The following is a 144179-nucleotide window of genomic DNA, read 5'->3' as shown; positions in this document are numbered from 1 at the left end:
TAAAAAGTCAGACAATGATTGGCAAGTAACACACAATTACCTGTGAGTAATCAGGATGGAACACAATGTGCAAAACACTCCCATGACCAAGAGGTCACTAACTTAATCAATGCAACATCCACGTTTTTCATGTATAAAGGGTGCATGAGTACACCTTAAATCACTAAAGAGCAAAACAATGGAAACAACACAAATGACAACTACGAAGAAAAAAAATACCTTGATAAAAGTATCAGGTTTACTTTATACACAGTTTTTTTCACTCATGCTGTATTACCTTAGATAATAGTGGCGGTAAAGATATGAATTGATTTGAGCCTTTGGTGCAACTTTTGTTATTCATGATTTTACATATAATGCGTTGTACAATGTCCTTGGGTGAAAGGCAACGTGGAATAAAATGTAATATTGTTATTTAAACCAAAACATCCACTTTTCTGAGCTCCAAGTCTCAGACAAAACCAGAGTGCACATGTGGTCAGACCTGTTGCAGTCCCTAAATGAAAACATCTCTTGGATCCATCTACAATTTGTTCCAGACCCTCGTTTCAAATCCCAATGAAGGTCTGTTTCTCTCCAGTCGCGGATATACAAATTATGTGGCTGTGACTGTGTTCTCCATGAAGATTGGAGAAATACCAAGCAGCCAGAAGTATTTCTATCAGGAAAAGGAAAAAAGAGGTCAGGACTTGGAAAAGGCCGCAGTTGTGTTAGTTCACCTGAGACCACATCTGCTAGAGCTGTCAGAGGTCTGGATGTGGAGACAAGTACATGGAATGAATGGTCTTAAGTCATTTGAATTGTTAATGAACTCTGAGGAGCTCATTTAGTTCATCCAGAAGACCCTGCTGCACATTGTTTATTCTATTGATCCTGCCTAAGCACATCACACCTGATGAGGCTGTGAGAAAATCGATATACAAAACTGATTTATGCTATATTTACCCCTTCAAAGGCTGTTATGTTTTCACCATTGGCTGTTTGTTTATCAGCAGGATTACGCTAAATCTGCTCGAAATATTTCACCAAACTTGGAGGAAGGACGGGACATCGGCCAAGAATTCAACAAGTCCACAACAGTTCAGATGAAGCCCTTCAAAATCTACCTCAAACTCTTGCCGCCTCTTTCAAAAGAAGCAGTTTTAACAAGCTAGACGCTGCCTGTCCCCCACAAGTACAAGACGTGGACTGATGTCATGTTCTAATCTGAGAAATATCAACAGCAATAAAGTGGGATAATGTTGACTTTTCATGGTGGGGAGGGAGAAAACTGCAGATACAAGTCATTTCAGTCGGTATGTGCTGGAGGATTTTCTGCAACATTTAATGTGGAAATGAAAATATACTAATCTTTGGGAGCATAATGTTAGAATTATAAAAAAATGGATGACAGAACATTGTCGAGCTAATTTTAACCATGATGGCGGAATTTGTTTTCGCTGGCAAGTAGGATTGGAAGATACTACAAACCCAGGTCTGCTTCCTTATTTCTACATTTCAGTCCATTGTGATGCAGTTCAGATTGAGAGGGGAGTGACTGGGGGCTTTGGGTTCGTCTCTAAACCTCTGAAAAGGGTCATCTTCCTTGCTGACCTCAGCCGGAATTGTCTCCCGAAAAAGGAAATGACTGCAACCTCCACTGCACTTGGGTCATGAGCTCCACTTGAGCAGCCAAACTACAAAGAGCTTAAACTATTTATAGGAAAACACCGCTACAGAACAGTGATCGGGGGGGAAAAGGAACCCCGCAAGACGGAAAGCGGACGGACGCCAAGGTTACGCATCAACTGTCAAGGTCAGCAAAGAACATTTTTTCCTGCTTTATAACTAATAACTTTACCCTGACTCTCAGAAAAACATGAGAATCCTCTTTTTTCTTTGTAGATTTTGACATTGAATACAAGTAAGAAACACAGCACATACAAAGCTGTATGAAGCAATAGTCACCAGAGAACAACAATTCATTGAACTATATCCTCCAATAACTTAAAATCGAAAAACTGGATTAACTAATAAAAAGAGAACATCTGGACCTTCTGGGTGTATAGAGCAGCAGACTCTAAATAGATCGAACCATATATCACAAAAAGTCTTATTTAGTATTAAAAAAAACTGGCATAGTAAAAGTATTTGTAATTCACTGAACTATATATTAAGAATCAATATGTTCTATCAGCATGTTTGAGGCATATGATTTTTCAAAGTGGGTAAAAACAACAGAATCAAGCTGTTACGCAAATCTAAGAGACTGAGGGAGGCAAATTCACACAAACACTTTGGAGAGAGGTTGACAGAGAGGTGTGTGTGTGTGTGTGTGTGTGTGTGTGTGTGTGTGTGTGTGTGTGTGTGTGTGTGTTCGTGTGTGTGTGTGTGTGTGTGTTCAATCTTGTGTTTAATGTTTGGATTAAACCAAATCCCACACGACACACACAAATGCTTGCCCTTTAAAAATCCTCTGGTGAATCTCAGGTTATGGATGTTGGTTCCATCTGACAGTGTTGTTATTCAAAGCCAATGTGTATTTGTACCCATGTGTGCACATTGCACCCACAGAGTACAACAATCTTCCCACAGCACACATGCACAAAGGAAATGCCGGTCTTATGTGTTTTTATTTCTGATACACACTCTGATCTCTAGCTTATGACGCTGCAGCTTTCACCGATCCTTTTTCCCCCTCCCATCCTCTGTCCCTGACTTGTTCTCTCTCTCTCTCTCTGTGTGTGTGTGTGTGTGTGTGTGTGTGTGTGTGTGTGTGTGTGTGTGTGTGTGTGTGTGTGTGTGTGTGTGTGTGTGTGTGTGTGTGTGTGTGTGTGTGTGTGTGTGTGTGTGTGTGTGTGTGTGTGTGTGTGTGTGTGTGTCCATGCACATTGTACACATAGCGCCATTCATTTTCTGCTGAATTGTTCGTCTTCATTTGAATCTGAATTCACCTGTAATGTCCTATTGTGCAGGTGACACCCACTCCTGCATCCGGCCAGTTCAAAGCCGGAGGATATTCCCTCGTGTCCTCTTCACACTGGATTTATCCTCCTCAACAGCACAGAGGGAAAGATGGGGCGGTATGTCAGAATGAGAGTTTGGGGATAGCTCTACCTGCCAGCGCTCCCAAACCACGCTGTGTTTACAGTGTAGAGTAGTGTTCAAGTCAGGGCCAGGCTGGGATGGCTCCATTCAGGCCCATTTTAAATACGCTCCAGTACCTATAGTACCTGCCAGATGACCTCACTTAACTCATGATGTAACGTGACAAACTAAAGGATTCTAACTATTACTACTGTAAAAAAAAGATATGCGGTTATCAAGATACAATTGTGTTGATTTCTGTACTTCATCTTGTCAGTATAGGGATGCCTGTAATATATCTGTAAAAAGTTTGATTGCTCCATGAGTGAGAAACTCACTGAAAGATGGGGACATGATGACAAATTTTGAAACACTTGAAACACTTCTGTCACTGATATAAAATTATGAAATGTTTCACATGAGATCTACCGAGATATGAAAATGTTGTCATTGATTATCGTGAACATTGGGAATCAATTTATCCAGAATTTCCAGTATCTGTTGACAGTAACACATTTTGATGCACTGTGGGCTCTGTGTTTATTTTTATATTTTTTATTCGTCACATCCTCAAGGTCAGACCTGAGTTTAATCAGCAACATCCACATTGCAACAAGGTAACAGCCCTTTAAAATTTGAACGTTCTTCATATACTTCTTTCGGGTACTAATTTCAGCATCACCTTTGGTTCGTTTATCAGTGCAAGAGATTTTTTCACCACGACCACCTCTTCCCCTTTCAGGTGATGCCTCAGCCTTACTTGTGATAGCAGATGAGTCGTATCTGTCTTTCACCCCTACTACACAAGTTGTATTGCCTTTTGCTTTGCATCCTGCCAATCGGCGAACTCGTCTTCTCCCAAAATCATTTCCCTTCTTGCTTACTTGCGGCGAGGCTGGTCTAACTCTGAGGTAAAGTTCTCCCATCACCCACTCAGGTTCTTATTATTGGAAACACTGACATCAAGCTGAAAAAACAAGGAGAAAAACAAGCCGGTCGGAGCATTAGAGCAATGATCCGTCTCCAGTTCAATACAGTAACAGGAGAGCGGGCTAAAACAATCAGCTTTCTTCACTTCCTCCTCCTTTCTCCACTTGGCGTCCACCAAAATCAAACATCTGCCGTCCTTTCCCAGCAGAAGGGAAGGTCCTCTGTTTCCACGGCGAGATCACTCCGTTATACAACCTCTGGACTTGGTTGGGTACAAACGCTCAGACAGGATATTACAAGAGAGTGCAACACCTTCTTCTCCCGACTGGAAGCCGGTCGCCAGGATAGAAACAGACAATAGCTGGTATATGAGAAAATCCAGATGAGGTTTCGAAGCCAATAAAACCATTTTAACTTTAATAATCCTTCTGTTGAAATGTATAACTTTGTTGCTCTTTCACTCAGAATGGCAGATTGAATTGGCCCATTCATGATATCAAGTGTAGAGTCTAGCCCCTCCTTCTGAAGTCTGTGTGAAACCACCACATGTCCTCTAATGTAAGCCTCACCACTTATTTGCCCTCTAGCAAGGAAGTTATGTTTATACTCCTATCTATTTATTTGTCGGTTGGCTTTTTCAAACTACAAAACAGATTTCTACGAAACTTGCTGGAAGGATGGAACATTAGACAGGAAATTACATTCTGGCACTAATCCTGACAATGATCCATGAATTTCCATCACTTTCTTTAAAATTGCGGACATTGAGTGACACCTCTGACCTTAGTGAAGGTGTCACTTTCTCTCCCTGCTTGTCAGAAGGGAAGCTTTTTGTTTCCTGAGGTTCTAATGTTTCTCTCATGAAACCCATAATATCATAAAAAGGACCTAGTTCACTATCTGATCACCATAAATAAGAAGTTTCAAATGATTTCAAGCTTCATTGATCAGTACATTCCCACATTGTGTGCCGGTTGGATACGTGATGATACACGTGTGCATCCTCTCTGTAAATAAAAACTCTCTGTAAATAAACTGCTAGAATCTTCTGAGAGCGATGCATTAAAGGATCTAATTGTTCACTGGTTGACAAATGATCGTACAAAAGTGTAACGTCTCAAGTAGCAGCTTTTTGAGCAGGAAACGCGTCTGGAATGATGCACGCCGTTCTGTGTAGCACTTTGTACAGTATCTGTGATGGAGGCTATTAATGGACGAGTGAGAAGCATTTAGCCAGAAAAAAGTCACAACGCCATTAGCCCCCAGTAGATTCAGTTTCCAGAACATAAAACTCTAACTCTGCAAAATTCAATGAATTTTAGAGAAATGAAGTATCACTTTGCGGGAAGTATGACAAAGGATCATTGGTACTGGACATGGTCGTGAAAGAAATATGAGGTCACTTATTCTAGTAATGGTAATTTGTGTGTTTGTGTGTGTGTGTGTGTGTGTGTGTGTGTGTGTGTGTGTGTGTGTCAGAGGTTTGAGGGTGTATCACTGTTCAGCAAAGTTACATGAGGCAAGTCGTTCCACTGCAGGACAAAAACGTCTGATTGCTTTCACACTACCGCATGTAATGGGTCTGGAATGTTTTTGACCGATATGTTCAGACACACATGCACATTAAAACTTTACCATTCTGTTCCTCCAGCTCATTGCCAATCTCCCGGCCCATTATCTTCTGTCGACTGATGACAGCTGCTAGTGCATCCAGGCCTGCATCCTGGGCTGAGAAGACAGGGAAAAATATATTTTTTAAATCACACGTTTGAATTGGACACAGAGACAGAAATAATGTAGTGCCAGAAAACAACACCGAGAAAAATATTCAAAGGAAAATAGTCAACGTGACTACCAAAAGACTTATTTGCACAAGAATCAGTTCGTGATTTAGTAGTTGGTAATGCTGCAATCCTTCTTCTTTTTTATTCAACTGCAAGGAGGGAGCAATTACAGCAAACTCTGCTGGTGATATAATGAAGCAACTACTTAGGAAATGGGGATGACAGGCTGTTGGGGTCCAGCTCAGTGCCACATGTGAGTCATTCAGTACTTTACCCCACTCAGACCTACTCCTGTTATTATAACTGTGGTAGACCAAGGTGGAGAGGAAAAACAGGAGAGGAGAGAAAAGAAAAGCTGCGGCCTCTGTCTGTAGGTTTCCAAGTTTGACACACTCTCTACCACAGGATCTTTTCACGGCCACAGGTTCAGGCATTCACCATTACCCAATCCCCCAAAATCCCACAGGGGACTCAATATCAATGTGGTTCACTTTCACTGTCTTGACAGGAATCTCTGATCCCAAACCGACAGTAACCAGAGTCATAGAGGAGACATAGCAATGAAATGTCACATGGAGACAGGTGAACTAACGTCTGGATGTTCAACTCATGTCAGAGCATGAGAAAAAGGAAAAAGTAGACAAGGGCTTACGGTATGTCTTCTAGATGATCAGCTTTTATATGTTAGCACAGATCTGCAAAGCCAATACAGCTGAGTTCATGTCTGGTGTACAATACACTATTTATATCTGTTGTAGCTTATCAACTCCTCCTGTGGGGTTTATTTTACATCATCTGTCTTTAAGGTCCAGTATTTTTCAACTTGGGCCCTATGTTTATAAATGTGGGTGTGTAAATGAGTGGTAGTTATAAAACTAAAACACTTCTGGCTGCTGCTACACCGCGGCATTGGCTATGATGTAATCTTATGGGGCAACTGTGACAGTCTGTGGTACGTCCAATAAAAAGCTTTCATTGTTATTCTGGAAACTTACTGAGTAACATATATAGACATAGGGCCCAGGTTGAAAAATACTGGAATTCCCCTTGAATATGTGCCCTAAAAGGGGATATACTCTATCTGTTGCATTCATTTATGATAGGGCTTTCATGCTGTGTATATCGATGACATACATGCTGTTTGAGGGCAAATATGTCATACAAATATTACCCCACTGATGCAGGACAATGTTAGAGCTATAGATGGTTGCCATGTAAATATTTGCTGTTTAATGTTGATTAAGGAAGATTTCAGAAAATATTATCAATTTTGGCTGGTATGAAACAATTGGTCATTACCTTCAATGATTCGTTGTTGATGATGTTTGATTTCCCCAAACGACAGCCCTCTGGTCTCTTCTGATTCGTTGACCAGCCAGGGGTTGGCTGTAACACCCCCACTCGCTCCTGCACCTCCAGCCATCAACGTTGACCTGCGACACATCATATCAAGACTTTGTTTCACAAATGCTCACTAAGTAATTTTTCTAAAGAACAGACTAAAGTAAAAAATTGATTTTGGAGAGCATGACATTATTATTCCTACTTAAAAAGCAGAGCAAATGCTGTTAAAGTTTCAAGGCCAAATCACCCAACAGTGCACCGCAGCTGAAAGTAGATTTTGAAAAGTGCTTTCTTGGTCTGTCAATCACCGTTCCAATGCACAAGTCTAAAACACTCATCACACATCAGTTAGATTTGGCTGTGGAAGTAAACACAGTCAATGTGTCTGGCTGCAATTGGGGTAAAATACACATCTGTGTAACTCATACAGAAAACACATCTGTATGGAGCATGTTCCCTTTTTCAATATTGCACTCTTTCATATCAACAAAAGCCTTCAGATCACAGGCAAACTATTTATTTGCTCATTTTGTCTTTTAAGTTTCTGAATGATTGAAAGTTACCAGGTTAGCTAGCGCTGTGTGTAAACAGTGGATGTAAATCTGTCACAGGAACGTGGGCTGCTGGGGAGGTTTCACTCTGACGAAGTGACAGACCAGAGAACTTTCTGTACTGCGCTGTGAAGTGCTAATCACTGCTGTGTGGTTTGAAAACTATTCTTCTCCTAATAGCTTAAAGCTGTGCTTCTGACCCCCTCCTGCGGCTGTCTGGCGGTGATGGGTTCAGGGTTTCTGCGTAGGGCTGGATTTAACCAATGTCGGCTGAGAGGGAAGGGGAGGAAAAGTGACCAGAGCCGCAAAAGTCTTATCAGCGACAATCGAAATAATTGTCAAATTATTCATCCATTAACTTTACCACTTAAACCTTTATGGGGGGTTGAGGGGAAGGAAATCTGTGTTGGTCACAGTCAGACTGAACAGCGGCAGCACCAAGAGAAGTCCTACCGGCAGCAGTGGCCGGTGGTTTGTGGCCATCCATAAAGATTTTACTATTCAGCAGGCAGTCAGGATTCAGCACCCCCCCACCTCCTAACCCATCAGCTCCAATCTCTATCTTCGGGAGCCACTACCCCCCTCCTGGTAGGAATGAACTGATCACCTACTGCCTTCAGCCAATTTGAAGTCACCAGTTAATCTAACCTGCCTGTCCTTGGACTGTGGAAGGAAGCAGCGGTATATAGATAACACAGGAGAACATGCAAACCTGCTACCCTAAAATAACATTGAATAACACTACTTTAAGTAGGTTCCTTGAGTATCAATATCCAGCTTGCATAGATCAGTGATATAAACACACTACTTCAAATTGAAAACCTTAAAACTTTTGAATCTTGTTCTTTTGCTTAGCTACTGTCATTTTTTGCATGATGCAGCTTTTAGCTCAGCCCAACTCCTGCATCTCACAGTGTGAATACTACTTCACGCTGCTTTTGAAGTGGTCAGTAAAGCATTGTGAGACAATGCACAAAGCTGGCTGAGCCTGATACCATCAGAGGAGTAGGTGAAACAAGGCGTTCGGTGTAATCTCACTGACATGTTTGATTACTATGACGCTTTGTGCCAGGCCTCCACTTCCTCTATGCAAGTTCCCAGTGTGTGAAGATCCAATTAACCAGTGAGTGGGGAGTGCCAAAACCACTCAGGCACATCTCTTGGCAGCCACAAAGCACTAGACTGCCGCCACCGGAGCCTGAGCAGCCGGGTCCTGACTGAGTGACTTGGACAGGCGAGATTTAACTAATTACAACTAGTTTCACTGCAATCGAATGCAAAGGATAGGTTAGTGAATAACTGAGGAAAGGTTTGTCTGAGGAGCGACAGGGTGAAAAGAGCCTTAAACTCTAGGCGCCATGATCATTTGACTTAATCTGAAATGGAGATGCTTAAAACACATTGTTTTCAGGTTAGATTAAAGTCCCCTCTGCTACCTCCTCGACTGAAAATGCTCACAAAATAAGAGAGCAGCTTAGATTATCCAAGCATGGCCAATCCACCCCCCTCGCACATTCTGTCAAAAACAGAGCACACAAAGACCACACAGTGGGAATGGCTCTTACCCAGAAATCTAAATTACCTACCACATATCAATATTAAACTTAGGTCACAATGAGCAAACTAAAAACCATACGACCACATAATTACAGTGTGCCAAGCAAATTTATTAGCAGATATCATCTGAGTTTTTTTTTCTTTCTATAGAGCCTTTTATGTAAACGGGTGTGTGGTCTGTAAAAAGATGAAAGTCAAAGCAAAACAAAGCTAGGCAGATCAATCCCAAAACCAAGTCTCATTCCAAGGCCTCAATGAAAGTGGTGCACTACACTCGGCTGATCGGATCAAACCGCTTGGTCTAGTTCTACTATCATTTCAGTAACTGCTCAAAAATAATCTATAGCCATGAAGCAGGTTTTTTTGTCACGGAACAGACATAAGAACCTTGAGTAGGATCCTAAACAAATATCACCTAGCCAGCTCAAGGTCAAACCACACACAAAGTAATGACTGTCTGCTGCCAGAGGTTCTTTAAAGCTGTTACCCAAACACATATGATAACACATGAGGATTACAGTTGAGGCATCAAGCTCCTTGGTTACATCTATAACAATGACTGTATATAAAGAGGGATGACATGACAGCTCCCGAAAGTGAAGCCAAAACATCTCAATCACCTTCAGGCGGCTGGCTGCGGTTAAGGTCATAAACCCTGCCTCCTCCAAGTTATCAGCTTGGACAAGGGCCATTATTACACGTGTAATACAATAAAAAAATAAAAAGGTTTCTGTTATTTTAGGTCCTTCTTATCACATTGATGTACGTACAAGTTTTTATTCATTATATGTTTTTTTTTTTTTTTTTTATTTGAATCAATAAAAAGGGGCTGAGAATTCATGATTGAAAGACGTGTGCAGCAATGGCGCCTTAATACTGTGGCTCCAATTCATGATCATTAGTGCACAGACTAAAAATGACAGCACCCGTATCCAAGACAATTTAGCTTTGTTTTTATACAGTGTAAGGAAGTGGAGACGTGTCGTCCTTCTGTATATACAGTCCTTGGTCAACAGGTTCTATAAAATAAATGCTCAGTGAAGAGTTATAAGCTGTAAAATCACTCCTTCCATCCCTGTTCATTAGCACACATACAAAAAGTCATCTCCATGACTTCAGAAAACATTATGTTGAGTGAAATTTATTTCCAGGAGACTAACTCTGGCCTTAACTATGACTATAACTTGCCTAAACCCAACTATAACTCAGGGTAACCTAAGTCCAAACTTGTGTCAAACAATATGTCTCCATTTGGAACATTTAACTACAGACTCCCCACAACATGAGTAATTTATATTGACATAAATATGCACACGTGATTGTGCATGTGAGTGTGTGTGTGTGTGTGTGTGTTGGTGTGTAGGGGCCAAATGTGTGATCAACAGTGCAAAGCGAACAAATCTCTTCATGAAGAATTAGCTATGAAGTTAAGCGCCTTGTCAAAATGGCAGACAGACAGACTTCCTTCCAAGTGATAGCACAGGGAGAGGTCATGGCACATGGGTCAGACCGGATGTGCAAAGACTTTCACACGAAGTTGGTGAACACTGGCAGAAAACAAAGCCTATGACCTTTCTGGTCAAGGAGATAGACAAGAGAAGGAGGATTCATTATTTTTAATTGGGCAATCAGTGCTAGATTTGACATTTTTAAAAGAAGATCTCAGACAGGGAATACTGTTCGACAGTGACATATAGGGGAAATATTCCAGGAGTTTATTGAACCAATTAAACAAAAAGCTTGTCATTAAAGCCCATTGCTTTTTTTGACAAACATCTATGTGCACAATTACAGACTATAACTTGGCTTGGTTACTGTGCATAACTCACCAAGTTCCTACCTTCTACAAGGAGATGGAGAAGCGAGCTATTAGTATGAATTGAAATCAAGTGCTACATTGATAATTATGTTTAGATTCAAACTTTTCAAACTGTTTAAATGAAGAAATATAGTTATTTGTGCAATCTGAATCATAACATCAGATAATGCCTTGTGAGATGTGTAAATACTGGTTGTTCCTCTAATTTAAGATAAAATGTTCTGCCTATATTTAAATACCTGGAAGGTTCTGGCTCTGCGATGTCTCCCTTGAAGGTGGCATTGACCTGCTTCTCTCTGGTTAGCAGGTCATCGATGAGGTTCTGCCTCCTGTCAGCTTCTGACTGCATTCTGAAGAGGTCGTGTTAAGGTCATGCAAAGGGTCAACATCACTTACAAAACCCTCCTGAGAGGAAACTGTTCAGGTGTTGGGGTGTAGACATGTTCTAAAACACTCTGATGCACTCTATAGGAATACAACTGCTACTGCAAGTGAGAGAAACCTCCATCCCAACATGTTGTGATGGTCTGCACTTGAAGAGTCAGAGAATCTAGGAGATGACAACTGTGGAGCTAATGCAATCTCCTTTACACTATTTGTCTAAAAATCAGTAGTCACTCAAATTAAAGGTCAATGTTGACTGGCCCAAACAGAATCACACCTCTTAAGTTGTCAACAGGGAACATTTACCATGAATTATATACCTGGAAATTTAATATTGTTGACAATGAAATCATAAACAAAAACAATCAAATAGGATTAAGATGTTGAAATAATATAATAGCATTCAAGAAATAAACAATTACATCAAGACAAGCCATTAAAATAACAATTCAATAAAAATAAGGACTAATTTGAAAACTGAATGAAACTATATTCAAACATAAGTATACTGTGGTCTCCTGGCATGGGTGGTTTTTACCTTTCTACAACATTTGTTAGATAGTGAATTTTTGTGTCCATTCTACAATATGTGGATTGTGAGAGAGACACAATATCGATGGAGCCTCTATATGATGTTATGGTTATGATTAACAAGAAATTAAATATGCTTGTTTTTCAACTGATTACATGAGAATAAATCTATATTTGTAGAAAGCTTGGCCACTTTCATCAGTGTTGGAGTCATGTCACAAGTATAGTTGGACTATTGTTTACGTGCGTCTGCCCTGGTGAAGGTACAGTTGTGCGTTCCCTTAAATTTTAAAGGAATTTTCTCTTTTGCTTTCATTAAGGATGATCCAGTGTACCTTATGCTAATAGTTATAAGATATGAGACATTGAAGCTCCTTTCCTTATCATTTAAAGAATTCAAGCAACTTGTATCATGACTTTGACTTAAATAACTCTGGGTCATTTCACTCGGTCAGAAAACTTCCTCAGCAACATAAGCCATTCTACTGCAGCCATGGTCTCATGACCTCTACCACTTTTTTCGAAAAAAGGATACATGCGTCGAGATGAGGAAGCTCGCAACAAGCCCTCTTTGAGCTGGGCAATATTCTGTTTCAGCTTCTGCAGTGACGCCCGTAGCGTCATGTTGATCTGAAAAGAAAAGACATTGACACTGACTGACTTAAAGACAAACCTGACTATTTCAGGAGAAACTTGAAGACAATGGTATTTTCAGTTGAACTTTGTCTGTAAAGGAAACAGCTCACCTTGGCGGGGTTTCCCCCTGTCCTCTGTTGCCTGTTCCGCTCATGAATGTTTTCTGCGATTTCCTGCGCCAGGCGACAAGTGGCATCGTAGTTCTGTAACCTACAAGTGAAAGAGCGGGCCAGAGGGGTCGTGAAAACAGAGCCATCACTGTGTTAGGGCAAGCAAACACAACGATAACACAGGAGGCAAGAAGGTGATCATGTGGCAATTAAGAAAACAAAGGAGTGAATCTCTGGCCAATGGGTTTGTGCAAGGGGAAGATATGTGTGTTTCCTAATATAGTGCAACCTATAAATACCTGAAATGTATTTTATCTTGAACCTAATGCAGTAAATCCCCTCTAGCTCCATTTTGTTAAGCAATACTTCCTTAAGAGCATCGGAGAGATAATGTTGTGTCCCATTCATCATGTGACAGTTGTAGCATTGCTCCATTATTCTCGTTCAACTCCAGTAACGTTACTAAGTTTGAACACGAAGAGAAGAAATAAAAGCTTTTCTTTGTCCCGGTCAGTTACAACACGTACAAAGACAAGTGTGTAATGTCTTGTTCAAGCTGGAAGTCGTTGTATTCGGCTAACGTTAGCGTGAATGTCTATGGGGAAGACCTAGCATCTGCTTGCTAACAGGCTACAGAAAGAGGAGCTTCCAGGGCTATGGACGTCTTTTTAAGTCGCACATATGACAGTCGGGTTAAAGTTTCACAGCCGTCGGACTCATCACGTACCACAGATCCTGAGACATTGTGATAAAGGTGGTTTACGAAGAGAGAATCCAGCTGGTTCGCACCATCCGACAGAATCCACCAGCTGACTGGAGCTTGTTTGGGTGTGACGTCACTACGGCAAGAGGAGAGGGGCGTTTGACTCCAGGCTCCGATTTTTTTTTTTTAAGGTTTGCAAAACAATTTAAAATCGCGCATTAAAGAAGAAATGTTGTTTACTCGATTCAATTTCTTAAATTTGACATGATATTAATATAGATATACAGTTTATGGAACAATCTCAACAAAGAAACCAAAGATTCTAAAACAGAAACATTATATTTAAAAAAAACAATTAAAGCCACTATGCTGAGGAAATACAATGCAATTTGTTAATTAAGTTTTGTTTTGTTAATTTTATTCTACGCCAGGCAAATCATTTTGTGAGCTTCTTTGAATGGTATAAAGCGAATTGTAACTTATGAGTTATTAGACACAACTTCCCTGGTGGAGATAAACAAGATTTTTACAAAAATGTACAAGTCACACACAACTGCACCTCTAACATTTAGCAAGAAAAGTAACAAATGTTTTTAATACCTTAATGAGCCTTTATAAACCTGAAGCAGTATGTTTACTGTGAGCATTTATTCCTTGCACACAGCCCCATTCCACTCGTCCTCTTCTCTTAATGGAAGAAGTGTGAATTAAGTCAACCTTTAAGAAAGAGCCTCCATTTTTGTTTAAAAGCCTCTGAGCAACATGGCAGTTGACACAGAAAATAAAAATAAACTGGTAAATTCACTTGAAGCAATGACAGCATGCTTTCCTCTACTCCTGGAGGCTTGAGAGTTTGTTTGAACTCGACTACATGTGACACCCACATATGAGATAAGTACGTGTGGAGGTTTTATGTTTCACAACCAAACAGGAGTCGTGTTTGGATCAAAACAAATATCTGTTGTGTAGAATAATAAGCTTTAGAAGATTTCTCAGAATAGATTCAGTTGGCATTTCAATGAGACACCAGCAGCAGGTTCACAGAAACAACAACATGATTACACACCTCTTATCGACTACCTTATTTGGATTAATTCATTTTTTGATACATTTTGCTGGGAAAAAAACAAGTTTAATAAAACAGAATCAAGACGTGTTAATACCAATAGCAAACAGGTGAATGTGTTGTGTGTAACATTTAGGGGGGGAACAGTTATTAACATTGTTATTAGTGCAAGGTTATTTAAAGGACATTTCACGTCATGTGTTTTTTAAAGAGGTGCCTGTGTTTTTTGATGTGATCTGGATGTTGTTATTTTTTTGTATGTTGTCTCTGACCCTGACTTCACTGTGCATGACGTCCAGAGATGGAATGCTCTCTTCTCAGAAAAAGACGCTGTTCACTCTCCGTGACTCAAATCACCACAAACAAACCCTGCTCGTCTCACGTGGCCACAGCCCACAGGCTTATATAAAGCCCTGATCCTCGCTCTGTGCAAGAGATACCAGGAGACGAGTTACCTTCAAACCTGCGCTTATTTGAAGAAGAAGCCGGACATGATTGACATCTCGAGAACACCCGAATTCTCCCATTGTGGAAACATGAATTCGGTCTCACTCCACACGTCCTCTGACCAAGACTTGGACAGTATCATAGGAGGAAGAAACAGGCAGAGATCTCATTCCTATTACAGCCCAGAGGAAAACAAGGACTATGGTGTGCAGACGCAGACAGAGCAAACCTGTCCAAGACCTCGCTCCAGGTATGTTTTTGCGTTTACATAAATAAACAAACTTTTAAATCCAGACTAAACAGATATTAGAGCAGGGATCAGCAGGCTTGTTTATTTACATTTGTGTGGATTTGTGTTTTAGTGTTGGAGCAAAATTGCAAGATAGATCATGGCACAAAACAAGAACAGACACAAAAGAGTATAAGTACTATTGAATAAATCATTAACACTGCATCAACTGCTCAACAGGTCTTTTTACAGTTATGAGACACCAGAGATTAGCAGCGACAATGACGTGGGAAACTTCAACAGGTTCAGTCCTCTAAGACAGAGAGCAAGTTCCCTACAACTACATCAACAGGAGAATAAAGACAAGGATGGAGCTGGGGTTCGCGTCACCGCCAAGAAGTCCAAGTCTAAACCAAACAAGTTGTCACCCTCTGGAGAACTTAATGGTACGAAAATAATGTTTTATAATGACGTGATATTGGAAAATTGCACCAACACAAACAAGCAGTGTTTAGAAAAATACAAATTAAAGGTATGTTTGCATGTTTTGCTTGTGTAGGCAGTAAAGGCAATCTCAAGTCAGTGTCGATGATAACTATCTCCGAGTCGGACAACTGGGAGATTAGTTCCAACTCGGGAATGAAGTATGGACAGTTTGTGGACTGGGAGAAGATTGATCCTGAAGCTGCACAAAGGTACCAGCAGATCCTGAGGAGCGAGCACCAGCAGCTGAAAACCATGGGCCGAGAGGGATTCTGGGCCACACCGCACACACTGAGGGCCAAGGCTTACTACCACATCATTCACAGCCTCAACTGCAGGTAAAGTTGAAGCACACTGAACATCATGAATTTAATATGTTACCTTTCCGTCAAATCATCTAATTGTGGACTGATGTGATATGTGCAGCAGGGCTATCACCTCAGACAGAGATGTTTACTATGATCTGGCCAAGAAGCTCTTTGGAGAACAGAAGATCAGCCCCCACCCAGTCCCAGAGTACATGGAGGGAGAAGAAATACCCAGGTATTCTTTTGATATAACATTTGTTCATGTATCCTGGACATGTTGCTATAATACATTTATAACATGATGATAAAAGAAGCTGTTCCTGAAAAAACATGTTTCATCAAGTGTGACAATAATTACAAAGAAATGTAATAAACTCTAGTTTAGTTTAAAAGTTTAGTGACCATAATTGGATTTAAGAATCAAATGATTATGTAAAAGTGCCACAGCTCAGTTGTTGCCCTCTGTCGTAGTTGTCAAATACTTTTACATTAAGTCGCAGCGATTTGAGCTTCAAAAATAACAAATATGATGTCCGGATAATAATAAAACTTATTTTCTTATCTAAACAAGGTCACAAAGTGCTTTGCAAAGAACCCGTTAAAATCAGGCATTAAATGGTTTATATATAAAAATTTGATTTTGGCGAGGAATTCCAGGGTCCTCGGGTCCTAGAGGCAAACCCTGGCCACCCTTAGTTACCAGCCTTGACTTAGGAACGTGTTGGTTAGACGATCTGAGATTACGATTTGTAGCTTAAAGGGAGTTAGCAGCTCTGTAATATAACTGGGGGCTAGACTTTACTGAGCTTTAAAAGTCATTAAAGGAATCCTAAAATCAATCCTGGATTTTAACTGTCAGCCAATGAAGGGAGGCAAGAATTGGAGAAATATGAGCCTCAGCAGCTTTCTATACCAACTGAAGAAAAGACACTGACAATTGACTGGTACATGTTAAAAGTACATTGCAGTATTCCAGGCGTGAGAAGACGAAGGCATGAATAATCTTTTCCAGGTCAGGAAAAGACAGAGCTGATTCGATTTTTGGCTATTTATGGTTACATGGGCTTAAACAATTAATTTGACACATCAAATGTAATATATACTTGCTGTATTTGGTCTTTCCTTTCAGATACTGTCTGAACAAAACTGGGCTGAACTCTGTTAAGAAGATTCTTCTTTGCCTCGGGAAACACTTCCCGGACATGAACTTTTGCCCCATCCTGCCTGCGTTGGTCTCCCTCATCCTCCACTTCAGCCAGGATGAAGCAGAGTGTTTCTACAGCGTCTCCAGACTCATCACTTACAATGACCCCAACAAGCGTTACATCGACCAGAGCTTCCTCATGTACCGCGCCTCCTGTATGACCTTTGGTGACCTTGCAAACAGGTGTTGCCGCGGCATCCGTAAGCTCATCGCTAGCTCTCACCAAAACCTCTTTGAATTTTACTCGGACTGGATCATGTGGATCTTTGCTTACCTTCCCTTCACCTACGCCATCAGAGTGCTGGATGTCTACCTCCTGGAAGGCTACAAGGTCCTATACAGGTTTGCAGCTACGGCTTTTTCATAACAGTACTGACAACAATATGATTCCTCATGACATAACCTCACCTTCACAATCTTTCAATTTAAAGGGTGGCATTGGCCCTGCTCAGTCTCTACAAAGTGTCCGTGTCGTCTCGAGTGGCCGACGTGGAGGACTTCAGAACGGACATGAAAAGGTTCGTGCAGAATGTCGATCGCCACTGCACGGTGGAGAAACTTCTAGAAGAGGCCTTCGGGATCCCGATGGCCACGCGGAGAGAGCTCAACCTCCTGTTCAATGCCAACAAGGACTCTCTCATGCAAAAAGGTGTCAGCATCCACCAGAACAGGTTGGTTCATGCAGAAACTGATGTAGAACAGCCACAGGGAGTACTATCTTGTGATGAAATGTACAGAACCTTTAATGATAAACAGAAATATTTATGAAAAGGCACAAGGCGATGTGTGATTTCAAATGTTGAAACAGATCCAATTTGAATCCCAGTTTCTGATGTCATTACTATTTTTGAATGTTCCCAAAGGCAGACGGTGGAGACAGTGGACTTCTCAAACTTCAGCTCCAGTGTTGTGACAGGGACCGAGATGAGAGTCGTCTGGGCCTGGATACCTGAGCGCTTTGCCCTTTTCAGTCCCATTAGGCTGTTTAGCACGGCTGAACACGGAAGAAGCCTCGCCTCGTAAGTATCTTTTATTCAATGATATAATCCCACTGAGAAACTATCAATGTCACTAAAAGCTGTTGTTACAGACATGATTAACGACCTGAGGGGTCTCTTCCACTGTCAAAATCTTTCTATCTTGTCATCCCATACTTTAACTAAATGAGGGCAGGTCAACATGGATCAATAACCACTGAACACCTTGTCTCAGCACTTTCCAGGCACTAGTTACGCAACAGAGAGAGGGCCTGTGTTTTCACTGTCAACATGTTTAGTTTGAGTGAGAATGCCAGGTGACTTACAGTTCAATGGTGACAAAGGTTTATGTACGCAATTGCCTGAAGTTGAAACCAATACTTCCGACATGAGTGTTTAGCCATCGATTACTTTTGTTACACACTGTGTAGTAAATTAAAGAAATCAAATGCTGCCTTGAAGAAATGATAAACTCTTAAAAAAAAAAGTTTTGTTTGAGTTTGGAAATTTCACATTAAAAGATCTTAAATTTCAACCTTCCACCTTCTCTTAATAATAACAGAGCTTGACTGACATGGATTTTTTGTGGGCCAATGCCAATATTGGGTCAAAATAATGTTGGTACCAATAAATAAATAAATAACTAATTGATTAAATAAATAAATAAGTTGACAATCATTTCTAAGATGTTGTTTTCAAACATGATATTTGACAGTTTGAACAACTTTATTTTAAATATAGTTAACATAAATACATATTTTCATTAGGGCCCGAGCACTGACAGGCACTGACAGACAGTGAAGCCCTATTGAAATTGTAAGGATTATTATTTTTATTTTTTTCAGGCAAATGATTTGGCTTTTTGGGGGCTTTAACATGCTCAAATTCGCACCTCCTGTCAGGAGCGAAATTTTGAAAAAATGTATATATATACTGATTCCAAAATGTCTGTGAAAGCCTCATATCTACAGATTTCTATTGCCAAACTGAAAGATTGCTTATCTTTTCTCTCCCACAGACTCTATTCACATGTGGAGGGACACGAACCAGCAGTGTTGATGATCAAAACTGTCGATGAAGAGGTAACGTGACGTGTTGTTACACTTTAATCTCAGATTAGCATTTAAATGCTGTGATAGATAGATAGATAGATTACTTTATTCATCCCCGAAGGGAAATTAAGTCGTCATAGCAGCAGGTATATTTGAATACAATAAAATACAATACAATAGAATAAAATAAAAAATATTGAGGTAGAAAGAATAAAAAAATACGGAACACAAGATAAATAGGTAGATAAGGTGCAGTGGCAAGATGATGGTAATAGTACTGATGATATGATGGTAATGTTATTGTTAGACAGTATATACAAATAGTACAGTATATATAGTATATAATATAACATAATATATATATATTTATATATGATAGTAATTCTACCAGTATAATAGCAGTATATAGTAATAATTGCAGCAACAGTATATATAATAATAGTAAATATAATAATAATAACATGTACACATGTATAAATATTATATACAAAGAATATACAAAGAGTATGATATAATATGATATGATATATAGTAGAGGTATAAATATAAGTATTCGACTATACAATAGATAATATAATATACTATGAGTGTAAGAATATGTAGACAGTGTGCAAAAGACAATATTATTGTATAAAATGATATATAGTATCAATATGGTTTATATTAACACATAGCGGAGTGTTTTACAGGGTACACAGTGCAAGGAGACAGGTACATTTAGTGCAGTTCTGTGATGGTGGCTCTGACAGAGGTAGAGGATTTGTATAGTCTTATTGCGGTTGGGAGGAACGATTTCCTTTATCGTTCCTTAGAGCAGCGGGGTTGAATGAGTCTGTGGCTGAAGCTGCTCCTTAGCTTGTCCAGTGTTTTGTGGAGGGGGTGAGAGGGATTGTCCATGATGCTAATAATGATGATAATACATTTTATGTTGTGATAAAATATTCGTATTTCTCATTTCACAGGTCTTTGGGGCCTTCCTGTCAACGGACATGACAGAAAGAAGTAAACATGACCATGAGGGACTAACATATTTTGGAACTGGGGAATGTTTTGTTTTCACGGTGAGACATATTCCCGCAAATAAGTGAATTTTTGTATTAACTTCATATTTATTCATACAGTGTGTTCACTGTAATTCACTGGAATGCCTTCCAAACTGGAACCGAGTGTCAAATAGAAATGTGATTGCTCTTTCAGCTTCGTCCCAGCATGGAGCACTACCAGCAGGCTATGATCAACATCATGACCAGAAGAGCTTCCCCACAGCAGGTTCGCATCAGCAACAGCCCCCCCTCCCAGGTGTCCATAATCGGCAAGTCGCAAACCACCTACGCCACAGCCACCACAAATCTGACCTGTCCTGCCGGGACCCCCCAGGACCCCAGCTACCTGACCATTCCCTTCACTGCCCCGTCAGAGGAGCCCATGACTGCTAAAGAGCCAAAGAGGCCCAAGGGACAACAAGCCTACATGTTCATAGCAGGAAACGACAGAGAGCTCATCATTGGTATGTCAGTTGCTGATATTATCAGACTAAAAGAACACATAGGCCTCTAAGCTGTGAGTACTGATGTATTTATTTCTTCTTATAGGTGGCGATGGGGGTCATGCTCTCTGCCTGCAGGAAGACCTTGAGGGAGGACACACAGAGCATTGTGACACATTCAAGAGCATCCCACTCTGCAAGGGATATTTCAAGATCCAGTCCCTGGAAGTGTGGGGCATCCAGAACTCTTTTTCCTTTTCCCAGTCTTTGCCCTCTCAGTAAAAAAAAAGATAAGAGAGAGAGAGGGAGAGTAGTAACTGCGTAACCTTTGCCTCTCAACGCAGAACCAGTTTTTGTTGATGCTTTTTCATTTAACTTGACTTTTTTTATGTAATTGTCTTATTTATTTTGAGAAATGCAAATTTCTGCACATATTGAGAGGCAATGGAGGGAGACTTGACTTGACTTGATGTCTGCAGGTCAAGTTCATTTGTATAGCATATATAACTGAGCTTTAAAAGCTTGCATACACATGGTTCACGTAATTATAAAGTGTAAGATGTTAAAAGAAACTGAACCAAAACAAAACCTCTCAGCATCTTATCAGAGATGGAAGGATGAAACATGATATTAAGTTAACATGTTGAAGTAATTACTTTGAACATTAAATTAAATGAACTGTTTGATGGACTCAAATTGAAACTTTTTAACGAGTTTAGAAATATTGAGTGTAAACGTATGTATTTTTCGAATATACTGTATGAAAACTGCGTTCTAATGCTGTTGGAAGTGAGCGCTTGTTTTGGGGGGTTGGGGATCAGATCAAACATGTAAATAAACCAGCACAGATAACAAAAATGAATGAAACAATGTCAACAATAAAAATACCAGGGCTGCGAATCAGTGTATGGTTTGGAAGTATCTACTATATCCGTGGTCACCACTGGTCAGTTTAACTTGGTCAATAATCGTTTAACTAAAATGAATTGTGCACTTTCTTAGCACAATTTAATAACAGAGCACAAAGCAGTGACGTGGTGCATGAAGAGGAATATTCTAAATGTAAATGTAAAATGTAAAAAAAAAACTTTATAAGAATTTACACAAGGTCTTTGAGGGCATCATGTATAAACTGCAAATAAGATTCATATACACGTATAGAGTTTATATACAAAGAGATTTTATAAGAGTACATATATAAAGGTATATACAGTGTTGTTATCATGCAGGATAACTCAAGCCCACACAAACTGCATTCCATATAAAAACCCACAACTACTCACATTATATAGTATATATATATGACCCGCCCCTACCTTGTCGCTGATTGGGTTAGATTCATACATCAAAGTGATGATTGGTTAAAAATCCGGGGAGAACCTCAGCTTCCACCAATCACAGGCAGAGACTCGTCGGGTGTCCGCCCACCAGGATGGGAAGGAGAATATTGCAGTTTACGATGTAGCGACCCGCAGCCATTAGCTTGTTCTCACATGAAACAGGCCCCGTGTAAAGCTCTGCGGGAGAGAGACGTGAAAGGCGCTGCTTGTAAGGATCATTAGAGAGGTGGGAGTCCAACTCGCAGGCCCTGTTCGTTCTCTTAACGGGTCACTGAGCCAACGAGACAAGGTTAGCTTCGGCTAAGTTAGCTAGTGTTGCTCAGGTCTGTTTGTGTGCATGCGTGTGTCCCGAGTACACACTCACCGACCCTCCGTTTAAAAGCCTCTGCGGCGGTACCACAGCTAACGTTAACCCTGAGAGGGATTCATGCTAAAGATCTGTTAGCACACAAGCTGCACTGCTAATGTTCAGATGGGACATCATGTTTACACGATCAGCTCTGACTAGCTTGGAGTCGAAGGCGCTCCCTATAACAGCATCTCATACATCCTTAATGCCAATGCATTTTATTGTTTAGCATTACATCAGGGATAGAGGACAAGTCTGATGTACAGGTAAAAGTCCAACGCTTAAGTAGGCATGTGAAAGTAGAGAGATTTAATGATTTAATGTTTGAAAACACAACTCCCATGGTCAACCATCATGTTTGTACAGTAACACAGACTTGGACAAACCAAGTAAAAGAGTGAAAGGGGGATCTCAGTTGGTTGCCATCTGCAAAATCACCTCTCGCTCCCACTAAATCCTACACACTGATACTTCAAATCATTTCAGATGTATCTTTATAAGTGTATATAAATGCACCAACTGTTAAAAGTCTCTCTAAAAATTTATCTTGGAGACAAAAATACAGGCAGATGAAGCCGTAGCACTGTTGCTCATATTTTGCGTTTATGTTTAAACAAAGTCCATCAATATCACAGCTCCTCAATATTTACATCTATCAGCCCAAAGAAATCTAGCATCGCTCGGGCTACAGTAGATATATCTGAGAAGAACATTGAGACAGTGCTGGACAATACTAATGAGTTTTTTTGTTGTTGTTGTCCATCAATAGGCTGCAGTAATGGACCCCAACACAGCTTCTGACATTAAAACAGAATCTTCAGAGGAAAGTAAGTGTTGATGCCTCTTCATATCTAACAATAAATCTGACCGTTCACCCAGTTCACTGAGTAAAGTATTAAGAGGTTTTTCTTTTCTGTGTGATTGTTCATCAGGTTCTGGAGAAATCTCTGTGAACGAAATCTCAGAATCAGACTCCAGTGACACAGAGGACTCGAAGCCGCCAGCCAGCAGCACTAAAGACAAGTGTTACCCTTGCGCCACCTGTGGGAAGGTATTTGACAGACCATCAAAGCTAGAAAGGCACAAACCTGTGCACACAAGGAAGCCTAAGACTCTTCATCAGTGTCAGCACTGTGACAAGAGTTTCACTCAAGAAGAGAAGCTGATCCGACACCAGAATTGCCACAATAGGACTAATAAGCATCCCTGCCCCGACTGTGGAAAGATCTTCAACAGGCCTTCAAAGCTAGAGAGGCACAAGCGCACACACTCGAAGAAACCAAAAGAGCCTCATCAGTGTTCATACTGCAAGAAGACGTTCAGTAAACTGAACAAACTTATCCGTCACAAGCGGATGCACACGGGGGAGAGGCCTTTCACCTGCTCCATCTGTGGTAAAGGATTCTCTGAGTCAGGTCACTGCAAAGCACATGAAAAGACACACGAGGAGCAACCGGAGAAGCCCCACTGCTGCCCGGACTGCGGGATGCGCTTCTTCAAGGCCTCAGAGGTCCGTCGGCACTCCCGCTCCCACTCCGGGGAGAAACCCTTCAGATGCAGTTTGTGTGAAAGTTGCTTCTCCCGCTCAGAAGGGCTTAAAAGACACATGAGGAAGCACACAGGGGAACGACCCTACAAGTGTGTTATCTGCGGGAAGGGATTTTACTCTCGTCAGGATTTGAACATTCATAAATTGACCCACTCGGGGGAGAAACCGCATCTTTGCCCTGTGTGTGGGAAAGGCTTCTCACAGCTGGGCAACATGAAAGAGCACGAACAAAACGTTCACATTAAATCAGAGAAGTATATTTGCAATGAATGTGGGGCGACCTTCACACGGTACAAGTCTCTGACAAAACATCAGCGGACGCACACGGGAGAAAGACCCTATCTATGCCTCACCTGTGGTCGCAAATTCTCATGGAGCCATTCTCTAAGCAGACACCAGAGGACACACACGCATGGGCAGACGTCTATGGAGATGTCCAAAGACACTTTAAGTTTGGAAGGAGCCTCTGAGATTCCCAGTAGTTGAAAAGGAATATTACTGGAGAGAACATTGTGTTAGCAATTTGCCAATTCGTGGTGAATTGAGAACAAATTTTAAATGTTTGTAATGATTCACTTTACTGCTCACAGAAATCCATAGCATGGTGTTTCCGATTCGCTTCTCCATGTATTTTTTATGATACAATGCTGAAGGTCCATTTCTGGCATTTGATTTTTATTGATCTGTGTTGGCAATAGAAATTAAGACTTGAAATCACAGCGCCCCCTGGTGGCACCAGGAAATGTCTTGTTTTTGGCTTGTCTTAAACTTGGATGTATTCCTCCTCATCCACTGACCTCAACCGTATCAAACTGTGTCAAATGGGTCTCAAGACATTGATAATGAAGGCATAAGATAACTGTGACTTTTCGTCAAACGCCATATTAATTGCGTGGCATAAAAATTCATCAACTCGCCGTGAAACACGAAATTGCTGTAACTTCAGTGTTCATGGTTCTATCTCACTTAAACTACATGTGTGAAACAACATCCCCCCCCCTGAAGATTTTCATATGGTTTTAAGGAATGGGCGTGGCAAAACAACTGACTAGCGCCCCCTAACGGGCAGCCCCGGCACTACGATTGGCCGACATGTACAAAAATCGATTTGGGCATTTGTCTTTTCATAACAAACAAATAAGTCTCATGGATAGATATGCTAGACTAAACAGGAACCCCGCCATTTTGGATTTAGTGGCCATTTTTGCCATATTCCACATTTTTACTATGATGTACTTGTCCCAGGGCTTTCATCAGATTAACCTCAAATTAAGATCAGTGTCATCACAACAAGATGGAGATAAAAACTGATTTAGCGATTTATTTTTCGTGTGAACATGTGAAAGTTTGATTAAAGTTTGATTAAACGCCATCAAAACACGAGGTTCTGTATCTCGGACATGCATTGTCCATTCGAGTCCAAACTAGACATGTAAGACAAGAGTGTCATAGCGCCACCTACTGATTCGCCAGGAAACAGGTACTTTGTTAATCCACTCTGCCTTATCCAACCGGCTCCAAACTACTGACCTATGATCACAATCCTGATCTGAACAGCTCCATATAAATATTAGTTCAGGGTCATAGCGCCACCTACTGATCAGTGTTAAAATTAAGTTGTGTTAACATTGTCCAATTGACACAAAATTGCTCACGCTACATCAGAGCGCCTACATGAACAGATCTATGTGTCTGTGTGTAATAATAGTGATGGCGCCACCTACTGGCAAAAGGAAGTAAGCTTTGTTTTACAACTATCATTAAATTTACATAAAATGTTCACAGTGTGATGTGCTATTCGATAGCCTGGTCCTTAATGAGCAATTAGCAGGCAAGGATCGATATCGCGTGACGGACGGAAGTGAAGCGTTTATCCTTGCCGCAGAGCCCAAAATGGATGCAACGCAGAGACATGTGCTTGGTCATCGATCGCTCTCTCCACCGACGGCGACAGGCTTCAACGTGCGAGTGCTCGGGCCCGCCAGTGCTACAACGTAGCCCTAGTTATTATTGTTACGGAACTGAATTGGCTTTTGAGGGCTTTAACATGCTGAACTTCTTACCAAACTTTGTAGAAAATTAGAAAGTGGTGAACATGTATGTATTCTGGAGTAATTTGAAAAATGGGTGTGGCAAAATGGCTCAACAGCGCCCCCTGGAACCAGCCCTTAGGTTTACCCTTGACTGATCATCATACAACTGACCTCAACCATGTCAAACTGTATCAAATGGGTCTCAAGACATTGATAATGTAGGCATAAGATTACTGTGACTTTTCATCAAATGCCATATTAATGGAGTGGCATTAAAGTTCATCAACTCGCTGTGAAACAAAAAATAACTTAGTGTTCATGGTTCTATTTCACTCAAACTGCATGTGTGTATTAACATCCCCCCCTTGAAGATATTCAGATGGTTTTAAGGCTGTGTGACCGTGTGACCGTGGCGTGGCGTCAAAGTTTGATTACACGTCATCAAAACACGAGCTTCTGTATCCAAGACATGGTCTGGTCCAATCAAGTCCAAACTAGACATCTGATGACATCTACAAAGAGATCATGTCTTAAAACCACAGCGCCACCTACTGGCTACAGGAAGTGAAGCGTTTATCTTTGCCGCAGAGCGCAAACGCATGCAACGCGGAGACGTGCGCTTGGTCATCGATCGCTCTCTCTTCACCGACCGCAACAGGCTTGAAATTGCCTGAGCTCGGCCCCGTTAGTGCTACAACGTAGCCCTAGTTTGCTTAGGCAGCCAAAACTGCGATAAATGGTGTTCGATTGGCCATGCATTCACTCTCTGCGTGTCAATATATTTGGCCAATCAGATGAAGCCCTGCTACTCTAGATGATAAATTAAAGAAATTCATATCATTGACGGGTTTTTGTGTCAATGAATTATTGTCAAAAGGGTTAAGGGTTGAGAAAACTGATTATTTGAAAAACAAAGATATGACGGAGCCTCAAATCTCGCTCTGCCTCCTCAACTGTGGACATTTCAAGGGATCTCGTTTGTCCTGGGTCAGATTCATCATTATGATAAACTTGTGCATGTCTATCTATAGTTTTGAGGCCAAATTTTGGTCCAATACCATAATTATGAGGACATTTTGGCTGTTCCTCACAAATTCAAAGGACTGTTTGAAGGTTAAGAATTGGTTTTAAGGTTAGGGTTAGGTTTAAGTTAAGACCCGAACCGACTCATTTACCTGCTCTGTCCTGTCCGCAAAAACTAAAACCTGAGAGCCCGGCCTATGTGGACTCATGGTGCAGATGCCAATGTTGATAGTAGGGAGTAAAAAATCCAATATACCAATATATTGGCAAATATATATATATATAAACATTAAAATAATTCAGAGATAGCTAAACATAATTAAGACTTTGTATGTAATATTTTTGCATATTTAAGACTTTAACAAAAAAGCCAAAGAGTGATGAAATATGACTAATGAAAGGAAAGATGTAAAAATAAAGAGATCAAGGAATAAATGGAATGTTCCGGAAGAAGAGAATTGTTTGGGGTTGCGTTTAGCCACCTGTTAGGCTGCTGCTACAAAGAGGAAAGCCTTCAACCCGCAGACGCCCATTAGACTCCAACCCGCGGCCATTTATGCATGTCCTCCCCCACTCTCTCTGTTTCCCTTTCACAACTAAGCCTAAGTCCTATTAAAGAGAAAATAAAGGTTATAAAAAGACCCAAAAATACATGTAAATTAAAAGGACTCATTAAGATTCTGCAGAACTCTTTTTGTATTTCTCAACAAATAAGCTACCTCATAGACCTGCTGGCCAAGGAGAATGCCAACCTTAGAACAGAGTACCACTGGAGGATCAAACTGAGCAAAGAGTTGGAGGAGCACAAACGAGAGCTGTTTCGACAGAAAGAGCTGAAGGAAATGTTCATTAACAGAGAAAAGAAAACAGGGCAAGAGCTGGAGCAGTTACAAAGGTACAGCAATGCAAACGAGGAGAAGCTCATCACCGAGCTCCAGGAGGAGAAGAGGATGAAGAACTCTCTCCAAGAAGAGCTGGAGAATCTCAAAGCTTCTTATCACGAGGTCTGCCAGAGTCATGCAACCACCCAGGAGAAGTTCGACACCGAGCTCCAGGAGGAGAAGAGCTCTCTCCAAGAAGAGCTGGAGAATCTCGAAGCTTCTTGTAACGAGGTCTGCCAAAGTCATACAACCAACCAGCAGAAGTTGCAAACCGAGCTCAAGGAGGAGAAGATTAAGAAGAACCTTCTCCAAGAACAGCTGGAGAGGCTCAAAGCTTCTTATCTCAAGGTCTGTCAAAGACATGCAAACAACCATGAGAAGTTGAAAACTGAGCTCCAGGAGGAAAAGAAGAAGAACAACGATCTCCAAGAAGAGCTGAAAAATCTCAAAGCTTCTCATCACGAGGTCTGCCAAAGTCAAACAACCACCCAGGAGAAGTTCGACACCGAGCTCCAGGAGGAGAAGAGCTCTCTCCAAGAAGAGCTGGAGAATCTCAAAGCTTCTCATCACGAGGTCTGCCAAAGTCATGCAACCGCCCAGGAGAAGTTTGACACCGAGCTCCAGGAGGAGAAGAAGATGAAGAGCATTCTCCAAGAAGAGCTGGAGAAACTCAAATCTTCTTATCACGAGGTCTGCCAAAGTCATGCAACCACCCAGGAGAAGTTTGACACCGAGCTCCAGGAGGAAAAGAAGAAGAAGAATATTCTCCAAGAGGAGCTGAAAAATCTCAAAGCTTCTCATAACGAGGTCTGCCAAAGTCATACAACCACCCAGGAAAAGTTCGACACCGAGCTCCAGGAGGAGAAGAGCTCTCTCCAAGAAGAGCTGGAGAATCTCGAAGCTTCTTGTAACGAGGTCATATGACCAACCAGGAGGAGTTCAACAGCGATCTTCAGGAGGAGAAGATGAAAAAGAACATTCTCCAAGAAGAGCTGGAGAGGCTCAAAGCTTCTTATCACGAGGTCTGCCAAAGTCATATGACCCACCAGGAGAAGTTGAAAACCGAGCTCCAGGAGGAGAAGAAGAAGAATAACGATTTACAAGAGGAGCTGGAGAAGTTCAGGGTTACTTAAGATGAGGTCTTCCAATGATATAAACCGTATGTTTCCAGAACTGAGCTCACTCAGGAAGAGGTTCTCTCCAATGTTCTCCCTGATCCCAGACCCAAGGAGACGGGGCTGCCTGAGAAGACAGAGAAACCAAAGAATGCTTCATTGTGGTAGAGAGTCTGCAACATTGTGGGGTTGTGAAGGAGGCGGAAGAAGTCAGCGGCGCAAACATCCCCCAGCAACTGAGCTGACTTTACCTTCTTCACCTGCTGTGTGGACTGTCAAGGTTAATGGAGGGATTTACAATTTGATTTCAAAACATCATAAAAAATAATAATGTCCTCCCAATGATAGTATCGCACCAAATAAAACGATGAAAAACTAAATGTCTTGCACATGTTAATGTACTTAAGATAAGGTAAGATAAGATGTACTTTAATTTCTCCTCCGTAGAGGAAATTCACAAATGACACAGCAGCACAAGAAAGTGTATCAGATACATCTTCCTGCAGAGCCAGAGAACGGTTCCAGATGTACACATGTAAGAGTCATGGAACCACAGTTTAGGCCTGTGCATGCACCACCAGTCTGGTTCTCTTGGTTTTCCAGGTATGCATATGTCAGACTCTATATATATCACATTTTATTCTCTTCTATAAAATGTTTTGGATATAGATTTTTTTAACAATATATACATTTTATTAAGTTTACACAGCCATATCCCTACATAAAATACATAAAATACGATAATCAGCTGTATGCCTGCACACATGCAAATACAAATATACAGGCACTATAACTATATAGATATAGATATAGATAGGGACCCTAACCCTATTTATACAGATTTTGTGTGTTTTTCAAGGAAACATAAACTTGAAGAATTTTTGTTGACCTTGGTGTAGGCACAGCCATGGAAGTCTGAGTGGAGATATAGAGTGCTACTTAAAGCTGTTCACTATGCCACCAGTATATTTATTTGTCTGTGATAGAGTGCTGGAATTAATATTCTGCCTTGATGATGTTAGAATGAATATTAGATGCTCAGTTTACTTCTCTTAGTGGGTTTGGAACTCGTGCATGCATAGGTCTAAAATGGTGGAGAACAGGGGCTCTTCATCTCTTCAGGTCGATGTTAATTAAGAAAGTAGCAGCTCAAGTGGAAAATATAGTAAGACAAAAAATCGGAGTAAATATAGAAATATATCCAAAAGTAGGGATAATTCTATATAAGGCTATTTAAAAAAAAAAAAAAAGGCAATATAGAGATGGGGTCAGAGTTGTGTTCATGTGCAATTTTTGCGGTGAGACGATACTCTTAATCTCATCAACTCGCCGTGGTTCTATCTCACTCAAACTACATGTGTGTATTAACATCCCCCCTTGAAGATATTCAGAAGGTTTTAAGGCCGTGTGACCGTGGCGTGGCGTCAAAGTTTGATTACACGTCATCAAAACACGAGCTTCTGTATCTAAGACATGGTCTGGTCCAATCAAGTCCAAACTAGACATGTAAGAGTCGCGACCTGATAACATCTACAAAGACATCATGTCTTAAAACCACAGCGCCACTTACTGGCTACAGGAAGTGAAGCGTTTATCCTTGCCGCAGAGCGCAAAACCTATGCAACGCGGAGACGTGCGCTTGGTCATCGATCGCTCTCTCTTCACCGACCGCAACAGGCTTGAAATTGCCTGAGCTCGGCCCCGTTAGTGCTACAACGTAGCCCTAGTTTGTCTTAAAATAGCATAGAATAGATCTCATACACTATCATATTTCGATCTTCTTTTTTACTAATGTATGAAATTAATATTATTATTATTTGGATTCAGCTTTTGCCAAATGGTTAATGCTGTACTGCCAGAGCAGAAAGGTGTTGGTACACTGTATTGGACTTTATTTGAGCTTGCTCTACTCTTGGGAAACATCTACCAATGAGATGGCAGATAGAACCCTGGCCTGAAGTGCATCAGCTTCACTGAGACAGTGAAAAACGGTTCTCACTGCTCAGTGCAGCCGATGTTTTCCTCTGGTACGAGTTGTGTATAATTAAAATGAATAACAAACTTTGTCTTTCTCATTTCAATTCGATTTTTCACAAAGTGTATTGCATATATCATCGGCTGTACTTTGTAATTGTTAAATGATCTGTATTTGTCTAGTCTCGATGATCCCTTGAAGTTCTTTACACTACAGTTTTTGCCAGTCACCATTCATACAGTGCAACTATATGCAGCACTTTCTCAATTGGACGGGTTCAGTTTCATGCCCGATGAAAGTTGGCATACGAAGGAAGACGGGGACTGAACCAACGACTGATCCACGGCCGTCCAATGCAGACACAGCATTTCAATGCCATCAGATACATTGCATTGTATTGTAGATCGCATCATTGTAATAGCATTAACCATGGGGCTTGTATGTATTAGATACATATTCAAGTAATGTGCTCAAATTAGATTTTATTTGTGAAATTAATTTTGGCCCACAAAAATCTACCTGTAACATTATTACTTATAGGAAGTATAGCCACCAATAAAATATTTTCATACAATATCTTGTATAGATTCTTTTCATTGTGTCTCTGAACTTTACCAACTTACTAACAGACAGTGTCGCGTTACGTTTGGAGTTTAGTTTTTTACTTTTCAAGTTTTTTGTGCATTGTCAGCTCACAAATCAAGTAGCAGAGACACATGGACATAATGGAGAGCGTTATAGAGATTTATTTTAATTTTACCTTTTTTATCTCTAGACTTTTCCAGACTTTTTAAGTGCATGTGAAGGCAGCGAAGTAGATTCACGGACCAATGAGAGCGGCCCGTGTACCCGACTTTTGATAGGTAACGTCATTTTGCAGAGACAACCAGCTCAGATTGTGGCAGCGGCAGCTCGTCGAGGCACAATAAATAAACTCACTGATTTGTAAAGGCAGTGCCTCTGTGGCCACTCTGTCTGCACTGATGCTTTTACACCATAGAATTTCATAACTCATAATAATATCTTAAAGTTGAAGGACTAACAATAAGACTATTTTAAATGTTCTTATGGATGTTAGTGTATTTAACTTAGAGTCCTTGGAGAAGGCCTGAGATCCTGTCGTAAGGAAACATTTGGGCCACAGTCAAGCTATGATAGTTAATAAAACTGTTTATAGTTTATATGCAATTGGAAAGTCACATTTTGTGAGTCTTTCTTTGCCTTGTTGTAACACAAAAACACTGAATACAGCCTAGATAGTATAAATATAAATGGAGAGTGTGCCTGGTCCAACCTACTAAAACTTACTTCCTTTCAGGTATTCCCATCTACTTTGGTACAGTTGCCGTCAATACATTGCTACTCGAGCACCGGCATCTCCGTGCATTAATGCTATCATGGAGATATTCACCTTCTTATGTAGAATTTAAGGTAAGGATAACAATGTGCATTCTCCCTTGGCTCATAACAGTTCATCAGGCACAGTACCAGTCACCCTGTAACTGATACTGGGAATACAGTCTCTGAGTTCTTACCTATCCTTAGAAACCAAGATCATAACGGAGAGGCGGTGGACTAGTGGCAGAAAGTTGGACTGTGGGCAGGAAATCCGACAGTGGTCTCTGGTTCGAATCCACGGAGTGACAACAACATACCTGGACGGACAACACCTGGATCTGTTCCACACTGTCTAAGTGCCCCTGAGCAAGGCACCTTACTCCCCTAACACCTGCTCCCTGGGTCGCCGTGCATGGCTGCCCACTGCTCTGTGTGTCCTCCTGTGTACACCAGATGGGTCATAGCAGAAAACAAATCCCCCCTTGTTTGTCGTGCATGTGTGTGGGACAATAAATGTATCTTATCTGATAGATGAGGAGCTTTTCTTGATTCATTTTGAGTCCAACCCCCTGAGAGCTACTGAACCATCCAGTAAGATTTCATAAACCAGTATTTATCTCATTTCACACATCACAAACAGCTGTAGTTGCTCTCAGCCTCCAAACAGTGCAGCAACAAACACAGCTGCCATTACACATCAGTGGCAGCTCCTGTTGAAACCGGAAGTGCCTCCACGAGCTGCCGCTGCCACGATGTGAGCTCGGTGTCTCTCGCAAACTGACGTTACCTAGCAACCGCCTGGGGGACACAAGCTACCATTGGAGTTTGTCCCTCGCTGCAGTTCACTGAGGACAGGAGCGATCTGAGCCGTGAGACACTTTGCTGTGCTGGATAAATGAACTTTTATTGATGACAGTAACCTCACAAAGTATCTTTACACTCAACAGGAGGCCGAGAAGGGAGAAGTAGCCATGGCTGATAAAACACAAGGAGTCACTCCACTTGAACTGGAGGCTGTCATTGGCTTCAATGGTAAGTTTCTAACCAACTTCCAAACGGTTTGTAGTTGATGTTAAGCTAATGCTAATGTGTGATCATGAAACAACACTACATAAATAAGGGAAGACTGGTCGTCCATGTTGACTCAGGAGCTTGACTCAGGATCTTGGGCTAAATAGGTATTTAACGAACAATGTCAGTTGGGACCTATGTACAGTCTATGGCTGTTGTTCCTCATTATAAAGTTATATTAGATGCTGCTCCCTCCATGGAGATCATCTCCAACAGTTCAGAGCCACACTCCTTTCATCTGATCTGCGACCTTCCAGTTTGCTGCTATCAGTCTTCTAGCTGTCATGCATCCCATTGTTAGAATTTGCTTGTTGTGTTTGGACCGGGTTTCTTTAACAGAATAATTTAAAAGGCACAACGATAATATCACCAGTGATGTCAGTTTCTGTATTAAAACATGTCAGATCTTATAGCATGCCACCCTTTCATTTCATCAGGACACGTGTCTTCTGGCTTGAACGTTCACCCAGACAAAGAGCACCTCATCTATCCTCTGGGATCCACGGTCATTCTGAAGAGTCTCACCGATGGCAAGCAGGAGTTCCTCCATGGACACACAAACAATATATCCTGTATTTCAGTGTCCAAGAGTGGATTGTATATTGCCTCTGGACAGGCCAACTTCATGGGCTTTGAGGTAACATAATGTAAACCTTTCTATTATGGATTAGGATAACTCACTAAATTCCATTATCATCAATTAGTTGTTTAATTTATCCTATTTGATGTTTGGTACATAAGGAAAGAGTATTTTTTGTTTGCATTAACACAATGTGGGCTTGAATCCTTTCAAAGTAAAGGATGGAAAAACACATTTATCCATCGGAACATTTAGAATAATTATTTACATATTTTCCTAGGCTCCAATTATTATCTGGGACTATACACAGCGAACGATCCATGCCGAGCTGACCCTCCACAAGGCGAAGGTAGAGGCGCTGGCCTTCTCTCCGAACGACAAGTACCTGGTGTCCCTCGGGGGTCAGGATGATGGCCGGTAAACATCGTGGCCAGCTAACTAACTTGTAAATTGACTGAGCTGAACAAATTCTCAATGTTGTTGAGTGTGTGGTGTGTGTTTTCTGTGTGTTTTCAGCATATTCCTTTGGGATATTGAGACCAAGCGGTTCATGTGTGGAAGCCCAGCCTCAGCCAACAGTTCTGGTCACACCTTCACTCTGCAGTACTCGAATACCAACGACCATGTCTTTGTTTCAGCTGGGAAGTGAGTGAATGGTGCTCCATGTTAATGTGGCTTCAATGTTTTTATCTGCAACAATGTTAAATATTTTTTTTGGGGGGGGTTAGCGAAACACTGCGAGTCTGGGAGCTGAACCTCACCAACCGGAAGATCACAGCCACAGAGTGTCAGGCAGGAAAGCTCAGGAGGATGGTGAAGTGTGTAGAGGTACGAGGCCGTGAGAGTCTTTCATTCACATCATGTTGTTTATCCAGCTTATTAAACTACTTTAAACCACTTTGATGTTTATCTGAGTTTTGCTTAATGGCTTTTGTCGGTTTGACTGCTGATACAAGTGAAATAAAAAACATATAGTACACTAGATATGATAGCATTAATCAGGTTGACTTGTTTGTATATCACACAGATCTCAGAGGACGATGAGTTCATTTTCTGTGGCACTACCAGTGGAGACATAATGAAAATCAACCTGAATTCGAGGCACCTGAGTAGCTGTGGTCCAGTTAAATCAAAATACAGCCTGGTAAGTCGGCCTCATGCGACACACGAGTATAATTTTAACTGTTGATCACTTGCACTGTCATGTTTCCTGCTTTGTTTATCAATCTGATACCGTTTTCCTGTTTGAACGCTCCTTGGAAAATATATGCAATGGATGATGTTGTGAAGTTTATTTGATCAGCAGCTGTAATTTATCCGTTTGTGTGTATGCTCCTTTTATTCTTTAGTCTCTAGGTTAAAGGTCTTGTAGGTTTCGGTTATTCAGACCGCTCTTCAATATTCGATCAGATCTTTGTAGATAGATTGATCAATCAGCTTGCATCAAAGAACTAGAAATTTGAGAAGTAATACTTTGTGCCTTTTCTGTGCAGGGTGTCAGTGTCCTGAAAATACTGAAGTCTGGGGACCTACTTCTCGGATCTGGATCTGGTACCATCACTCTGTGTTCTAGTACTAACTTCAAAATTCTCAAGTGAGTCCAACAACTATATCATTGTATCATGTATATATGCATAGACGCACACACACACAATCCCACACACACATTGGTATTCTATCCAGAGAGGACATACCATGCTTTATCTGGACTTTTTCCCACATTAGGAAAGTTCAGGTGGAAAAGGGGGTGACCTCCATTTCTTTAAGCGGAGAAGACAACCATTTCTATGTTGGGACAGAGGCTGCTCTGATGTACCGCATCAGCTACGTGGACTTCGAAGCTGAACTCGTGTCCAGCAGCCACACCAGTGCTGTCAAGGACGTAGCCATTCCTTCGTAAGTAGGAGACAGAGAGTTCAGAGTGGAAGAGTCACAGTCATCAGTCAATGATCCCACCAGAGACTAAAATGGCTTCTGGCCTTGTTTCAGGTTTAATAATTGACTGTTAAATGTCATGCACTGTTTAAATTCAGTCTTGTTTATATTATGTTCAATGGTAATCATAAAAGCCTTTTACAAAATGTCCATACAAGCTCCAAACGTAGTAGTATCAAATAGCTTCCACTTCAGATGTGTTGAATTGTATAAGTTTGCATTGGCATTTGTTGTCTCATTCCGCATTTTCAATCTGTTCACATTAGTTGTCGAAAGGAATTCACTTTTTTTCTCAAGCTTGTTATGCAGATAAGTAGAATTTTGCAAACAGACAACAGCAGACTAGCGTGTATTTGATTGCGTCTAATTAAGAGTTAGATAGACCTGGTGCTATATTTCAGTAATGATCACAACAAGTTTTCAGCCAGTCAGCATATTGTTATGTAATTTTGTCCCCTGGCTGAATAATTCCCTCCCAGTCACAAATCCTTCCTCTTGTAGGTCAAACGATATGCACACAAGGGAAATATATATATATTGATGATTCCTAAATATATATTGATGATTCCTAAACCTCTAATGTGACAAGTTGTATTTCTTTCTTTGGCAAAACAACATGACCTTGTGTGTTTTTTTTTACTTTAAATTTCTCTTTGTGCATAACTTCAGTACCTCATTTCGTCACTAGAGGGTGACATATGAATGCCTCATCCATGGCACTCCATTTGAGCTTAGCCAAACTCTTTTAATTGTGGATATATTGTACATAAACGTGGGTTTGAATCTAACTTCATAATATGAATAGCTCTATGGAGTTCTGGTTGCCTCTAATCAATTAGTATTATTTTATAAAAGTTGGTTATAACCCAACTTCACTAAAATTATTTTTTTGTTTTTCTGCCAGTGGAACCTCTGAATTATTTGGAACCTGCTCTGAGCAGGACATCAAGCTGTGGCACATTGACAACCCCAAAGAGCTGCTGTGCATAGCTGTACCCAACAAGACCTGTAATGCCCTGGACTTCATGGCTAATGGACAAAGCATCATTAGTGGTGAGAATCAGGGAGAGATATCTGTGAACCACATACTGGAGCTTATTGCTCCAAGGCTCTGTTTCTGTTTCTTGAATTGAAATGTAGTTCAGCCTTGTTTATACCGGTCACTGGTAGGCATGAACCACTAACTCCTCTGCTAATATTATACTATTTTACATTGTAAAATCACCTTATCTTTTTGATGGCAGATCGATTTGAACTAGTCTCTATTTTCCAGCATGGGACGATGGTGCGATTCGTGTGTTTGGGACAGAAAGCGGTCGGCTCATGCTCATCATTGACAATGCACACAAAAAGGGGGTGACAGCCATCGCTGGCACCAGGTCCTGCAAGAGGATCGTCAGTGGAGGGGGAGATGGAAAGGTCAGTCGTCATTAATAGTGATATGCTTCGAACTAATAATTCAGTTTCAAGTCAAAATAAAAACAAAGCAACACATTCCAATTCTCCAAATACCATGATAATAAACAGATTTAAAAAATGTGTAAACCCTTCCTAGATGTGCAGTAAACAGCTGGTTACTCAGGACATTACTTTCTGGACCTTTTTAGTTTTAAATAAAGTTTTTCAAAGGTTTGCTTTGCTTCAATCTATTGTAATTCTACGGTACAGATGCAGGGCTATAGTGTGCTCACACACAAATATTTTAACATGTGTGTTCAATACATTGAGACTGCATCATGACAAATTTACAAAAGAAAGACAGCATATAGTTGTACTATGCCATTGCATTACAAATCACTGAAAGAAATACAAGGGAGTATTTAATATGAATAATATCTGATGTACAAAGCGTATCCTGAGAACTTTAATGGGTTCTAGATGCGTGTGTGGGAGCTGCAGAAACAAGGCCATCGACTGCTGGAGACCATGACAAAGCACAAAGGCTCTGTGACTTGTATCCAAATCAAGAGCGACGACAGTGAGTGTGTCTCTGTCAGCACGGATGGTTCCTGCATCATCTGGGACCTTGTGTGAGTAGAAGAACTCATACTGTATTTATCTTCATTCTCGTTAAATTAGTGAATACAGTACTCTCCTGGGTTTTCCAATTCATATTTATTTTATTTTAGTGATTCATTGGTCAAATGTTAATTCCACCCACAACCTCAATGTGGGTGAATCTTAAATTAGAGTTTTCTAACACTCAGCTGGGTCTTTTCAGCTGAGAGGACATGAGTTGAAAGATATTTAATTAGATATAAAATGTATGATAAGAATAATAAGCATCAGAGAGGCCATGGAGAGTCTGCATTCACTGTTTGTTGGCAGTGCTGACTTTTGTAATAATGGAATTTCTTATTGGTAGCAAAAAAGAATGTTTCACTACACTATTTACTACTATGACGATTACCTCATCGATATCATATGATCACAGGGATACCAAAAAAAAATGCACTTTTGAATATGTATCACATGACCTCATGAGATGAGGGATTATTTTCTGGCCAATAAAAGCTTTAGCCTGTTTGTTATGGGCTGTTTCTCTCTGAAATTGTAAAGCGCCCTGCAGTAATTGAAGTTAGTAAGAAAGTAAAGGCCTCAGTCAACTTAATCCATCCATGTGCTGTTGAGTTATATTGTACACACACACACACACAGGTGAAAACAGTAACCTACTTGTTTGGCGCACGCAGGGTAATTACATTATCCAGTTCTCGATTGCTAATGATATACATAACCACCAGAAAAATAAATGACAATAGAAATGGAGAGCACTGCCTCAAGGTCTGAGCTGCCATGAGAGAGAAAGGCTGAAGTTGTCCCTTAGTGTCTGGCTGGTACAATAGGAATAAAAAGAAAAAATCCCGGGCTTCAGAAAGCTTTAAATCCTTCAATCCATCGGCTTTTTCTTTGAGGAGAATAAAACATTTAAAACTCTGACAGCGGTTGAATTACGAGTGATTCTCCTCTTCGATGAATAAGTCTGTGGATTAAAGGGCAGCTGGGGCTTTTTTTTTTTTATTACTAACGAGCTGATGGAGAAAAGAATATTAGACAGACAAGAGCCTACAACAAGGACGGCGGCCACTTAAATTTTTTAACATTCTTTAAATGTTACTAGTCCTGTCTTTCTTTTGGCAAAGCTTGTTTCCAAGGTTTGGGTCTGTCTGGTTTTAGGGGGGGGGCTTCTTTCAGTGTGAGTTTTGAAATAACTGCTCACAGCAGTAGGTTGTCCCAAACAAAGATGCTTGTCTCCTCCGAATGGTGTAAATCTTCAGGCCGTACATAAACTTTAGAGACGTCAGCTGGTTCCACATTTAATTCCGTGGCAAATATGTTCAGTTCCTTTTGGTTTACTTTTCATCCATGCACGAAAAGGCCTGAAGGAGTTTTGCATATGCCGACATCATAGCAGGTTTAAATTGTTCTTGCAGAGAAGCAGTGATGCACAGTTTGACTTTGTCGAGTCCTTGCAGCTCCGCAGCAGCAAACAGGCTCCTTCAGTTTTACATGTGTATGAGGTTTCAGCTTCTCAGCATCTTAGCTTGTTCACTAGAAAAGCTGCCTGTGTAACATTGTCTCTGCAAACATTCATCAAATTTAATGGCGGAAAAAATACAATTTTGTAGTTTATTTAGTAATCAAATTGTCTCATTGGCGTAAGTGGACCAGAGGCTGGAGGTTTCCCACCCCTGGCCTAAATGAATCTGGACCGACACAATAATCTCTCTGTACGAACAGGACATTTTGTTGTGGTTTGTGTGTGTGTGCATGTTTTCTCTGCAAGTGTGTTTGCAATACACTAGTTACTTTTGAATCTGTAACTATACAGAATGACTTGTCTACCATAGCACACACATCCAAACTTGATTAACAGAAGATGCTGGACAGAAGTGATGAAAACCAGAAAGCGAGGCAACTGTCACACCATTGACATGGCTTGTCTTCAGTAAACTGAAGTGGGCACACCCCAAGCATAGGTTATTCTTCAAGATTATGAGTGCACCTGTGAAACACCCTCCTCTGGAATTTCTTTAATCTCATCCTCTGGCTCTTTTACTTCTCTTCCTGTAGGCGATTCATGAGTCTTCAGATGATGGCCACGAACACGATGTGTAAGGCAGTGTGCTACCACCCTGAGGAACACCAGATCATTACCAGTGGCACGGACAGAAAGGTGAGTGTCCAGACTCTTACTCAGTACCTAAAGTGCAGTAGAATACTGGATTGATTTAAGGCATCTTGGTGTACTGTAGAGCCCAACTAATAGTAATTCAATTAATCTAAAAAATCCTTCCATGTATTGGTCTTGGTTGGTTTTAGGCACTGGGATGTAAGAGCTGGTTAGGGAGAATTCTCTTCCCTCGCAGGAAAAAAAACGTAGTGATTGAAAATCCCTCTGTGTGCAAAGAGACTCAAACTCGACATTCATAATCTAGATATCTCATTATGCTGTTATTGTCGTTATAATCTCCACTCAGTGAAAAGCCTGTCTCTCTTGTAAGATCAGCAGACTTGCACGGGCACACACACTTGCGTGTCTGTAGATTAGCTCGAAAAGCTCCTAATTTGTTTCTGGGCTCAACATAATTAAGCCACCGTGTTGGCTGCTAGTCACTGTGGCAAAAACACTCAGCCCCTTCAAGTCTGTTATTCTGTGAGTCATTGTGATTAACTCAGCACCACTTATTTACATAAGGTCACAAGTTCGCCTTGGCAGAGTGAAATGCGTATTTCCTTGATTGTGCACTTCATCCGCACCCTTTAAACACCGCCACACACTCCAGGCCCATACGGTTGCCTCTCCCCCCCCCCCCCCCGCGCACACTGGGAGGCGAGGACAAGTTGTGCTGATTAACGCAGCGCTGTGGATGTGCTGAGCGAGCGGAGAGAGAGAGAGAGAGAGAGAGAGAGAGAGAGAAGGAGGGATTCATGGGAGAGGAGAGAGATTGAGAGGAGTGCTGTGGTGTTCGCGCCTTCCCGCGGATGTGCCTATGCAACCCAAGCGGCAGCCAGATCCACCATCTGCTCATCCCAGGACACAGGCGCTCTGTCTAGGAAAACAAATACCAATGCTCTCTTTCTCTCTCTCTTTCCCTCTCTCTGCTGCCTCTCTCTCCTTACTCCAATCGCATCCCTGCATGTTTCTAAACGAGTTTGAGAGCAAGTCAATCAACGGCTAAGAAAAGGATGAGGAGAAAGAGAAAGAGAAATTGTGAAGGATGATGATGCATGTTTACATCCACCTAGACGTTTATATTTCATTGCTGTTTGTCTCTCTGCAAATTTACGCAAAAACTACTGAACTGGCCTTCTTGATACACGGAAGGACCGAGGGGTGCAGATTTGAGAGGGGGCAGATAGGTGCAGCTTGATTGATAGGGGCCCTGTTGTGCATTGGAAAACGTACACACTCTACTGAATGATATTATAGTTTGATAGAGCACTAAGAGGAAAACAATGTGGTGCTGACTCTTCTCTAATGGTCAGGAATGATATAATTAGATTCAATAGATTTAATGTTTGATTTGCTAAGTGGTGATGTAGTTTTGATGCCTAGCGTAAAATAGCAGATATAATAGACAAGAATAGAATAGAAAGCCTTTATTGTCATTGTATTCTATAACGATGAGGGCATCCAAAGAGCACATACCTCCACCGAGGCTGATCGGCCATTTTATCAACATATTGCATATACCTGTGTCAGATACATGTGCACAGAAATGTTCCGCAAACATCAAACAAAGACAAATGTTTGTTACCATACAGTAATTAGATAAATTGTTTTATGTTTTACCTGTTCATTGAAACATAGGAAGGATTTTTTCTCCTTAAAGATCTCGGCATTATTTCTTAAGTTTTTGTGTAATCTTACAACAACCAATAGCCAATGAAGACATAGCCTCCTTGGTGGGTGTTAAAAAATACAATGACATTTAGAGTGCTACTTTGGTTGGTGCATTAAAGTGAAATAAAAGTAAAAATGAAAACATTCATATATTATATCACATAGTTGAAAAAACAATCTCCTATCGATATAAAAACAAATAAATACAAAGTGCCATAGCCAGCAGTTTACACAGTTCATAGTAGTTAACTGAGAACTTTGTGAGCCTCATTCTAACTCCGCATTTAATAGACTCATTAGCCTCAGGCCTTAATGATGTCGCTTCTCTTGCTGAGCAGACTGTACTCAAGTCTTTCCCGGTAAGAAGGTGAGCTGCACCAACAGTGGCCCTGACTTCTAAGACCTGCTCCCGCTCGCTGCATGTAATTAATTTACCTGGTGGCCCAGTGTCATGGCTGAGTGCCAGACTCCCAGGCCGAGGTGGAGGGAACACAGATGGGTCCAGACAACTCACACAAGCACGGGTCTCTAATAAGCTGCTGCACAGATGAGACGAGGGAGGTAAAGGTCGTGACGGCGGCCATGGAGGAAGAGAAGCAAGTTGAGATAGTGGAGGAATGAGGAGTTTCATTTTTAGCACACTCGTATTTATACAGAATCCTTTGTGTAAACAATATTTTCCCGTACACAGAGAGAAGCTATGTAGTGGTGTTTTCTGGAGGTACGTCTTTGTTTGCTGTTTGTTGAAAACACTGCTTAAGTGGTCCCATGATAGTAAACACAACACACTCCTCAGCGGAATGAATTTGCATGATCTGTGCAGCTGTGAACTGCATGTTCTGAACTGAGGCAAATAAGCAAGATTCATTCAAATTTAAAAAAGATCGCAGAACTTTCAATTTTTTGTTCACGATGAATCATTTTCCCCATTGCAAGTGACTGGTGTTTTTCTCTTAGTTATGTTTTGCAAAGTTATTTAGGGTAAATATTAATATCGTCAGTCTGAGAGAGGCAGAGTGAGGCAGAGGAACACTGTCGAATCTAACAGCCCCCACAGAAATGTTCCTGTGGCTTAAAAGGGCAGCTTATTGCTTTGAGAACCACTCTGCAGTTCTGAAACTATAAATAACATCCCTTTTTTTTTTCCCACTGAGCCTTTTGTTCCTCTTTCATTCCAAAATAACCAACAGTATTTGATATGTCAGTCTGAGATTACATTTCTCCTCCTCTAATGCATTATTGGCATGGACTTTCTAGAGGAATGAAATCCTGTCTCAAAAGCCATTCTCGTAAACGTTGAGCTCATTCTGAACAGCTCTCGAAGTTTTACTTTCGAGCATAACCAACATATATGAAGCTCCACATGCTTTCTCATAGTCATTTCATATAGTCAACAACTGTATACTGCTTATTAGCATCATGTGAGTCAGGCTATAGATTTGAATTAGATGTTTATATTGGTTTTATGATACTGTAAACACTTGATGTGGGTTTTGCTATCTGATAATCCTGTGAATCCATCTTGCCCCTTTATTTACCTTTTATTACATTAATGCTTTTAAGATCTAATCAGTTTGGTGGTTTACTGTAAATACAGGGAGGAACCCTTGTTTGTAGCCTGTACGTGATGATTCTGCTGCTGGTGCTATAAATAACTCCAGCTAACAAGTGATTTTTGGTGAGACGTGATACTTTGGCTGCTGTGAAGCCCCAGGGATGTTTGAATCTCATTGAAATCAGCAAACAAGTCTCACAAGTAGTGTCTGACAGGCTGATAGAATCTGACCACAGACCTGCTCATTTCCATACAGAGTGAGAATAATGAAGTTCGGTTTTAAGGTGTCATGTTGCATATTTCAGAATGTATATGATGATGTACTCAAACAAAACCATAACAAGGAGTTGTCACCTGCTTTATCGTTTGTGTAGTTTGATATTTGTCTGTTCAATAGCTATGCATCATCCATCAATAGCAACTGAATGAAGCCAAAATATCCCAGATTTGGCTGCAGCCATCTTGCGCTAAAGACGTAATTTAGAGCAAGTGCCTGTTCAGCAGCGATCAGGAAAAGAGCCGAGGTAGCGAGGTCCCACGTGAACCTGCGCCTTAACTAACAACGAGTCAGTCTCAGCTGTCAATCATGATGTTTCAACCTATTTTTATAGCATCAAATAACAAATTGGTAACCAAACCTAAACCAACACTTGAACATACATCAATGTGATAAGATCTGGCCTAAGGGACAGAAACCAGAAATAATGTATTTGACGTGTACTTTCACTTTTTAGTTTGGTCCATGTTCCAACCATTAACATGAAGGAGGCGGGTTTTAAGACCCATACTGCAGCCAGCCACTTGGAAGCGATCTACACTATTTGGTTTCCTCTTTGTTGTCTTATATTATTTCACTTTACTATACATAATCCGATTCTACGCTACAAAAACAGTGAAGAAATGAGGCACCACAATATCAGTGTACATCGTACTTAACATATACATGTAAACTGTTTCTCCCCTGACATCCATAAACAATAAAGATAATGAACCCATCAACATTTTATCATTTATATGTGCTTTGCGTTTGTCTCAGGTTGCCTACTGGGACGTGTACGAAGGTGCTACCATAAGGGAAGTGGAGGGCTCCCAGTCTGGGCCCATTAACGCCATGCACATCTCCCAGGACGGCAAACACTTTGTGACGGGTACGGCCCATTACACCTCTGCTGCTTGTTACATTGCTCACTTTATCATTTTACTGTATGTTTATATTTATCTATTTCCAATTCATATAATTTAACCAAGTCCCCAAGCTCCTGGATTATTGTTGAATCAGTATTGTCTTGTCTCGGTTTATTTTTACGAGGCTTTTTTGCACTTATACATTGAGTGTTTTTTCATCTCTTCAGAGCTTTTGTTTTCACGTCCTTGTCTAATATTACAACACAAGCTCTGCTAAAACGTACTCCTCCGTTTCTCTCCCTTCCACGCCAGGTGGAGAAGACAAGCTGGTGAAGGTGTGGGACTACATGGAAGGCACAGTGACACACGTGGGTGTGGCTCATGGTGTCACTATCACCAGCATCAAGATGTGCTCCAACAACCGCACCTTAGTCAGCACCAGTGCAGACGGAGCCGTTCTCCGCTGGAGGTTCCCTCATCCGTCTTCCCCCTAATGTGACACTCCATGAGGAAGCAGGAACTTTGAATCCAGTGCCACCACATTCCCACTGAAATGTATCACATTCTCCTGTAATCTTTCCTCTGGCTTGGCAAATACTGTCATGAGAAACTGGTCTTACTTTGTCTTACATTGTTGTTACACTCTCAGAGTAAGGAAATAAACATAGGTTCATTCAGCATCAGTTACAGCAGGTGTTTAAAGCTGGTTCCTTTCTCATGAGTAAAGGGACATCACACATAGAAGTGAAGAGATTGCACTTTTAGAGAAGTGCGGTCTCTTCTGTGATATTCCCCCCCAGGAGCTGAATAGGTGGGAATCCACCGAGCGACACTTTACATAAATATGAAGTTACACGTCAAGGCACGGGAATACATTATTAACATCAAAGAGCGTGCGTTATGTGTCTTTAGACTGTTGGAGAAAGGCAGGATTAATGACATTCTACACACTTTCACAGGGCTTTAATATACAGTACATTAAATGCATACTTTACTTTCGGATACGATTGCTCTGTCTGCAGCGGCGGAGGGAAGGAGGAGGCCCAGATTCGTGGCACTTAAACACATGGCTTCTGTCAGCTAATCTATCAGCGGGGATTCTCAAAGGATTCTGGTTAAAGAGGGAGGCAACGCACAACAGAGAGCCTCCCAGACTGTCTCTGATCTGAACCCATTCTCCTCATTATTCTTCACAGTGGCTTATCTGAATAATTAATAGCTCGCCCCTGCCTTCCCCAAAAAGTAAGATAACAAAGCTAGATCACAAACAAAGTCAGCAAAAACATCCCCGGATCAGTAAAATAGGGCATCTCTGTCTTTTACCCTCTTCCACCCTGCTTATGAACAGAGGAAAGCTACAGTGGAAGGAAAAAACACAGAAACACATAGACCCATAGTTTTACTCCGAATTTTATAATGGTGTATCTGTTTCCCAACAGCGCCGGAATAAGAGCATCAGAGGAATTATGAAAGTATTGGATTGTGCCCCGACTATCTATTTCAATAAATCAGCACATCTGGCTCACAAAATTCAATCTTTAGTGCTGGTGAGCTGTGAAATTAAGCCTCAGATGATTAGAATCTGAATATAGCACAAAAAGATGCTGGATCCCTGTTGAAAAGCAGCACTGCTCGTGACGTATCCGACCAAAAGGTTCTATAACAGCCATGTCTCTTACATTGTGGAGCTCGCAGTGTGTATTAGCAGCAGCATTAGTGGGCATGGAGACAGTAGCCAGGCTATTTATAGGATACATCTGTCTCTAAAGCCTGGTGGGTTATGGGCAAGGTATTTCAATAGCAGCATACACTTCTACAGACATAGTACAGCAGCATTATGGAGTCGACTGAAAACACAGGAGTCTGCATGTAGATACTTTGCTGACTAGTCCTATAAGTGGCCATGGAGGAGTATAGGAATAGTTGTTCATAGTGTATTTAATGATTCAACACTATTAATTTTACTGCAAGAAATGAAATACAGTACAGAGCTGAGAGATCTTTACTGTCACGCTAATAAAAGACAATTCCCAATGCCAGTAGAGGAGTCTGCCTTTCAGGTTCTCTCCCCTGGTGCGTCATGTTCCACGTCACGAATGCACCGAAAACTGAGGCGCCCCTTCACCTCGCTGATATGCAATTACTGCGTTTAGCTGGGTGTCATTTTTCCATCACTGCTGATCAGAGAGAGGCTCCTGCAGAGTTATTAGACCCGGGAATGAAAGACCATTGCAGCTCTTCCTATTGCAGTCAAAGGCCAGCTGTCAGCAGGTGTTAGTGGGTTTTTGGACCCGTGGAAAAGGGGATTTAGTTTAGTTTTAAGGTGAAGTGTTGGATATTTCAGGATGTAAGTTCGGAAGAGGAGAGTGAGGTGAGGGGTTTTCAGCTGCAAAATGCAACTCCACCAGTAGATGTCACTAAATTCTACACATTGAACCTTTAAAATCGAATGAATATTGCACTTATGGGGGTGGTAGATAAATATGAAGATCATAAAATCACAAGATAATATATAGAAATTAAATTTAAAGTCTTAATAACAAGTTGTTTTCTTTGGCATCCACTGGAGATATTTATCCAGGATGTGATAGTTTTGAAGGGGGCAGGCTACAGCTTCAGAGCTTGGCACCCGCTTAACAACTATTTCCTTGTTCCTTGTGCAATAAACAAGTCATATAAAAGTTAGCATCCAGGTGAGTGGCTGTTTAAAACAAGGTTTCCTGTTCCCTGCGTGCACCTTTAAACTAATTAAGTGATGCAGGTTAATTACATAGATGGGTAATGGGCGGGTAGTGAGAGAAACAGACCGGGTCCTTGTGGCTCCATCGACAGGAGGACAGGAGGGAGGGAGAGAGGAATGAGAGACAGCCAGGCGCTCGATCCATCGATGAGGAAGTGCGAGTGAACCTGCGGCGTGAGGAGGGAGGGAGGGGGGCAGCTGGTCTCTGTGGTTCCGGCAGGGAGCGTCACCGATCACCACCACCACACAGACCTGGACTAAACAAGCGGGATGTCGAGAGCATGAAGCCGGAGATCATGTGCCTTACTGGCGCCGCACCGGTGGCCGAACAGCGGTGAAGGTTTGCGGAGAGGAGTAGAGAGGAGGAGGAGGAGGAGAAGGGCAGACAGGCTCGCAGACAGGTGCGTCTCCTCAGCCGGTTTCGTTTCCTCTCGGTCCCAGAGCGAGACGGAGCCATGGATCCCCGCAAGGAGCACAAGGGCAGAAAACAGCCCATGAAACCCAAGTCCACGACGCGGAAAGAGAAGAAACACAAGACCGGGAGGTTCATCCGGAGGAAATCGCTGCGATCTTTCGGGAATTTCATGGGAAGGATCCTTAAAACTTTGGGTACTTTGGCGCACTTCGGCAACGCGGAACCAGCGGACGCGGAGGACGACGACGGCGGCTTCGGGCAGAGCTCCTCGGCGGGCTTCAAAGACGACTGCCCGCAGGTCTCCAGGGATTCTACCTCCGCCAAGAAGGGCTCCTCCGCGGCGGTGGTGGCGGCGGCGGCAGCCTGCTCCGCTCAGGGCTCGGTGAAGGAGAGGCTGTCGTCGTGCTACGGAGACAAGACCCCCGGGGTGCTGGGGCTGAAGAACCACGGCAACACCTGCTTCATGAACGCAGTGGTCCAGTGCCTGAGCAACACGGACCTGCTGGCCGAGTACCTGGGGCTGGAGCAGTACAGGTTGGACATGTGCCACGGGAAGGTGAACGGGGAGGCGCGGGGAGAGGAGCGGGCAGGGGAGCCTCCGAGCGCCCGGGGAGAGGTGACCGAGCAGCTGGCGTCACTGGTTCGAGCGCTGTGGACGCTGGAGTACACGCCGCAGCTGTCCGTGGAGTTCAAGGTGAGGACCGGGGTACCAGGGCTCACTACGCACCGGATAGATGTTGACCGGCCATGGGTTCAAGTCTGTCGATGTGTCTCGACAGTTTCTGCTATGACAAAGTTTATTTTTTCATTACAAAGTTTACAATTATCTTCTCTTAGGAGCCAATACTACATTAAAACATTTATTATTTCATATATCAATCATATGTGTTTTACAACAAATATTCAGCTATTTTGTTAAATGTAAGGCTCCATCTATACACCTGCAGCATGCAGAGGCCCCAGGCCCCCAAGGGCCCGAGTTAACTGTGTCAATGGGTTAACTGCACATTTGTCTGGAATTATGCTTTACTCAAGGGCTGCAAGGCTTTTTAGATCAAATTACTTAAAACTCATTGAAACAGCAAACTTGTGACCAGCTTATTGTCCAGCCAAAGAGAACAGGTGGATTTCTGGGTCTCTAGACAAAACATGATCAATCTGTCTGTGGTGTTGTGCTGTGTGGGCTGCACTCAACAGGTCTGTCAGAGGCAGATACACACACGCACACGCACATGCACTGAACACTGCTTCCTGCATACCCACCCAGGTGCCCCCCTCACCTGAATGTTCTGGAGAAGATCCTGTTGTTGTGAACAATCTCGCGCTGCCTTGCTCATATGTGAAAGGAAAAGTTGGGATAAACTTCGGACCCAGTTGTCGGGACATGTATGAAAACAACTTGTCGTTCGATGTCATCATCTTCAGATTAGATACCGACACTAGTTCGTCCCACAGAATCTTCGTGGCTACTAGTTGAGGCACATTAATAGCTGCAGTGCAACTTGTGCGTCCTGGGCCCCTGCAGGCCCCCCAACACAGCAGTTATAGTTTTCAGTGCTTGAAAGTGTTTGACCTACTATTAAAGTCTAAACTCGCAAAAAACTAATATTTGAACAAACATGTCAGGTGTGCACTTTATCACGTGTGGTTCATAGGTCAACCTGGTTGTGCCATAAAGTTACATCATAGGGGCAATGTAAAAAGATACACACAAGCACTCCACCTCATGGCTTCAGCTCTTCATTCCTGTTTGTTGAAGCAGTGGTAGTTTAGAGAGTGCATGCCACGCAGTTACTTATTACGTGCAGGTCACAGTGTCTCCGCTTGACTCACCTGTCAAACAATGCACCACTTCAGGTGGTTCGTCTACATTCCTGGACCGTCATGTGGAAGACGGGGTTAGTCAAGGTTCCCTGGCAGTGCATGTGATAGCATAGAGTGGAGGCTACGTTGCAAGTGCACAATGACCAGTCAAATACCAGGAATTTAAATCAACATGTGGTCACACACTGAGCTTCTTGCTAGTCGAATCAGTCATGGATGTCGTGAGCCAGAGCAGCAGGGCCCCCAGTCTGCACTCTACGATTGTTGGAAGACAGTCAACCAGCAGGCTTATACCTTTTCCACAAATAAATAGCCGGTATATGCAAGTTTTTTTTAATGCGGGTATATCTGCTCAACCTCCTTTCCCATAGCGTCTAGAGGTGTTTGCGTTTGTTTATCTTTTCTCCCCTTTGAGTCATATTCAGTGTCACAAATACACCAGTAACTTGAGAAGCTGTGCCACCTCCCTGTCTTGCCAGTTTGGCATCTTGCATGGTACAAAGAAACAATTCCTGCTGCACGTTGTTCCCAAGATGTAAAACAAAAAATGCAAAAGTACACAAAAGTAAAGGACACGAAAGTTCATGACTACTTCCAGAAGTTTTAGGAGCAGACAAGTTGCAGCGTCAGCATGTTGACTGTCAAAATACAGAAGAATGTAAAAGAGGAATAAATTAGCATGTTTACCCAGATATCATGTTTCTATCACTACCGTAACAGATTAATAACCCGTGTCTACTGCAGAGTCATTTGACCCTGGACTGAATGTTGTTTGTATCCATCTGCAAAGAGGAAGTGATTTCCTGTAGTGTGGCGTTAGCCAGAGCAAATCTTTTTTCGTTTTATTTTACGGTGGAAAGTCCCACAATGCAAAGCGGCGACTTGTACCATATGCAAGACTTAAGTTTCGAGAGGTGTCACTAGTGTTGCCCAATTCATCAGCAGTCTCATTAAGTATTTGAAGAACCATCTCACGAAACAGCATGAGGAGAGATACAAGTAGGGGAATAGGACGACCTGCCAACTAGGGACGGGAATCGGAGGGACCTCCCGATACGATACTATCACGATACTTAGGTGGCGATACGATATGTATTGCGATTCGATATTACGATTTCTTGCGATTCCTTTTTTTTTTTTTTTTTTTTTTTTAAATACTGGACCATGGAAAACAGTTGAATCATACCTTCAAATACAACACAGTCAAATTCACTTAGAGCTTTACAAGTTTTATTTCAAATATTAACATTAACTTAATGACTGCCGGGCAGCCAATAGAGAATATAAATACAAATGTGCCCTATTATTGTATAGTCCCTGTCAACTGCACACAAACTGACAGATTAAGAAATGTATACCACTTAGGCTACTTTTAAACAATAAATAAAAGGTAAATCAAATAGAATTAATTAAAGTTTACTTAAAATATAGACTTTGAAATAAACAAAAAGTAGGCTATGCTTCACTGTTGTTTGCATGTAGGCTATGCAAAGCTAGTGCTTGGGTATGTTTAGATTCTTGTGCAAAAACAAGAGCTGGTCATCGATTTGGGAGGCAGCATGGCGATATAAAATCGTCATTCACAAGAATCGCGATTCGTAACTGAATCGATTTTCCCCCCCAGCCCTACTGCCAACATCATATATAGTGTAAATCTGATAATCAGTTGGCCAATTATATGAAGGAAACACTGAGTATCAGCCCCAGAACTTAATGTCTGAAGATGCGGCCCTGTATTCAAACAGAGATGTTCAATCTTTCCTCTGTTTTGCTCTAATACCTCTCATCATAGCAGGATACAATAACACAAAGAAAGCATGTCCTTCAGTCCCCTTCTCTCGCCTCGCCCCACTGCATCAACACAGTGATTTGTGTCCGCTCATCCCAGGGTGAAGCGGCAGAGAGGATGTTTACTGTATCAAGTGCATTCAGCCTGGAAAAAGGGAGGGTGCCCCCCCGCTGAGATGCCTCCAATGGTGTGCACTCAGAGGAAGAGAGAGAAGAGAAAGAGGGAGGGAGAGACGGCGCTGGTAAACAAAGCTTATTGTCCCTCCTGTGATCCTCACAAGACCCCACCTTGTCTGTAGGCAGACATCTTTGAGAGCTGATCATCATTCTAAAATGTATCCTCACTGAAAGAGAAGCACTGGCCTGCAAAGAAGTGGAGAAACGTACTAAGTTGTATCTTTTCTAACTTTTGTCAGGAGGGGCTGGGATTAGGAATGAGTAGGAGTCAGGAGCCCATCAGTAGAATTCACAATGTCTCAACTGAAGATACCAGACTGACCTCTGGCTTTTTACAAAGAGGCAGTTGAGCTGCATTTTAATGCTGGATGCATCTTTCCTTTGACAAGTCAATGAACTGCACAGCTTGTTTCAGACATGCACTGAAGTCCGGACATTTTCCCGGGGCTTGTGAGAAAGCAAGTGTCTGTGTCAGTTGCTCCTTACACTTTGAGAGCGAGCCAATGTGAGAATAGAGCGAGAACATGTCCGGAGGACTCGCAGTGAGGGGGTGTGTTGATGTTGTTTCTAATACGCGATCAGAGTAAATGTGAAAAAAGAGAGGTGACACACTAGGGCTGGGCAATACCATGCGATTTATGTTTCGAGCCAATACCAAGTCATTTAGGGCCAATATCCCCAAAACCAATACTTTTTATTATTAAAACCCAGGACAGTTTTTAAAGGCAAATAACATTTTTTTTTTTTCCTATCATTGTAAATTAAAGTGCATACATGAAAAACATGTTTTCATATTTCTGGTTTGAGGTCAATTTAGGGTTACCTAACCCTAACCCTAACCCTTTTTTTTTTATTAAAGTAATTCATATAGATGCCAGTTCCAACTGGCTGAATATATTACTTCAATGTCAAACTGTAGCCTGATATATTTAATCCCTCTGCCGAAGTAACAGCAATTGATGACCAATACAGTTTGACTATTATATCATTTTCACATCTTTATAACTGGATATTCTCTGCCCTTCTGAAAGTATTCTGTCATGTGTCCGGGTCTGCTGGGTGCTGCTGGTGCATCTCCCCCCTCCTCCCTACTTCTCTGCTGCAGCTCTGAGTTTTCTTTCTCATGTTGTTTTTATGTTTAAACAAGCACTCCTCTTTTGCTCAGCCATTACTTCATGTCGGGTTAAGCAGCTGGTCAAGGCTCTTGCCCTGAGTGTGTGTTAACTGCACGACACAGTGGAGAAAAGGATTGAGTAAGTTTACACACATTCATGACATCATTATGTGTTAAGAGTGTACAGCCCTCTTCCCTCTATGCACGGGTACAACATTGAGGAGAGAGACTGAAACAGATCCCGTTGTATCGATCCTATTGGCGTCAAACTTGATTCTCATGAGGATTACGGAGTAAATCATAGTATCGATCTTTGGGATGGATCCGCCCACTTCTAACATACATGACGAAGAGGTCAACTTGGAAAGATGAGAAGATACAAGACCATTTGGTCAGAGTTGCCAATGCGGTGTAGATGTGCTGTTAACGACAACCCATGACAGTAGAATTTACTCGTCATGCCCTGCCTCCTACATGCTCTACCCCGGTGCCCCCCCCTCGCCCGAATGTCCGGGACATTCCTGAACACATCTGACCTGGACAATCTCCTGCTGCATTCTTCGTATGTGGAGCTTATGTGTCTGCAATACTCTGAGTCGGCAGTGGTGCTTCTGATTGTGTTACCCGCGAGTCACAATGCTTTTGAGGCTTCGACCGAAACGCTGCTCATTCACCTTGTAAGGGGGGGGATGTCATATGTTGCTGAACTGCATTATGGTTCAGTGTCGTGTCCTTCGCACTGCGTACGGCAGAAGTTGAGCAGAGCTCGGCACTGTTCAATCAAATCCTGTTAATCCCAGAGAGGCTGGCAGAGGCAGCTGGTGAACCTGGTGTGTGTTCATCTGGTTCTGCATTGTATTTCTGGTGCACTTCTCCCTGGGTCTGTTGTGTGTCCCTAGCATGAAACCATCTTTGTTGTCTTTATGATGATCGCGCCGGCCTCGTGTCAGTGTCAGGCGTGTCCCCCTTCAAGAGTGAATGCAACACATACGTGTGAGTCCAGCGTTAGTCTTTCACTTTCAGATGTTCTCTCCTCTTCTCTGGAGGAAGATCGTAGAGTTGATGAGAAACGAGAAGGTTTAAAGATCTCTGTCCCTCACCCTGAATCCGTTAAGAAACATGCTCCCAGAATCCAGATGCATCTGTGCATACAAATGACCGTCATCAGCCCGTCGGAGGTTCTGTATTTAAAGGTTGCAATTTCCAACCCCGCCATGACCGCCTCGCTACACATCTGATGCTGATGAGATCTGCAGGGATGAAGTGTCCTTTTATTAGTTGGTCCAACACTTGTCTACATCAATTTGACTTGACAACAGCGCAGGCTCATTCCATTTACTGCCTTACACTCCTGACCTAAAGGATTTAATGACACTTAAACTAGTTTAGGAAGTTGCGGCGATGAGCCCGGATTCATCTTTTTCTTCTTTTGTTTTTACATTTGAGAGGATGCGGCTCGGCGAGGCCCGAGGAGCTCAGCCCGGGAGGACGAGGCCTGGTGCTCTAAGTGGTCTTGTTTGTTCTGGAAGGGCAGGAAGTGTGTGACAGCGAGGCAGGGCGGCGAGAAGGATGGTGTGTTGGTCTTCTCTTGTCTCTGCTCTCCTTCAAGGCCCACTTTTATTCTCACCCTCAGCGCTGCGAATGTACACACAGTCGACAGACGTGCACACAGAGGAAGCAGATATCCACCACCTGGAATCTGCACAGTGTGGTTGCCTTTCGTTTCAATGTGATTGCAGCACTCTTCAGTGGAGCAGATGTGGGACAAATTATTTTTGGGGGGATTTCAGCTTTGAAAACAGTATGAGGCTAGAAGATCAATTGTGCCCCTTCAAGCACCCAGCAGATATTCTCATAATGAGTGTATTTTATGTTTGGCCAAAGACGTGCAGCAGGATCTCTGTCTCAGCTGTTGAAGAGAATGTGAAGTGATAATACTTAGAACGGTTCATCTCACGCATAGAAAACACAACTTCAGAGTACTGTAGCAGAGCCTCCGTACGCTGTTTAGGAAGCAGCATGTATTCCCACGACTCAATGAGCTGCACTCCATTATACCTACACCGCTGTGACAAAAAGCAATAAAGAGACACAAGAAGGAGTGTGCCGTGTCTGTGCCGTGTCTGGGTAAGAACTACAATTCGAGCTTTTTCCACCAGGTTTCGTTCACTCCTATGATTTATGTACCGGGCCTGAATCGTGCAGCGTGGGACGCCTCGGGAATATATCAATCTTTAATGTTGTGGGGTGCGAGACTATGATCACTGAATCACGGAGGAGAGTCTGGGATGATTTTTCTGCTCTATCTCAGTGACGGGAAGCACATTGAAATGGGATATATATTCACACAGCTCTCGATAGGTGACGGATACAGTCCTGCTCATGGGAGGACCCAGTGGGTTGGGCCAGAGGGGCACGCTCTGTGATGGGATCGGCCCCTGAAGTGCAACTCTCCAATCACTAGTCCCTTGATTTCTTACAGATTGGTGAACGTCACAAACTGTGGGACATCATGTTTTATCTATATTTTTTACAATTTAAATAGTGGGGAATACGAATGGATGCAAATTATTTATTTACAAAGATCTCTGCATTATTTTTTGAGAAATTCACAAAATGTAAGAGTGTTAAATATCCTGGATTAGTGCCTTTTATTGAATCCACTCTAAAAGTGAATTGGTCCTTCCTTTGCCCAGATCCACCCCTTCCACCAAGTTTTACAGAACATTGTTTCAGTCCTTTTTGTGTTATCATGTTCAGTGGCAGACAGAAATGAAAACATAACCTTCTTGTTGGAGGTAATAATTTGTGTATTTGCACAAAGCTGTAAAGATGGTGGACAGATTTTTTTTTTACCCCAGTTTTGTCAAATGTGGCCCCTCTGAAAAATCCTAGATGTGCTCCTGACCATCCTCTCAGCAGAGAATCCTCTGGTATCACTTTCTCACTTTCAGCAGAGCCCTGGGTGCCCTCCCTGGGCTGTGAGCCAATCAGAGGTGATTACCTCCGTCCCATCTCTTCCCTTCTGTTTTCTCACTGATGGCCAATAAATCCCAAGCTTGGGGGACATCTGCGGACTAGCTAGGGTTTGTTAAGGAAACCTCTTTTTATTTAGCTTTTATAAAGCTTCTCTGCCTTATAGACAAATGCTAGGTCTGGTTCCAAAATGTACCATTGAGGTTTGACATCAGAAATCTCTACTTGTTCTTGTGGTGAATCCAGAGTGGCCTCCCACAACACGGGAAGAAGAGGGTTGATTTAGCTTAGACTTGGAAAGATGATAGAAGGAGGACAGGTGCTACACTGCTAAGAGAGCTCCTGCTCATCTAGTGTGTGTGTGTGTGTGTGTGTGTGTGTGTGTGTGTGTGTGTGTGTGTGTGTGTGTGTGTGTGTGTGTGTGTGTGTGTGTGTGTGTGTGTGTGTGTGTGTGTGTGTGTGTGTGTGTGTGTGTGTGTGTGTGTGTGTGTGTGTGTGTGTGTGTGTGTTTTTTCCAGGGGTAGCCGGGGACAGGCGCTCAGCTGGTACTGATTAGTGAAGAGAATGGTTCTTATATGATAGAGAGGAAAGACAAAAGGAAGATAATAGAAAGAGGGGAGGAGAGAAGGAGGACAGTGGGGTTGTGTGTTGGGGGGGGTGAGATAGATGAAACGCAGCATGAAGGGAGAAACAGTGGTATAAGTGGAGTCTGTAAGTGATGACTGCCCTGCGCCCGGGCTGCGCTGACGGTAGAGGTGAGTCGGCAACATCGGGCCCGCTGAAAAAATGCAACGGTAAATGGAGCAGCCAGTAATGACAGATTCTATCCAGCTTCATTCCAGCCTCACCTGTGGGGGGGGGAGAAATGGATGGTGTGTCTGGAAAAACAAAAAGCGAGTGTGTGCAGTTCCTCTTAAGGTTATACCCTGTCATAATTTGTCAATATCACCCTCCGTCCGCCCCTGGGGAATCCATCCAGCCGGCCTGTTTGGCAGGCGGCACCACGATGAGGTGAGCTGGTGAAAATGAGTGTTTTCAGGGAGAGTGGTAGAGCGAGAGAGAGGAGGGTCGGTACGGGGGGTTGATGTATGTTTATGGTAAATCCCCAGCCCCGCCGCCTGCTGCTCCGTCATTGTTTACAGAGCAGGAGGATGGATGTGTGGAGGAGGGCACGGGGGGGGTAATGGTGTGAGGTGAAGCAAAGGTAAGCGAGATGGGACAGCCACACACACATCTGTGTGTGGACGCAGGGGAGGTAGCCAGAGTGCAGCCCTGCCCCTCTGCTGACCGCTGGGAGGTCGCGACCCCCCTGCCGCGGAGACTGCGCAGGTTCATGGCTGTGTTTTGTCATTCTGTCATCTTTAGCTCCAATGCCTTTCTCTATTTGTGACAAGGTGGCATTTCTTTGATTATTTTGTGCTGTGTTCATTTGTATCCAGGTTTGCTCAGGACTGAGCTTTTTACTAGGCCAAAAAAAAGGCGAATCGTTGATGGAATTAGGCATCAGCAGTAAATATTAATTTCAATCAGTGGATCATCGAGGGAAGAATGATCGATGGATCTAAAAAGTAACAAACACGGGTGAAAAGCTGTTTCACACACGTAGAAAGACACCGACAAAGACGTCGGGAGGGTTTGTTGATATCTTTAACATGCAAACAATGTGTGCGTTATATTTCCATTTTACAAAAATATATTTTACTCCCTAACACCGACATTGGCCTTAACTTTTCAGTGAGGTACATTGAGTGAGAACCAAAACATTGGAGGCCAAGCCCAGTTATTCTCTGTAACTGTGTTTCTAACATAATTTTGTCTTTTGAGTATCAACAGTAATTGAAGAATTGTGGCAACCTTTTCTTCTGAAATCTATTTATTTGAAATAAGGTAAAATAGCACCCGGCCTTGTTTCAGAGGCTCCAGTTTGATGAGGACTAAAATCAATCAATGAAAGACAAGACACTTCAAGCCAGAGTGAACTAAGTGAAATGCTGCCTCAACCCAATCGATCAGGTGTGGGCTGAGATCCTCTGGTCTAGACTGATCAATAGTTCTTCCAAAACGGTCTTTGCTCCTTCAAGTTGACCCCTCCGCTCGCCTTCATCCTCTCCTCAACCAGCGCCCCAGTGTTTGCTCAACAAACACTGAAGATCCCACCAGAGCTGGGCTCAGGTCGGCCTTGAACACTGCCAGTGTTTGCAGAGGAACTCAGTCTGTCAACCTTTCTGCTAGTCCACATTCTGCCTGTCCCTCTTTTCTCAGTATCAAGAACTTTCTTTCTTTCATTTCTCCCTTTACAAGAAATCAATTTAAAAAAAGAGAGACTTGCTTGGAAATACAACTTTGCCACTTCAATAAATCTTTTTTAGATGCCTCTTGAGAGCGTGTGGTATATTTCACCAGAGATGCTGTGAGACAAAACTGTAAACAGATATCAAAGACATGAGCTAAACTGCCATTCCCAGCTGTGACACACACACACACACACACACACACACACACACACACACACACACACCGCCTCTCAATTCACGTCCGTGTAATCAGATGTGTAAATGTGTGAAAGACTCAGCAAACACGTACTGAGATTTGTGAACGGATACAGGAATCAATGCCCATGGGAAAAAAGACGAAAATGGCCGCCTCGCTTGCCATACCTCCTCCACTCGGGATAAAATAAAAAAAAAACATCAGATACAATTATGCGTAAAAAGACAGCCAATTGCAGGGCCCGTCTGAGTTGTAACTGATGACTTCACTGTATTACCAACCGTTTGGAGCAAATCACTTTCAGCCATTGATTTGTCCATATATACAGATCTATGCATATTTGCCGGCACATGTACAAAACTCAATTCACTTCTAAACCTCATTTGGCTTTACCCACCATATTAATTCAATCAATGACTTGCATGTGCAAGTGCACAAAGGCCACAGTCACATGTAACAGGTTCCGAGTTACAGGTGCACAGACTGAAGAGTGAGAGAAAGACACAGCTGCAGCTGAAACTATAAGGTCTGTCTGCAAACAGCACTTCACACATAATGTTATTAGGAATGCAAATCATTTTTTTTGGGATCGGAATGAAACTGTGGCAGGACATAATAGAATGTACTGCATTTACATCTACAATTCGGATTATGCACACACAGATGCCTTTGAACATTTACAAATTCGAGCATACACACACACACACACACACACACACAAAATTGCAACAGTATTGGCGTCACAGAAAAGGGATGTGGAGAAAGCCGTAGAGATGAGGATCTACTCCTTTTCATGGTTTCCTAACTTATCGATGTCGTCAGGTTCCTGAGTCCAGTCTCAGCCGGCCCCTCGCCACCTCTCTCGTCCTTGGTCTTTTCACCCCTCCCATTTTCTTATTACATTTTTAATTAGGTTTCTGCCTCTGTTTTCTCACTTTTTCCTCTCTGGGCCAAGCCACAACTGCTCCGTCCTCTCAGTGCGCTGACAGCAAAACCACTCACAGGTCTTTCTGTTGAAACTCCGCCAGCATACCCTCCCTCACACCACCGATCCCTCCATCCATCTGTCCCTCATCCCTCCATCCCCCGTCAGTGCTTCCTCATAGTGATGAAGCTCATTAGTGGGCTGTCTCCGTCAGGTGTTTGTGTGTATGTGTGAAGGGCGGTGGCGGCGGGGGGGGTCACCATCATATTTATATTTAGAAACAGGGATAGTGCAGGTATGATGTGGAGATTTTTAATGAGATGTGGAGCAGAGCCTGGATCCTGTCAGTCACACACAGAGAGGGAGAATGATGCAAAGGCTGAGGTGTGTGTGTGTGTGTGTGTGTGTGTGTGTGTGTGTGTGTGTGTGTGTGTGTGTGTGTGTGTGTGTGTGTGTGTGTGTGTGTGTGTGTGTGTGTGTGTGTGTGTGTGTGTGTGTGTGTGTTGTAATTAGTTTAGTTGTCAGTTTTTCTGAATCACAAACTCATAACTGAATTAGACACTGCCAATCTTTTATTTTATTTCCTCTGTATCAGTCATGAATATGTTAAGAGAACAATTTCTTCACATTCAGCAACACAAATCATGTATCTGATTTGTGTACTGATATGCTGGCAGAAATAACATTATCTTTATCTGAAAATTTTACGGTAGGAGCAGATTGGTCAGCTTTAATACTATAAACGGAGTATTCTGCCTCAGTCTTACATGTTTGTGTCTTATATATCCTTAAAACAGTAAACCTCGACTGACTGTGAGTTTATGAAAGGGTGATTAAGTTGAATTTAATTATAATGATATAAATAGTTTGTCAGGGTCTAACTCTTTGCTTTGAACAGTTCAACATCATTAATTCTGATTTGAAAAATTTGCCAGAAGAGTTTGAGGTCCCTATTAAGTTAACATTCATTTAACGTTACTTCCATCGTGTTTTAAAGTAATTTCTAAAGAGAAATGTTTTGGCGGCATTAGTATTTCTGTTATATTAATTGTTATGTGTTGTAGTTCTTCCTCAAAGATACAGATATTCGCATGGTGTAATTAAACAACAAATTAGACTTGCATTATGTGGAACTGAGTGTTCACTGGGTTTGGCTGTGGTAAAGCTGCAGAGGGTTCTTTTTGTAATAGGCTAATTCACACTATCTTCAATTAAGATGAAATGTAAGACCCCATGACCATGTGCCTGAACTTTACATAGGTCTTGAATTTCATTCATTCTGGCCTTAAAAAGTCTTTAATTTAATGTGTTGAAACTTGCAAAAACCCTGTAATTGCAGCATTACACATTCAGAGGTTTACTTGCACTAACTGAGAGAAATAAAACAGTAAAATATGAATTTGCAACTCAATGCATATTACGACAAATTCGCCAGATACAGTAACCACCTGACATTAACATCAGTGTAAACCTTTCTGCTCTGAAATACCAAATATGTTCCTGAGTCAGCCCCTTTGAGGAGCGTGCATCAAGTGATGATCAGAGAGAGAAATGTCCCCGTGTTTCTTCCATCTCTCTCCTGAGTGCACCAAACCGAACCAACTCTCAACTCCCACACGTCATGTTATCGTGATCTCGTTTTTCAGGACGGACGTCAATATTTAATGACTTTTGAAATGACCTAATGTGAAAGATTAATTATGACTTCTCTCCTCTCCTCAGAGCATAGTGGCCAAATACAGCTCTCAGTTTCGTGGAAACTCTCAGCACGACGCCCTGGAGTTCCTCCTCTGGCTTTTGGACAGTGTTCACGAAGATGCCAGTTCCGGCCTCAACAACAACAACAGCAGCAGCAGCAACAGCAACGGCAGCAGCAAGGCCAAAGCTGACACCAAGGTGAGTGCACAGCGCTGGAGATCACTGCCTTGACTGGTTTCAAATGTTGATCTGATGGGTGGCCGGTCTCACGGATTTATCATAATGCATAATATTTCTTCTGCTGCTGGTTTGTTTCGTCATTTTATTACTTTCTTGTAATGATACCTGATACCATGCACGCACGAATGCACTAATGCACGCACACACACTGGAGAGGTGGTGGACTAGTTGCAGAAAAGGTTCGTCTCTGGTTCAACTCCACGGAGAAAAAACAAAAAGACGAACCTGGATTGATCTGTCCAAAAATCCAAGAGGATTCTCCCTACCCTGTCTAGTGCCCCTGAGCAAGGCACCTTGCTCCCCCAACATCTGCTCCCCGGGCACCGTACATGGTTGCTCACTGCTCTGTGTGTCCTGCACCAGATGGGTCAAAAGCAGAGGTTAAATTTCCCTACAATTGCATGAGTGTGCCTGTGTTTGGGATAAATACATGTATCTTAATCTTAATCTTAATCTCACAGCAGATGCCATTAAGTTGCACAACAGTGTTGTGTCCCCATTGTTTGATTTTATAATGGCAGTCCTCCCCGGTTGTCTGCTCAGCGGCCGTCTCTGGGTGAAATCATTCAGCTATTTGTTCCATTCGAGTGAAAGGATTCACTTCAGTAATGTTTGCAAAAGAAGAGGATTTTCAGTTGGGTACTCCGGAGATGACAGTAACTCCAAATGTCCCAGTCAGGCTGCTGTGGTTCTTCCACCTGCAGTTGAACTGAAACCCTGCTGGTCTTGGTCTGACATGGACCGTGTGTGCCGTGACTCCTGCAGTGAGGAGGAGGCATGTGGCTGTTCCCTCTCTCTGTCTTTGTCTCTGTTCCTGATGCGGGACATTCACCTGGCAACCTTTCACTTGGGCCTGAGCCAGGACTGGACGGGACTTGTTGAGAGCGAATGAAGGCCGGACACTTTGAGCTGCTGACTTTTTATAATGACTGGAGCCTCACATTAAAAGCCAGTTAAATATTCTCTCTGACAATAAGACAATCCACTCATTTCATATCGCCCCTTTACTACCTGTCTGCTCCCCGTAAATCGATATTGGAGTATCAGAAACTTAAAATTATATATATTGTACTGACGATGCAGTGATTGAGTGTGAGAAAGTTGTTAAATTAAAATCTGTTAGTTCATTACCCTAGAAAACAAATATAACTGAAGACGTAAGGCGTTCTCTGGTATAAAACATGCGCGTCTTTGTTTCAACGTTTCAAAATAAAATACTTAATGTGGAGACCTGCTGTGATCCACTCCTGCTATGACAAACCCATTCAGTTTTCCTTTGCAAAGTATTGTCTTGTTTCTCCCCGTTGACCTGGAGTTTGGGTCGGAGCCGCTGGTTCTGCCTCCACTCAGGGGCCGTGCCAGTTTGTCAGCTGACAGCCCCACATCCCCATTAGTAAATGCGATGAGCTGTGTTGTCACTGTGCGGCCGCCCAATGCCCAGCTCCCCCTCTGACATCAGCACTAATAGAGGCAGCCTTTATGCCACAGAAAGCGCTTAGGGCTGTGGCTCTCATTAGACTGCCAGTGAATCATGGTATCATAAAGCCGGCTTTCCTCGGCGGCTGCTACGAGGCAGGGAAGAAGAAAACCGCCGGCTTTTTCACACCAGGAGGGAACATGTCTGATTTTCTGAAATGAAAGGCTCGCCCCCTTTTCCCCGCAAATTGATTTCATTCATGCAGCACAGTGTGCTCATGCTTTCACTGCTGATGTAATATGAAAACCTTGGAGCTCCATCTTCGGAGATTACACGCTCCTCTGTGGGTTTAGAAAAGCGAGTAACCTCATCTGTGCATCTTCAGAAGTAGTTATGAAAAGCATAAATACACACAAATGAATATGCACATAACGCATTAACACACACTAACTGCCTGGACTGCTGACAGGTTTGATGTTTCACTTACAGTCCGTTGTAGTCGTGCATACAGTTGGCTGAAACCATTTGTTAGGGTGCTTTCACATCTTCCTGTTTTTTGGTGCGGACCCTCTGACTTTCAGTTTAGTTCAAACTTAAATAACAGGTGGTTTGGACCAAATTAAGTCGGACAAAAAGAGGTGTTCTTTGTCTAGTTCAAAATGAAACGGTTCATTAAATTTCGCAATTCATCTCGTTGCCGAATGACAACATGCAGACATAAGACGCACGCCCATCTACAAACCAATCAATGTCAAGTGTAGGTACACAGCCCATATCACTGATGATGGCAGGGCGTACGTTAGTCATACAATAGGCTTTGTTCCGCTCTGTAAATTGGAAAGTGAAACCAAAACAAACCAATGACATGTAAACTATCCAACAAAGACATAAACCTTGGTTTGAACCTTGGTCACAACTTTCAGTTGAACCAACGCACTGAATCTGTAACTGATTAGACATTAAACACTAAATTCAATCCCTGATCTTGATGACACAACACTCTCGAGTCGGGCAGTCGAGGGAGAGGGAGGCTGGAAAGTGACTTTGATTGCTCAGTCTGTCACCGAAGCCTCAGGAACCGGCGTCTAGGATGACACAGGTCATGCTGAGCTGACAGAAACTGAACAGTTTCCACACGGAAGCTGTCTATTTCACGGACATTTAGTGAGTGGCACCTTGGCCTGCACTTCATCCTCACACTGATCCACCCTCACTGACCTCTGAGGGTTTCTTATGCAAGTCCTGACAGGCCTGACCTATCTAAAATGTTATGGATACAACTGGAACAGGGTAAAACCATAGATTCATAGCATCTGAATGGACACCACCTTTAGCACTGATAACAGCTGCAACCCTTATTTACACCTTACTGTACACATCACCTCCGTCTGTCACACCTTTTAACAGCCTCCTCCTCTCATGTTGTGACAGTTTTGCTGCCTCATTTTCATTCCTGTCATGACTTATCCTCTGGAGATGTGTTGAAAAACAGGTGTAATGAGTTCCTTTTAGCATAAATGCACATTCACGTTTGTGTTTCACTATTTCACTCAAGGCTACATAACATGGTACATTGACTGTCAGGAAAGCATGAACATATGTTGTTTATTCGTGCTGTTTGTTTTTCTTTTTTGCCGGTAAAGACAGATGTGCATCTTTAACGCACTGATTCATCTCAGGGTTGTATCATTTTCAGAGCAGCTTGTGAGGTACATGTAGTGTATCTGTACGATGAAAACAAAGGTCCCATTCACTGTAACTGGATATTGATACAGTATGGCCCCTCTGTATTTTTTAGGGTTTGATCTGAGGAGATGGTTGTGTTGTATTGAACTGCGGTATGCGTCAGGGAAGAAGTCATTATATTCTGGTGCGGATCCTGTTCAGAGGGCAGATCCAGGATCCCCCCCCCCCCTTCCTTAACATTGAGAGAGAGAATGTTTTTCAACATTATCGAAGATTTCTCAGTGAATAATTCATGAATCTTGCTGAAAAATACCTTACTGTTTTTTTTTACTAGTTTGTACAGTTTGGTCCAGATCCAAATAAAAATCTGGATATCGTGAATTTAAACACGGTTTCATTTGGGGACTGTTAGCCCCAGGCGGAGGTATGTGCTTAACTCAGTACCATTCTTGATAGACATGCAGAAAGGGCCACCAGCGCGTTAAAATCCTTGTTTGTGCAGTGCACCTGATCTACAAGCAGTGTGACCAGTCCAGTGGCTTCACCCAAGTGACATAACATAACACAAGAGTGAACACACACGAATGCAGCTCAGTAATGTTAATCCTGCTTCCAATGGGACCTCAGTAAACTCGCTTGGTTTCCCTCTCGCTTCACTGGCACCACATCAGCAGTATACTTCACTGGCCAAGAGGGGACCACTTTAGAGTCATGATTTTGTGCAACATTACAGCTCAAATCATTATTCTTTTTTCACTGTCAGTGATAAATTAGTGGCTGTTGTGATAGTCATTCAAGTGTATAAGAAAAACAAGCAAGTACTTAAAAACTCAAATCACATGTTGCCAAACTGACAGATTTGTTCTTACAGCCTGTGCTTTTTAAGTGGGAGGAAAAGCTTGAGCGGCAGAGGAGTTTTCTTGACCTACTGGTTGCAGTGCAGAATGTCGCTGCCTCTGCCTATGAGCCATGGCAGATTACATGATATTAAAGTTCAAAATCAAACTCACAACTGGTGAACTACATTCTCCCCTCAGACCTTAGGCTTTCCCAAACTATGAGGCGGATAGGTTAAACTATCCCGATAACAATCTCACACTTCCCCTTCTCGGAGAGTGGCATCCATTCCCTTGTGTTCATCGAGTGAGCACATGGAGCTCAATCACATTTTGCCCCAGGCCCTCTATGAGGGGATTTAAACTGAGTGCATTAAAAAAAAAAATCATCTTTCATCTAAACCTATAAGGATAAAAGTGGCGTAGGAGGTTTGCCATTGCAACTCCACTGCTAAATTATATTATCTATGCATGATTCTTTTTTTTTAAATAGTAGTCAGCTTTTCTGTCCCAGGAGGGAGACCTTTGAAAATCAGTCAGTTGTTGCAATCTTCAACCACAAGTACCCACCGCAATAGCCCCCGAGGAGCAGGAATGAGTCAGGTCGATTGGATGAGGCAGCTCGATAGAATTACTAATTATATAAAGATGAAGGTAAAACACAAGAAGTCAGTGAACAGACAATAGAGGTAAAACGGATGAAGGTGCCATAAACACATGGGGTAAGTGTTTTCAAAATAAAAGAGACAATAACAAAAAACACGTGTTCTCCAGGGTGCCAGATGTAAATGATGTAGATCAATACGCTGACATGTAGGGTGACAGAGGGGTTGATGGGTCCTTTATGTTGTCTCCGTCATCTGTGCCATTCATCTCGGAACCAATGATCAGACATCATGTATACCTTCCTGGTTTTACACCAAAATATTATGACATTTGATATAAAAGTGAAGTTTGAACCGGTCTGTCAGCTCTGCTCATTTTAATGAAATCTGTGACAGGATTAAGAAGAGACTGTCGACAGGGGATCCTTTACAATGAGTATAGAACTATGAAGAGGCGTTTTGGTTCAACATAAAAGAACAGCTTCTGAATAATTTCTGTTACAGAATAACATTAATGCTGATAAGAAATAATGCAAATGTACCATAAATATTTAAAGTATAAAAACTAATTCAATAACTTTCCCCCCCTGAGAGTATAGTTGTCAAAAGGTCTGCGTTTACATTTTAAACACATACATCAGAGCAGTGATCATGTTTTTAAAACGTCTCTAAACTCATTAGAACTTGCACACAAACTTTATTTCGCAGACACCACAGTTTAAATTATTAGTGTCATTAGTGTTTGACTGATGACCAACAGACCGACTAATGACAGGATCAGATTTGACAACATTTTTGTCTTTTGGAGACAGTGATTATGTGAGATTAGATGATCTTAGGGTCATAAATTCTTGATGTGACTGAAAGACAAGTTTGTTAGTGTGTAGCACACAAATAGCATAGTATAGTGTGACACACGTACACAGTGTTTTGGTATGAAGGGACAGTAACACCATGAAGTGAGTTTCGCTTGTTGAGGCTAGAAGCCAGGTGATGTAGGGGCGGGCTTCAATTGTTTTTCTCCCTACTGGTATGTGTACTTTCCCCAGGCATTTTGCTAGTGTGTGCCATTGTTTATTGAATATAATGTTGTGGAACAGTTTTATACTTGAGCTCGACTGATGTGGAGTTTTGGGGACCAATGCTGCTCCGGATATCATTGAGTAAATTAGCAGTGATTCCAGGATATCATTACAAAACTGTTATGTAAACAGTAAAAAGAAAACACATACAACCAAGAATATAGTTTTCATCAAATTTTGTACATAAACCGTAACCATAAAAGCACATCTTGACTGCATTATTTAATCTGTAAAATAAGGAATATATAAAAGGAATTCTGATACTGATCTGTAGGTATCTGTAGGATTACTAGGATGTGCTCTAAACTGAGATTGTTGTGAATAGTGCAAAACGTCATTGTATCAGGTTATCACAAACTATATCAAATTGAACTCTTCACAAAACATTCACTTTGGATTTACTTTGCATCCTAAAGTGGATCCTGGATTGAAAGTTTTGATGTGACCAGGCCTTAGTATTTGTGGGTGAGTGGGCTTTACCACGACAATGCCACAGACTGAAATTCTAACGTGCAATTTTCTTGTTGAAACACAGCGAGGCTTTCCAGATGGTGGTTAAAACAAGCTGTTGCACCTGATGCTCTTTTTCCTTCCTGACACCTTGTGTCTGATTGGTCGTGGCCATCATCACTCTGATCCTGGCATTCTCTTTTGAAGTTATGTACCAACGTCTTTGGCTACATCAGTCCTTCTTGTTTGAGGGCCTTCAGTTGCCGTCACCCTTTCGCTGCTCAGCCTCTCCTCTCTCTCACAAAGGTGACATCAAAGCGGTGGTAACCCCTGCCACAGCTACCAGCCCACACTCGGCCAGAAACCTGATTTAAAGTGAAAGTGACATTTTTGAGATGCCATGAATTCCTTTTGACAGAGAGGGAGTGTGGTTCCCGAAAGAGACATCTTGGAGCTTTTTTTTTCTTTTTGATGTGTTTTTTCAAAGAGCGTTACTGTTGCCGAAATTCAGGAAGAATGTTTGATGTTGCAAAAGAAATCATAAAGCTTGTTGTTGCAGCGTTGGCTTCTTTTGAGCACTTCAGGCCTTCACCACACACACTCAGTTTTCAGCAGTTATTATATTTATGTCTGAATTTCAATTTCATATCGGTGTAAAACGTTCTGGACAGACTAGACAGGGTCAGTTAATTCCCATTTGTTATCCTACCCCACTAATGGGGGTTAGAAACTTTAACATCAACTTCTGCCTCTGCTTTTTAAAACTTTAGCTTTCTCTTTCTTGCCACGGCCTCATCCATAATTCACTCTCCCTGTTCAAGTGTCTTTTTAAAGCCTCTTTCATGATGTAATGTCTCGATCTATTAGCTAGTGAGAGATGAATGAATGAGTGGGCCCTTCTCCTTCTTCTGTCACTCTCCCTCCCCATCCCCTCCCTCCAACGCTCTCAGACTTTGTGCAGAGAAATAAGACGGATTGTTTGGTGGGTTTTCCGCTGCACTGCGTATTGAGATGAAACAAAGTTGTTGACTTTGCATTTTGCCCCGTGAGAGAGTTTGCTCTGAGATCTCCTCAGCATTCCTTTGTCTCACCTCTGAATTGACACTACACAAAACTCCTGCCTGCTCACCCCACTTTTTGACCTTACGTTTCAATCTTTCACGTAGTCTCATATCTTTAGAATTTCACTAAAGGAAATTAAAAGAAGTTAAAAAAAGATATACAGATTAAGAAGGAGGGAATAGGAGGCTGTCTGTCAGTATGCTAGCACATCCAGTTCCCACACAGAATTCAGGCTGAAACACTGCTCTGTTTTCACTGTCTTTTCTTTTGAAATAATACAGAATGGCAATAAGTAAGAATGGAGACTGTTCTATTCAGTGTGAGAGGTTGTAATGAGGTGAGAAAGGAGATCCTCCTGGGACAAGAATAGAGTTGGTGCCTTCGTCATCATGCAGCCAATGAGAGGCTATAACTGAATTGATTATGATGTTTGATTATGATTTTCTGCTTTGAAGCTCAGTAAACCTGTTCAGAAGTTTTGTGTCTATCCAACCGATTACTGCAAGTTGAATTGTTTTGCTTTATCTCTTGCTCTGGTTTGGTCTCCACCAACTCTTGAAAGAAGTATTTCTCTCTTTAGCTGCTAAATGCTTAACTGTGTTCACCGGACGATAGCTGGTTTTATGTGTCTGGGCAGACCAGTCTACAGTCTGGTTATTAGGTTGTTTTTTGTTTGGAGCCTTTTATTTTGCCATTCCCAGCTTTGAGTGAAAACCTGGAATTCAAATAGAAAATCCTCCATTGACCAGACTTTCTCATTCCAACCTCCTAGAAGGAATGTTGTTGACGTTGTGCTAATGTTGACTAAAAATCTGGTTAGACCTGTTTGGCTCCACAGAAGGAACCACAGAAGGAATCACAGAATGCTGCATGGCATTTCTGTGCAGGAAGTTATAAGCAACACAGAGGCAGGCATAACAACCTGAGTAGCCAGAGCTTGTTAGTCAAGGGATCTGTAAGTATAGGGACCCCCCACTCAGCTGTTGAGCAGCCCAACAGAGGAGCGCTGCGACTGAAATGCCATGCTGCGGGATGTTATGAAAAATTTAATATTTCCTCTCAGGGGGTGGGAAGCAGTTGCTCAGAGAGAAGGACACAGAGGAGATCCATAAGTGGCACCAGCCCAGCAATTGATTCATTCTCTTAGGAGATGGTAGCGCAAGCAACCACAACCTCCTGTCCACACTTCCTCGCTCTCTCTTTCTGTCTGTCTGTCTGTCTGTCTGTCTGTCTGTCTGTCTGTCTGTCTGTCTGTCTGTCTGTCTGTCTGTCTGTCTGTCTGTCTCTCGCAACAGTGGTAGGAAAACAGCCTCTACATATATAAAGGGGGGAAAAAAGGACCCACATCACATGGTTGTTATTCTCTCAAATCTGCCTCTCAGGTCACTTTGACAGTCCTCTCTCTCTCTCTCTCTCGCACACACTTTCTCTGTGTGTGTGTGTGTGAGAGACTTCAGGACGAGCTTTTAAAACCCTCTCTTGCATGTTTGACAGGAGCAGACAGAGCTCTTTCCCTCGCCTGCTTTTTTCTTTAACTTTTCAATCTTATCCTCTTTGAGGTCAGGAACCTATTTTCTATTAATGTTTGTCCATACTTTTAGCTCGCCTGCCAGAACTCATGCACACACATGTAAGCACTTGACCAAAGTACAGTAACTTAAGGTGGGCATCACCGACACTGCCCCCAAGCTGCAGGTGGACACTTACTGCAAAAGGCTTTTAATGGATCCCACTATGTGAATGAAATATTCAGGACATATCTTAGGAAATATTTCATTAAATACATTCATATTTCAAAGGATGTCCCTCTTGAAATAGTTCAAGAATATCTGAAAGACAAACTTCTGGTTATACAGAAAGAGAGAGAGAAAGAATTAAAGTGAAAGACATACAAAGAGAGAAGTGGAGAGTGTGGAGGAGAGCTGGTACTGAACTTCTTCTGATGAAGATGAGGGTGAGTTGAGGACTATGGGAAGTTAAGGGAAGTTAGACCAGTGCTGTAAGTGCTGCTGAAATCAGTTCTCACGACCAGAGCATAAAATAAGTGCGTTTCTGAAAGACCTCGGGAAAGACATTGAATTTAATAGCCTTCACATTGAATACTTTTAAATATCCTTTTAAAGATGTGGATGGAATTTCTAGGTGTCCCAGTGGATTAGAAAAGTTTGTATTGAGACTTTAACGGTCCTTGTCATAAACAAATTGTCAGACTCTCTTGTACATTGCATATTGTCAAGAAATCCAGTGGAAGGTCCCGAACAGTCTTTTTTTCCCACTGAAATAAATTCTATAAAACATGAAACAAACATATGCTTTATTTAAAAATAATGGGGCTCTATGAGACAGAGGAGTCAGATATCATCAGGCTTCGGCTACACAGAGATAATTCTTAGGATCAATTCATTGTTTTGATATAAAAATCAACCAAAACCACATATCCCATCTAAAGACATTAATGTCTGCATTTTATTTGCCCCAGCCACACGCTGCTGACTGGACCCGGGCTCGTGAGTCCATGTTCCTGCTGCAGTTTTTTGTGGGTCAGCAGCAAAATGCAGGTCACACATGAAGTTTTCTTGTGTAATTCATTTGTCGGTGATCTAGCTCTGATTTGTTGGTTTCTCTGAAGGAGGACATGTTAACTATGTAATCAGATAACCTGTTTAGAACAGCCCTCTTAAAACAACCAACGGGATTCCATGGCCTTATCATATAGAGGTGTGATAAAGAAGATCTTTGATCCCCAAATTGTTATCTGTGAATGGCTGAAAGGTGGTTTCTGTAATCTCAAGCTAACAGACAGAGATGTGGCTTCTCCTGTAAGTGAAATGCTACATCCAGAGACTGGGACAGGCAAGAGTTGTGCTCCGCTCTTAGAACCGCTTGGCAGAGCTTAAACTCCATTTCTCCAGACCTTCGTCATTTCGACCGGGGGTCTGGCTGACTGAGATTACAGGTCTGGTCCCCCTGGTTGAATTTTGAACTTGAATCTCGATTTTAAATGTTTTTCTTCAGTGTGCTGAAAACACATTTGGAGGGAGAATCATGACAGCATCTCAAAATCATGACTGCACCTTTTTCATTGGAGCTTGATGACTCAAAGGAATCAGTTGTGGAAAAGTTTGTTTTGTTTGTCATAGAATCTGTTCTAAATGAGAAAAAAATACAATATCACAAGAATTATCCTTTTATGCAATAAATAATCACGCAATTAGTCATTGCCTCCACTGAAAATCCCTTTATGATGATACATTTACACAGCCTGTTTTATGATGAGGTCGACTGGATTTAGTTATAAGATCGTGAGTTATTTTTTCTGTGAGATACCTGGTGTCTATCGGCCACTAACATGGTCACATTGAGTCTGACAGTCATGCATCGAAAATAAAAATCCGACGCAGTTCCTCAGAGGAAACTCTATAACATGTTTTAGTTTTGATCAGTGTTTGATTTCGAGAACTGGTTTTGCAGGTGCTTGTGGAAGCTGAAAAGAGTTGTGCTTTCTGTTTGTTTTATTCAGGTCAACTATGTTTGTCCCGCAGATTCATTGTTCGCTATTACCTCCACCACACCCCACATTTACAACCTTATACGGTTGTGTCTTCCTGGTGCCTGCAGGCCTGTGGAACCGGCCTGGTGGCTGCGAGGCAGTCTGACCTGTTCCTGTCACCTGTTCTCCATTGTTTACCATCATCCTCTGAGGCCTGAAGTAAAAATATGCATAACTCATTCAAGCCCAAGTCATTTGGTTTCATATGAAATCCAGTGAAAACATGTATTTACATTTAAAGCGACAATTTGGCTCAAATTTATTTGCATATGAGTCAAAGCTATCTTGTCAACACATGGTCGAATCTTCTCAAAATGTAGATCTTCCTTCTCTCAGTGTTCCATTTATCAGCCTGTAATTTGCAGTGTAGCTATTTGGCTTGTGACTGACTGTGGGTGGGTGCATGTCTTTTTTCCCTTGGTTTTATAGCGGCTTAAGTGTTAATGTGCCAGTCTGGCAGATTGTGCAGAAGGATAAAAGGTTTAAAAAAACTGACTGTGCAGCCCCAACGAGAAGCTCTTTTAACAGCATCAGCAGCATCATGTCTCATGAAACACAAAACACAGAACAGCTTTGAACATTTCACCATGGATGTCACAAAACCAGAGATCTGGTTCTCACAACAGACGTGATTAAAAACTGTAATTCTTGATGCCAATTTCACTACCACAGTATACTGACACACACACACACACACACACACACACACACACACACACACACACACACACACACACACACACACACACACACACACACACAATACGGGATCTACAGAATTTGTGCTACATCATGCCTGCCTGCCCAGGACGGTTGAAACATAATGGATATTTTCACTGGCCACCAACAGGGTTTGGATTTCTCACGGTGACCTGCTACCCTGACAAGCTGTTGGTTTGACTCGCTGTCTGTCCTGAAGTGTAGTTGTTGAAGATGCATGCACAATATCCAACTTTATACACACAATTGAGAAGAGTCATAGGGACCACAATATAGTCTGCAACCAGTTCATGGCCGGGGTCAAACACTACATGAAGAAGCAAACATCGTCCCTCTATCTCAGCAACTCTCAGCTCCTTCCTCCGTAAGTACTCCTCAAGAAGCCTTTCACGCTTCCTCCTCTTGAGTGTTTTGCGGTTAACTGCTGCCTCATCTCCCTGCATCAATCTCTGCCTCTTGGATGCTGTTGATCCCATTATAAAGAGTCATGGTACAGGGCCATGCAGTACTTAACTCAGACACAGATATATCGTCTCTTATGTTCCCCCTAAAACAAGTGGACTTATCTCAATAAAGAAGCCGTGTCCTAATACTTCCATTTAATGGCTGTCTGGCCTTTTGCTGAAATTTGCCTGTTAAACTAAACCAGTTGCAGACCTGATGTGTGTTGTTAAGCATCGTGTTTGGGGATCTTCTGTGTAGCTGACCTTTTTGTAACGTCTCAGATAGAGAATATGCGGATGTTAACCAGTCTAGCAGGTGATCAGGTTTCACTTAAAAAGCTTGCTATGACATCTCTTCCTGTTTTATAGAGAAGGCCAAGCATAGATCAACCATGCAGCCTTTTTCTCTGTTAGGACAAGATACCCTGGCCCTGAACATCTCAGAGCTGATCTCCGATCAGGGCGAGTAAACACCCTTACAAGACCCTTCCTCATTTCCTCTCAGTGAGTCCTGTCAATTGTTTCATCAGTATTTTCCTTGGAATAAGCACTTCTTGTGTGCAGATGAGGCCTGGCAGAGAAAGGGATGGCTCTATAGCCCGGCCAGATTGGAGTGTCAGGGCTCTGCCATTGGCTCTCCTCTGAGGCGGCTTATTTTCTGCCTTGTTTTGGCCCCTCTGGCATCTCCATAGTAACAGCCGGAGAGTGGCGGTTCTTGCTGCACTTGGCGCCGAATGAAATGGAATAGATACATGAAGTACTCTTCAACTTGACGCAGGCCTAAGATCAGAAAAAAGGTGCAGCAAATGTGTTGACAAGTGGTGTAATTAATGTACATCACTACAGGGTGATCATTTAGTTGCGAGCGTGCACAGAGTGACTTGGACAAAGAGCATTTGGATGGAAGTGACTGTGTAGAAGGAGTTTTGGCGGCTGGAAGGGGGAATGGGGAAGCAATGGAGCAGAGGAAGAGAGGTGCAAAGGGTGGGGTGGTTGAACATGCCTGTGGCTTCCACCGTTATCTCCCAGACTGCCTTGTTACCGTAAGCCAGCTTTGAATAGGCCGAATTAGCGGCAGCAGTCCGGAGCTGAAAGAATAAGGGTGAGTCAGCCGCTTTACTGCACGGACAGCGTTTCTCTCATTCCTCCCCTTCTCTGGACCACTGTGTGCCCCTGTTCTCTTCTCTCTTCTCTCTCTTTCTCTCTCTTTTCCCCCACTCTTTCTGTCAACTCACGTTGACAAAAGTCCCACCTGACTTCAGTGTTCAGTGCATCAGGTGCACAAGTTGTTTTGTGTTGCTCTTTGTGAAAAGTTTTCTCTTTTCTTTTTCCCTGGAAACTAAATGCAACAGCACAGTCTGACTCACTCACTAGTTTTCATAAGAATGCCCCAAAACAGTTTTTAGGGCTGGAATAACTTGTCAATAAAGCCCAAGTCTTTAACCTTTATAGTATTACAATTTTTTTGTTGCTATAGTGTGTTATGTCGTTTTTTGGGGCCCAAATAAAATGTTGAGCGTCTCTACCCAACAAAAAAACAGAAGCCTCTGAAACACCTCGTCAGTAATGTTGCTGATACTTCCTGGTTGTCATGATGGCATCTCCAACATTTGCATAATGCACATATATAGCCAGATAAAGTAAGAGCAGAGGCCCACATGTTCTATAAGCTCCACAAGCATTTCACCAATCACAAGAGAATAGGCCAGCTGACCAATCAGAGCAGACTGGGGTTTATTGGGAGAGGTGCCTTTATTAGACGGGAGCTAAAAGAGGAGCTGCATCAGTGGACAGTATGAGGACAGTGATGCGTTTCCTGGATATACGAGCATGTTAACTTTTTCATGTGATATCCCAAATTAGTTATGACCCTGAATATGAGCACAATAGCTTTTCTTTAAGTGGAGTTGTTTCAGAACTATATTCTTACATTGCCTGGCAGTTCCATTCAGACGTACTTTGTCAGCCTAAGCTGAACTTCGCTGTTGTTCTTTCGCTATCTGCTTCTTCCAGTTCTTTACTTTTCAGTCAACAAATCTCTAAAAATATGATAATAATAATAATAATATAGGAGCCTGAAGAAGTGCAGCTTTGCACTTTGGCTGAACGTGCTAAAGTTGGCACTGTACGGAACATAAACCTTTTTGATGAAGCAAGCAAAACAGACCTTCTCTGGCACTATCATCAGGCCAAACCTCAACTGCCTCACTGGAAGGAGTATTAGAGTTAGTGGACAGACGACGTGAATTGTTAAGTAATTAACTCAACAGTGCTGCTGACATATTTTCTGTAACTTCCTCCTGCCATGCTGCGTGCCTGTCTCAAGAGCTTTGAAGTAATTTTCTTTTCTGCCAGGCCCAATATTTTGTACTTTCCTTTCTTTGCCGTCTGCTCCTCCATACTTCTTTGACTCCCTCCTCCTGTATCTCCGCTTGTTCACCTTGATCAACCTCCGCCATGCTGCCTCTCCACGCTGATCATTTGAGGAATTATGAGAGACTTTCAGCACAGCTTGATTTGTTATGAGAAGCTGTTTAATTAGGGATTCGGCTTGAATGGTGTTGACAAACTCTCAGGTGTAGGACGCACACATGCTCACTTGTTATAAAATCTGGCCTGTGCTGATATGACTGTCATTGAAATGCTCTGGTGGCGGGGTCTCATCTGAAAGACAAGAGTGGATCCTGCTGTTTCCTGAAGCAGCCAACAGCTATGTCAACATTGGCTCACCTAATTTCGCACGCACAGTGGGAGACGTCATCTCAACCTGCAGGATACTGAAAACATCAAACTGATACCAGCAGCTTTAAGTGTGGGCTAGCTCAACTTCTCTGAAGTGTGCCACAGAAGAAGTTACTGAGCATACACTCAAAAATAGAACACATGCTAATGCACAGATCAAAAACATGGATAAGATAGAAACTGCACACAAAGCTCGCAAAAGATCAGAAGACCCCCTTAGTTCATTAGTATGTAGTTAATGTCCTACAGAGTAATTGTTTTCATTCTCTTCCCATCTTTACTGTTGCATCTTTTATTACAAGGAAGAATTATTTGTACATTTTCTACTTAAAAGTGTTTCTTTGTGGAGCAGACAGTGGTTCATTTAGTGCAGTTGGAAAGTCCAACAACAGAGACATAAAAGTTTAGTAACACTGTTTTATAAAAAATTTCCAACCCTACACTATCAATATTGATAACTTCTTCTTCGCATATTCAGCGTTAGGGCTAACCCTTACCCTCATCATTTTAATTTGGGTTGTTACTGGAAAATATTTACGAGCTCTGATGTTCAGAAAATACATCAACATCCCTCATACTGTCGTTACTGTCTCTTCAAGACCCCCCTCCAGATAAAGCAAGGTCTGCTCTGATTGGCCAGTTGACCCACTCTGTTGTTATTGATCGACCACTTCCAGTGTATTTAGGAAATGTTGGCCTCCTCTCTATCAGGTAGGTGCTCATTATGCAAATGTTGTTGTGATGTCATGTGACCTCAGAAGTATTAGAATTGCCCTCCAGGGACAAATAAAGTTGTTTTGAATTTGAAGTAGCTGCCAGAATACTGATGATTCAGGAGCTTCAGGAGCAGTGTTTTTTGCGGTGGAGAGGCCTTTTAACCTTGCAGACATTTTACATGCACACAAATGTAAACAAAACACTAGAGGAAAGGATATCAAACTTGATTTATTTGTATATGTGAGGTGCTACATCCAGGATCTGGGGCAGGCAAGAAATATGCCTTACTCCCAGAAAACCCTTGACTCAGCTCTGGAACCTGTCCCCCAGATTGTATTATGAGAATGTTTCCAAACCTTCGTCATTTGAACCTGAGGTATGGCTAATTGAGATCACATGCCTGGTTGCCCTGGTTGAATTTGGCATTTGACACAGGCTTGAAATGCTTCGCCTCAGTGTGCTGAAAACACATTTGGAAGGAGAATCATGGCAGCATCTCAAATTCCTTAGCAAACCTATTTCAGCATCTCTCAGACTGGGACCGTCTTCCTTTATCAATATTGTCTCTTTTGCTTTGAGACCAAGAGCCAGAGGTTATATTAATATTGTGCTTTTGTAAGAACTAGAACCTTGCCTGAATACACATACAGATGCCTGTGTTTACCCTTTTGAGAGAGAGTAAGTATATGATGTGTGCAATGTCTGAGTGAGCAGGCATTTTCTTGTGTTTAGTGTATCGGAATGCCTCACAGCAGGGTGCTGACAGCTAAGGTGAATGTGTTAAGCTCCTTGAGCCAGGCAGTTGATTAGAAATGTGGTTTGGGATGATAACTGAATCAGTGTCTTTCTTCAGTCGGGCACCTGTTTTATATATTTTTATGGTTATTTTTTAGGTTATTTTTAGTCTCAATAAAAGACATTTTTTTTCTCCCCAACTGCAGCTTAGGTTACTCATCACACTCGCCCAGTAGAATTAATAAAATGTCCTTTTTCTTGCTTTACAGAAGTGCCTTCAGGTCACTTGCACTCCTGTGTAGAGCCACTGACATACAAATTTGAAGTTTGTCAGTTTTAAGTGTTGAAATATTAATTCATACACTTCAGGAGGGAAAACACAGTGGCTGCTGCTGCTCATAAGTAAGCCCTACAGACTGGGAAAAGTAAAGAGGTGCAGTGGAAGTGGAGAAATTGTTATTCCAGCAGGTGTCATCACCATGTTACCTCAGAGAGATCTCACCTTACCAGACTGCAGGCTGCTGCATCACTGTCACAGGCTGGTTACAGTTTGCTTCTAAGTTATCCAAACTATTGCAGTGGCCCATCTCAATAATAGTTCAATAATTCATTGAATCCTCATCCTCATCCGCTTCCTGATCATCATCCTTATCATCATGATTCTAAAGGATTGTTCTGAGATATACACTCTACACACTATAGCTAGATAAAACGTAACACTCTCAAATCTGTACTGGCTTATATTGAGAGTGTTCCTTTCTATTTTTGTTGGCATTTATTCGTATAAATAAGATGGAGAAAATAATAGGAAGACCTGTCAGTATAACCATGTACAGTTATACCACGCTACAAATGTAATTCTCCAAAATGATCATTAAAGTCTATCAATACGTCTCTATAGCTGCTTGAGTAAAAACTGAACATTATGATTTATTGCTGACTTATCGAGGGGTACCTAATAGGTTGTAAAGAGAAATAGTGTCATTATATTTATTGAAAAACTTTCCATCTAAGGTAAAATGGATATGCCATAGACATAATCTCAATCATGTGGCTGCTCATAACCTCACATCAAAAAAAAAAATCACACTGCGCTTTCCTTCTAACCCACAAGTATTTCTTTGAAAAAGCGAGGACTGGTCGAAATGTCCTCACTCTGTAAGGAATATGCTAAAAATTTCGGTCACAAAGATATAAGTACACACATATGCACATCTTCCAAATATACATCCAAACTCCCACTCAATCCCCAGCATGCTGTGGAGCAGCTCTTCAGCAACGTCTCACATGTATGCGTGCCACGGGGAATCAGCAGAGCTTTGATAACAACATATGTTTTCATGTAGGGCTTGGAGTGTGAAGATCTCCGGAGGGAAGCTGTGCCTCTGCCAGCAGACAGAGGGGGCACAGGGCCAAAGACATTTAGAGTGGCTGCACCGGAGAAATGTTCCTCTGATCACAAAGAATCAGTCCTGAACTGAGCGTGAGAAAGGTTACAAGGAGCAAATATCTGAGGTCACAAGGAAGAGCCTGATGGGGGCCTGATGCTGAAACTGATATTAAGGAGGGAAATCTCTACAGTGATACGTCACAGATGTATCCTAAAGATGCGGATGCTTAATAGGATGTCATTATCAAAACCTTATGACAAAGTAATTTAATGCGTCTTGATATTTTACTGTTAACTCTAGATGCTACTATAAATGTATTGATTAATAAAAAGAATACACGAATACAAGCAAGTAAAAAGAACTTGAATTACTGAAATGAATAAAAATATGTTTTATCAAGTTTTGCAAAGATAAATGCATAATTTCTGCATTGTCTCTTCTGCAGAATTAAAGTTATATAGACAAACATACAGATACGGTTATGTCTGTGAAAAACTCACATCGGCTGATATTATTGGCCAAACATTCACATGAGAGTGTCTTGGTGGCTTTACTAAATCCTAGTCATGTCTTTCAGCGGTGCAGGAGGTGAAGACAGGCAGGATGAGAGGAGAGATCTTAAGGTTTCAGTCAGTACTGAGAAGAGCTGAGTAATGCTGACTGAAGCACCAACATGACTTCTCTCTCTAATTTGACAAGGCCTTGGTGCTGTTATTGAGGCTGTGCTTCCTTGGATTTATTGTGTGCGTGTGTGTGTCTGTGTGTGTGTGTGTGTGTGTGTGTGTGTTTATTCATGTGTGATCAGGCCGTGGTGAGCCTTCGTGCCTGCATGTGCACAAAGCACAGTGTTCTCACTGATACACAATACCCATAAGCCCTTGTGGGTTTGCTGCTCCTGTGATGCGATGATGCTGAGCTCTGCTGATGGGGGTGATATGTACCCATTTGACCTCTCATCGCTCGGAGCCGGAGTTAAAAGAGAGGGAGAACAAAAGAGTTGGAGGACACAATGTTCTTTTCAAAGTGACCTTAGCTCTTTTTTCTTTTTTTTTTACACCCCGGAAACGCACAGAAACCTTGCTCAAAACGCTGGGAATGGCTCCGCTGCCAAAACTGCCAAGTGGTTCATGTTGGAGCACCGCTGTAATAATAGAAACCGGCTCAGTGGAGCAAAGTTACTATAAATGCTCATGAAGAAATAATTCAGCTCTTTTTTTCGCAAAGATACGTTTCCAAATCCCAGAACCCAGAGTCCTCCGGGCATTTGGCAAGTGCACGATATTAGATCATAGCTTTTTGCTGCAATCAAACAACACCTGGCAGTGGGGGGAAAACACATCCCCCAAAATCTGGTCTCATACACAAAAGTTGGAACTCCCTTTTACTGCAAAAGAGGCAGTAGAAGAGCATTTCAATTGAGCCCTTAAAGATTCCCTTCAGTCCTTCCCTCAGCTACTTGCTGCATTTGCACCTGCTCCTTGCTCTTCTACTGTCTTCTAATAGCAGCTCCTCCGCAGTGGGATGCTACAACAATTTAGAGAACAAGGCAAACAGCTAGAACACGCTGAGTGCTGGAACCGGGACCAATATGTAAATTTTAGAAATCAATTAGGCTGCCAGGGGCATGTAGATGCTGCCAGTAGTTTTTGTTCCCAAGCAACAGTAGACAGTTGAATAAGGCCTAGATGTGGTCCTTCAGAGTTTATTTGTATCACACCCATGCGACAATTGAACAGCTTAGTGCTTATGAATATTAGTATTCAGTTGATATTGCAGCGGCCGACCCCCGCAACTATTTTTGGCAGACAATAGCAAAGCAGGAACTGAGTTGTGGTATTCATTCTTCCCTCTGTGCTAAATAAGGAGAGACTCCGTACACTCTGTGCTCTTTCTCTCTGTCCCTCCCAGTGTGTGTTATCTGCAGTGTACAGAATATATACTGGATGCCACCTTACCATGTATTGTAGGTGTCTTATATGTAGATGTAGCCTCTCTGTGTTTCTCTCAGTGGAGGCATCTGCTCTCAGGTCTGGTTCAGATGTTGTTGACCTGTCTAGAACATGCTTCCTCAAGGGATAGATTGTTTGGATTTGTTATGCATAGAGAATAAAGTATCAAAGCCATTCTTTAACTCTGTACAGAATGTGGTACTGCCTCCTTCGTAGAACGTGACCAACGCAGCCCACAAAGGAGTTGGCCTTCCTGGGCCACGTAGACCACAAAGGCTGAACTGAAATGAGACGTTCTGGTCTATGTTGGATTTCCTATTCGTGTTAGGGAGCCATCTTGTCGTTCATAGTTATATACACTGCTAGATTATTTTTACTTTGGACAATATCGAAATCACGATTATTAATATGTGCTGTTTTTTTCACCGCCGATCACCACACACACAACTCGCCTCCTTCAATTTACTGATGCTTGAGAGTGAGAGCCAGTCAGCGGGGCCGCTGAATGCTTCGGGGGAAGGACTGAATTGCGCATCTGCGTCTCTTTCGAAAAAAACTGTTTGACCAAATAATCAAAATCACGATTAGATTTCGATTAATCGAGCAGCCCTAATACACTTTGTCTCATCAGACCTCACATGCACCATTAACCTTTGTCTCAGATAAGAGATGGAAGTGATCAGCCCACTTGAGTGACAACGATACGTGACTATCTCCTACTTTAATTACTTTAAATACACTTTCCTTGTGTGTTGTTTCCTGCCCCGTCCTAATGTGTTTCACCTGAGTCACATCACCTCTGCCCTTATGTGTGTTCAGTCCCCGTGTTTCCCCTCTCAGTTTTTCATTTTGTCTCTGCAGCTCCCCGGTGTTACATCGTGCTTTTACTCGGTTCCCTCCTGTTTCCTTGAGTCATTCCAGATTGAATTGCCTGTTTTTGTCTCCGCTTCTGCATCTGTTCGCCTGCCTGCCAGCTGGAGCACCTGTAAGCCTGGTTTTCCGATTATAATCCTCTTCACTGCTAAAGCTGGGCGATATGGAAAATAAATCTTATTTCAATATTTTTTGACGTCAGATCATGACTCCGGATCGTTCCGGTCACTTTAACCCGGATTTCCTGACCCGCACGTTACGTCCCTTCTTGTGTAGCAGGTTTAAACATGTCTCATAAACTCCAGAAAATAAAACAAACACAAAGTAACTTCCTGTTTGTGTACTATTAACTTGTGATCAGTGATGGTTTTTATTGTTGACATGTGAAGTGAGTGCAGGTCAAAGTGGGAATGAGGAGGAAGCAGACTCCGACAGAGACTCCGACACAGGAATGCTGGGCCTTTAATGTGCGTTTCTCCTGAATCAGCTGTGTTATAATTACTCAGTTGTGGAAACCCGCTGAAACTTTGAATATAGCTGAAAACATGATAATGTTCAGTCACTGCATAGATGCAGAGTCACCCTCCTCTCTGCAGGAGCCCCAACATTAACACGTGCTGCTGCTCCTCATAACTCTATTCCAGCCACATGATTGGTTCGGCGTGGCGCTATACTCATTATCATTGGCTGTTCATGTTTTCCGTCAAAACATGGACGTTTTCTCTTGAATTTCTATAGAGGAAAATGTATATCGCGATAATTATTGATATCGTTTTATCGCCAAGCCCTATTCACTGCACCCACCTGCTTTGGTGTGTGTCTGCGTTCGGGTCTTGAAAACCTTCAACCTTCACACTTTTTATATTTAGCATTTAAAACGTTACACTGGTGTACGTTGTGCTTGATGAATTACATCGCTTTGGGAATCTTAGTATCTGTCAGATAGTCTATTTTATTCTGACAACATATTCAGTGCACTGCTGCAAATGACATCTCTGAAATGTGAAAAGCGGCCTGCAAACGTTGAGTGCACTTGAGTACTTGTCATTCTCTCGTCCTTGTTGTGACAGTGCTTAAAAAAGTGCTTTTCTGATCCTCAGGTTGAGTTTTTGTATTTATTTAGAATGCACTGAAGTGTGAACATAAGACATTGACATGGTGCCAAAGCCTTTTTTTCCCAGCCATTTTGTGAGAGATTTAAAAAAAAAAAAAATCCCACATGGTATGGTGGAATGCGGTCAGCGTTGCCATGGCAATGCTTGTGTGAGCGACTCTTGTCTCAGAGAGTCTGAGGATTGTTCTCCATTGTCCTCCAGAGAAGAGACGAAGAAGAGGGGGTGAAATTGAGTCGGCAACAGCTCAGCTTGTGATATGAGAAAAGGGACATGACGCATAGATGTGAAAATACATCACACTGGAATTAAAAACACAGTTTCTATTGTTTAGTTTAGTTTGTTTATATTCATATAGAGTAGTAATAAATCATTTGAATCAGTTTAGTAAAAAAAATGTAATTCAAATGAGCTTTAAATCTCCTGATTGTGAGAGATCCAACACAGAATCACCAAGATAGAGAAAATCTATTTATCACTTGGTCCCAATGAGTAACCTTTCCCATGTCTTTAGCTCACTCTACTTCTAAACAGCACATTAAGAATTGTAAATATTGTAATTACGCTTTTGTCATATTGTTCAATTACACGCGACATCTATTGCCTTTCTGTCCGTCCTTAGGGAGGATCCCTCACATGTGGCTCTCTTTGAGGGTTCTATGTGTTTCCCCCTGTTAATAGGGTATATTTGTCCTCAGGCTTGTTGAGGGTTAAGGACAGAGGATGTCGCACCTTGTTAAGCCCATAGTACGATTTGTGAATATGGACTATAGAAATAAATATAGTGCTAACGTTTGCTCGGGGGCAGAAGCACCTGCATTTTTCCTCTAAGTGTTGTCAGTCTTATCTTACTCTGCATCATGAGTAAATACTGCTCACAGCAAACAGCAGGTGTAGCTTCCTTTTCTCATCTCTGTTGTGTTAACTCTTGGTGTCATTAAAAGACACAGAAGCACTAAATCTAGATTTTGTCTCGTGCTTTCTCCTTGTAAGAGTCCAGTAGTATCGCTATTGAATTTGTGGTGATTTAAAGGAAAATTGGCTTTATATTGTGATTAGTATAGAGGCAAACACTGAAGGTAAGATAAGGCCAAGTCTGAAAATGGGCTGAGGTGAAGATTGCAAACAATCTGTCTGGCATGGTTTCTGGGCTTTGAGCATTTGCCTCATTATATAATCTGGAGAGTGCCACCCTTGGAGGGATTTTCTGAGATGTCTAAAACCAGGTCATTGTTCAAAGTGAATGCACTGATGATTCGACTTTGTTTGAACAACAGACAAACTTCTGCAAAGTTGGGTCATCATTACTTCCAAAAACATGATTTGAGACCAGCACAGAAAGTCTCATTCCCCCAGAGAAGGCGCAGAGAAGATCACTAACTTGTCATCAACATATTGGATAATCTCTCACGTGTGAAAGTTTGAAACCCCATCCTGAAGCAACACAACAGGTTCAAAAGGGATCCTTACTGATATCCCCAAGTTTCAATGTGCAGAATCATCACGTTAATCTCCCTCGGAAGAGGATGATGTGTGTTGCTCACAGATAGATATCATAATGACTGTTATACAAAATCCTGACAAATGATTGTCAATGCATTACTACACTATATAATGTCATGATCTGACATCATAGACATAGAAGATTTTTGCAGTCTCTACAAGCTTCAGGTTGTAGTACTTTAAAGATACCTTGAGAAGTGCATTTTTGAGCTATGCATGATGTCATATTCTGACTTCTTCATGACATCGCTGCAGTGCTTCTTGTTCTTTGTTGAGTTGTGTGCAGTCCTCTGTGTCTCACTGTCACTTCCTCTCACACACATAAACATATAGATCCATACGTCACATTCAGACTGTCCATCAGCAGCAGTGGGAGAAATCCCACCTGTGGCCCATTCAAAGATTCATAAAGTTTTTACCATCCTTGGCAGGCAGGTAGGCCAGCATAAACTGAATTGGTTTTGCAATGTTCCCGTGACAAGCAGGCAGGCTGAACATGGCACTACAACAGCCCTACCTGTGTAATAGTGTGCTGTGTAATAACACCTGCGCAAATGCTGCTAAATCGTGCAACGTTTTCTGCCATAAAAAAGCTGACGCTACAGAGCTTGATTTATGGCTGATGCCACCCCATCGCTGTCTGTGCCCGTTGCTCTGCCGACAAACACATTTTTACACGCCTCTGGTGTGTTCTTCACTTCACACGACTCTGCAGCACTTGCACATACAGTAACTCACAGCTTGTGTGTGTTTAATCAGTCATTACCTCCTAGTGTTAGCTGGCAGTTTAAATATCAAGATAAAGATTCAGCAATCTTTTGCGCTGTTTCCCCAAGTCATTTGTCCATCTTTAATTCATTGCCATCATCCTTTCATTCTTGAGTTTGTCTTGAAAGTCTTTCTGCTCTCCTGCTGCGTCCGACTCAGCATGCCGGGCATCGCAGCGATTTAGTTTATTCAGCAGATATCAGCGTGGCACTGAGGACGGCTGACACAAAAATACAATCTGTGCTGACTGTTCTGCTTTTTACCATTTAAACTTTACTTCTCTCACAGGTTAAAAAACATACTTCCCTGCTCTAATGTTTTATTTAATTTAATTTATGCAGACACTTGCACAACTTATGCTTTTGATTCACTTCAGCCTGCCACACAAACGTCAAATATATTTAATTTTTTCAGCTGTGGTGAAATCTACTATTCAGAGTTTTGCCCTCTTTCTCTGAAGTTCTGATTTATCTTCTCCTCTGCAACAAAACAATAACAATCTTATGTCAGTTACATATCAGGCTCCTGAAATGAATTTGGGCAAAGGGAATAAAACAAATAAGGATTCACTGTGCACGCAGCCTGAACACATTTCTAAATACAATATCTTTTCTGCTGCAGCTTAAATTGCATTTAGTATGCTCGTGCCTTTATAAATATAAAACTGGGAATGATAATCTGATAATGATAATTTGTGTCTTTGCAAATGATTCTTAAAAGTTGAAGTAAATACCATGTGTTTATATTTTTTCCCTTGGGTTCATTTATCTGCAGGGACCCAGTCCAGTGGAGGATTCTTCCAGTCCCAGTTCAGCCAGTACACAGCAGCCTCGGGGTCGACACAGTTTTGTCCAGGAACACTTCCAGGCTCAGTACAGGTGAGAGGGATATAAACAGCTCAGATGTTTCAGATGTGTGGTCTAAATGGCTGATTGTCCATCGTGTGGTGGACATTAAGTGTCATACTGGTGTTTTACCGGCTGCATAAGGAATTTCTGTCAAACGCTTGTAACTCAAAGCTCAGAGTAAGAAGTAGGATGGAGACAAAATTGAGGAACTATCCTCATCAATGTTGCAGCTTGCACCTGATTCTACTGGGCACTTCACCTCACGCCCTGAGGTTGCGTTTGAATAAACCAAGTACAACACATTCCGTTAAAGAGAAAAGGTATTCAGCACAGGTGAGAATGTATTTTCTCTCCTGTGGATAAGAATCAGTAGCTTGAGAAAGTAGGTCAGACTGGCTTGCAATGGATTCAGGGGGTTTATCTTTAGAAAGGGCTTCTGGCTCTCCACTTAATTCACAGCTGAAAGTCAGAGACATGGGTTCTCAAGTTTAATAGAGCCTCTAATGGAACTGACTCTAGACCTTTCAGCAACCTTGTCGCCACACATGGCAGAGGATGTTTACTCAGGAGATAAGGCTGAAGTCAAGTTTTCACCTCAGATTTAACATTCATTCTCTAGTACAAATACAAAATGTTACCAAAGCTAAATTGAGCAAAGCTTTTAAGCCTTTATATTCTGAACATTTTTCATATTTTCTAAACATTTTCGGGGCAGAGTAGATTTCAAATAATCTGCAATCTAGTAGATATAATAACTATACCTGAATGCTGTTCCAGTTTGTGAAATGTGGATGAATCGATCGGGTGTTGACAGCTGACGACAGGTGTCTCCAACGTGTCCGAGTGACGAACTGTGTCCGTGCTCACTCACCTCTCTGGACTCTTAGTGAACCGGCTTAAGCGTCTGTTTGCAGTCGGCTCTTGGTTCCAGTTGTAGATGGGCTTGTCTGTCAGTTTGTTGGAGTAGACATTTCCCCTCGACACCACCCTGCTGTGCCTGACATTAGGACCGACTAAAGTTTGTTCTCTAGCTTGTTCCAATTAAATTCCTGTCTTTGTTTCAGCCAGGCGGCAAATAGGAAAAGGTTAATTTGTTTTTGTGTTCAGTAGAGAAGTTTCTAAAATGGAAAATAAAGCCTGACCTTAAACAGGCACGACTTTTGAACATGAGTGAATAAGTAAATACATACACACCCATAGACACAGTAAATCATGTGTGAATTCACAATGTAAATGCCAGATGTTATTATTGATACACTGTTAAAGGCCTAATGTTCTTTACTTATCCCCTTACTCTCTGGTTGATTCAGCAGTTTGTGCTACACTGACAAAGGAAAATTGTTTCCCGGTTCACAAAAGCATTTTTATAACACACAAATTAAACACCTTTTTCAAAGTAAAGTCCTCAGTTGTGATGAATCCTTTTTCAGTGTAGGTAATGTTGCTGTTTTGTTGGATGCATTTCAGTACCATCAGTGATGTGCATAATGGCCCTTGAAATATAAGAGTGTTAAGTAAATATTCTTAGCAGCCAGTTGACAACAACACCTTTGTGTGGACCTTTCAGTCAATCACTCAAATCTTTGGCGTTTAGAATTCTCAGTTATATAAAGAGTCTTAAAGGGACTTTGACATTTAGCTAAAACAGTAAGTTTCTTAAACTCTAATGAATAAGTGCAACTATTCTCTCAAATCATCCAAACCTTTTTTTACTTAAACACAGTCTGAATAGAGGCACGTCGTCACAGCCACACCAGAGAGTCAACTTGTTGTGCTTGGGTGAACACAAATAGTCGACTTGCACAGTTTAGCTTGTGAGTCAATCAATAAAAAAGGCCAGCCTGCGACACATGTACTGTATTGAACAGCTCACTGCAAGATTAACCAGCCATTCAATCGTGGGATGAGACGTTCCCTCACTGAAGGATGATGGATTGAATGTTTAGAACTGGACTGTGTCCCTGTGGTAGGCTAAACGCTCTTTTTCTCACTCTTCCCTGTTGTCTCTCACACTGTTCTCACACACACACAAACAGACACACAAACACCTGAGTGGTTATGTGTCATTATCAGATTAGCTGCCAGTTAATTGGCTGATTAGAGCAACAACACTTGGGGGGAAATTTTCACAACAAAAGTCCCTGGAAGCACCCACTGCATCTTTAAACATCTCATGCAAACACTCACACACTCACACACGCACACACGCACATGCACGCACGCACACACACACATCCTGTTCTCTCCACGCACACACGCATCTTCCCCAGACTTACTCACACACCTGTTTCCCCACATTTAACAAATGTCCCCTCTCCTCCTTTTCTTTTCATGAACAATTCAGTCTATATTTAGAGGGGCATTTCTTTGTGTTTCTATTATGTGGCTGTGAGTGCAGACGATGTAATGTCTTTGTTGTCCTTTATGAGACCTGCTGTAATGAGCACTAGACGCCCAAACCCCTCCCTGCTGCGTGTGTGTGGAGAGAATAAATAGCTGTATTTGCTACCAACACGCACATTTATAAAGTATGTGGACAAACAGAGAGACGTGTATGGCATGTTTTTACACACACACACACGCACAATCATTACCGAGCTGGTGTAATTAGCGAACATGCCTCTGCATCCTATCACTGCTTTGTGTCTGCTGAAGAGGCTCTGTGCTGAGGTGTGATCCCTCCTGAGGCCGGTAGTGACACCGGAGACGCTTCTTACTGGACTAGTGAGGGACAACAGGTCCTCTGTAAGACTTTCACCATCACATGGGGGGTTTATAGAACGCAGAGCCGTTTTAAATAGAACAGTGTGAAAAGCACCAGAATCGTCTTGTCTGATGTGTGTTAGGTTGTGGGTGGCGCGGTACAACGTGCTGCAAACTTTAGAGCACTCTATTTTGTGTGGATCATATTGTTGGACTCACAATGGATTGTTTCATACACATGCGGTGTCTTACTACACTATAGGCTTTGACGATTCGAAGTAAATGAAATCAAGTTCGAGGCAACAACCTGCTACTCTCTATAGTCTGCAGTAAATTACAAATTAATGCAAACAGGTGACATTAGCTCTCTAATGTGAGAGAATTCTGTTCTGTGATCAGATGTTAAGAGATATCAATCAATTGATTGATTGATTGATTGATTTTTACCTTTAGCACTGCTTGACTTGTTTGATACTGTCTTTCTTGATTCTTTCCCATGTAGAATGTTTAGCCATTTTGAAAACCCTTATTTGACTTTGGATTATTGCTATGGACAATCTTGTGTCTGGACAAAACAAAGTCCAAACACAAGATTGTCCATAGCATTAATCCGAAGTCAAATAAGTGTTTTGTCTTTGGACATCGAGGTCATTGTCTCTCGTTCTTTACTTACTGTATGTGTTTATTTCCGTCCTTTGTTGAATTACTTCTCCCGACTTGATTAGATTCACCTATGTCGTGTTTATAGGTGTATTGATCTCATTGTTTCCTCCTTGTTGCCAGTTTGTCTGGTCAGTTCCGTGTGAGGTCATCTGTGTGAGTGCCAGTGTTCTTCCTCATGTATTTACCCTGTTATGTTTGATGACCGTGCTTTTTTACTTTTTTTTAATACCACTACCTTTCTTACAGTCATATACCTAAATGAGAGACTTTGTGTAGCAGTCCTTATGTGTCGTCTGTATGTGGATCCTAACCTGGACATGACCGATACAGCAGAACCAGTAATATTGTATCTTGTATTCCACCCACTCTTCTTTCTTGTTGGTAAAAAACTGGCGCTAATGTTACACACACTGCAAGTCTTATTGCTGACAATTTGGTTGGTTATCCAGTGTTTTAATGGGAGCAGTGAATATAGCCTTGAGTCATTAGCCTAGAGCAGAGATCATCGGCAAACGCTAACCCTTCATTGGTCTGGTACACTCACTACATTTTGCCCCCCCGCCCCCAATCAGATTTCTTCATTTTCAGTTTTCAGGCCCAAGCAACACAGCCTTAAATTGGGGCAACTACAGTAGATCTTGGTGGATGAAGTTTGTTTTCCACATGCAAAAGTGTCTTCGAGCAACAAACTGAAGCATAATCTGCACCCGGTGGTTTGATGGTCCCTTTATCACATAAATGCAGGCAAATTACCACACTGATTAACAGCTTCCTCTGGAGCCACAAACACTTTAAACAACTTTTTAGGGTTAGGGTCCGAGAAAGATCTGTAAAAAGAAGGATGTAAAGTCCAAGGATTCATTAAAAAAAAAACTTCTATGACATATAAGGTATTAAAAACATCCTAGTGTGTACTCAAGGTTGATGTCTTGTAAAAGTAAGTGTAAACATGCAATAAAATCTGACCCAGGAAGCTTTATCGTGGTGAGAACATTTTGTTTACATGTCTGACCCCACTTTGTTCTTTCTACTCAGTCCAGACTCATCCTCTGGTATATCGAAGTGCATTTGTTCATTGAGCCATATACTAAAGCTCCGCCACTAAAATTAGACATACAGTAGCAGATCTTAAAATCCTAAACCTGGGTGGTCTTGTCTGAGTGAAATGTTGGTGGCAGCAGGAGTTAACACTCTCCAATCTGAATGTATGTATATTATATTAATGTATATTATAATTGGTGTCTTAATGATGAAGAGATGCATGAGATGGAGTGAAGTGCCGAGAACCATGTTTTTTGTTTATTACATTGCTCATGTCATTTCAAATTATTTCCACTTCTTATTTTCATTGTTGCCTTATTTGTTCATTGTTGCCCTTTTTTTCAGAATGTATATTCAGTATATTTATATTAATGCTATTTCCCAGCCCTGAGTCTTTAAAAAGCTTGTTTGCTCATTTAAAACATTTAATTATCACATCTGCAGCACATTGATTGTTCTGTCAATCTATTATTAGATAAACAGTCTCACCCTTGTTTCAGCACTAGCTTTTTATATTCAGAATATTTTTTCATTTTGGTCTTTTAAAACTCTGTGACTAAAGAAAGTAAGGAAGCCCACATGCATACACCTTTACTCATATAATTGTATTAAATACGGTTTGTCCTCATTTCTAAGAAGTACATTTAGCTCAACACTAGAATGATTTAGTTTAATCTTATCTCATCTTACAGAGCACATCATTACATAAGATATATTTTCTCTGAGATACTGAGGACAAGTTGCCTTAAAACCATAGTTTCTGAACCTTTAGTTTTATATTGTGTAAACATTTTTTATTATAAATCACTGCATTGGTTTGATGTCTGGTCAGTAACTGTATGTACCACTGTGGAACAACAGCTTCTTCCATAGAAACCTATACAGGGTTGTTAGTAGTCAGACGCTACATTATTGTACACATCTTACATATACATATATATCCCCGCCTACTTCACAACTTCATGAAGAAATTAAGATCCTTACATTTTCGTACATGTCCTCCATTCCTCACCATACAGTGTTTACAAAAATGTTTACAATGCAGAATAGATTAAGTCGTACATAAAACTAATCATGATTCTTATTCAAGCTCGATTTGATATGTATTTGTGTTTTCTTTTTATTTATAGTTATTTATAATGCAATGTATGGTTGATCTGTAAAATACCAATGCTTCAATTACATCTCTTTGTCTTAAGGGTTTGATAATGATATCTTGAGAATCAACTGTTTATTGACTGATCGCATTTTTTAAATCTTAAATTTCATTGTATTGTCATCTGTCGGGTTCTAGCTTTTTAATCCAAGACCTAAACAAAGCCCCATCCAATCCACTGCAAAACACACAGCAAACACAAGCTGCTCTAATTGAAACAACAGAGTGTTGATTTGTCTCTGAGTTCTGAGGCAGCGTGACTCACTCACATTTGATAAATAATGGACACACTCACTGTGTGGTATGGACTTTGTTATCTCTCCTGGCTTTCCTCAGTGTGTTCTTCACATTGTATTCTCATATCATTATTCTGCAGACTGAATTTAGTCTGCACACTGTATAAGTCAGAGCAGAGACTTGTTCCTCTTCTTTTTTCACTCTTTTACTCTTGACCTCCTCTTAGCTGCATGTCATTATTTGGTGTAACTGGAGTCCGATGGCCTCTAAATATGGACGAACGACATATCCCTGCTGTGTGTTATTTTTGTTCTTTTGTTTTCTGGCTGCATCTACGTTTCTCTCTGGCCTCTCCCCTTCTCTTTCTATCTGTATCACTTGGTTGGTCCCTCTTTCTTCCCCTCGTTCTCCTTCCCGATTCTTTTTATATCTCACAGAGAGGCTCCTCAGAGGCCTTTGGTGGAGTTGTCTGATCTGAATAAATGTTTGCGATTAGAGCCGGGGCTGTCTTGTGGTGTGGGGATGCTGATGTGGGAGCCGGTGCTCAAGTCACTGCGCTGTGCCTCGGCGTTTAAATGAGTCTTTGTCAAAGCCTCCCTCCCTCCTCCGTCTGTCACTCTCAGTTTGCACCATCTATTTTTAATGGCACAGGAGACGTGCAGAACGCCCCGGCATCCATCTCGGCAAACAAGAATGTTGTGGATGTCCCCCCCCCCCCCCCCCCCGACACAGTGGTTTGTATTTAGAGGCAGATTCAGTGTGAAAGGATTTACAGTTAGTGTAATGCAGTGTAAATGGTTTGAGACAGAAACTCTAGTAAATTATGACTTTGAGATTGAGAGATCCTTTGAAGTACATGCAAGTGAGGAAATCCCATTGTTTTTTCTTTAGTCCCTGGAAAGTTGCGCTGAGAGCTGAAAACAATCAATATTTCACAAAGCAAAGCTCAAAACCTTTTAAAGGTTCTTATGCAAGAAAAAAAAACGGATATCCAGTACGACACCTCCTCGCCACCAATTATATGTCTTTATACTGGATTCTTTAAAGGCTTGATACATCATAAAGAAATGTGCAGATGCAGCCAGGTTGAGATGTGCTCGCGTCTTCCTTTCAGAACCATCGGCCCACTCCTCACAGAAGAGTGGCTGCAGGAAATGTGGGCCGACATTGACCTTCCTCACTTTGATTTCTGACGCTTTGCACCACCCACAGTGCTTTCTACAGGCCCGGCCTCACTCCCCCCACTCCCCAACCCGCTGATACCACCTGCCTCCCTCCAGTAGCAGACTTTGAAGTGGGCGCTGGCCAGTTAGTGCAGAACATTATCGAGTCATTACCACAACGCTTTGATCTTGTTCTCCCTTTTTGTGTTGCGAACGCTGAAGTCATTTTAGCAGATTTGTGTTGATGGAATTTTTTTGTCCATTTATGCAATACACAGTGTTTGTGAGGAAGATCTTCACACACACTGGTCTTACTCATTTAAAAGCATGAAACTCCTGCAAAATGTTGCTAGATTTGACTTTAAATTACATTTAAATTGATTATTTTTTATTCATTTGTTACGACTGTAACTGCTCTCACAGTGCACAACGTTGTGTGTCAAAATCCTCATTGATTAAAGCTGTGGGTTGCTCTGTATTTATTATTAGTTCACTCACTCACAACATTGCCTCCAAAGCAATGTTGTAACGGAGCACAGAGGGGCGTCGCTATCAGCTGACTGGTGATGCGTCTGGCTATTGACGGCTCTCACTGATCGATTTAAAAAGCCTTTAGTGGCCCCGTCCCAATCCCTCACTATACATTGTATGTATAATCATATTAGAGATTTGGGACATTAGTATTTATTGCTGTTTTTTAATTCCTCCAGCAGAACTGTCAGAACCCTCCTCAGAACTCGATGAGGATGAGTCACAGAATCGTGTGAATGCCTGTCCCAGCACTGCACACCAAGAAATGATGAAGCAATTAAGCGAGAGCAAGAGTGCATGAGAAGGAAAGCACGAGAGATAAAGGAAATGAGAGAGTGGCTGAGGGAATGAGAAGCAGTTCAAATGTTTCAATTCACCCGCTTGCTAAAACGCTGCTTTGCGTTGTTTCTTCTACACTGAAAAACCTGGATGTAAAATCCTACTGTTGCGATGCAGACTTCTGTCGTCGACCCTGACACATGTCAACGTGCTCAGGTAACTGCTGTTACTTATTCAACGAGCTGACGTGAACCCATTTATCACCAAGTTAATTAGTCAGTTAGTTTCATCCAGGAAGGAGGAAACTTAAGTATGAAGGTGACACTGAGAATGTTCCTAAAGTGAATGCGAGAGAGATTGTGTGTGCGTGGGTGTGTGCGTGAGTGTGTGTGTGTGAGTGTGTGTGAGAGAGAGAGAGTCTCATCAGTCACTTTAGCTGAGTTAATTTCCCCTGACAGGAAGTTGTATATTCTGATAGAGAGAGATGAGTGCCCTCCAATCCATGGCCAGTGACACACTGATTGACAGGCGGACAGAAGAAGATTAACTCTCTGGGCTCTGTCTCTGTCAGTGTCAGGAGGAAGACTGACGTATGGAGAACTGTGACATATGCACCTCATGGTTTGCTGGGGTGTTTAATGACAAAATGTAATTATCTGTACATTGATATCAGTTTACTTCATCGTGGCTAAAAACTAGCATTGGGTTTGTGTACAAACAGAATCTTTTTGGATAACTTAGGCTCTTAATATCTTTCTTTCACTACACTGTAAAAATAGAGCCTCACTAATTGATGAAATAAGATCAAACAAACATCTTCTATTAAAACATAAAAGTGATTCTTATCCATAGAGACAACGTCACACTTTACTCGCGTACTTTCATTAGAATCATCAGATGTGGAGTATTGATAATTGCTCAAAAAGTTCCGAAGCCGGATGTGCCTGAGGCTGGCTGATGAATGGTCAGTGATGTTTTACTAAAAACAGTCGATGCTATAAATGTGTATTCTGCACACCTGATCATTCATCATTTACAGCGGGCTGCAGGAAATTAATTTAGTAAAGAATTGATTCATACACATGTTTTTTGGGGGGGCTTAATAAAACCATCAATAAGTCTGCTGCTGCTGTTTGCTGTGTGTTTTTCAGTTTAGCGATTCCTGGCTGAAAAACATCTTGATACTGAGAAGATCTTGAAGATTTCTTTGTGCTACTAGGATCTGCCTTATGGCACCAGTATTAATTTTCTTAATGATAACTGGGATGAAAATAGTGGTTGATCATCTACTTATCACTGCAAAAACAAGACTAAAGATACAATTTATCAATAAAGGAGATGTTTTAGGGAAACGTCTTATTCAACACCCTGTATCTGTGAAAACATTAAACACAGTTTCCTCTGCTGCCCAAAATATCTGTTCAGAAGTAGATTTTGCTGCTTGATCTCTTTCACTGCTGTTAAAAGAAAAACATTGTTTTTATATGTATGTCTTGCCAGTAAGGATGTTATCTGAGATTGTTCTAGGAAGAATCCGATTTCTGGATTAGATTAATCCACAATCCACTGAGGGACGAGGCGTCAACGAACCAAAAGCCGATCTCAGACAAGTCCCTGTGAAAAAGTCTGGGTAGAGACCGGAAAACAATTCTTCGGAATTTACCAAGATTTTGCGGTTTTCTGCACAGACATACTCACAACAGCAACAAATCCTCTGCATTATTCAATCGAAAGGCGGAGCAACCAGGTGCAGGAGGCAGAGACAGGAAGTGACGTGTAAGAGCAGAGAAAGTTCGCAGAAACAAATCGTTGTGAAGATAGACTAAAATAAAAACCAGTTGCCGAAATAAGTGTTTGGCAGCCGTAAGAGAAACTAGATGAAGCTATCTACAGTTATGAAACGTCAACAATTTAAAACTCACATCCTCAGTCGCTCTTTTTTTAAAGTTACATGCAAGTTAGTGTCTCCACCTCCATCCATCGCTGTCTGCGCAAACTGTTTACACCGTGAATAAGGTCATGAGTACAGAGACTAAACACTCATTTAAGTTTTGCAGGGTTTAGGCCAGACATGGGCAAAGTACGGCCCGGTGGGCTCTTTAATCCGGCCCGCCGAACTTTTCCAAATATTAAACTAAACAACTAACAATTTAGTAGCAGTTGAATGGCACTTACTTATAGCACTTTGTAGTTTTGCTTTATTTTTTAAGAAATTGTACTTTCTTGCTTCTTGTGGTTCTGGGTTTGTACCCTCTGGGTTGAATGCACTTATTGTAAGACGCTTTGGATAAAAGCCTCCGCTAAATTAAATTTGACCGGGAGTGTGGTGTATAGGGCTCGAAAGGGCACATGATCTCCCTTCACTTTTTCGCTTTGCCCTGTGAGCCCTTCTTTAAAATGAGCGGATCAAGGAAGCGAAAAGTGGACAATAAGTGGCGACTGTTTAACACGGAGTGGACAACAAAATACTTTGTCACTGAAATCCAATCGAAAGCTGTATGTCTGATATGCAGAGAGTACAACATCAGCCGTCACTTTGCTACGAAGCATGCTAACTACGCTAGCAAGCAGTCAACGCAAGAACGGGTGGCTACAGCTCAGAGGTTGGCTGAGTATTTGTTAAATTGCCTTGCAAATAAATGCTTTGCTACTGGTTAAAGGCCAAATCCTTTCATGTAATGATTTTTCCATGTAATTTATATTAGTTCACAAAAATACTCCATCCATCTGTTCCTGGCTCGGCCCCTCTGTCAAATTTTAGAACCCATTGTGGCCCGCGAGTCAAAAAGTTTGCCCACCCCAGGTTTAGGCGATCCCCTAAAATAAAAACTCAAAAAAATTTTTTTTAAAACGACAGAAGGCAAAGGTTTGCCCCTGAAACATTCACACATCTGGGTCGCAAAGTCTTTTGATTGGAGAAAATATTAATACAAATTAAAACCAGTGGAGTGGAGGAATCTTCTGTATATCATAACTTCATAGATCACATTACATGTATCTCTGTCTTCTTGGGCTGCTTACATTTCATCATCTGCATCTCTTACATCATCCCCTGTATTGTGCTGCAAAGCATCTCAGTTGAGCAGCTTGCAGCAGGTTTGTGTATATTTGGTAGTTTAGTGAGTATTTGCATATTTTCGTCTGTGTTGAGTTCTGTCAGCAGCAGAATGTGGTGTTGCGTATCGGCTAAATGTAAGAGTGATGTTCCTTTGGTTTGACAGCTGAACAGTGTATTCTTGCAGACTAGAAACACTGTGGGCCTCACCACTAAACTTCTTTAAATTATGCCCTGTGTGTGCTGGGGGGCTGTACGCACATGTGAAGTTCAGGGTTATGCAAAGAGCTTTGGTGTGTGTGTTTGTGTGCGTGTGTACAGCCTGTCAGTCTGTTTTACTGACTACAAACTGGCATCATTAGTGAGCCTGTGGCTGGCTGTCATGGCGCACCAGGCTGAACACTGACAGTGAGAAAACGAACGTGGACTTTGAAAACTGTTGTGTTGTTGTTTCCAGCGTATTTGTACATTTGACAAGCTTGTCTCTGGCAACACGCACACATGCATGTGCAGACACTGTATTAACGCTGCCAGTGAGAAGAGAGCATTAGGAAGCAACAGTTTCCTCCACGAATCAAATACAAGCAAGAAATAAATGTCACTATAGTGCAAAGAAAGTACTGCAACAAGGACAGTAACTAGCTAATGTATATCCATACTTTTTTTTTATTTAAAGTTCATTTATATAAGAGTACTAATGAAAAACTTCTACCTCAGCAGTGTTGCGCTTGTTTAAACATATAAAGGACAAAAGATTTCCCTCTGACGGAGATAAATAAACCATGTTTGTTAAGTTACTTCAAAGCTTCAAACAAGAAACGAAAATGCAATGATTTTTAATGGAAGGCAACTGAATGACAACAAATTATCTCAGATGAGAAATAGGATTACATTCCTGCACTGAGAGGATTATGTGACAAGAGAACAAACTGAATGTGTTGTTTTCACGTGATTGCCATATTAAAAGGTTAGATTACAGATTACAGTCAGGTTTAGGCCAGAACAACAGGTTGTCTGAGGCCTGACTCTGGTCATGGTTTCTTAAAATAGAATAAAAAGAAGCTTTACCCACACAAGGGACTTCTCCTTGCATGAAGGGAGCCTTTCTGTGGATTAAGTAGTCAGAGCTGAATATTATTGTATTTGCTCATCCGTCCCTCACTCTGTTTCAGCGTCAGGCCAATGTTTGTTTCCGTCACACAATCCTCTTTGCAGTGAAGACATGAGGAATCACTGAGACAAGGACTCTGATATTTACTGAATCACAGGTTAGAGCTGTAGAACACCAGTGTGTTGTCGAGCAACACAACTGCTTGTTAGCCTATCGCTGTTCTAATATTATGGCTAGCAGTCAGTTGGCTCAGATTATCATGACGACAGAAGGAAACAGCCAGCCTATTTGTCCAAAGGTAACAATTCAATTTATTTGTATCACTTTTTATTCAAAACAAAGTATAATCTGGCCAAGAAATGGTCATAAAACTGTTTTTATAATTAGCTTTGACGGCATGACTTCTCCGTTAGAAGCTTTATTGGACCGTATTCCCCGATTTGACATAATAATAGATTTTATTATTGTAATGGGTGGTGGTGCTTACATTTTTGTCACAGGTTTAGTGTTTTTATTCTTTTATTTATTCTTTAGTGACTGTGTTTTTATTTATCTTAAATGTTTGTTTGTATTTCACTCGTGAGTTTCTTTTTATTGTCACTCACTTTTGTAACTTAGTTTTGAGAAGTGATGTATAATTTAAAATACTATTATCGCCCTCCCCTGGTGGCTGGCTGCATTATAGGACATAAATACTGCCTCCTACATGTTAGTGGATTGGACATGGAAAGGTCAAAATACATCTCAAATACATTTTCCTCAAAGACGGCTTCTGTCATTAATGCTAGATCTTTTCACACTGATGTTTGTCCAAAGGCTTTTCCAGTTAGTTTGGTTGGAATGATTCTATTTGATGCTATAAAAAAACAACTGGTATTGTTGTACTCAGAAACTAATGTATTGTATATTACAGTGATTATATGTAGTTATAATGTTAACGATGATTGCACTGCAACAATCTATGCTCAAACACACAGACACACAACCATGTCCATAAGCAGTATTTATCTTGTCATGCCTCCTCTCTGATCAGCTCTCTTCTGCTCAGCTCAGAGACCATAACCGGGTCCTGTCTGTGTCTCCCTCTCCCCCAGCTTCTGCTTTCTAGTTTTTTTTCCAGTTCAACTGTCCTGCTGCCAACCTTCTGTTCGTTTTGAATCTGTCCTCCCACTGAGCCCTGCACTTCGCTGTCTTTCTCTTCATCTCCATGTCTCTGCTCTCCTTTTGTTTCCCCTGCGTTTCCAATATCCGTTATCTGCTGCCCTTCATTTTAGTGTCATTCATCTTTGTTCCCCTTTGTTTCCAGTTGAACCTTTTCTCGTTACCATTCCCTCTGTCTAAACCCATCTCCTTCACCTGCCCTCTCTTTTTTCCTCTCTCTCCATATCTCTCCCTCCTCTTCTCCTTCCTAGCTCAGTATGTTCTATAGCACGCAGACCTTTTCATGTGCTGCAGTATCTCACCTGCCTAAGGCAGTGTGTTTTTGTTCTGTGCAAAACATTTTGAACAGCATCCCACTTTTGTTGCTTTGCTTCCCTGTTCCCAGTCCAGATGTCCTCTTTCAGTGCTTGGTTTTCACCACCACCATTTAATCACTATGCAGCACATAAGACAGTTCATTTCTACTTCACATTTTCAAAATACTTAAGAGTACATGTGGGGATTTGGTATTTAGAGACTCCCATGTCTGTCCAGCCATCTGTGCAATGTAAAGTGTCATGTAAAGTGTAAGTTTTGTTTTCTATAATGTCCACTCATACCCAAATTGAATAAAGCAGGAACAATTTGGAAAAGGGATGTAGACCATCTTAACCTGAGTAAGCTGAGGTCATCCATGCATCCATCCACCCCTGCATGCAAGCAAGAAAGTCTGAGAAAATTCACACAGACACGGGAAGAACATGCTAACTCCACACAGAAGGGCACTTCATGTTGGAGCTGAGGTCCTACTTGTCCAGGTGATTAACATGTGCTCTCTCTGTCTCTATCTCTCTTCAGGTCTTCTCTGACGTGCCCTCATTGCCTTAAGCAGAGCAACACCTTCGACCCGTTTTTATGTATCTCCCTGCCGATCCCTCTACGACAAACCAGGTGATGTATAACACAGTCAAACTCCTATTTACTAGAACAATGAACTTTTGCTGTTGTTGACCAAACTCAGTTTTAAGGTATTCTTTTATGTTTTCACATCTGTGGATCTGTGGTCTGAGTATATCTGTTGAACACTTTTCTTAGCTGCTGGGAAGTTGACGCTCTGGGTGTGTGGTGCTGTCACCTGATATCAGTGATATCCAGTGGATGTGATCATTTCCACTGCCCGATGGAGCAGAATGATTTGCCTCAGTGAATAAGTAGAACAAAGCCATTGATCAAAACAGATGCACCATGAGAGGACATGTATCAGATGGAAACTTGATCACATGTGTAGCCAAGCATTTGCAGAAGTACACTCTGACTGTTAAGGTATCGGCCCCTGGTCATATCGAATTGATAAAGGCTGGTTATAAATATTTCATGACCGAAGACTTTCTGTGCTGTTTCCCTTTTTAACCACGACAGATGCTGCACAAAATTCAAATGGGATGATATAGGAAGATTGACAGGATGTGTCCTCTTCAGCCTCATGTTAGATTTGGGTCACATGATCGCGTTGGGGATCGATTTGCTCTTGTGGATGGAGTCCTGTGTGTTCAGACCCGTTTAGAATGAGTTAACTGTGGGGCATAGTGACCACAGTGCACCCGGTAACCTCAATGGATTTTGTCCCAAGTAAATCCCTCTGTCTCGGTCTTGCCATGAAATATCTAAAAAGAGGAAAAGACAACCAAAAAAAGGTTTCTAATCACTTCACCAGTTTCTCGAATTGCCTTCATCCAGTGCTGGATGAATCCTCCTATCTTCAAACATGCAGACGCCTTTGCTCTGCATCCTCTCTGCACGGCTTCCGCAGCACTAACCCTGAATTTGCAACGTGAGTCCTCTGACAGTGTGTGGTCTGTCTGAGTCCAGCATAAAGGGAAATTCATTCAGGTTCATTGTGGACTGCCGGCCTCAGACGCACACACACACACACACACACACTCACACACATACACACACAGTGGCCTCATTGCACCGTCCTGCTGCAGCAGTATCCCAGCAGAATGCCTGATAAGTTTGAGGCCCCCAGAGACACAGCAGGGTCTGGCTGGCAGCGTGGCATCGAGGCCTGGGTGCAGCAGATAATACCAGTATCTAGCAGAGAGAGAAAAGATGGACGGTTCTGTCCTCTGTGTTTGCCACCGACCATCGAACTATACACTTGCCAGTTTTACAGAACTTTTCTTTTTAAAACAATTTGAAAACTTTCCTAGGTTGGTTTCTCCTCAGTGACTAATTCAGTGAAGAGAATTAGGTCAGCATGTGTCATTGAGACTGTTTGTAGGTACCAAAGTGAAACAGGGTGAACAGGCTACCCAGGCTTATGATTGTATGCAACATGGGTTCAGAGATTTAACATTCTGATTGATCTTGAAGACGTCAATAGAGATTGTGACACTATGACGTTTACGACTACACTGTTCCCTAATATTACGATTCAAGCTTTGTTGACTAACAATAAGTTACATTCTGATTTGACGACAATGTGGGATTGAAAAACACTGATACACACAACAATAGAACTCACACTGTAAACCGTCACGAGGCTGCCGTAAACCTGCCTTTTGAGATGACACCTCTATTTCCTGTGTCTCTCGAGTGTCATCCCACAACTCTCAACCCGTTTCATTTCACGTGTCGGTGTCTCCAGCATCAAACAACGTAAACAAAGCTCCTCAGATCCACCGCCGTCTGCCCTGTCCACCTCCCCACAGCTTACACATTACTCACCTGAATAGAACATGATGGGAAACGGGAGGCAGGGGTGTCAGCACCGTCTTCATTCCGATTGAGAAGATGTGACCTTACTCGTCACTTTTTCTCAGTTGTTTCTTCTATCCTTTATTCCATTCACTCATCACAAACTCCATCCGTAGTTGCAGATCCCGCCCTCTATTTTTTTATTTCCTCACTTTCCCTCCATTTCTCATACTAGTCATTTTTCACCCTCCCATCCCATACCGGAGGTGTTCACCTTGCTGTTAATCAGACATGTCCCAGCACACAGCAGCGTCCTGTTGGAAAATCAACAATGTTGTGGTCCTGCTTGACATATCTAGTCACACACATACACACACACATAACCACACAAGGGAAATATGAAACACGCCAACATCAGTAAATGGTTAAATCATCTTCAGACATTAGATCCAAAGCAGATGAATCCTACAGTTTATGCCCATAAAATATGAACAGTATCGTCAGAGGAAATCATTTCCCCAACATTTATTAGTCATTAAAGAGATCAGCAGTGCATTTCAAACTCACATTTCTTCCAAGGGCTTTTTTTTGCTGTTAGGAAGCTGAAACACGTTAAACTAGAAAAGCACTTAGTCGAGCACATGCCTCCTCGAACATTCCCTGTGAATTCAGTCAAGCTGCCCCGAATGTAACAGACTCAAAGATCTCAGTTCCCTCAATGTGCCCAATTACTTGTCATCATGATCCATGAATTATTCCTTTGGAAATCACGATGTTAAAGATATTGGGGGACACAAAGATTCAGCAGTCTAGCTTTTGCGTAATGCTGCTGACTTACAAACAAATGCACAGGAAACATGATATTCTTAGCTGAGGATCAGCTAAGGCAAGTTCATCTCTTAAACAAATGGAAAACATCATTCTGTGTTTCCTTGTGGACTGAAATCAGTTTCTTAATAAACTCTTTTTGGCTTTGCTTGATGTGTGCGTCTGTGGTCACACAAACATGTCAGAGGTCAACACTATCGAATGCAGAACTTTTGACTCTTAACTATGAGTCTCACTAACCTCTTTGTTGGAGAAAACTATAAACCCCATTTGACATTGACTGATGTGTATGTGGATGCATAGGGCGAGGTCCACATGCATTGTTTAAGGATGACTCTGATGAAAGCCACAAGCAGAAACAGTGTAATATATGTATACATCAGAAGTGTAGCTGGAGTTTTGAGCCATTTATCTCCGTGCACCTTACAAGTGGCTGAGGTTGTGCCAGAAACCTTGACAGTAACGAGAAGCGTCTCGTCGACTACCTTCCTCTCTCTGTTCTCCGGCCCCTCCCCACCTGACACGCACAAACATACACACACAAACTCACCCCTTCTCCCCTCCCTCTGTTTGCCCCTTAGGCCGATGTGTGTGACGCTGGTGTTCAGTACGAAGGGTCAGAGGTATCTGCGGGTGGGGCTGGCTGTTCCTCTCCTTGGTACCATGTCCTCCCTGAGAGCCATGGTGGCAGAGGAGGGTAAAATCTCACCAGACCAGGTACACACACACACACACACACACACACACACACACACACACACACACACACACACACACACACACACACACTCACTCACAGACGCACACACACACACACACACACACACACACACACACTGGTTTTATGATTGTTTGAGTAATCTCTTTTTGTTTTATTTGACTTCTTTTAATATTAAAACGGCAACATCTCAGTTTTTTTTAAGTTAAGTTAATTTCGCAGGTACATAGTTTTATTTCCTCTTTAACTGCATACATTATCATTGTTGATTCATATCTTGAAGTCATTTTTCCTCACAATAAGTAAATCTGGTCAACACAGTTCAATGAGTTATTTTCTCGACCCCCCTGTGTCCGTCCCTCTTCAGGTCATCCTGTCAGAGTTGTACTCCACCGGTTTCCAGCGCTCCTTCTCAGATGACGACGAGCTGACGACCATCGCAGACAGCGACGTGGTCTACGCCTTCCAGGCTCCTCCCCTTTACGGCCGTGGAGGCTCTGCACAGCACTCAGGTAACCACTGCAACATGATGTCCATCAGTAAGATCCCTGCTACCTTCGCACACCGATGAGGACAGTGTAGCTCGTTCTCTTCGTTGGCCTCCCTCTGCCCTCTTGATTGCACCTCTAACAGTTCGTCACTTACAGCAGTGCTTTTGTTTCATTAAGCACAGTGTTTCTCAAAGGTGGACATTTTATACCTCAGCCAGGATCTGCAACCTAGTTTACATTACTCCATCTCTTTGTGCATGATCGAACCCAAGCAAATTAAAGTAAATGCCAGCGATTGTGTCTAAAAGAGCTTAATTGATTCATATTACGTCTGCAAGTGTGAGGGCATTAGTAGCGGGTCTCTGCAGGTTGCCTGTTGGGTACGATGTGTTTTTTCACCACTTCTTCTGCTGCTGGGGGGGAGGGGGGGCTGTTCCCCAAAGAAGAAGAAGAAGAAGAAGAATGACATCAATAATTCACTTGTCACAGTAAAGACAGTGTGTCAGCTCCTTTCCTTAGTGCTGTGATTCAGATTCAGTGAGGACACTCATTGGCGAATGCCTTCTCTAGCCCCTTACCCTGTTCAAAGGTGAGCTGCATACACAACCCACTGCCAGCCAGCCCCTTTCCTTTTAACACACACTTCATGGAGTGAATTAACTTAACTTAAGAACTATAACACCCATTTGGTCACCCAACCCGAAACCTAAAATCAAGTCTTAACTCTTTGAAAAGGTGACAACCTCCGAAAATGTCCTCACTCCTTTGCTCATGGTTCTCAGTAATATACAAGTCCTGCAGTTTCTCCATTAATATCTACAGAAAATGAGTTTCTGCACCAGTAGCTGTGATCTTCTGTGATGCTTCCGTTATTCTGCAGGCATCCATTCACTCTCAGACACACACACACACACACACACACACACACACACACACACACAATGTATATATAATGAATCACACTTAAGTGCTCACTGGCGAAGGTGCGTCCCATTCTTGGGAACAGTCTGATGAAAATGATGAATGACTCTTACCTCGGAATAATTCATTAGATCACAGCGGGCCAGACTCCAGGATATCATAACTTCATTCAGTGGAATTTATGTAAGTTGATATACGGAGATAAAAGATGATGTATGTTGTGGTTTCTGTATAATTTCCTTTCCGAGTAGAGCGGAGCGCAGTTATGACAAGGAAAGTTTTTAAATTAAACATAATTAGATGTTTTTAGAGCAAAGGGGAAAAGTCAAGGTTTGGTTTTGGTTTTGTTTTCATTTTTCCTTTTAGTTTATTTCTGTTTGCAGTGAAGAATCATTGTTGACAACTGAATAAAACAAAGGTAAAATAAGCTATACTGGTCTGATGCAGCAGAAGTTTCCCTGTGTTTCATGAGGTCATGTAAGCCTGAAGGGGGCGCTGCTTTGTCAAAACAGTTTAGTCATTTGAAGACACTCATTTATGAACACAGTCACTCCTTAAAATGACCTTGCTCCCGAGGTGACTTTGGATTCTGGGTAGTTTTCATGTTAGCTTCTGTGTCTTCCTCTTTTTTCCCCTTCATTATTGCTGACCTAATGATGACTCAGCAGTTTATTAAGCAGTGCATTGACATTCTGGACACTTTTTATTGAGGACGTCCTGCTTGAATGACACATCCAACTGTTTTACCAGGGATTTTGAAAGCTTAAGTGTGATGCACTAAGTAGGAAATAAGACCCACAGACATGTGCACGGAAAATACGTCTTCACTGAAATCAGATTAATTGTTGTGCGGTGCAAATCCTTGCTACTCTTACACGCTATGTGCTATAGTTTGTTTTTCCGATTGTGTGGAAAAGTAAGTCATTTTGTTGTGATGGATGACTCTACACAGAGCCTGTAGGACCAACATGGGAATGAAAAACACTCAATTCTCACACCAGCTTCCTGAGGAGTTGTGTTTTCCTCCAGGAGATGGTTGATGTGTGTTTGTTTATCATGTACATACATGACTTTTATTCCCATTAATTACTTATGTGTGATCAATTGTAAAAGAAATAAAATGTTTTACCCTGTACACATACTATTTTATGAATGCAGGTCTTTCAGATGAATAGAATGATCATGAAGATCACGTTTCCCTCACTGCCAACCAGAGCCGTTTAAAATCCTTGTCTACTGCAGTAGAGTGACAATTGCAGGTCAACTCATGAAATGATACACAATACATGGCCCCTGATAACGATAGTATTGCAATACAGCAATTCAAAGTCAAAAAATTGCGATGCAGGTGTCAGTTTCCCCGTGTTTGATACAAACTGAGAAGAAACAAAAAGTCTTATCTTAGTGCCTTTTTATTATTAAACAAACCAACTATAACTTGTCAGTGTCCACATGTGCCGTCATTCCAATGTAAAATAATCATACACTGGCAAAAGTACTAACTTTTATTACAGAAGACTAAAATAAATGAATATCGATACTGGACGCCAGCATGTAGATAATACCATCTCTTGAGTCCTCCCAGGATTGTCTCTATCTCAATGCCAAGCTCCCACAGCAGGACAGTTTGTGGGTCATGTGACTGCTGTATATTGATCTGAAAGCATCAGACAGAGTCTCAGCTCTGAAATGCTCTTCGTAGACTGTTCTCCTCTGGATGGGTTGTTAGGAGAGGGTCTTTGCTTCAGCAGCAGAGACGGCAGGGAGGAATAAAACCATTAGAAAGCAATTTACCACCCTGCAGAACCTGGACTAGCAGTCAGCACAAAATATGATTATCTGCAGTGACATAGTTTGGATCATTGGAACTCTGTGCTCACTTTGTGTCCTTTTTTCCTCTGTGATCCTTAAAATTATATTATTATTGTCACCAGACAGCTGAAGTTTCTGGAACATGTTCTGAGCAAGTTAGCTTTTCAGACTTCGGCAACAAGTCCACGTTCAGAATGACAGTGGCACTAATTGCTAAAAAATCTAGCGTTATCAAAAATCATCTGAGAAAAAATCTTGGCTGCAGAGCACTGCATTAGCCAATACACTATGTTCAAGCTGCTGGATTACTGTCTAACTTTACCAGGTAGTTTCCCTTTTTCCCTTTCAACTGTCTCGTCGTATTATAAATTGCTGTGTGGTGTCCAAGTATCTATTTCCTGGTGACCTTGTATTTCATTTGTCACCGGTACTTTTAGGAACACCTACACACCAATGCAGCCCCTTCAAGTCTTATTAAAGTGGCCGTCTTTTAAGAGTCTGAGTCAAAGTTAAAAAAAAAAAAAATGACAAAACATTTCATGGTTGTTTTCTGACACAAGAATTTTAAAGTCATCTCACAACTGTTATTGAAGATGTCGTTTGTGTTTATTAGTTAATTAAGTCACCGGAGTACGTGTTTAAAAGTTAAAAAAGAAGGTGTACTGTGAGAGTGTTACTGAAAAACAAACCCGAGAGCTGTGCAGGAAGGAGCAGAATGACATTTAGAGTTAATAAATAAATGGAACAAATAGTCACCACTTGCCCTGGATTCTTGGCTTCCTGTCTGTGCCTCCTCCTCTACATTACTTGGCTACAGGAAGGAAACGGTGATGAGGAGGAGGATGAGGAAGGAAAAGCTTCCAAAGAGATCTTCATTTGCATGAACCTATGAATAATGAGTAGTCATTCATTTAATAATATGGCAAAAATCATGTTGTGTGTAAACATCAAGTTGAAGAACTTGAAGTTCTCTGAATACAAGGAATCCTTGTGGGATATTCTGATTTTTTTTTTGGGGAAAATTGAATCACTCTACTATTATTGTACTCGTGTACAGTAATGAGCTTTTGTGTTTACAGGCAATGGCAGCGGGAGGTCACATGGTGGAAATATCCCCAACAACCTATTTTACGCTCAACAACTGTGATAGATTATCGCAGAATAGCTGTATCGTGATATTAACGTTGTTGCGAATACTGTTGTGATCGTGAGTTACCCAGTGATTCCCACCCCGAATAAATAGGGTTATGAAACTTTGTATTTCTGCACAAATAAAAAGACTTTGCGTTGAATAGAAACAGAGCAATGCTAACTTAGTGTGATGGGGCTCTGGAAATAAATCGTTAAAGACGGAACTGGGCCAGAGAGAGAGAGAGAGAGTTGTTTATACTGTATGTTCAAGAAGAGAAGATGAGACGATTCTCTGGGTAATAGAGTAGTAAAACGATTCACTAACAGGATCTGTCTCCAGATAGATGCAGTAATCAAAGTCCCTCTTTGGTTTCATCTCACTCGCACACACTAGCTGACTATACAGGGCGGCTCCACTAACTCTCATGCAGGTTGTCTGAGTGTTCAGGTCCTGTCACAGTAAACCACTGTGTCATTTCCATCAACTCGCTATGGGCTATGCACCAAGTGGAGAGTCTGGGTTTATCTGGGCAGTCGATCGGCTTCTCACAGTGGAGACATCACTTCAGCCTGAATGCACATAAGCACATAGACACACACACAAACGACTCATTTGTGCGATCAGCTCTGAAGGAAAAACACTTCCCACTATCACTCTCAGTATTTTACTGTCACAATATGAATACATCAGTAGCATCATAACATTGACATCATATACAGGGCTTGAATTGTTTTCTGTGAGTTGGCACCACATGACAAAGATGTCACACATGCAAATTCAAGCCTACTAAGTACACATCCTTTGCTATTCCATTAAGGCACTAACAGGACGCCTGAAGCAAACTCGGTGCAGAAAAGCAAGAAGATTCCAAGAACGTTCACTGGGGAACTTTTCCCCCCTCCAGTCGAATTCATTATTTTAGAATAGCCTGAAGAGAATGGAGGCAGGGAGACGTTTGTGTTGTGTCTACAGTCGGTGCCCTGATCAACACGACTGCCTCTGGAACGTGTTCTCCAGTCATCTGGGAAATAACAGCAACACTCAGCCCGACTGCCTTATTAACAGCGACACAAATGGTGCGTAAATGCCGGCGCGGCTGCCGACATGAAAGCTTCCTGGTAAAATTAAAATAACACAGTAATTCACAACACAACCTAATTGTGTTTTGGTGAATCAGTCAGCGGAGCAGAAGGTGTTGCCGGTCCAATTTTAGGGCATGGGCAGTTCATTGCAACTTTATTACTGTCGCGCTGTGTTCATCTAATTCGAGCACACAACAGGGATACATTGACCATGCTGTTGACACTCTATTTGGGTTTTTGCTGTCTTTAAAATAGATGACAGAGGGAAAAGGTAGACAGGTGAAAGAAAGGAACAAGAGGGCAGCATCAGGTCTTTCCAGTTCCTCCTCTGCTGCCTCTTTAATCTGTCACTTCACTGTCGGGCAGGAAGCTCAGGTGCTTCGCTGTCATCAGAAGCTTTTGTGGTTTGCTGCCAGGACTTGTGATTCCTCCGGGGCTAAGCCCACGGGCCCCCTGGGTATTTTTAGTCAGGTGAGTGGATTGTACTGACAGGGGTCACTCACTCGGTCTCGAACCACATGGGAGAAGTGTCATTTCTAGTCAGCATGTGCCCAAACTCCTCTCTGAGGTTTGGGTGTTACACAACTCATGTTATTTTTACACGTCAGTAATGAATAAACTGTTTTGGGAAAATAAGAATGTTGAAAGACTTTGCCTCTGGTGCAACAGCAAAATGTGATTATCTACTTAAAATAAATATGTGTGTTTGTGTACGTCTGTGTGTGTGTGTGTATCTGTGTGTGTCTGAGAATGAATGGATGCCTGCAGAATAACGGAAGCATCACAGAAGATCACAGCTACTGGTGCAGAAACTCATTGTCTGTAGATATTAATAGAGAAACTGCAGGACTTGACGTGAAACACAGTATTCATAGTGGAAGGCAAAGAAATAATTTCACTGTACAGGACTGTATATATTTTATACACTTTGACCACTTTGAACTTTTTCTTAAAGATAGTCTTCTTCCAACGATCCAAGTCTTAGTGAATCCCTTGTTGTTATTTTTAACCATCAGTTGAAAGATAATGTCTTCACACTTGTCACAAGAACAAAGCTGTCACTCAGCGTGGAGTTCAGAGGTTATTCTCATGCAAAAATCCCAGAGATAGAAAAGCCTTGTAACTGTACATGAGTCTGTGTGAACGGAGCCTCGGTTCAATCTTGTGTTGTGGACGTCCTCCGTCAAGCTTCCCACAGATCTGAAAACCAAAAAGAGTCTGTTGTAATTGTTTCTGTTTCCTATTTTCATTCCCTGGCTTCTTCTGGGGAGCTTAATCATTGTGTGTGGGGAAGGGATGGGGTGAATAGTGTAACAGGGAGGGACAGGGGGGGCACAGAGAGAAGATATAGACGGTGCTTTGGGGTATGGCTTGGTCCTCGGGGCTGATCTGTTTAAGATGGTCTTACTCACCAGCTCCAAGGTTTTTTTTTTTGGCAAGAGCAATGTCTGTTTCTTTTCTTGCTTCTCCCCCCCCCCACAGCCCCTAAATGTTCAAATTGATTTAAAGATTGTATTGCTCACTTTGAAGAGCCCTCCTGGATTCTGACGTCAGATCTTTTGATACCATATGTGCCCGGTCGTAACTCGAGGTCCTCCCTGCTCACCATTCCACTGTCCCAGCTGCGGACCAGAGAGGACCAGGCCTTTAATGTTGGCTCTCCCACTCTTTGCAACAATCTCTCTGAGGAGATACTTATAGCAAACTCCTTATTTTTTTTATACACATTTATAGGTAGATAATATTTTTCCAATTATTTTTTCTTGTCCCACTTTATCAAACATGAATTGAAATGTGGTATGATGATATGATATATCCATACTTTCTTCTGGTGTGGATAGAAAAGCATCTCAAAGATGTACAGAAAGGAATAATGGGTTGACCTAAAGTGTAAAACAGATATTGGAATAAGTCACAGAAATCCAAATTGCCCAAATTTTTCCAGATTACACAAATTCACAAAGCAGCTTGTAATTGTGTTTTGAAAGGTGCTATACTAATTATCTTATTATAATTATTTTTATTTCTCTACCTCTATCTCTTTATCCCTGTCTTACTCTGCTTACTTGACTGTTTTAAGACTATTCTAATTAGACGGTTTTCCCTCAGCGGCCATTAAAGTCACAATAACATCAACAAATAGTGCTGTATCATTTGAATTGTTGATCTTAGGTCTTGCAGTGCTGCTCATTCTGAATGTCTGTCTCCTTTTAGTCTTTATTCATTTTCTGATCACAAAAGATAGAAAAGAAAAGGCACTGGCCTTTTTTTCTTTTTCTCACTACGTCTCTCCTTTCTCTGTCACTCCTCTGTCCACCCTGCTAACACCTCCCTCGTTCTCTGGCTCTCCCATGTTCATCTCAGGGAGGAGAAGGAGGAGGAGGTGAGAATGAGAGTCTGGCAGGAGGTTCTCCCAGCACATGTTGGACATGTGGGGGAATCACGTCGCGACATTTTACTCTCTGGTTCTGGAAATGTTATTAATACTAAAATACTGGTCCTATTGAAATACGGCTGAGTTACTTTGATGTTGTTCAAATTGTCTCCTAGACAATACAAATTATTAATTGCACTTTTCACAAAAAAAGGCTACTTCAAGAGACTACAAAAAAACTAAAAAAGATAAAAGAAAAAGAAGGTGTAAAACGAAAAGTAAAGTAAAAGTATCAAACAAAAACAAAACTTGAACAACTGTTTTTTAATAAAAATATTGCATTCCAAAAGGAGGTTACTCCACAATAAAGGAGCCTTTACAGCAAAGTGTCTTCCACCCTCTTTTTAAAGCCTTAACCTAAAGCGTCTTTTGGATACGGCTCCATAGTTATAGTCGTCATTAGGATTTTCTCTTCTGTATAGGAGAGGATATCCTGGAGCGTAAAGATTTTATTATTTAATAAATCCCCTCAATATTTAGAGGATTAAAAGGCAGAAACCTCTAAAAGATTTGGTGTGAAATGCTTTTAAGGGGGTGGAGGAGGATTTCATGTGATTAAGTCATCCTCAATAAATCTAACAGAGACATCTGATACAATGAAATAAAAATCTTAATTAAAAATCACACAATTAATTGCAAGACATGGGCTCTCTCCCCCCTGTGGTATTAGAACATCACACTTCCCTTGGTGCAATATAAGGAATAATCCCAACTGTACCCAAAGGCCCAAACAACAGCTATTCTCATTGGATTTGTTTTCACTTACCATTCATCGTTACTTTGGATCATCTGGAGCGACACTCTGGTTGGTGGTCAGGGTTTGGATCATGTGACAGACGGAAAAACAACCAATCACAGAAGCAGTTGATTCAAGTTTGATATCAAATCAATGCGAATGTAGCACAGACAGTTTGTTGACACATGTGGTTGCTAAGTATTCTCTGTGGGTGAAACAGAAATTGTTGCCTACATGCTGTCATGGAAAATTCATGTTTTTGTTTGGCTCTCTGTCTAAGAGCAGTCTGACTTATGGGAGTTAAACCTGCCAACCTGGTTATCACTCGAACTTTGCATGAACCCAATTATTGCATATTTGACTACAAGAGTAACAGTGTTTGTTTAATCAGGATCAGTCCACCTCCCAGACGCACCTTCTATCTAACAGATGCTCCACGTTCCACTCTGCTGCATCCTGTCCGACTTCATGGACCCATTTGCAAATGTGACAATAAAAGACTAGAAAGACATTTGTCTCTTTTGGGACTTCCTCCTCCCAAATCAGAAAGTGTGAATTAGAATTGACAGAGAGGAGAGAGGAAGTGATCACTGGAAATGAATTGGTTGTCTAAAGGGCAGACAATATGCTGAAAGTGTCACATCGAGTTGCTGCTGTCTGCTGAAAAACAAGAATATTTCCATGATGCTGATAAGTCTCTACTTTATGGGGACAAAAGACAAGTCCCCACAATATGTTTCATTCAAATCAAAGGTGACAATGTTTAGGTTAGTGTTAGGTTAGGGATAAGGTTTGGGTTAGGCTCTCCTCAATGAGTGGAAGTCAACATAGGTTTCCACTAATGATAGCTGTGTAAACCTGTGGTGTGTGTGTAGCTGGTGTTACTGACAAAATACCCATTCTGTGAACTATTTCATTTTAAGGTGAAGACATGTTTTAAGGAGATGTGTCTGTCTGTCTGTCTGTGCACACTACATTTATGCTCGACATCTTTCTCTCATCCGTGTGTGTTGCTGTTTCATGTTATTTTGTGTGTGTGTGTGACATTGGAAGGTGGCAATGATTAATTCCACAATCGGAATCGAACAAGCATTGTTTAATTAAATCATCTGATGGTGTCGAAGTTTATGTTTCCAGGGAGACGAGAGGTTGGGCCTCCTGTATCCCCTTCAGCTATTACTCCACTGTTAATCATAACATGTGCGGGTGCTATGTGTTGTGTGCCAGTGGATGTGTGACGGCTTGTTTGATTCTTTTTACGGCTCCTCTGGGTATATAAGAATCAAAGGGCAATCCTAGTTTAATGTTGTTTTTTTTCCCCCTGAAACTATTTTTTTAGATATTGCTCTTTGCATTGCAATTTCTCTTTTGGCACCCAGAGCTGTTCGGGGATCTTAGGTCCATTTCACACCTGCAGCTCGATAGAATAAGCTTCTGAGATGAGTGACGTGTTCACAGAAGAAGAGCTGGTGTAATAGAAAAACACCACCTATGAAACACTCTGTCTTCCTTACCTTTTAATTTCTCTTAATGACATTAATCCTCATTTGTTAATAATCACCTTGGCTCTTGACTCAGAACAGAATAGCAGAATGGATTTTTTTCCGGGGCCGATGTGATACCAATATTATAGAATTAAAAGTTTACAATACAGATATATTGGCAATGATTCCTTTGACTTCATTATTCATCACTTATCTTTTCTACAATGATTGTTCTGTAAAATAAACGCTTTCATACATCTTTGATGTCTGTGAAAGGGCTCATAACGGCTAATGTCAGCATGAAATTTAAGATTATCCCTAAAGGGAAATGTTCTTAACGATTGGTAGCGATACAAAAAATGCTACAGGAGGGATTACAACAAAACTTGGGAAGTTGTATGGGTCAGGAACCCATTCAAGATTTTGGAGGGATGAGACACGACTTAAGGAAGAACCCGATCAATTTAGTTCCAGATCTGGATCATGGGCCGGATCCAGGATTTTTACTTGTGAAAACTTTTCTTCATAAACCACTTAACAACAGGGTTTTTTTGGTAATCATTTTGGCAGCAGAGAGACAAACTGTTGCTCAGTCAAACAGAAAGTCAGATTTCTCATCAGCCTTTTCCTCTGCTCTGCTCAGGTTATCACCACAGCCTCCCCTCCTCTCCCTACTCCTCCTCGGCTGGACCTGATGGCCAGAGGTTACCAGCTTCTGGAACCCTCTCCTCCGAGTACCTGAACCAGGGCGGCTCCACGAAGCTCCTCCTCATCATCTGTAACACAGCAGGCTCCGGCCAGCAAGCTGTCAGGTGAGCTGCAACCCGATTATTATTTTTCATTTTTGTTGCCTGCGTTTTTATTATTGGATTTGGCAGCTTTTGAATAGTTTCTGGTAAGCACACAACAGCATCTATATACATATATATACAGTATATATGTATATGTGTTTACAACTAAGACTGTCTTCTTTTGGCCAGTAGTTGTTTTTTATACTTAGAGTCTAAACAATCTGAGTCATGGGTTGAGTACATGTCCACATATTTTTCCTTGGTGTACAGTGTGTGTTAACAGGGTCAGTCAGTTCCTGCTGGTTTCTTCAAGGCACATAAACCTTATTAAAGATGCACTTCCAAGGACTGCAGTTTATTGCTGCCTGAAATCACTGTAATGTTCCTGAACCCATTTTGAGTTCATGTAGTTTTGGTAACAAAGCAGTATTCTAAATGAAGACTGCCTGGCTAGGACTGTGATGATGATCCTCTAAGAAGAAAAGGTGTATTTTGTAAAAAGACTAACATCGCCAGCACCACTGTTAATGCTTCTAAATTATATCAATGGCTCAGATTTCCCTACATCATCAATAAAGTTTAACCTTTTAAAACTTGATTCGTATATTTACTTCAGGTGATCATCATGTGCCATTTGGGCTCAATATCATAGCTTTCAACTGGAGTGAAACACCAATGGGACCACGTAATAGATGCTCCAATGAAAGGCCTGATAATGTCGGGATTTGACATTTGAGGACTCGTCCGTCCACATGTCACTGGACTCTCGTCTGAATCTCTCTCAGTTGTCATATATAACTAAATCAAAGTATGCAACATGCAGGTCATATTTTAGTTTTAACTTTGCTCCATGTCCCATCTGCTAACATGGAGGAGGCAGGGTCTATGACCTTTCCTGCACCCAGCCACCAGGGGGCGATCGAGACGCATGGGCTTCACCTTAGGGGAGCAGTCATGTTGTCTATCTTTATATACAGTCTGTTTAAAAGCAACATGACTTGTTGGTAAATTAATTGTTTCCTTTTGTTTCTTTTCTTTTCGTCTCCCCTCTCGTCCTCCCTCTCCTCTTCCGTCAGGTTTGGACCTCCATTTCTCATGCGCGAGGACAGGAGCATCTCCTGGGACCAGCTGCAGCAGAGCATCCTCAGCAAGCTCTATTATCTGATGCTGAATGGATCTCAGGCTCAGGTAATGGCAGCACCCTCACTATCCTGTGTCCTCAGCCCTTCAGCTCAGGGGTCCATGAACCTTCTGTTCTATGTGTGGATAAATTCAAAAAGCCACCAGGAGAAGAGTGTTCGGTGGTAGTTTGATGCATCTTAATTATTGGTGGGATTTGTCTTTAAATAGCTACTTGTCATTATCTGTTTACAATTGTGTGAGACACACTGGGAGCTATTTTTAAATGAAAGACAAAGGTTAAACCACATATCAATGGGATTTTTAAAAGACCGTCTGTTTGATGCTGATTTTTCATGCTTTTGGCGATGCATTTTTAATCAGAGCTCATTGTACCTCTGACACTATGAAATAGATTTAGGATGCTGAGCATGGTTGTGGAGGTTTGTGTAGCTGACAGTAGGGGGGGCAAAAGAATGCACAATTTTTACTCAGTTAGAAGTACAGATATTTGAGTTAAAAACGATTCAAGTAAAGGTATAAGTACCGATTCAACCTCTTAACCCCAATTGAAGTAGAAATGTAGGGTAAAAGGGTAAAAAAGTTACCCATTGAATGTAATTTCTACTAACTGTATCTGTGACTTGTGTCAAATTAATATAGTTTGATGACTATTTCAATTGAATCACACGTATTGAGAGCATTTGAGTCTCCGTCTCTTGTCGGTTTTGTCTCAACTGATTAGTTTTACTTTGTTAATTCCCACCTCTGGTGACACTTAACAAATTGTATATCAGGACAACGTTTCTTTTGGCTCCTGATAATTAAATATCCATGTTTAGTCAGATTTGCCGCTGCATTCCTGAACCATGCACCTTGTTCCAAAACCAGCATAATGGTTGCAACAATTTACAAATTCTATGTCGCATAGTTCCTTTTGTTTGTGTTCTTTAGGGTTTTCCCTGAACTTCATTCATTCAGAGGAGTGTTTAAATCAGTGTTTAATCACAAAAATTAATTAGGACGAACCATACGGCAGAGTGGCAGAGTACAACCGAGGACAGCACACTCACACAGAGACAGTACAAACTGGAGTAATAATGGTTTTATGGGCTGTGCAGGAATTCAATTATATCACCGCCCCCTCAAACCTCACTAACATAAATCCCTCTATTGAAGAATACAGAGTTAAATTAAGAAGCTGGTTTGAAATTTTGTAAAAAAGTTACGATTGCTTTTCAAAATTATTTTTATTAATATAATTTAGACAATTCTTTCTGTTATTCTGCTTTGTTTGAAGTCCACCAATACCTCCTCTTCCTCTCTGCATGTTCCGCTCTGACCGGAGAAGTTCCAAAACCACAGCATTTAAATAGATTTCTTTCACACTGATCAAATTTAAATTTTCTTTTCTTGAAAATCACTTATTTGCGGCTCCAAAACAGCAGCATCGCTACACTGCCACTGGCGAGTACTGTTTTTAGGGAAGCGAAGAAACAGTTATTTCTGGTAGTGGAGCATCAGCCACAATGTCAGCAATCTGCCAATTTCTCACAGGAGAAGGTCAGATAAGTAAAACGTATACAACACTTAAGTATCAAGCTATTTAAAGGAAGTAACTGTTGTGTATTCCTAGACCCGAGCCAGGCCATACCACAGTGATAACATCATCAGATCCATACAGGGTTAGTAGCATACAGCTGTTAAAAAATCCTTATACAATATATATTTTTTTTTTTAATGCACTGGTTTCGGATCAGAAATCGGTATCAGCCAATCTGCAAAGCCCAGGTGTCGGCACTGAGAAGGGAAATATGGTATCGGAACATCTCTGCCTTAGATCCTAGTTCAAGTGATCTGTACACAAACGTATACAAAGCCTCTCACACACACACACACACACACACACACACACACACACACACACACACACACACACACACACACACACACACACACACTCTCCCCCCCTGCCAGTCTACGAGTTGCCATGGGCAACTCCATGGTGGCCGACAATATTTGAGGTGTCCTGATCCAGAGACAGCATCGCTTCTCTTTATAACAGAAGAACTAAAGAGGAGAAGGAGAAATATCTCATTTATTTACTGATCACTATCTCAGTTCCTTAGTTACGGCCTCAAAGCCTGTCTGGACAAAGACAAAGTCACTGAGCCTTCGCCCGCCCTCCTCTCTCTCTTTGTCTTAAGGTAAACAATCATCAGGTTCTCCAGGTCATAGATTGTACAGATATTTTAAGCTTAAAAGTTCACCCATATCCCACTGATGCCAAACAATACTGTCACTCTGAATATTAATGAAATAAGAGCTTTAGTTTTCTTTTGAAATCAGATGATATTTGTGAGTTCACATTATACATATTTCAGTGCTGTTTATAATCTGTATTGATCTGTGTGAGATCTATTCTTTTTGTCTTCGCTTCACCTTGGCTTAAATATAAAATGTTTTGCTGACACCCAGAGGTTTGTTTGGCAAAATACACATTTGGCTATGAACCATAGGTATGAACAGAACCTAATCATCAATAGTAACTGATGATGTCCTTTCAAATAAAAAACAACCAAATTTAACATGTTAGTTAGTACACCGGATTTATAAAAAAAATATATTTAATTAAATTTAATTACATTTTTGTTTTATTGTAGTTTTGCCTCTTGTGAATCACTTTATAACTTACTTAAGAAATGTGGTATACAAATAATCTACAATGATCTATTAACATCTACTCTGCACTTAGGGCAGTTTGTCAATACCCAGCGTCGACCACAGTGTCTACGTCTTTTCTTTCAGGCCGATCATCCTGAAGGAGGCTTTGGATGCGTATCTCCCAAAGTTAATTCATAAATTGTAGCAAACTCTTGTGTGATTACTCATTAGCCCAATGCGTCTTGTCAGCCCCTCTTCCATTAAGTCCTATGGAGAGATAAGACGCTTGCTCAGGCCCTTAAAACCAAAAAGAGGGATTGTGCCTTTTTAATTTGCTGCTTTAGGCTCCTATTAAGCAACTCATTTATTTCTCTTTATGCCTGGCTACGGTTTCTATTCTCTTAGCGGCAGCCTGCTCAGAATGAACACATTAGCAACTTGATTCTGCTTCCTGCTCTGCAGAAGCAGTTGCCAGATGTAAATAAGGTGTGTGTGTGTTATGATGATGTGATGTGTAGAGGAGATCGTGCAGTAGGTAAAAGTTTCATTCTGAATCACTCTGATATTTACCAGTGTAGAAATCTATGGATTTGATTAGTGACATTACCAACGTCATTTTTCATCACTGTTGGCTCACACACAGTTTTCTAACCATGTTTGAATCATTTGGGTTAATTTCTTTATTTACGTACATTTTTTTTTTTTTTTACATTTACTTGAATATTTTATGTTATTAAGGAAAAAGCTTTTCCCCAAGTAAGTAAGTTATGCCATTGGTATTGTGTTGCGTTATTTTAAAATCTAGTATTTTTTAAATACCCTATGAAATTTGAGATAGTTCTTTCTACTTCTAGCATCTTACCAGTACCAGACTTTTGTTTACTCACTGAAGCACATTGTAATATGAAAACACCACGTTTGTTTCTGCTTGTCTTGTGTTTCCTTGTACATGATCTGGTTGTAATATTTTTCTAATTTTTGGATGTAAAGTTCGTTTGAAAAATCTAAAAGTAAAAACAATAATAGTAATTATAATAGCAGAATTTGGATAACAGAAACGTCCTCTAGTTGTCACTGGAGATGTGTGGAAACACCCGGTGTGAACTGAAAAACTTGAAAAGTTGTTAACACCAGGGCCAAAATAGGTGTTATTTATACTTTTCTCTTTATTGTGTCCTCAGAGAAACTGATGATTGTTCCTGCAAAGTCAGCGACATAAACTATGTATATAAAGGTGTCAGGGTGCTTTGGTCCCGACTGCTCAGCGACTTCCAGCTAAAATATGCTGCTTTGAAAAAATCTATGGTCCAAACTTCAAGGATGTGCTTAAAATTCTTCAACTCCTGTCAGATCATCCGAGTTAAACTGATGCTGTTGTTTAATACGGAATATAGCAGCTCTTTAAAGACCCAGCTGTAACACTGTGCATGTGTCTCTCTGCAGAAGGTTGGGGTGCTGTTCAAGATCCGAGTGGTGGGAGGATTGACATCCTGCAGCTACCTGTCGCCGCAGGACAGCCGGCCACTCTACAACCATGCTGTTGACAGGTAGGACACACACTCAATCACACAAAGAGGATCTACAGTACACTATGCTGCACTACACAACTACCAAGATACTAATCCAGTGCCCCTCATGTATCACACATGTACTGTAACCTTGTGTGAAAAGAGACGGTGTAGGTCCTATACTGCCTCCTGCTGGCTCTATCCAGGCACCACGCCGGTCCTACCTAAACCACAGAGAATATATCCAGTATGTGTCAAGGTATAGACAATCTCATGTTGTGATTCCAACTTAAAACAATGTCTGCACAGGATTTTCTGGTTATTATCTGGACTTTATATGTGAAGGGAGCTGTACATGCATTAGACGCTGTTCAGACCTGGTGTTACCATCGGTCCTCGATTCCATCACTTCGACCACGTTTGGAGTTGGTCCCCTTTGGTCCCACTCTTTTTGCAGTTTGAAGGCAAATGTGTTCTACTCCGTTACCTCAGTGATTTTCAACCTTTTTTGAGCCGCTGCACATTTTTTACATTTACAAAATCCTGGGGCACACCACCAACCAAAATGACACAAAATGACCGTCTATGGCCTAACACAGAACATATAATACATATAGTTAGTAATATAGTTTCTAAATGTATTTACACTCACTCAGTGTGAAACCTGGGCCTGTTTAGATGAACACAAAACTGATATCCTGGCAGGAATGGAAGAAAGACACACACAAAGCTCCTCCTCAACAGCTCTCAGTGTCTCTCTGTTTTTAGTTTTTATCGCAGTCAAGCTTGAAATGCTCAGCTCACACATATGTTGTGGAAAACGGGAGCAATGTCCAAATAGCTTTGTTGGCTAGATTGGGGAACTCCTTGGCAGCAGATAACCAAAAACTGCAAAGTTTAGCTTTGAACCACGATCTTGTTTCAGTTCAATGAGTTCTTCTTGCTCCTGTAAAGTCCTTTCCAGCAACTGATGCTGAGCTGTATGGGTCCCCAACCCAGTCAAGGCATTCTGTGAAGGCTGAAGAGAAATAAAATGACAACTTCTCCTCAAGAGTTTTCAAAAAGTGTGCCCATCACCTTGCACATTGCAGCAGTGTTGACATCATGCCGTTTCTCAGTGAGTGGGAACATCTCAAGGTTGCCACGCTGCACATGTTGTTGCCAGAGCTTCACCTTTAAACGGAATCCATTTATTTTATCAGTGCTTGTAAGCAGGTTTTCATTTCGGCCTTGCACCTGTGTGTTAAATTGTGTTGTTATCCATCTGTAACTGTAGTTTCTCTGTTCATGTGTGGAGGCGACACAAGCAGCTGCCAGATGTTAATAAGGGAGTTTGAGCGTTTTAATAATAGTATAGATCCAGCAGGGTTCGCTAAAGCTTTAATTCTAAATAACTTACTCATAGCCTTACAATAATTACATTTATCAGCCATGGCACATTGATGGAGCATGGACATCTGTTGCAGTACACACCAAAATACAGCAACTCAAAGCCAAAACTGAAAAGATTACATTTTCATATCCATAACTGTAGACAACAGGTGTTCTATTGCATCAGAAAAAGAGCTACAATTCCCTTTAGCCGCTGGACACTAAGAGGATTACAGGCAACAGAGTATAATGACGGCAGTTTGACAGCGTGGAGATAAGGCCTTTGTTTGCTGTGTGATAGAGAACATCAAGGTGTCTCTATGTACAGCTAAGGATCTTAGTATAAATCTCTGCTGCTGTTCTGCTGAGCTGCAGCAAAGGTCAGACTCCACGCAGGAGCAAGGAAATGAGATCGAACGTCGTGTGTGTGTGTGTTTGTGTGTGTTTCCGTGTAAGTGAGAGAGAGAAAGAGCGAGATATAGAAAACTAAATATAAATTTGATTTTGCTAACACACAATACCCACAGGGAGATCAGCATTAATATGTATTAGACAAATAAGAATATACCAGTGCATGTCAATGATTTCAGTACATTTTGTTCATTTATTAAACAAATCTTCTGGTCGATGTGTGAAGCCTCTACACACAATTAACTTCAGAAGGAGATTATCATATATTATGACTTTCTACTAATGAGGAGACACACAATAACAGAAGCTACAATAGAAAAAGACTTGAATGAGCCAAATGTCACGGACGTCTCCAGAGGAGTACACCGATATGAAGGGGAGCGGTGAGGTGGGAGAAGGCACCCTTATAAGGAGGGGTCCCCAAAACGTTCTTTCATTAAGAACGATTATCACAAGAAGGAATAAATAAAGGAAACCCACCCATCTCTGACACAAGGCTGAAGATCTGTGACTAAAGATCTAGAAACTGGATTGTTTAGTCCACTGAAGTTCTGACTTCTCCTCCACCATGAACCACCCTATACTCACATATCTTTAGATCTATCCTCTTTCCTTTCGAATATCGTTTAGAAAAGCATGCACAGTTTTATTGGGAGAGAATAATGATTTTGTACTTTACTACTCTGCTTAACTGTACATTAAATTTGTTCCAACATAATTGCTCCTTGTCTGGGTGTGGTTTACGATGTTTGTTTCTGCTGCACATACATATCCCTGCATCAAACAGTAGAGTGCACAGAGAACACAGACGATATGAGGTCTGCTTCTGAAGCAAGATGGTCGTACTCTTCATCATCATGATAAAACTACTCTTCTGTCAGGGCCCAACACTATTGAACTTTAACCTGAGTAACTCAGAATGACACCTTCACTGTCATCTCTCAAAAATAACTTTCTATTATTATATTTGTTTAAACTTTCTCCTTTGCCATTTATTTTAAATGATGTATTATATTTTTCTTCTTCTTTTTGTTTTGCTCGGTCTATTGGCGGGTGGCAACCAACGTCAAGGTGCATCACAGCCATCTTCCATAGAATAAACATATTTGACATATCACATGATTTGATCCTTTCATGTTGGTGTTGATTCAGACTCCAGTGGGTGAAGCTTTGCAATATAAACACCCAACATCAGTCATTTGTTAGTTCATGATGTGAACCCAGGTCTCACCTCAGCCTGGTAATCCTTCGCTATCCTGCTGTTGCTACTATCTGTGAAACAAGATGAAATAAAAATATTGATCGAAAGCTTGTTATATGTTGCTCACCAGCAGCGCAGATTTCAACCTCCCTTGTTTGCGGGTTCATGTTTATGGAGATAATACTTTTCATTATCACTGAAGAACAAAAGGTCAGAAGATGTGAACCTAGATTTGAAATGTAATCCCACTCTCTCCTCCTGCTGGATTATAGAGTGCTGAAGATGTGTGGCATCGGGGGGCCTCCTCACGTGAAGCTCGTCATAGAGTGGGAGCACAAGACTAAAGAATGGTAAGAATCAGGCACATACGTGTTCACTCCTCGAGCCTCCATGTAGGCTGCATGCACACCCTCCGTGGGTGTCATCATCAGTTGTTTTTTTATTGCTGTTTACTCAATTCCTAGAACTGACTACATGTGAAACATACTGATTGAACCACTGTTAACCTGTGTGTGTGTGTGTATGTGCTCCAGTCTGTTTGGCACCATCCAGGAGGAGGTGGTGAAGGATGCAGAGAGTGTGAGGAACCAGCAGCAGCAACACCTGCAGCAGCACAGCTGTACCTTAGACGAGTGCATCCAGCTGTACACCAAAGAAGAGCAGGTAAGACTGAAGGCAGCACGACTGCCAAGTAAACAACCAGAAGTCTCTAGTCTCAACATCTTTGTATCTCAGAATATTTTTGTCCAAACGTTAATTAATTCACAGTGGCTTGTATAAGGAAGCACAATTTGAATATATGAATAGTTTAATTAAGTTTATCGGCTCCGGAGGTGGCTGCATGAAGTCTGATAAAAATAATTTTAAGTGATGTCACTCGAGTCTCACATGGATGGAATATTAAGCTCCTTAAAGGGATCATAACATTGTAATTTTATCACAATAAAGGTGTAATTTATTTGAATTTAGTTTATTATGGGTAATGCACCATATTTTGAGAAGAATTTGAGTGTTGCTGTGTGTGCCTGTTCGTATAACCGTTAGGTGGTTGCAGGTGAAGGAGTTCATGTCAAAGCTTCACACAGTTAATTTGTGTTACATTCATTTTTAATCATACCATTATTTATTCAGGTGAATTGACTGAGCATCAAGCTCATTTACAGCAAAGCCCTGAGATGACATACTGTATACACAGGCATTAACTTTCTGTAGAAGTCAGCAGAGGTGATTAATGTACTGGAACTGACTGACATCCTTACACCCATTATCTACACCCCTTGTCCCTTAGAGTGTTGCAGGTGGAGGGAGGGGGGGAGGGGGCTGGATCCCAGTTCTGACGTTAAAGACAAGCATTCACACCTACATTCAGTTTATAGTAATAATATTTAAAATCGTATTAATAAAATTGTAGACTTCAATACAGCTGATCCTAATGTGCATGTCTCGAGACACTGCACACAGAAAGACCCCAACCTGCTAACAAACCTTCTGGCTGTGCGGCACCCCCGCTCACATGCACACTCATTACCATTTCACACAGTGCAGCACCGGTGAGACCAAAACTTTTTATCCCGACATCCAAACGTTTCACCTTTTAGTTCTACTTCTCTCGGCCTCCCGTTGTTCTGAGTGTAAGGGACTTTTGCAACCTCCTACATGGTTTGAGATTTTCGAAGCTGAGTACTTTACTCCCTCACAACGACACCATAAGTGAATTCATTCACTAGAAGCTCAGACGTCTCTGCAGAGCTGCAGAATGACTCAGTTGAAATGGTCCTCATGAGAGAGGCTGAGTAAAGTCCTCTGTCGGCCTGTGATGTTCAGGCACATGTGAAGTGCTGTGCAAGGTTAGTCCTTCAGGGGACTGGGAATTTGGACGACTCCCAAGTGAAACCGAGTTTATTCAGCTCTGTTCTAAAGACGTAAGTGATGCGATTCAAGAAGCCTAGTTTCATTTAGCTGTAGAATCTCTCAGTATTGTACCACAAAACCTGAGTAATGTAGCTGCTATTGATTGGAGGATATTCAGGGTCACTGGTGGATGAGTAGAGTACCACATACTTTATCTTTTCATTCCAAACTAGTCTGTGATTCATGAGTGTTAGTTGAGAGCAACAGGCAGACTGAAGATAACTGGGCTGGATACAGATATAAGCATTGAGCAAACTGAGGTCCGCAATTGTGATCGCGGCATTCTAAACAAATAATTTAATTAAAAGCTTAATGGAAATCAAATAAATTATCAAAAAACTAAATTGCTTTGCAATAAAAAAGAGCAATTATAAGAGGAGTTTACAAATGAGTTATTGCATCAATAAATAGTTTGAATTAAAAAGGGAGGCATGTATTAATACAATAAAATCGGGGCTGCAAAGCCGGACTGCATGGAGACGACCTTTCTGCGACTTGTTTGCTACCTTCTCACCATCGTCTCTGCTTCAGCGGTGTGTGTCATCTGCAGGGAGGGCGCAGGTGTGAAGGAAGTGATTGGTTGTGTGTATTACAGACTTCATTTATGGCTTTTTAGGGACATGAAGAGGATTCTAACAAATACGATGAAGAGTGTTTCAACTTGCCAACTCTAACTTGAATTCACCAATAAATATTTATTAATTAATAAAAAAAATTGAAATTGGGTTTGAAAAGATAAACAAATAACTGAATTCACTAACTAAATAAATAACACTGGTTTTGATGAGACTTTTAAAAGGATAATTTCCTTTCTCATTTGTATTTCAATTTCCTGGAGCTTTTCTTGTCAAATGCCTGATTGGCTGATTAATTTCACTTCTCTTTATTGCTTCAACATACAAATGTCAAAGTCCATGGGTTGAATGAGGTATGAAAAAAAACCTAACATTTGAGAAAAGGCAATAACTTTTTCACTCGTGACTTGTAAAACTGTGAGTGCCAGGAACAACAGACCAGATGGATTGGTTATTCACTCCTGATGGATGTGATTCATATTCAGAGCCTTGGTGACTGTTTACAACTCAGTACCTCACACTGAATATATGGACAATAAAAGCATCAATAGGTGAGTGCAGTGAGTCAGTGGAGAGGGAGTTTGTTGTAATAAGAAACCGCTTCGCCGCAGGGAGCCAGTGACTGAATCAGCTCACACTACAACAGCTCATCACTTCATGCATATCTCTCCTTGAATGTTGCTGTGTTCAATAAAAAGATGTCAGCCTTGAGGGAAGACGTCAGGACGACCCGCTGACGATTACTTCAGGTTCCTCGTCACTTTATTCAGCAGTGTGTGAGTGAAGGTCTCTACATATAAAACACACTGTACAGTATAGCATGTTTGTTAGGGTACAGTATAGCATGTTAGGATGCAAATATCTGAGTCAGTTGTACTGGAGATTTTCTCAGAACTTTTCCTGCCAGCCCACATAATAAAATGTCCGTGTGAGCCCATGTGAGAAAACAGCAGGAAATGTCCAGATACAATAGTTCACAGCCAGCAAGTAGGCGTGAGTGACAGACGCAAGAACACGAAGAATAAATATCTGTGTTAAATAAATAAAAAAAATACATAATCCAGACACTGACAAAGATGGGAACTTGGAAAAACAATGAGATTTGACGGTTTTTGTCAAGAAGGGCCAACGCTGGTTCCAATGTTCTGTAAACCAAAACACTGAACTTTCTGTTTGTAATGTTTTCTAGGGAGGGAATGACAAAAAACTAACGGATGTTCTACTCCCACATTGGCTCTCTGCACATCTTCAGTCTTCCTTTTTAACACAGAAGAATAAAGAAACCTGCTTTATATCTTAAAGATACAAACCTCATGGACAAATACTTACTCTGTGTGCCACCTCACTGTGACTGTCGAGCTGAATATTCTCTGAATACATATTGAAATACCGAAAGGACAATACACTTGGTGTATTGTGTAATACAAAATATACAGTGTACCCTCACCTTAAATAGGACAATCATTTTGTGAATTAGATATGTGTCGGAGGATGACATGGAAACAGGCTCAAACCGAATGGCAGCGTTAGGTTTTCGTTGCGTTATTGCAATTCTTTCGTCTTGTATCACGCTGCCCACAAGAGCCAATGGGATTATTCCGCAAAGTCCACAAACCAGTGGCGACTGGTAAAATTGTCTATTTACCTTGTGAAGAATGAATTTCATGGATGTTTGTCATCGCTTTATTTTAGGGCAAACATGCAAAGGCTGATATTTATTCTTGGCATGTACCAGCTCTCTCTCTCTCTCTCTGTCTCTGACAAACAGACGTGGAGGCTCGCTGCCACTTAGGACACAGCCGAGTTGGAGTTTAGTCAATCGTGTCTCATCAGAAACATAACATGAATTCATTTCAGTGATTACTGGGGGAGAGTTGCTGGAAATGATCCTAATGACTGTTTAAACTCTCAGCTCACTCAAACCACTTAGTTGTCTTCTAAACGCCCTCTATTCTTCGTGGGGTGTATTCTACCAGATGTTTGGAACATGTGGACTTGAAAACATCACATCACTCCTGCAGATTTATCAGCTGTATAGTCATATAACTGGTGGAGTCTTACGATGCCTGTGAGCTCCACAAATTGTATAAACGTGGACCTCCTCTCACATGGAGTACAACAATAAAAAGGGAATTATATTAAAACATATAAAATATACCTGACAAACCAAGTGAAACACAAATCCTCCATACAATTTTTACATATACGGATCCCCTACACAAATTCAGAAGTTAGGTTAGGTATAACTCAACTAACGAGTAAACTTAAAACCACAATAATAGTAAAGCTAAAATACCAAAACTTGAATGAAATGTCACGTACATCTCCCCTGTAGTACAACAAAATAAAGGGATCAATGTAACAGTTTATGAAACGTTTGTTTTTGTAACATGATGCATTATCCTGCTGGAAGAAGCCATTAGAAGACAACTCATCTGTGGCCAGAAAAGGATGAACGTGGCCAAGAGCACTTCTTAGAGAGGCCCTGGCTTTCAAACAAGGATTCACTGATGTTGAGGGACCAAAAGTTTGCCAAGAATATCTTCCCCACACACTAATCCTCCAGCAGCCTGGATGATTGACACAAGTCGGATTTGGTCCAATGATTCATGCTACTGACACAGAACTCTGACGGCACCATCTGCAGCCACAGCAGAATTCAGATTCAGGAGGCTTGACTGTGTCTCCACTGCAGCCTTGCATTTCTGTTGTTGTCCGACACTAGAGGAGACTATTCTCCTCAAGGTTTCATGTTTGGCTTATTCTGAGATGCTTTTCTTCTCAGCACAGTTATAGAAAGTGGTTATCTGAGTGGCTATAGCTCCTGATCGTCCTCCTCTTTTCTACAATCATCTCCATCTGCATTGCATCCACTCACTGCATGTTCTTGTCGGGCGAATGGATTTTTGTCTTTCTTCAATCGGCTCAATCAGTCCATCACTGGTAGTTTATTTAGGGCAACGTTTTGCAAATGTAATGGTCTACCTTCTCGAGAATTCAATCAACCCTATAAGTATCAAACCAGGAACTGGCTCTTATTATATGATATGTAATATAAATTCATACTTCAGTCCATCCCAACTCCTCTCTCTCTCTCTCTCTCTCTCTCTCTCTCTCTCTCTTCCTCTCTCTCCCCCTCACCCTGACACACACCACAGACTCAGCTGACGTCTCTGACCCGCCACATTTGAAATGTATTTTTATGCTTCACAGAGTCGATGTGTCAATTTGTTAATCGATATCTTCAATCAACGGTTGTTGGACAGATGGTGGTCGACTGGAAGATTTTAGTTTATCGCCGAACTCTTCTGCATGTCTTTTTGATTTTAGATCCATTTTAAACAAACTCTGATCAGCTGCTTCAGAAACATTCAAACCAGCCGGTCTGACTCCAGCAGCCATAGTACGGTCAAAATCACTGAGATCAGATTTTTTGAAAATAATATTATATGAGCATATTATATTTTATGTTATAATATAATCCAACATTACATCATGCTCCTTATCTGCATCTGCACGATTTAATGCAATGCACTGTTGCCACATTTGAATGTGATTGTGGGACTGCTGCAAGCGATCGATCAATAAAGTTAGTAATAAAAAATTCAACACTAACTATTTTGATAATCAATGAATTGGTTTGAGTGCTTTTGAGTGGTTTGTGATTTTAGCTTCTTATATGTGAATTTCTTCTAGTTTCTTTGCTCCTCTAATGACACTAAAGTGTATATCTCTGGTTTGTGGACGGTCGAAGACTGAAGATAGAGGAGGTGTCTTGGGGCACAGATCAAAATAGTTTTCCAATGACATGTCATGGACCAGAAAGCTAATCGATTAATCAAGAAAATAATCAATAGACAATGCTTCACCTAATGTCAGCTGGGATTTGGTTGATTCGTTGCTTCCCCCCAAATTACCATGGAATGATGAATGGATTGATTGGTTTTAATAACGCATGACTTTTAAGCACACAGGATTTTAATCAGAGTGGATTTAATGAAAAACTTATTTATAGAGACATTTATCATATTAAGTGAACACGTCTCATTACGTCTCATTTCCAGACCAAGTGACCACAGATATGAACATTTGGTGTTTACATCATTTTGTTTTATTTGTATAAATGTTTCATTGATGATTTCACTGATTGTTTCCAGCTGGCCCCTGACGACGCCTGGAAGTGTCCCCACTGTAAAAAGTTTCAGCAGGGCATGGTGAAGATGAGCCTGTGGACTCTCCCTGACATCCTGATCCTCCACCTCAAGCGTTTCCGACAGGTAGGATGCACTAATCACCACAACTTCTTAATTACAAATACCTGCTGTACCTAAACTGCACCAAACGGCAAACGCACAAACTGAGCCGCTAGCTGGTGAAGATAAAATTCAGCAGCTACAGGGTCTGATCTTGCCTTGAAGAGAGAATATTGGACAGATAATCAAAACCACAACTTTAAGTGAATGCTAATGTCCCTCCTTGTTTTCAAGGAAAACAACTTTTTGGCAGTTTTCCAGTCTCCCATAAGTGGCCAAAGGAAAAAAATGTTATTCAATTTTAACGATATCTTCTCTACGATTGAGCTTTTGTCGGGGCAGCAAGAAACGAAATGATCAACAACTATTTGCCTGATAGGAAGAAACTCCACTTAAAATGGCTGCACCAAACTCAACGATGCTTGCGAGCTCCTTCAGTCCTTCAACTGGAGTCGAACTGATTTGATCATGTGACATGCCTTACTCTCTACATTCTCCCAATTTAAGCTGCAAAGATTTCCCATCTCTCCCTTTGCTTGTCAATGCCTCTTCTGCCCTGTCTGTCGATTCAGCCCCCCCACTACCTCAGCATCCACCTGCAGCCTTCGACAGGGGGGGGGGGCTCAAAGATATTTGCTCATCACTCCCAGTTATATCCGTGTAATCATATCTGGGGGTGTAGTGAGGCTGGAGCCTAGATGCCAAACTCTAACTATGTTCTGCTGCTGAAATAAACATTTCCAACGCCTCCATCTATCACAGGCAAAGTCCCTGACTTCTTTGCATTATGGAACGTGCATGTAGGTTAGAGCAGCCTATCAACATGCAGCATTTCCGGGCGCACCATCACCCTTACCATCACGATGTTCTCTAACAATGTCACGGCATTCAGCCCGGCAATTATAAAGAAGTCAGTGAATCATATCCCTCACCTCCACCGGTAACAAGGTTCTCTCTGTCTGGAGCCGTGGGAGCATGAATAAATAAATACCCAAAATATAGATACCTGCAAACCAGTGACATCCCCTTAACCCCTTAGCTAACTATTAAATGTTATTCTGCTTCCCACGCTTTCAAGTCAGCAGAGGTTTTGTTCCCCACATTGACTGTATATAAAGATGGAGGGCATAGCTGCTACCTGAAGGTGAAGCCAAAGAGTCCTGCTCGCTGCAGTAACTTGTACGCACGGATGTCAATGCCACAGCTCCTCGCCGTGCACACAAATTGCTAAATTTGTTTCCTCTATAGCCCAATATTCATAATAATAATAATGATTAAAGGATATTATGAGGGAAAAAAATTGTCTGCGCTGAATAACTGCTCATCAAAATATCTGATCACGTATCTGCCGAGCTGTCATTCCAGATTATTGTATTTGAATGCAGACAGTCACTCTGTCAGACTCTGTGTCTAGCATCACATTGGCAGAGGAGATTTATCCAGGAGTGAGTGATCATTACAGTAGACCCTGAAAACACTGCTGGCCTGTGGTGCAGGGCTCGTCAGCTGTGAGGCTTGTTTACCACACAGTGACGCAGTTGGTATTGATGCTCTGCCGTGCCCCTGTCCACATTGACCATCAGTTTAAGTTAGAGCTGGACCTGCTTCAACTACCTGAGGAAAAACAGGAAGTCGATCAACTGTTCTTTCACATTGACTCCAAGGAACCCAAAGTCATCCACACCTAGGTGATTCAACATCACTGATGGAAGAGGGTTGTGGTCAAAGTGCTTAACATGTATTGTGGTCGTTTTTAACGTCCTCTTAGTTCTCAGCAAAATTCAACATACTCAGGCAGGAAGCTGCATGAGGTTTAAGTGACACACTGATTCCAGGATGTATCAAGTGATCCAAAGTTACATCTCAGCCTGTTACATTATTTTTGATATATTCATGAATAGAAACATTGTTACTCGACAGGTGGGTGAGCGCAGGACTAAGCTGTCGACCTTGGTGCGTTTCCCCCTGACTGGACTGGACATGGCCCCCCACCTGGTGAAGAGGAGTCAGAGTATGAGGAACCTGGACCTGGGGCCATGGCCCCCAGCCTGGAAGCAGCCGTCAGGACAACACCCCGACATGACCCTCCCACTTGACTATCAGTACGACCTCTACGCTGTGTGTAACCATCACGGAGGAATGCATGGAGGACATTATACAGGTGTGGAACTGTATAATATGTTATTTACTACATGAAACATCACTCACTTTTACAAATGTGGCTTTTAGCGTTGACTGCATTTTGACAGTTGAACAGACACCAGCTGTTATAATACATTCCCTCAAATCATTTGTTATTTAAAGCCTATTTACTCTGCTATGAATATTTTCATGCTCATATGTTTCAGTCTATTACTAGTTTTTATTGCAGAGGCCATTCATGAGTATGAATGTTCATATCAACATGCATTGTCATAATTGTAAAGTGAGATGTGAGCATGGAGCTTAAAGTCTCCACAATCCCTGCTTCTCAACAGCATGAACTGGGAGGCTGGTCAGAATTGAAGTGAAGGTATCTGAATGTCAGAAGCATATTGCAGCTGAATAGAGAGCTGAGCTTCATAAAAAAATCATCTTCTTGTCAGTGTTGGAGGCATTTTGGTCTTATATTATTTCCCTTCAACCTCTGTAAGGCAATTGCAAATATACTGGATTGGTGATGCAATCTGGCAGCGAGCGGGATGGTGAACGTGATACATAGTTGAGGCAACACTAGGCCTGTGACCGCATGGAGATCTTTTGTTAAAGAAACAAAACTTTGAGGATAAATGTTAGAGAACTGGAAACAGCAGGAAATGTGGAGGATGCAGCAGCTGTTGTCATGACAGCTTGGGTGTCCTCTCACTGGCTTTTTCTGGTGCACTATGACATGGCTACAGCACGATAAAAGTAAAATATGGACTTATACCAGCGTTTTAACAGTAATACTCCAAAATTAAACGGCCACATGAGAGTTTTCATAGTTTTGTTTATCCAGGGCAGATCGACTAAGCATCACGCTCACACGTGCTGTGCGTTTTTTTAATGCAATAAGCAGAGCTGAAGAAAGTTCTCCACTGCAGCTGCATTATTGATTTGAGGAGAGCAGCTCAGTGTGTCGGCGAGCGGGTCTTTGTTTATGTGGCTTGCAACTTTGACAAACACAGATCAATAGTGTGAGCACAAACTACAACCTGCAGTCAAAGACTTGCAACCCAAGCGCAAAGGTGTGTATACAAATACCACTATAACTACTACTTCTACTACTACTAATAGCCTTTTTCTTTCAATTTGACTTGATGAAATTTGAGGATTTTCTCCATGTCCCTTGGTTTTGCAGCTTACTGTAGAAATTCAGTGGATGCCCAGTGGTACAGTTATGATGACAGCAGCGTCGACCTGGTGCCAGAGGAGGAAGTATGTACCAGAGGAGCTTACATCCTCTTTTACCAGAGACGCAACACCATTCCTCCATGGTCGGCCAGCAGCTCAATCAGAGGTACGCTATCAAAAGACTAGCAAACGGGAAAACATGCATAATTCAATGGATAACCAAGCACATGATATAATGGATATGCCTGCATGTATGACAGAATGTTTGAATTTAATGTGTATATGTGCTTCAAACGCAGGCATTCAGGATTAGGTTGCGCAGTTAGATTGGAGCAGTACTGAAAGGACTGCATCCAAGGGAGAGACCTATATAGACTGATCTTTACAGCACTGTGACACTGCTGGAGACGGGTCTAGCTGAACCATTATCTTTCTGCTATAAGGGAAAAAACACTCAGGCGTAAAAGGGCAATATTGAAGAAAAAAAATTGATATTTCAAAATAAAGTCGCAATGTTACAAGAATAGTCATAATTGAGAAGAGAGTCATAATATTCCCAGAATATTATGACCTTATTCTTAAAATATCATCATAGTATTCTTAAACCCATCACAGTCATCTTGGCTTAGCTCACTTGCAATGACTGTGCCTCTGCCAAGTAATGTCTTTGTCCTCTTTCTTGCACCCTAGTTGTTGCATGTACACGCTGAAGAATATATTTTATTTACCTACTCAATACAATGACAGCGGAGGTAGTTGCTCACCACCTTTAGCATCTTCTTCATACTGGCTGTTTTTGAATAGTCACTACCGGTTCTTGAATTCCTGTTTCATTGATTTTCCTCCTTTGTGAGTAGCTAAGATACTTGAACATTAGGGGCCTGGAAGATAGTTCCTATAAACTATCTGCTGTTACATAATCTCATGACGGCACTTGTTATTAACCAGTTTATTGAGTTTTGTGTCCAAGGCAGGAATATGACCTTGAAGTGCCCTAAAGAAAGGCGTTGTTTATTTTCATGTCAGGCCCAACACTCACCCAAACAGTCTCTCCTTTTAACAAAGTGAAACCGAATGGGAGCCAAAATGAATGTTTGTTTTTTGACTTAAGACCAGAATGCAGCTCCTACAACACCCGGGAAAAGTAAAGCTGTTACATAAGCATGAATTATAGTTTCCTACTCCACAGGGCAGATGTGTCCTTTGTGTTTTTGCCCCCAAACGTCATTGGCAACACCGATTTTTGGATGCGTAAAGGAAAAAATGATTCCACATTTGAATCAAACATAGACACCCCCCGCGGAATGCATAAATTATGACGCACAATGTCAAATACCTGCTTGAAGGCACCGTGATGATCCACTCCTACACTCAAATGTGTGACAGCAGGGAAACTAGAAATGTTTTATAACTTTAAATGCTGGTGGACGTGTGCTGGATTCAAAGGCCTCATTATATATTTTTCCCTGTCGATCAGAAAGAGTGTGCTATAGATTCTGAAGCAGCTCCACACACTGCAATGAAAGAGGCATAAAGCCGTCCTTCAGTCTATGCAAAAAGGGGTACAGTTGCAGTACAGAGTTCTGGGATTCATGTTTGTTAATGAGACAGTTTAAACCCATGCTGTGCTTGGATACCCTGATTTGATTAAGATTGCAGGCTGCACACTTCACATCAAATAGCCTACTGAGGCAGCCCAGCCTTGGCCTTGACTTCATCAAAGACATTCGGGAACAAAGTGTAAGAAACCTTTGGGGAAACACTGAGAGCCTGCAGTCCTGCCTCCGGCCTGTTAGTTTATCTATTTGTGTTGATCTAAAGTCAACAGAAAAAAAACGGTTCAACCATGTGATGCAAAGGCACACGAGAGGATAATAGGAAACACTGAAATAATGAAAGGTTATTATCTCCACTCTTTAGTGAAGGTCGGTGAAAATGTAAAATTATAAACCTTTAAAGTGTTGAAAGCCCTAATGCTCTTTGTTCAGCAACAGAAAAATTGTCCTTTGCGTCTTTATGGACTGTCTAATGCATATTAATGAAGTGTGTCTCATCCCTCATGAGATTAATCAGCAGTCAGATCAGGCAACGGTATCGAAAAACACCGGCAAAATGGCACTGTCAAAAACGTGCTTGGGCATGTACAAGGGGAAAGCACCAGGAGGATACTGGAACGTTCAGAGTACTGGCGAGACAAACAAAGAGAAACGCCTGGACTCAATATAAGGAAATGCGAACACAGAGGGCAGGAGGGCTAGTCGACCTCTAACTAGAAGGTCGGAGGTTCGATCCTACTCTGCCTGTGTCCTAATGTTTGATAGAGATAGTGTTGCTCACAGATGCACAGCTTGAATGTGTGTCTGAATGGGTGAGTGGTAAAACTGTAAAACACTTTAAGTGGTCATCATGACTAGAAAAGCGCTGAATAAATTAGAGAACCACTTAAGGTAATCACAAACCATGGGAAGGCTGACACAGACAGGAAGTGAAGTGCTCTTAACGGTGTCTCCAAAATAAAACAGATAGAAATAAGCTCAAAGTGTTAGCATATGAATCTAAAAACCAAATGCAAGTAAAAGGAGGGTAAAGTCCACAAACACACAATGAGTCCAACAAAAGATCCACAAAGACAAATCAGAAGGTCTACTGGAAAGGCGCCCATGCCAGCAGGTGGCTAGGTGCTGCCTACAGAGGCTTGGGTCCTCCTGCAGCACCAGCAGTTTTGGTATCCACCTGGCCCTTTGCCGCTTGTCTTCCCCACTCGTTCTGCCCATTTCACTTTTACTCACCTATCAATAAAGCTGTAGTTCTAAACCCTCAAAAGTTTACAATTCTTGTTAATGGACAAGGTAATTGCATCCAGAGTAGAGCCTGTCAATCACATGCATTTATACAGTACAAGTATGTGATAAAAACAATAAAAGTTTCATAACGTTTGATCATTTTTAAACTAAGACAATGTATGACATGCTAACTGCCACTGACAGGGTTACATAAAGGAAGTAAGGAAAAGCCTGAAATAACATTACAGAATGTGTGCAGATGAACTTGAAACCTTTTGTCGTGGCTGCTCAGAGGAGTTCATGGTGGAGTACATACTGGAAATGTCACAGTGTCTCCTATCATTAAGGTCTCAACCTTTATCATCATGAAATGTCCTTACGTTTACAGTACAAGGACTTGCTATCCAAATGACCCAAAAGAACAGCATATAAGTATCTGTGTACGTTTTTAACGGCTATCAAAATAAAGTTGATATTTAAATTGTCACACCACGTTTAGATATTATGGGGGTAAAAGTGAAATTGTACATTAATAGGGGGGGGGGGGGGGGGGGGGGAGGATTTGATTCCATCCTTCCTTCACGTCCAGCATTATCTCTGTCTGAGCTTAAAAACATCTGGAAAGGAAAGAAGACACAAAGATTCACTCTGTAACAATTCGCCCTGTTTAAAACCCCAGGGGGAAATTACTACGCATTATTTTCAAGGCACGGGTGGATTAGTCCCGCTGCGTACGGCGCTCGCCGCCAACCCAATTTATAACAAACGAATAATCACTGGTTAGCCCGATAATCTTGTCATAGGTCCCACCCCACATAAAATAATATATATCTAAACGAAATAAATGAAGACAGGTTGCGTACGATTATCTGTATTTACACCAAACAACAACACCCCCACACATCACCTCGACACGTCCCCGCAAACAAAATCAGACACACGCTATATATACAGATCCCAACATCAATATTTCCCCACCCCCGGATCATAACATAACCCGCAAACAATCAATACTTCCCCACCCCAAGTACATCACATAATCCCGAAGCGACGTCCCCACAAACAAAAGATAAGCAGGTGTGGCGTGGTGAGTTGTCGCAAACCGTCCCAACAGTGTCCACGATGTCCTCACCCCTTCCAGGAGCCCAGAAAACGTTCAATACTTGCAGTAATCCCTTAAAAGTCTCTCAGGCAATAATCCCGCTTCTTCAGAAAAGCCCATGAAGGTTTTAAGTGATCGCCGATCCCTCGAACCTCTGGTCGCTCCGCCAACCCGCACCAAAAAACAAAGAACTCCCTCGGGACGTGACTTCCCCCATATTTATCCTATTTGTCGTTACAGAAACCCAAATGTACATCATAACACATATAATTAACAAATACATACAAAGATCCCTTCCCTCATCCTTATAATTTGAAGGCGTCTGACCCCTGAAATATGTACATTTATTGATGCATAAAGTGCACTTAGGTGACCTTTTCAACTCTGTGTAATGAAAAAGAGCATAGGCCTGTGGAAATATGTGTTTTATGTATCATTTTACACATAAATATGCATCAAAGTACAATTTCTGCACATTTCATAACTTTAGAAAAAAGGGGATTGTTATGTACTATTGTACCCCGGGTGTTATTTCTATTCCCACATGCAAAAACAATTCCAACTGTAACGTATTGTAATATCGGTTGCCATGGCAATATCGCTACCAATCAATAGTCTGAGTTTCAATGAAGGTTTGTTTTCTGTCCAGCTGACGGAGACTTGCTCTCACAGGATTTAATTGTGTTGGTGTAATCCCTAAATCCCCCCCGCCTTGAGCCTCTAAAAGTAGTTGAATATCCATCGATTCACGGGTCCAGGCTGGTTTTCAGACGATAAGGAGACCAGGAGGCACAAATAATGAAAGTGGAGGTGGAACTAATTACAAGTTTTTCCACTTCAGCTGGGTACCACAAAAAAGCACTTTCACATTCATGCATGAGTAATAAAGAGCAATGAAACCATTACAGGGGCCAATCTACTCTTTGGCTACTTTTACATCTGATGTTTTTTTAACACGTCTAGTTTAAAGGATTGCAAGACTTGTAAAAGCCACAAAGTCAAGTGACACCATGGATTTGATCTATTTCTGGCTGTACAAAGGTCACTGAGATTTAAACATCAGAGCTAACCATTTAGAAGTAATGTTTATTTAATGTTCTCAGTGTATTCCCTTTCTTTCTGTGTGTCTCACAGGCTCCACAAGCTCATCAATGTCAGACCATTGGCTCGTCCGCCTCACAGTGGACAGTAAGAGAGGCAGTCTGGTGTCTCGATCGTCCACCACCTGCCCGTCTTCAAATCCCGACTCTCCAGAGTCTCCCGTCTTCCTCGAAGATGGTTGTAAAGACGAAAAGGGTAAAAGAGCAAACCCAAAATTTGTTTATTCGCTTATTGATTGTTTATTTTGAGATCAATTGTGTGTAAAGGTCTTGCATTTGAATGAGAAAACTAACAGATTTTTTTCTCTAAATAATTGTTAGGAGGTTTTGAGAGAAGGCCATTTATCAGGGGACTTGAGGGGCGCAGCAAGAGTATGAGAACCCCCAGCAGATCTAAGGACACTCTGAGCAAAGTACTTCCCCTTCGCTGGTCCTTTGGGTCCAAGGACAGACGAAAACCTGACCCAGTGTCTCCGCCGGATCAAGATCCTGCCCCTGTGGAGCTGGTGCAGTACTTGGAATCTGGCCGGCGTCCCCGGTGCACAAAGGACCCAATAGTAACACTGATGAGCAAACCGCGCAGCAAAAAGGAAGCTGCTGAGGCCCATGCTGTAGCTAATGTCAAATCGTCCAATGCTGGGAGTATGAGTTGTGTGGATAAAGCAAGAGATGAGCAGCAGCCAGAGTCTCCACAGGTCCCAGAGGGCCAGAGGAGACCATTGGACAAGACGACCAGCCTGAGACGCAGCAAGGGGAGCAAGACACGAGATGAGGGCACCTTGAATATCAGCAGTAGCTCTAGCAGTAACACCCTCACCAGAAGGAAGGATTCCAGGAAGCAGAGCTCCTCCAAAGCTTCCCAGGATACAGAGACAACAAGGCGGTTCAGTGCTGGAGTTCAGCCCAGCTACAGCACACCCAGCCTTCATGATGGGACCCTGAGAAGACAGAGGGGAGACAGGGCTGAACATCCAGGTGCATTTGAAGAAATCTCTAAGACCAAAAGAGGAGAAATGCCCAAGAGTCAGGAGGGACTGTTCTCCTTCTTAAAAGGCAACTTCTTGAAGAAGGATAAGGACCAGAAGACGTCCAAGGAGGATGAGTCGGGGAGAAGAGGAGGAGACGAAGGAGGCCGAAGGACGCTGTCAAGGCCGCCAGTGTCTAACGGAGCAGCGGGAGGCAGAAGTGCTGCAGAAAGAGAGAGGTCTAATGGCTCAGGCCATCTGGGCGATGAGCTGGCGAATGGAAAAGTTGGACGTACGACGGTTGACATCAAACGCTCCCAAAGTCAGTCCAACATCCCCACCAAGGCAGAGCCGAGCATGCACAGGACAGCATCTTTGCATCGCAATGGCATGTCCACAGCCCCGGCACCCTCACGCAGCCTGACAACGGACAAACCATCTTACGGCACCCTGCAGAGGACTCGTTACAGCACAACCTCACTGGGGCGCAAAAAGACAGTCCCCGAGTCGAGCTTCTGACAGAGCTAGTTAACACACAAACACACGGAGCCTTGTACCTGATATAGAGTGAATGACGTCCAGTCTCAGAGATCAAAGCAATAGAGCTGAATTCACAGTGAAATCCTTTTTGGTCCCGGAAGACAAAGAAGCAGAGACAGAGCAGATGAAGAGTCCGAATGCTGGGATATAAAGAACAGAATGAAATGATGTGACATGTCCATCACTTGTCAGAGGAAGTCCATCTCTTGTATGTTCTTTATCACATGAAACAAGTGCCTAAGAAACTTATATGCAGTTTAGACCAATGAGTTTGTCTTTTTAGCACTGGAAGCACAGAAGTCCTTACCCACAAACACACACACACACACAGACACACACACACACTCCACATAAAAATGCACATATTAACACAATATCTATATTCCTACTGCAATGTGAGGGTTGAAAGTCATACATTTATAGAATTCTTCTGGTTGTAGTTAGGCTTGCTGACTGTTTTGGTTTATCAGAATGTCGTGAGGCTGCAGTCTGGGATTAACTTCAAAAGTTCAAGGTAAATCCCCTGTTTTATGATTGTTTAAAGTACAGTGTGGCTTTGAACACACAACATTGATGTGTCCCCATGTGACCCCAACTACAGTTACTGCTTATTCCATTTTAACCAGCAGTAAAAAGATGAAAAAATTTTTAAAGGAGACATATTTTGCCTTTTCAGTTTGTCCTAGCTCAAGAGTTGTGTAACAGATCTGCAAAATGAAAAAAGTTATGAGGGTAGGAGTGGTATTCTGTAGAAGCACTGATCTTGAGCTCTTTATTATGAATTGGCCAAGAAAATGAAAATCTACCGGGACCAGTAGGGCTTTGTAGCTAACCTCTCTATGGTAATAGAAATGAAAAGACACAAATTTGGGATTTTAAAATTAATGCAATATTGAGGATGTTTGATATAACACCGGTGAACTTTATTGAATGCACTCCATTTTTTACCTTTTAATCTTGACTCTTTTATTTATTTTTTTATCAGATTGTGATTTTTCTGTGCTATCCAGACTCAATCTCGTGTGATTTATCTGTGGGTATATGAAGGTGTGGAGGGTGCTGAGATTTTCTCCTGGCTCAAAGTGCACAATTTGTCCGTGTCCTTGTTTGTCGTCGAAGTGACAGCTGTCAAAAACTGGATGGTGAGGAATTTAAAGCTCAACCTTACAAAAATACTCACATTTATGCAGTGGAGGTTCAGCGGAGGAGTGCTGGTAATAGTGCAGCCTGACACTGACAGCATATGGGCAGTTAGAGAGAGAAGTGGAGATGTGGGTGCAGAAAAAGCGCTGTTTTTCAATGTTCTTTTTTTTCTTATCCTTTAATTGGTCCTTGCCTGAACAGTCTAAACCACGGAAGAGTTAGAATGCCTAAATGGAAACAAATAAAATAAAATAAAAGCAAAATTCACTTTTTAACATATTTTCCTTTTTCTGTTTGTTAACTTTAATTAGCTATATTACTGATAATCGTGCCAGGACGACCCTGCTAATTGTGCGTTTTTCGTCGTCTTGCAGCACATTGTAAATGTAATTAAAGGTTCAGTCAACATCAATGTCCCTACAGCTGCAAAGGAAACTCTTATTTTCAAAGGCTTTTCTGCCATCCGCTAATGCTCCATGTTCCAACCCATAGACTCTATATAAAGATGGACGGCATGACTCCCAAAAGTGAAGCCGAGCGTCCTGATCGCCCTCTGGTGGCTGGCTGCAGTATAGTTCATTAACTCCGCCTCCTACTTGTTAGTTGGTCGGTCACGGACCAAACTTAATAGCCAAAGTGCACGTCGATTGAATTGTTCTCAAAGATGGTCTCGTTTACGGTACTTGTTATAGCACTGATGTACGTCGAAATGTTAATTGTTCAGGTAAATTTAGTTTGACTTAATTATTTGATTCTATAAGAATGGGCTGAAACGTCATGATTGACAGCTGAGACTCACTCTTGATTGGCTGTATCGGTGGGACGTCGCTAACGCCAGACTCTGGCTCCAATTGACCAAGATGATATTTTGTCTTCACTTCTGGATAGTGGGAAGAAACGTGTCATCCATCTCTACATACGGTCTTTGATCCAACCCAATACCTCGCCATTTTAAATCACTCTATATTTGGCATTGGCATGTTTATGTTGCCCTCTGCTGTACGACACGGAAATATATTACGCTCACACCCTACACATCTTTGGTTTATTTGGTTGCTACAGGTGGGGGAAATCTAAATATACTAAATAAATAGGTTTTTTGAGTCCTGTTAATTTAGGCCTTTTAAATATCACGTAGAAATCGGAGACGTGAATGTGGCTTTATGAAGGTTGCGCTTTGCACTTTGTCTTGTCACATAATCAAATATAGTGTTTATGTCCATTGGTGAGTTCCACCCACCCACCCCCACCCAACATCAACTTGCTTTATATTCAAACAGTGACTTGATCCCTTGTAAGAAACACAGGGCAGAATGATAGTTCTACTTTAAGCCACTTTGCAGCATCTGCCAGCATCACAGGGAGTGAGGTAGGTCCCTTGAGCTCACTCACATTACTGCTGGAGTAGAGCGGAGCGTTCATTTAGTTTTCACAGCTCAGATGTCCCCGGCCCCTCCATTAATATGCAAATGGATCGTTCTATAACAGCATAACAAGCGAACGTGATGTCCTCACTTAATGCTGATGGGTCATTTTGATGCTGTGTCTCAAATTGCCAATGACGACCTCTTGGACTTTGCATTTGGAGATTTAATTTGCACTTTACACACACATGGGAATGTTGTGTATCTCGTATCTACCCACATAATGATGGATACTGAAATTGCATTGGTTAGTTGGTGCAGCCCTCAAATCGTTTTTATTTAGGAGAACATATACCTGTATAATTGAATTTAAATCAGCCTGTTGACCTATGTTTCATAATATTTTCAGTTTCAATGGGGAAGAAGGTGTGTATTCACATGAGCTTCTGAATGCTTCTGGACAGTATTGCCTGTTGAATGAGTATGTTATTCAGTTTCCCTTTTCAGAAGCAGTTTCTAAGAGCAGCACAAATATAGGGTCACCCCATATTACGTCAACAGGCTAATTTTGAAAAACTCAAACACCAGCCAGTGCCCAGATGATGTGGTTTGCTGAAGGCCAGTTTGATCTGGTAATGTTGAAGCAGGATCAAAGTTGATTCTCTAAAATACACGAACCTGTCCTTCTTATTGGGAGACATTTTATTAAGGAGTCTGAAAGGATTTAAATGAAACAGCACGGTGTGATATAAGGGACAGATTTCTCTTCCATTTTTCAGTGTGTCACCCTCTGTTATTTAGTTAGTGAGCATTGGAATTTTTCCTGTTTGTGCCAAGCAAACAAGCAAGAAAAGAGAATTTTTAATTCAAGCTTAAATTCTTCCAGTAAATGAATTCCCTTTGCCTCCGTCTCCCTCCTCAACTCCCACAGAGAACACACCCTGTCAACAGCACCCGTAAATAATCTATAAAAGTGTTCTCTAGGCTCCACATGGGTGGATCAGTGTTGAACAGCGCATCTTCAATTACTCTGCGTAGGTTGTTTATTAATATTTATCCAATGAGTCCACTCCTTCTTGGTGATAAATCTTACTGCAGGCAGTCGCTCCATTATGGATCCACTTTTTCCGATTATCTCAGAGGCTGATGTTCTCCTTTTGCAGAATCTTTCTATTCCTGTAACAAATGAATATTTACAAGTGGCATGTCACCTACTGAAATGTATGTGTGATGTATTGAGGGATATGGATCAGCTGGATCACACAAACCTTGTACACACACACACACTTTCATTGTGCTGTAAAGGGTAACAGGTGACTGAGCAATAATAGTTGAATGTCTTACTCATTGGTGTTGGTCATTTGCACAAGGTTTATAGAGCAGGATTAAAAAATTTGGTTCAGACACTTAGTTTTGTCCTATAAATGTCAAGAGGCATTGATTGTGGCTTTGTTGTTGGCACAGCTGCTTACCAGGGGATTACCGGCCCTTAGACATGGAGGTGGTTTGGAAGTTTGTAGAAAAATTTAATAAATGCAAACCTGCTCGAGGCTGCTCTCTGAAATGTGTGAGAAACAATTTATTTAAGCATTCAAATTCATTTTTCTGAAAGGAAGCTGTTAAATACTTTGCTTCAGCTACCATGTCTGAACAACCTTTATCTCATTATAGTGAATATTAGTTATTAATTCTGAATGAGAGCATGTGCTTAGATACAAATTATTATAGATGCTTATTATTTCCTTCTTTACAGTGAAATCTTTACTGTAAAAGAACCCACCAAAGTGCAGACTCTTCCTTGATATTCAGAAGTATCAGATAATCCCATATACATTGTGAATTAAACTCACTCATATATTGATGGTCCTCTGATCACAGAGCAGTGCATTACAGTGTATTTGAGAGATCAATGCTGTTAAAATAGAACTTATAGATTTTAAATAGGGACACAAAGTCTGTATCAATTTTTTACGTTTGTTTATATCTTTTTTTCTGGCTCAATCCACATGTACCCACATACACACAATGTTTACACTGCCAAATTGAGCACTTATGTGTAAACAAGATTTCTGTCAGATGTGGGTTGAAAATGTTTTTATATGAAAATTTTCTACGTTTTATATAAACATATATAAATCTGTCTCTATTTGCGAATACACACAGACAGAATCTTGTGTGTGTGTGAGAGAGAGAGAGAGAGAGAATAAATAATCTGATTATCATTGAGATTTACCCTGTGGTGTGTACTGATTTGGGAATAAGATGAGGTTGTGCAGTGTATTCATATTTTTACAAAATGGTGTACTAGGTTGTCTTTGCTGTAAAACACGAGGTTCTTCCTGAATTGTTCTCTGTACATGACAGTGTGTTGTTTATATTTTTCAATACAACAATTAAATAGTATTTATTTATGATTACCGTCAACAGCTTTTAAATTATCCATCATAAATTCTATTTTAAAATACACAAATCCTAATAAAAATGCATTAATGTTTTACTTTTATCTCACAACACAATGTTAAATAAATACATGTAAGTACTGTAATTATGCAACCTGACCTGAGCCTATATGATCATTTTAAGTGCAACAAAGTGTGATATTGTTATCTGGAATTTTGTTAAGCAGAATTATAATATATATAAATGGAAGTAAATTATAAAATTATACAGGTACACACTTGAGTGTCTGAACTTAAGCTCATTTTATAATGAAATAATTTAAGTTTTTTTTCTTGACTTCAAATTTGTTTGTAATAAGCAATTTTGTTGTTGTTTAACAGTCGCTTGTTGCAGGTGCCAACAGATGGTAGGAAGGGAACTCTTAGCCTGCACTTGTTCCACAGACTGGCTGTTGATGTTTAGTAAAACGATGATAAACACTCCTCTTACACCTTTTGACGTACTTGTATTTTATTTATCACAAATTGTCCTGGAACTATTAAGTACCTCTATTTTTATGAATTTGTGCCTTACAATGTGCTAAAAATGTATAATAACTATCCATTACACACAACAGAAACAGATACCAACAGATATGCACTGCCAAAGATTATGTTTTAAGTGAATACTATATATTGACAATCATATGTATATATAATTAATTCTAACATATCATTTTAATAACGAGGTAAAAGGTAGATATTATTCATGTATTGGACATTTTGCAGGTTTGGTTTTTAACACCTTACTTATGGATATACGGAGCAGACAATGCATCTGAAATCTTGAAATAAAAACATAAAGCAGATTATTCATGTACCTGAAGCCTTCAGCCAATCAAAGCATTGTTGAGACATATGAGAGGCAAGGTGCTGCAGCTGGAGGAGAACATCTGCACGGTCTGACTGCAGCTGGCCCGCCCCGGTAATGTTTTAAGGTCACATGACCTG

At 41.5% G+C, this 144179-nt stretch overlaps 5 protein-coding genes across 10 annotated transcripts in view; 4 read left to right on the top strand and 1 right to left on the bottom strand.

The window, feature by feature from the left end:
* stx8 (syntaxin 8) overlaps positions 1 to 13551 on the bottom strand; it is a 39332-nt gene extending 25781 nt beyond the window's left edge. For both annotated transcript variants that reach the window (XM_053418430.1, XM_053418431.1), the window contains exons 1-6: positions 13440 to 13551; positions 12713 to 12812; positions 12502 to 12596; positions 11291 to 11401; positions 7080 to 7213; positions 5632 to 5724 (exon numbers count right to left, since the gene is read on the bottom strand). In XM_053418430.1, the coding sequence (XP_053274405.1) occupies positions 5632 to 5724; positions 7080 to 7213; positions 11291 to 11401; positions 12502 to 12596; positions 12713 to 12812; positions 13440 to 13456 (550 nt within the window). In that variant the 5' untranslated portion in view covers positions 13457 to 13551. The remainder of the gene's footprint in view (positions 1 to 5631; positions 5725 to 7079; positions 7214 to 11290; positions 11402 to 12501; positions 12597 to 12712; positions 12813 to 13439) is intronic.
* Positions 13552 to 14899: 1348 nt separating this feature from the next.
* LOC128436635 (TBC1 domain family member 24) lies at positions 14900 to 21567 on the top strand. Of its 2 annotated transcripts, none has more exons than XM_053418428.1 (11): positions 14900 to 15178; positions 15398 to 15603; positions 15717 to 15978; positions 16070 to 16183; positions 17078 to 17494; positions 17584 to 17823; positions 18016 to 18171; positions 19148 to 19211; positions 20144 to 20242; positions 20379 to 20688; positions 20774 to 21567. In XM_053418428.1, exons 1-11 carry the CDS (start codon positions 14973 to 14975, stop codon positions 20947 to 20949), a joined length of 2250 nt encoding a protein of 749 aa, XP_053274403.1. In that variant the 5' UTR covers positions 14900 to 14972; the 3' UTR covers positions 20950 to 21567. The 2 variants fall into 2 exon arrangements, with proteins under 2 accessions (XP_053274403.1, XP_053274402.1); XM_053418427.1 differs by having other exon boundaries at positions 16067 to 16183.
* Positions 21568 to 22069: 502 nt separating this feature from the next.
* Positions 22070 to 25685, top strand: LOC128436633 (zinc finger protein 239). Of its 4 annotated transcripts, none has more exons than XM_053418425.1 (3): positions 22070 to 22296; positions 23133 to 23183; positions 23289 to 25685. In XM_053418425.1, the coding sequence occupies exons 2-3, from the start codon at positions 23135 to 23137 to the stop codon at positions 24389 to 24391; spliced, it is 1152 nt and encodes a 383-aa protein (XP_053274400.1). In that variant the 5' UTR covers positions 22070 to 22296; positions 23133 to 23134; the 3' UTR covers positions 24392 to 25685. The 4 variants fall into 4 exon arrangements, with proteins under 4 accessions (XP_053274400.1, XP_053274398.1, XP_053274399.1 ...); XM_053418423.1 differs by having other exon boundaries at positions 23126 to 23183; XM_053418424.1 differs by having other exon boundaries at positions 22078 to 22233; positions 23126 to 23183.
* A 7556-nt stretch (positions 25686 to 33241) lies between these two features.
* On the top strand, positions 33242 to 44910 carry cfap52 (cilia and flagella associated protein 52). The gene is made up of 14 exons (XM_053418422.1): positions 33242 to 33302; positions 33779 to 33978; positions 34202 to 34338; positions 34438 to 34566; positions 34650 to 34749; positions 34949 to 35065; positions 35415 to 35515; positions 35647 to 35817; positions 36761 to 36909; positions 37130 to 37275; positions 37735 to 37886; positions 39931 to 40033; positions 44296 to 44407; positions 44697 to 44910. The coding sequence occupies exons 1-14, from the start codon at positions 33242 to 33244 to the stop codon at positions 44876 to 44878; spliced, it is 1860 nt and encodes a 619-aa protein (XP_053274397.1). The 3' UTR covers positions 44879 to 44910.
* A 2381-nt stretch (positions 44911 to 47291) lies between these two features.
* usp43a (ubiquitin specific peptidase 43a) lies at positions 47292 to 143685 on the top strand. Its single transcript, XM_053418837.1, has 16 exons — positions 47292 to 48233; positions 60556 to 60729; positions 85187 to 85290; positions 99198 to 99290; positions 102449 to 102584; positions 102953 to 103097; positions 113321 to 113489; positions 114545 to 114656; positions 118695 to 118798; positions 122015 to 122092; positions 122276 to 122405; positions 128386 to 128505; positions 130402 to 130642; positions 131801 to 131959; positions 136813 to 136974; positions 137100 to 143685. Exons 1-16 carry the CDS (start codon positions 47580 to 47582, stop codon positions 138260 to 138262), a joined length of 3744 nt encoding a protein of 1247 aa, XP_053274812.1. The 5' UTR covers positions 47292 to 47579; the 3' UTR covers positions 138263 to 143685.
* The last annotated feature ends 494 nt before the right edge of the window (positions 143686 to 144179 follow it).

This window comes from Pleuronectes platessa, chromosome 3 (assembly GCF_947347685.1).
Source record: "Pleuronectes platessa chromosome 3, fPlePla1.1, whole genome shotgun sequence".
NCBI classification, from domain to species: domain Eukaryota; kingdom Metazoa; phylum Chordata; class Actinopteri; order Pleuronectiformes; family Pleuronectidae; genus Pleuronectes; species Pleuronectes platessa.
The sequence above is the reverse complement of the archived record's forward strand: the minus strand, read 5'-3'. Positions and strand labels throughout refer to the sequence as shown.

Excerpts from the sequence above, each read along its gene's own strand:
- LOC128436635 (XM_053418427.1), top strand. The coding sequence starts at position 14,973 with ATGATTGACATCTCGAGAACACCCGAATTCTCCCATTGTGGAAACATG. Across the intron at positions 17,824-18,015 it reads GTCAGCATCCACCAGAACAG|GCAGACGGTGGAGACAGTGG; the intron begins GTTGGTTCATGC and ends ATGTTCCCAAAG. Across the intron at positions 20,243-20,378 it reads GGGAATGTTTTGTTTTCACG|CTTCGTCCCAGCATGGAGCA; the intron begins GTGAGACATATT and ends TTGCTCTTTCAG.
- LOC128436633 (XM_053418425.1), top strand. The coding sequence starts at position 23,135 with ATGGACCCCAACACAGCTTCTGACATTAAAACAGAATCTTCAGAGGAA. Across the intron at positions 23,184-23,288 it reads AACAGAATCTTCAGAGGAAA|GTTCTGGAGAAATCTCTGTG; the intron begins GTAAGTGTTGAT and ends ATTGTTCATCAG.
- cfap52 (XM_053418422.1), top strand. The coding sequence starts at position 33,242 with ATGGCTGATAAAACACAAGGAGTCACTCCACTTGAACTGGAGGCTGTC. Across the intron at positions 35,066-35,414 it reads TTAAATCAAAATACAGCCTG|GGTGTCAGTGTCCTGAAAAT; the intron begins GTAAGTCGGCCT and ends TTTTCTGTGCAG. Across the intron at positions 36,910-37,129 it reads TGGACAAAGCATCATTAGTG|CATGGGACGATGGTGCGATT; the intron begins GTGAGAATCAGG and ends TCTATTTTCCAG.
- usp43a (XM_053418837.1), top strand. The coding sequence starts at position 47,580 with ATGGATCCCCGCAAGGAGCACAAGGGCAGAAAACAGCCCATGAAACCC. Across the intron at positions 99,291-102,448 it reads ATCCCTCTACGACAAACCAG|GCCGATGTGTGTGACGCTGG; the intron begins GTGATGTATAAC and ends TTTGCCCCTTAG. Across the intron at positions 122,406-128,385 it reads TGTACACCAAAGAAGAGCAG|CTGGCCCCTGACGACGCCTG; the intron begins GTAAGACTGAAG and ends GATTGTTTCCAG.